Consider the following 108952-nt stretch of genomic DNA (forward strand, 5'->3'; position numbering starts at 1 on the left):
ACTCTAGAGAGGTCAAATTGGTGCCCTGAATTGCTGTCATTTTAAATTCATCTTGACAAGTGTTTAATTCTTCTTTATCACAACCTATGGTCTGAGGGTGATATGCAAATAATGGCTATTCTGCTGCTTGCAAAATGTGCAGTATCTCTCTGTATGATCTGTCAATTAACTCTGAGCCTGGCCCACCAGCCACTTTGGGGGTGGTCCTGGGCATGACAGTCTCTGATGGCCTACGATTCCTTCCAATGAAAAGGTACTTTTTAGGCTCCTTAAAGATCTCAGCAGAGGGCAGAGGGCAGCTGTGATCCTGAGATGTGTGGAGTATATGGGTCTGAGCGTGGAAAGTTCTGAGACTGTGTACACACTTGAGGATATTCAGGAAGAACTTGCAGGGTGAGCCTAGGGGTGCATTAAAAATAGATACATCCCAGAACAGCTATGATGTGGCTCAACACATCCATGGACCACAATGCACATCACAATTTCAAAGGGTTGGCAGGGATCTGATAACACTCCTACAACTTACAAGGCATGCATGTGGTATATCCGTGTACCTGCAGGCAAACACTCCTTCCACATGCTAGGTAACTTTTCAACTGCACAATGACATTTGCAGTCCCTTTTTCTTAGCTTGAAAGTTTTTTTTTTTAATACGCATGTATCTGTGTGTGGGTGTGTCTATGAGAGTGTATGCTTTTGTGCATGTTTGTTTCCTACATGCTTACTGAGTGGGAAAGAGGTTGCAGGAGTTTTTGTTGTTATTTGGTTGATTTTTTTTTCTTCAAGACAAGCGTTCTCTGTGTAGCCCTGGCTGTCCTGGAACTCTCTGTAGACCATGCTGGCCTTGCAAACTCAGAGATGCCCCTGCCTCTGCCTCTGCCTCCTGAGTGCTGGGATAAAAGACAAGCACTTAGTATCCATACTTGGATGAGGCTTTAGTTTTTTTCCCCTTGGACCCACCCATCTTCTTTCTACTCTCAAAATTTACTGTTTCCTATCCTGGTAGGAATTAAACCTCCTGGGCCAGGAAGACTGAGAAAACTCTAGTCAGTTGGTTCCAGCAAGAACATATCTTGAGGCTGAGGGATGGCTCAGTGGCTGTCCGTGCTTTATTGATCTTGCAGAGGATCCTGGTTTGGTTCCCAGTACCCGTACTGGATGGCTCACACCTACTGGAAAACCCAGTGCGAGGGGATCGGAAGTGCTCTGGCCTCTGTGCAAACCAACATGCAAAAATCTCTAAAATTAAGAGAGCAACATGTCTGGAAAATAGTTTATTAATTCATTACGGGGACAGATACATGATCAATGCCTTAGTGTAACAATAAAGAATATAATATTTGTAAGGAGGAAGCATGATGCTGGCAAGCGCAATTAAATAAACCAGCACAAACTAAGCACAGGTAAATGAGTGAGCATGTAAGTATCAAGTACACTTGTCATGCTTCGAGAAAAGAAAGATTCTTAAACGAGACTCAAAAGAACTTAAGGCATCCATGGCAGGCGACAAAGGGATTAATACCCTGTAAAAGGCCAATAGACTCTTTCCTAATAAAACCTGCTGCTACAAAGTCACAAATCTAACACTCCCCAGTTACTCAGAACTCAAGTCATACATAATGCTAGTGAGTTCTGGCTACTTTCTTATCAACTGTGAGTTATAGGCAGATACCAGATTTATTACTTATTTGCTTTCGAGAAACAATTTTCCACCCAGCCTAATGGGTTATAAATTGTCTCATTTGCAGCTATTTAATTTAAACCAGAACCTCAGTGCTTGTTAAACAAGAACATGAGGAATGACTATGTGGTGTGATGCTAAGAGCCTACTGTTAAAACGGTTATTTCATTCAAGGCAAGGGGGTGAAAATCTAACCAGGAAAACAAAATGAGGCTTTTGACCTTCAGAGCAATGAAGAAACATACGGTGGTGTTGGTGTTGGCCATGGCCACTCTGAATGCTATAGAAGTAGTTCAAGTGACAATCCTGTCTTTAATGAGATATGAAACCAGCATCAATAATCTTTAGTGTTATCATAGGCTGGCTGAAGAAGGGAGAAGGAAATGTGGGTGGGGTCAAACATGAGTGACACATGAGGCTAATGAACACAGATGCTTTCAGAAGCTGCACCTCCACTGAAAGACATTTAAAAAAAAAGGAAGATAGACTGGTTATTTCTAATTTGGCCCAGAAGCCGGAGTTAACACTTGATGTGCCAGCCAGTTAAAATAGAAAGACGTGCAGCAAGAGATCACAGATGATCCTGGAGCATGGCTGAGGTGAGGAATCAAAGAGATGGTATGGCTTTGTGACTCAGGAAATACCAGTCAGGCTTGGCCCTGTGTGGTAAGATGATTTCTGGACTCAGTGTAAAGAAAGATAAAATAAAATGAGTCAGCTGCCCTTTTCCTGTGCAAAGACTTCACTTATAGCATCGTGGAGGAAACTCTTTGCCATTCTGAATCCAGGTTCAAGGCTCCAGGGTCAGGGAGCTGAGCCACTGTAGCTCTGGTACTCCTCACCCCTTCAGCTTTAGCCAGGACTGCACATCAAAAGCACACACCCATTTCTCTGTGCAGATGGGCGGCAGCCATTTTTTTTTTTTCAGCCTCTTGGTTTCACTCCCTACCCCTCATAACGGCTTCCCTGGGGCAGCCTGGATTCATCTCTTCCACAGAAAATCTGCTCTTCTCAATACCAAAGGGAGGGCAGTCAGGGAAGCTACAAGGTCTTTTCCAGATCTACTTGGAGTGGGTCATCTGCCCAGGACGGCGGCTGGCAGGGGAGCTTTGGGGACCCAGGGGTCACACTATGGTCTGAAGCGGACATGAGGTAGTCATGTTGTTAGGAAAGGGTGCATAGGTTGAACTCAGGGACAAGAAACACAGGACATAAAGACAAGCATGGGAGCAGTGAGGAGATACGGGGCATCATGGGAAAGAGAAGGGCCCCAGGATAAGCAAGTAAGGAGGCACAAGACAGATCACCAGAACAATGAAGGGGCAGGGAGTGACAGGGGGCTAAAGAAGATTTCCCAAACCAGGCACTTCCCAGATTACGAAATTAGGTTCAGAGCTGCTCAAAGGAGAGGGAGCTGGCTTCACACAGCCATCTGGAGCTTAGGAGGCCAGGGGTGTGCCCACCATGCTGGTGCAGGCTGCGGTGGTGTGGTGGTGGTAGGCCTGTGGAGCTGAATGGCACTCTGTTCAGCACAGCTGACAGGAGAGGGGCTGGCGCTGTCTTTGTAGACACAGCACTGGAGACACTCTCAGAGTGTAATAAAAGGCTAGGTGACAAGGCTAAAGCTCAAAGAGCTGGCACCCGATCACTGCTACACCATCCTGCCACAGAGGGTCAATCGGGCCACAGTGACTGCTACATAGGGAGAGGTTTCCCAGCTCAACCAGCACACACACACACACACACACATGTGACTTCACACGTGCCCATCACACGGAGCTATGTCTCAAGTCCCTCCGGTATCACATATGTGATGCAGAATATGGGGCAGAATAAAGTTCTCCCCCACCCCAGCCAAAGAATCCAGAGTCTCCAAGGGCTTGTTGGTATCTCTAGTACACACATGTGTGGCCATGCATGTCATGTCCCTGAGCCATATCTGCCTTCTGCTCCACGGGGGACCTGGGAAGGCTTGGGCTGACAGCTAGAGGGCACAGGGCTTTGGGCTGGCAGCTTTTCCCAGGTGCCTCCTCTACAGCAGTGCTGGGCTGGAGGTCTGAGCAGGAGCAGGCGGCACTGGCTGCTTCTGGCAAGCAGGTGAGCCTCTCTGGCCCAGTGCTTGCTGGTTGGCACCCTTCCAGCTCCCTGCCCAGCCAGTCTGCTCCTTGAGACAGATCCACGGCTCCAGAGGCGGAGGGCAGAGCCTCTGCAGGCAGGGGTTCCTCGGGTTCCAGGTCTTGGAGGTGGAGGTCAGGACATCCTTTGGATGCACTGAAGTCGGAATGGACAATGACCTCGGCCTCCACCTGATTCCTGCAGGCTGGGGACGGCTTCTTCCTCCCGTTGCTCTGGCAGAGTGGAGAACAGAAGGCTAGGTGAGCATCACTGAGAATGGTCTTCAGAAAAGGATCAACATATGTGGGGTGGGAGTGGCTGACTTCCCATCAGACAATACAAACACTGTTCCACCCGGAACGGTAATGATGGTCAGGCTCTGGCAGAGGCAGGAAATAGAGGGTCACAAGTTTGCCCTCACTCAGGCCTCCAGAAAGTACTAGATACAGGACCTCCATCAAGAGCAGGAGGGGCTGACCGCATCTGCGGGGTTAAGGCCGCCTTCAGATACTCTGTAAGTCTATTATGTGCCACTTAGATCCAAGTAAAGAAAAGGACGGCCCCAAACTGGCTTCCTGCTCCCCACTCCCCGTTGGAAGCTACAAGGTCTTCCAAATACATTTTTTATTGTTGTTTTTGTTTTGGTTTTTTGAGACAGGGTTTCCAAATACATTTCTGTGCCTGGAAATGCATAGGGCCTTCCCTCCTGCTTCCGCCTTCCTCTCACAACACTGACTGACCTTTATGGCATCAGACACCAGAGCCTGTAGCAGCAGTGTTTGCCCAGTTCCTGCTGGAGGCAGCAGAGCACGGGTCAGAGCCGGCCTTGGACCACCCTGGGGCAGCTCACAGCCTGCCCAGGAGCCTGCCCAGTTGGGCCCTGCTGCCTGAGCCCAGGAGATCTGCAGAGAAGGAAGGAGACAGTATGGGCATGCAGGGTTCAGACCTGTGGACCTGTAATCTGCAGACAGATTCCACGCTAAAGCCCCTCTCTCGGGCAGGGGTGAGAACTGAGGTAGGAGCATAGGAAGGGCAGAGTCAGGAGCCTAACAACACTTGATGTGCAGAATCTGAAGCTCCCAAGTTCGGCGGACTCCTTCTTATCGCAGAGGTAACTGGGGAAATGGGAGGACTGAGCGCCCACTTGGTCAGGGTGTGCCAGGGGACCCGGCCTATGAGGTCGCACTTTATCCTGGGACCGGCACTACTTGGCTACAGCAAAAGCGACCCATCTCTTTTCTCCATATTAGGTAAGTGAAGAGAGTGTTCTAGCAAACACAGCTCTGGGGCCCTTCCAGGTGGGATGCACAGGCTTTCTCTAGATGGCGGGTGTGCATCTCACCGGCAGACGTTGGGCTCTGGTGCCCCCTGGTGTTCGATTTGGGAATGGGTCCATGTGAGCCTCTGACCTGAAGAGACTCCAATCTCACCTTTCTCTTAGAGTGGCCTCGGCAATCTGAACTGCTGCCACCCATAAGGCTGTGCACTTCCGCCTTGTCTTCCACATCTGAGGGTGGTGGGGACCAGTCCTGGGGACGGGCATGCACGAGGGACTCCAACTCATGGGCAGCAGGAACACTGGGGGGCCCGAGGCGAGCTCTTGAGTAGAGTGCTGGGTTTCCAGGGGTGCCTGTGGAGGACAGTCCCGGGAGGGCTTCCCTGCAAGCAACAGGAACAAAGCTATGGATCAGACAAGAGTGGATTTGGTTTCCTGGTGCGATCAACCAAAAAGGCAGGAATACAGTCCATCCAGCCCGACCCCACAAACGGCACCCTTCCTCGGATGCGGTGATTTTCCATCGAAACTTCCAGCAGGAAGCTCTGCGGGAAGGTCACAGGTAGCTCAGCATGCGCTTACTGAAGTGTGGGGACTGGGGCGCCCCTTAGTCTATTGTATATTCTCATGAGAACAACGCCCCAATCCTTCATCTCAGAATCCTAATAAATAAATTATCAACTCGTTTTGTGCTACTGAGGATGGAGGCCAGGGCCTCACATGGGGGCAAATGTAGCACTGAACCCCACTCCACCTCCATAGCCCTAACTATCCTGGGCTTCAGGGGCAGCAGGGAAGCACAGGCTCCGTTGTCCACTCTGCAGTCCTTCCTGGTAACTCTCTTAGTCTCACTGGCTCCCTGGTTCACCTGTGGGAACTTCGTCGTAGGCCAGCACACATGCAGGCCAGGAGGCAGAGAAGGCCCAGGCAGACGCCCACGATGATGCCTGTGACAGAGTGCACATCCAGGGAGTCTGGTGGGAGAGAAAGGTGTAACCCAAGGTCAGTAGGTCAGTAGGTCACAGTGCTCATAAACCGGGGAGGGGGGCCATCTATGGAACTTGGCTAGCCTCAGTCTCCCCTTTGGGGTGCTCAATCATGCTCTGTGTGTGTGTGTGTGTGTGTATAACTGAGACGGACTCTAGGTGTGGTGTGTACACATGTGTGTGATGTCTGTACATGGGGAGCTACATAGTGCATGTATGTGTGGTGTGGAGGTCAGAGGTCCACATCACATGACTTCTCCAATCACTCTCCGCCCCAGAGACCTCCTGTCTCTGCTTCCTCATCAAGGATCACAGCATAAGCGGCCACATCCAACTTTTACATGGGTACTGGGCATTTGAACTCAGGTCCTCATGGTCCTCAGGCCTGTGTGTGGTTAATGCCCCATTGGACCATCTTCATATCTTCAATAATTTTCAATAAGGGGCCCTGGGTTCTCATTTTGTATCTTAATTGAACCCTGTGAGTGTCTACACAGCCGGCTGCCCACATCTTCATAGATCCCAGGAGCTCACCAATCCTCCGAGCAAAGCAAGAGTCCCATGAACCCAACTCTCTTGTCCTCTGACCTTCGCATGTGCACTGTGTCACACACACACACAGAATAAAATAATAAAAGACCCCTCAAAGCTATGACAGTCCCTCTACCAAGATGTCACTGCTCCCCCATCTCTCACCCCCCAAAGGCTCCAAAGTAAAGGAAATGAAATTTCCAGAAGGCAGGGCCTTGGGAGCCAATCTAGGGGTCTCGGGGCCTCAGGTTGACCCTAGGGCCTCCTCCCTCCTGCCTGGTACCTGAGAATGTCTCCTGCAGAGTAATCACATCCTGCAATCGTGAAAAGGGCCCAGGCCCCACCTCTGTGCGGGCTCCCATCTTGAAGAAATAGCGAGTGTCACTCTCTAGGCCGTGCACCTCTGCACTGAAGATGTTTCCTGTGGTGGGAAGCGGGCGGCAGGGTGGTAGGCAGAATGTAGGCAGGAGGCTGAAGCACCACAGGCCAGCCAACTTTGCACCCAGACAGTAGCTTCAGCCTCCAATCCCAGAAGCCCTCAGAACAAAAGGGCAAGGAGGCAGGGGTGGGCGCCCTTACCCTCTGTGGTGAGCAGTGTCCACTGGTGCTCCGGCTGGGTGTGGTTGTTGCTGTAGAGAATTAGATACTCCACGATTTCGCCATTGGGCTCCGTGGGGGGACACCAGTGTAGCCGAACGGTGGACGGTGTCAGGGGGCTCAGGCGCAGGTCAGAAGGAGGCGTTGAAGGCCCTGCAGCACAGGGGAGGGGGTGAGGAGTCAGAGACACAGTCCCAAGCAAGGGATAGGGGATGAGGGCGTAGCCTCCTCTTCGTCCTCCTTCCTTGGACCCAGCAAATGGTGGCCCAGGTGGGGAGTGAGCCGTGGATACTCACGGTCAGGCAGGGTGGAGCGTTCTACAACGGAGCCAAAAGGCCCATCCATATCCACACCATGGGACTGTACCGCAAACTCATACTTGGTAAATGGTTTCAGCCCGCCAATGAGGATGTCTTCTCCAGAGCTTCGGGGAGAAAGGATAGGACTAGTGCCCTCAGACAGGCCTCAAGCCAGGCATAAGCCCCTGCCTCCACCTAGTCTCCTCCCCCCCTACCCCCAGGAGCTCCGCCCCTGCCTCCAGCCAGCCCCGCCCCTCCCCCCAGAGCTGCTCCCCGAGCCACTAACATCCCCTCCCACACACAGCCAGGCAAACCACAGAGAGATCGGATATATGCTATCCCATGTCTAATCTCCAAAACAGACCCTTCTCTCCTCTGGGACACCTTCCTGAATTAATCTAAGTTATTCTGCACCCGGGGGAGCAATCGCTTCTATCCTTGACTTAGTTTATCTCTCTGTTGGCTTTCACAAGGCATCTTCTCATCCAGTCCAGCAGCTCCTGGAGCTATCTTCTGCATGATGGAAGGGCAGGGTTCCAGCCAATGGATGGAAGCCTTTAGCCTTGCATCCCACTCTCACCAAAGGGTGACCACACACTCTGCCATGGGGGGTGGAACCAGACATCTCTCCCTTATTGTTACCCCCGGGGTCAGCAGTCATGGAAGAGACATCTGTGCAGATCCTGGGTGTGGCCTCGCCCACATCTACCACCCCAGCTGCGCTCCCCTTGCTGATACCTGGTATAGTAGGTGACCAGGGAGGCGTTCCTGAGCCCCCAGGGACCGAAGCGCACGGTGTAGTTGACGATCTTGACGGTGGTGAAGTCTGGCTTCTTCCACCGGAGCCAGATGGAGGTGGAGCTGTTTGACTCTGCGTGGACGTGAGCAGGAGGTAGCGGGGGTCCCTTCTGGATAGGCAGGTCTGGGGGGGACCCAAGCAGAGAGAGCAGGTGGGCCTTCATGGTCTCCGTAGGCTTCATTTGACCTTTAGCCCCTCTTATTTTTGAGGCAGGATCTCATTACATAGTAGCCCAGGCTGGCCTGTAACTCTCCATCCTCTTGTCTCTGGTCCTCTAGTGCAGCCGTTACAGCTGTGCAGTACCACAGCTGGCACCGGGCCTCTCTTGTGATCCTCTGAATTGGGCGGCATTATTCCCGCTGCGACTGAGGCTCCCAAGAATTGAAGTAATGTTTTGCTAAGGTCACACATAGAGCAACTGTGACACATCCCAACACTGATGAGAATGTGACAGAGGAAGCGTGCCGTGGCTCTGGAGCCAAACCCATCACTGCCACTTACTAGCTATGTGGCTTTAGAGAAGTGTAACCTCTCTGTGCCACCATTTTCTATTCTTATAAGGATCTGACGACAGCACCTACATCTTGATGTTCTTCTTCTTCTTTTTCTTTGTTCTTTTCTTTTTTCTTTTTTCATTTTTTCTTTTTCTTTCTTTCTTTCTTTCTTTCTTTCTTTCTTTCTTTCTTTCTTTCTTTCTTTCTTTCTTTCTTTCTTTCTTTGTGTGTGTGTGTGTGTGTGTGTGTGTGGTGTTTTTGATATTTTTTGAGACAGGGTTTCTCTGTATAGCCCTGGCTGTCCTGGAACTCACTCTGGAAACCAGGCTGGCCTCGAACTCAGAAATCTGCCTGCCTCTGCCTCCCAGAGTGCTGGGATTACAGACGTGCGCCACCACCGCCCGGCTTTCTTCTTCTTTTCTTTACATTTATTTCTTTAAAATATTTAAAACTCTGGGGGTTGGAGAGATGGCTCAGAGGTTAAGAGCACTGACTGCTTTTCCAGAGGTCCTGAGTTCAGTTCCCAGCAACCACATGGTAGCTCACAACCATGTGCAATGGGATCTAATGACTTCTTCAGGTGTGTCCGAATACAGCAACAGGGACAGTGTACTCACATATATAAATAAATAAATCTTTAAAAAATATTTAAAATTCTTAACCACCGAGTCTTTCCAGTCACACATGTATTTGTTGTGTGGAGGGGAGGGAGGGAGGGAGTGTGCTGCTGTGTGCATGGGGGTGGGGGGCAGAGGACAATTTGGCGGAGCCCGGAAACTGGCTCAGGTCACCTGCCTTGTAGCAAGTACCTCCACCTGCTGAGCCCTCTCACCGGCCCTCATGAGGGGCCTTATGAGGGTGAGTTAGTCAATGCTTACAAAGCAGATAGAAAACTGTCTGGGATAGCGTATACTATTTGGTGATGACAAATGTTTATTAGATAAGTATCAAATAAGCTCCAAGAGAGCAGATACCTTATTCATGTTATTCATGACTGATTTTACAGGACAGAGCTGGCATGTGGTAGATACTTAGTAAAATATTTGCTGAATGAAAAAGTGAACCAGTTGGAATTAGAACCCAGGTTTCTTGGCTTCTGACTGTCAGGCTGGATTGTCAAGGTGACAAACCACTGTGTTGTCCTGCCCCTGCTTAAGAATTGTGGGATAGGGCTGGAGAGATGGTTCAGTCAGTGGTTAAAAGCACTGACTGCTCTTCCAGAGGTCCTGAGTTCAATTCCCAGAAGCCACGTGGTGGCTTACAACCATCTGTAATGGGATTCAATGCCCTCTTCTGGTGTATCTGAAGGCAGCTACAGTGTACTCACATATAAATAAATAAATAAATAAATAAATAAATAAATAAATAAATAACTCTTAAAAAACAAAAAAGAATTATGGGATAATCTGATGGCTCCTGTGGTATCTGTGAATGTGATCTAAAACACTGTCTAAAGGTTAAACTTAGAGCCAGGAATCAATCACCCATCGGACATGGAGTTTCTCTTTCTAGTCTCTCGCCATCTGCTCTGCTCAGCTTGAGAATGAGGGGAATGTCTCTTGCCCAGGAGAGTGGCCTGGGTGGCTGTGTCATGCACACTGCCTGCTGGCTGATAAAAAGAAAGAAAGAAAGAAAAAGAAAAAGAAAAGAAAAGGCGGCTCTGAGACCCCTCCTGCGCCTCCTCACCTGGGGTGGGCGCCTTCTCCGTCTTGCCCTTCCACACAGCAGCGTAGCCGTCCTCGTGTTTGTTGAAAGCTACAAGCTTCACCTCGTACAGCCTGCCAGGGACTGGGGAAGGCCATGAGGGTCACTCTCCCTGCGCTTGGCTTGCCCGTGACCCTCCCAAGCCCGGGCCTGCTCACCTAACTGGGTCAGTTCATACTGCTTCACTTTCTTCTTCAGCCGCACCGGCCCGACGTCCCAAGCCTGATCTCCACGGCCCCCTGAGGGGCGGTCACCATCAGCCTCCTCCTCTGTTCCCACCTCTCGCCAGTAGAGTTTGTATCCAGAGATCTGGGTGGGGTGAGGGGGCGGCTGCCATGACACCACTAGGGACTCCATCTTTGCCCTCACCTTCAATTCTGCAGGGGCAAAGGGGACTGGGGGAGGGGCACAAGGGAAGAGAATGAGGAGTGAACTGGTCAGGGAGGTGAGCTGGTGCAGGGCAGGGGCTGAGCACAGCGTAGAGCAGTGCCTAGGCTTTCCCTACTGCTCCACTCTGCCACCTCCCGGCGAGCTTGAGTTCTGCATGTTAGCTGCTCAGGCGCGTCTGCCGGGGATGCACAAGAGACAGCAGGGGGCGCCTCTGCTCAGACCCGCGGTCAGGCAGCAGAGGGGCTTCTGCAGGTCTCTTGAAGGCGGGAGTGCAGGCGAGGGGCTGCTGAGATAGATCATGAGGGAGGTTTGGACAATTTCCATGAGGAGCAATACTCGGAGCTCAGGAGTAGAGGGCTGGCTGTATGTCAGACCCTGTTTCAAACATTTTGTATATGTATTTTTAGATTTTTAAGCATTTAATTTATGTGTGTACATATGGCGGTCAGAGGTTAGAATCCACAGGTTGTGGACTCATTTCTTCCACCAAATAAATTCTGGGGAGACGATGGGAGTCAGGTCCCCCAGAAAAAGGAGCAAGCCCCTTTACTAGCTGGGTCATCTTGGCAGTTTTTGTATATTTTTACTTCATTCTTATAATTCTATAATCCAGTTTTGTTTTATTTTTTTACGCTGTAGTTTGTCTAATATCTGAATATGGTAACCAACTTTGTAGTTACTTTTTTTCTTTTCTTTTTTTGGTTTTTCAAGACGGGGCATCTCTGTGTAACCTTGGTTCTCCTGGAACTTGCTCAGTAGACCAGGTTGTCTTACAATTCAGAAATCTGCCTGCCTCTGCCTCTGCCTCTGGAGTGCTGGGATTAAAGGCATGAGCCTCCACTAGCACCTCCTTGAGACTTTGTAGCCATTTAACCACTAGACTATAGGGGCCTCTCTGCAAAGCCAGCTACTTTTTAAGGTTCTTTCTTTTCTTTGCAACAGTTTCATGCCTCCTAAGTTGCTCCCAAACTCACTATAGGTGAGGCCCACCTTGAACTTCCTGGATCAGAGCACGCTGGGGATATGCAGTCCTGGGGATTGAACCGAGGGCTTTGTACATGCTAGGCCAGCACTCTGCCAAACGAGCCATGGCCTCAGCCCAAGGAGCTCCTATTCTGTGCCAACCTGGCTGTGTATAATTACAATGACTAGTCCTGCTGCCACCCCTTGGAGGTACTGAAGGTTTAGCGATGTGAGTGGCTTGCCAAAGTCACAGAGTGAACAGGGAGATATTTGAGACCAGCCCTGCAGTCCTACACCCAGGCCTCCCTGATGCCTCAAGTGTGTGTGTGTGTGTGTGTGTGTGTGTGTGTGTGTATGTGATAACAGGTCTGTGCAGGGGGGTGGCCCTGGTTCCAAGGCCACAGAGCACCCGTACCCACTGTCCAGGCTGCCCGTGTAGCTCCATACCATGGCTCTGGTTGTGCACACCAGGTGTCCTGTGCTGCATCCACTGAGAAGGGACTCCATAGCCGGCCCCAGTGCCCGCTGAAATCCGGACTCGGTACACCTTGTTTGGCTGAAGTGCATTCAGTGTAAGTTGTGTCTCATTTCCCGGCACCTCGGTGGAGAAAACCTCATCTTCTGGGACAAAAACGACAGGCTGCTGGGTGTCCTTCCCTGGGGACCATTGATCTCTAAATTTACCACACTGACTTCCATTCCGGGTCTCCAGGTCCTCTGTCCTCCTCAGCACAGAGGCAGACTTCATGCCCCCAGCCCGCCCCGGGGGGCTTCTACCTGCAGCTGCTGAAGCCCACTGGCCTTGCTTCACCATGCAAAGACCAAGGCATGAACTTCTCCTCGCCTGTGAGCCACCACAGCCAGTACACACACACCCCTCGCACAGGCTCGACGACTGGCTAAGGGCATTAAGCAGTACCTGGTGTCAGGAGTCCTGGCTGCTGCCTCTGTTCAGCCTCCGGCCTCAGCCTCTCTCCTTAGGTTTACCCTGACCCTCCCCCCTTTTCTTTTCCTCACTTTCCATTCCTTTCCAAACCACATCGCCTCCCCCAGACCAGCGGCATCATCTCCCCAGTAGGAGCAGCCTCCCACTTCTTCTCTGGTGTTTAAGCTAGGTTTCTGGGGCTGGAGAGGTGGTTCAGTTGCTAGGAGGACTGGCTGCTCTTCCAGAGGTCCTGAGTTCAATTCCCAGCAACCATACTGTGACTCCCAACCATCTGTAATGGGATCTGATGCCCTCTTCTGGCATGCAGGTGTGCATGCAGATAGAGCACTCATATACATAAAATAAATAAATCTTTAAAAAACAAACAAACACAAAAAACTTAGAAGGGTTCAGAGGATCGCCTAGGCGAATAGCTTGCTTCACAGAAAGGAAACTGAGTCCAAGGCTCTACTGCTTACACTCCTTATCTGTGCTCAGACTACCGACCCTCCTGTCTTCCCTTTTCCTCGACTGCCCCCAAACACTGTGTCTGTGTGTGTCCATGAGTGTGAGTGTTCACATATGTGCAGGGACATGCGTGTGCACTGACATTAGAGATCAGATGACAACCTCTGCTGTCATTTCTCTGGTATTGTCCCACCCACCTCTTCTGCACAGGGACTTTCGCTGGCCTGGAACTCACTGGTTTAGCCCCGGGACCTCAAGGTGCCTCCTGTATGCACCTCCCCTGCACTGGGATTACAAGCAGGCACTACCACTGTGCCAGGCTTTTTGTCTTTTGCTTTTTTTAAACATGAAGTCTGAGATTGAGCTCAGGCCTTTGGGCTTGCATGAGTACTTTACACATCGAGCTATCTATCTAGTCTCCTGACACTCTTTTCCAGAGCTTTCCCCTGCCCCAATTAGGCTCCACTCCCACTGACAACCCCCCATCTAGGGGAGAACCCCCAACCCCATTGACATTGCTGCACTGCCCCGGCCCCACTCACCTTCCTTCCCCAAACCGTACTCTATCTTGTACTTCAGCACCTGTCCGTTGCTCAGGCTGGAGGGCAGGGGCAGCCATGCCACCCTGATGTCCGAGGGGTTGGGGCTGGACAGGGTGAGCTGGGGTGCTGCGCTGGGCACTGAGACAGAAGAACATTGGTGTGAGCTCCGCTCCACTGACAGGAAAGACAAGGTCAGGAGTGATCAGAGACTTGCCCCGTTCACATAGCAAGTCAGAAGTAGGCCCAGGCCCAGGATCTGAGGGAGGAAGGGAGCCTCTCAGGGGAGCCCTGAGCTGGAAAATGAGGAGACATCCTTTCTATCCCAAGGCTAGTGGACAGTGTGGGCCAGAAACATTTATATGCTGTACATGAACCTTAGGAAGAAGCACTGCACGCTACGGGGCTCAGAGCTGGGCTCAAGTCCCAGCTGCCCTGCTGAACTTGGCAAGTCATTTTCATTTTTTAAGCCTCAGTTTCCCCATTTTACACTGGGAAGAAGAACCTCTGCCCACCGATTTACAGAGCACGACAGACATCACAAGGCAGGGAAGAGGGCCTTGGGCCACACTGAATGGGAGTGTCTCTGGGTCCCAGGTCACTGCAGGTTCGGAGGTCCTACCATCGTCCAGTGTATGCACCAGGGCTGGGCTGGAGGTTCGGCTGGCCCCTAGCTGGGAGTAGGCCACCACGTAGAACTCATAATCCGTGTTGGGTTCCAGGTCCCGAACCTGCAGCTCTGTGGTGTCGTTGTTTACTGCAAACTGGTACTCCACATTGTCCACTCCTGAGGTGGACAAAGAGACTGTCACAGCCCATTCCATGTCTGACCAGCTGCAGACTGTCTGGGGATCCTACTGCTCTATGTATAGCTAAATTGTCACAGACAATCTAGGGTGAAGGATAGAAATGCCCCTGCCGTCTAGTCTACCCATTGCATTAATTGCAAAACAGGCCAGGAAGTTCCCCGTGCCTTGAAGGGGCCCCTCCTGCAGTTAGTTAGCTGGGTGTGGGGGGAAGGTGGCTCCTTTAACCCTGGAAAGAGAGGCATTCTCTCCAGGAAGGAGTGTGTGTACACTCTATACTTTTAATACTAGACTGAAGATCATTTCCCAGCAGGATTGGTCCCCATCCCTTCCCCAGAGGTCACCACTAGGCAATTCTTCAACTATCCATCCCGTACTTGCCCTAACTGGGATCCCGTGGCCAAGAATAGACATACCCCTTGCCTTTTGGTAGTGAAGAGAGAAGCCAATGATTTGCTCGCTGTGCAACTCTGGTCGCTCCCAGGCCACTAGCACAGCAGAGCTGCTCAGCGGCGTGGCTGTGACCCGAGTCGGAGCGCTGGGCAGCCCCTCGCGCACCACCACCGCCAGGGGCGCAGCGGCACAGGCGGTTCCCGCGCTGTTCTCCGCTACGCACTGGTAGTAGCCAGCGTCCTGCAGGCCGATCTGAGTGATGACCAAGCTGCCGCCACCGCCCTGCACCTTGACGCGCCCGTTGGGTCGCAACGGGGCCCCGTCGTGCAGCCAGTGCAGCGCGGGCCGTGGCTCCCCGGAAGCGCGGCACACGAAGCGCGCAGTGCTGGCCCGCGTCCTAGACAGCGCCTCGGGCGCCTGCGAGATGGCTGGGGCAGCTGGGGCGGGGGGCAGAAGAGAGACTCTGACAAGTGGGCCTACCCCTCCCCAAGTGTCCCATCACCGTGCTCCCAGCCCTGAGGTCCTCTCCCCTAGTCTCCCGGGCCCAGCTCTGTTCCACTCGCCTCGGGCCCTCCTGGGCTAGTCCTCCTTTCTCCCAGCGCAAACTTTACTCCCTCCTCCCCGTTGCCTCCTCTACCCAGCAGTTAGTTACTCCAGTTTTCAGCAAGCCTGGCCCCCAGTTTTCTGTTGTGTTGAGAAAACTCTTTTATAGCCCAGGTTGGCCTTGAATTTCTGATCTGCCCACCTCAGCACCACTCCAGCTGAGTTGTTTGTTTTGAAACAGGTTTTTCACTCTGTAAATGGCCTCAACCCTGAGTGGGATTGAACTTACGCTCCTGCCACAGCTTTCCGAGTGCTACCACGTACAGATTCTGGCCCCTGGACTTCACACCCCTCAGACCATTCCACTTTCTCCTCCCATAACCCTGCTCGCCCATGCTCTCACTCCTCATGTGAGTGAGACTTTAAATACCCCTCTCCTCCATCCCTGTCTCAAATGGGCCCATCCATCCCCAGTTGCCGAATCCAGTCCTCCAACAATCACCATCAATCAGAAAATTCAGATTCCTCCCATGTCGTCTCCCTCACGGTTAGTCTTCTAGGATCGCACCTTCTCCCTCTAACACACACCGGTCCTTAACGTTCCCCAGCGCCAGCCCTTACCAAGCACTCGGAGCTCAGCAGCCGCAGTGGCGAAGTCGCGCGTGCGGGGCTTGTTGGCTCTGCAGACATAGACTCCAGAGTGCCGAGGCTGCGCGCTGGCGATGAGTAGATTGGTCCGGCCCAGAACGATGACATCAGTGGAGATAGGCTTCCCATCTGGTGACAGAGAAGGAGCAGGCTGGAGGGGGACGCTGGAACTGTCCCTCTACCTCATCTCCAACCAAGAGGATCCCACTACACCCCCTGCAAAGCTGCACCACAGTCTCTGGCTTGAATCCCAGTTCCTTCTCTGATCCCTAGGTGGAAAGGCAGATGGAGGCAGATGGGAGGTGGGTAAACAATAGCTAAATGGCCTTTGGTGTGTGTGTGTGGGGGGGGGGCAGATATTTTATACAACCTTCTCTCTCACACACACTCTGTGTATCATGTGTCTGTCTGTCTCTGTCTCTCCCCCTACCCACCCCCAATTTTTTGAGGCACGGTTGCTCTGAGTAGCCCTGGCTGCCTTGGAACTCACTCTGTAGACCAGGCTGGACTCAAACTCAGAGATCTGCCTGCCTCTGCCTCCCAAGGTCAGGGATTAAAGATGTGTGCCCCCACCAGCAGGCTTTGATACAGCCTTCTTCAGACTCTATTATTGCATGAATGTGTGCACACGTGAGCATGCTTACATGTGCTTACGGAAGTCAGAGGGCAACTCTGAGGACTCAATTCTCTCCTTCCATCTTTAGGTAGAAACTCCTGACTTGGAGCCTGTGAGATACTGTACCATCTTGCCCACTCCCCCAGTCTCCTCCTTTTTCCTCGGCACTCACCCTGTCGGACCCAGGACACAAAAGGGGTGGGGTCAGCAGAGGCCACGCACTCCATCACTACACTCTGTCCAGACACCACCGTGGTGTTCTCTGGGGCTGCCACAATGACCACATCCTGGCCCCTGGTAGCCTCCAAGGACCCTGTAGTGAAGATAGGAGGACAGGGTCAGTTTGCCACCAGCTGCTTCTGAATGCCCAAAGCCTTGGGCATCATGGTTCTCACTGTCAGAAGGGGAAAGCAGCTGCCAGGCAGAGCCGGAGTGAGCCTCAGAGCTCTTTCTCTTGGATCCAGAAGAATGCTCTCTGGCACAAGGGAACCCCACAAGTTACTGGGTAGATCATACCTCCCTCCATATTTTCCTGCTCATATCCAGCTCACATGGCCTTAGACTCTGCACCCTGTTCTAGATCTAAGACTGCCTATAAGGCGTTGCGTGAGTTAGGCAGATCCCTTCCCAAAGTGCCTGGGAGTTCTACAAGCAAAAGGTGGGCTGTAGTTTTTAGCAAAGAAGCTTCCTTCGAGCTGTGTTTCTGTGTTCACGTCTGTCTCCCTGCAGCAGCACCGTGAACACCTGGTTTGTCCAGCAGGGGGAGACATAGACCTGGTGCCCGAGAGAGCGCAAAGCCGGGAGCCGCAGAAGCCCAGGGACAAAAGGATGGAACCACTGAAGAGGAGGGATGACACAAGTGAGCGAGCGACCTTGGGGGAGGCTTGCAGTGAGATCTGTGGAACAGCTGCTGAATGCCAAACACTTTCCGTTCCCGTCTCAGGGTCACACAGATGGTGAGAAGAGTCAGGATTCAAAACAGGTCTTCGTGACCCCCCAAACCAGTGCCCTTGCTACTTACTACCTTATCCTGGCAGGAGCTTTTCAAAGAGAGGCAGAAAAGAGACAAAACAGCTAAAGATGCTTGCAGCCAAGTCTGATGGATCCCAGGAACCCGCTAAGTGGAAGAAGGCAACCGACTTCCACAAACTGTTCTCTGTTCACGAGTGCTATGGGACTCATGCATGAACACACAAAATAAATATTTAAAAAAAATTGAAATTAAAAAAAGAAAGATAGAAAAGGACCAGAGAACAGGTGGCAAGAAGCCAGACTGGCATATCAGGAGATTGGGTGGGCCTTTGCCTGGAGCCCTTAAGGCGCCTGGAAGGGCAGAAAGAACCAGAGACTGCAGGATATTGACACCCCTCTTTTGATAGCTTGCCTGCTCGCCAACATAGGAAACATAGACACCCCATAACGAGGAACGAGCGCCCCCACCACCACTGCTGGTTGGAGTCCCAAATCAGGTCTAGCCCATGTAGAACTACTACCCAATCAGCTTCCTGAAGGCCTAGTCCTTTTCATTTCCAAGATAGCAGTCCCCAGAAATCCCCAGGTTTCCTGTCTGCCTGTCCCCTTACCTCTGAGGGCCACACTGAGCAAGGCCTCCTGGCTGAATCGTTGGCGGGCTGAATTGGTGGCCACACATCGGTAGGAGCCTGCGTCACTGTCCTGGACATCCAGGATCTGGAGGACGCCATTGGGAAGAGTGATGAGCCTTGGGAAGGAACAGAGGAAGCAGATGTGCTAAGGTAGAGAGATGGGGGGGGGGCGGTGAAGCAGATGTGCTAAGGTAGAGGGATGGGGGGGGGGGCGGTGAATCAGCAGAAACATGCAAGGAAATGTCTGGGCCAGGACCCAACCTACTGCCATGAGAAGTCAGGGGAGAAAGAGCACCCCTCATGGCTGACTCTGCCTCTCATGCTGGAGTCTGGCTCTTCCTCTCCCTCCATCCTCCAGCCAGACCGTTCCCCCAGGGGATCACCTCCACTTTGTAATCCTTTTTGTTGTTGTTGTTGTTTTGTTTTTGTTTTTGTTTTCAAGACAGGGTTTCTCTGTGTAGCCCTGGCTGTCCTGGAACTCACTCTGTAGACCAGGCTGGCCTTGAACTCAGAAGTCCACCTGCCTCTGCCTCCCAGAGTGCTGGGATTACAGGTGTGCGCCACCACTGCCCGGCCCACTTTCTAATCCTAAAGGAGTCTCTCTGATCTTGCCAGGGAAAGGGGGCACCAAGCGCGAAGCTGTTCCTTGAGCAATAGCATGTCCCTAATTTTGCATGCAGGCCTGGGTCTGCTCCCTCCTCCCACACAGGGCTGTAGCTGTGGTCAGAGGCAAGGTTCCACGGGGCCTCCTCAGGGCTGTCTAAACCTGTACTGCTTTTGTTACAGTGTGGTTTTAGAAGCTCTGGCTTCTGAAAGATGCCTGAGATGTATTGGTTAGTAGGGGAGAAGTTACAACATAGTGCTTCAGAAGCAATTCTGGTTTGGGGAACGGGTAAGTGACAGGTTGGGATACATGAAGAAAGGCTGGCAAAACATGAGTAGAGCATGGGATCCCCTTTGTGAGGAGGATTACTGGGGACTCTGTTGAGCTTTACAAAATGAAAAAAAAAAATTTTTTTTTTCTTTTTGAGATAGGCTGGTCTGGAACAGGACTGAGGATGAGTTTGAACTCCTGATCCTCCTGCCTCAACCTTCCAAATGTTGAGATAGGAAAATTTCTTTCTTTGGGGGTAGTGGGATGAGTGGGGTGGGGTTGAGACAGGGTTTCCCTCTGTAGCCCTGGTTGTCCTGAAACTTGCTCTGTAGAGACGCTGGCCTTGAACTCAGAGATCCACCTGCCTCTGTCTCCCAAGTGCACTGCTGCTACCACCTGGTAGGAAATTTCCAAATGTGAAAAAGTAGGTGCCTTCCCACACTCTCTTTTGTAACTGTGGTCTTTAGCCAGAAGCAGGGATGGTGAAGGCTGAGAGAGTGAGTTCTAACGTGTGTGACTGTGGCAAGTGACATGACATGTGTGGGCAATAGTTTTCTCATCCAAAGAAAGGGTCTGGAGGTTGCCACCCTGAATATTTCACAACCCTAACCCTAATGTGAGCCCCTCTATTCATGGACTCCCATTCCTTAAAGGACGTAGTTACTGTAAGTCACAAACCCAAACACATGTATACAGGTGTGAAACGCTTGTGTATTTCAATGACATGGTGGAATACTCAAAACGGTAAGGCCTGTGTTTAGTCAGCAGGGGACTTCCCTTTTTGTTCTATGAAGCATTTTAATATAAATTCATTTTTAGTCTCATTCATGGCTGGTTCCCAGGGAAGAAAAAGCATCCCCTATTATTAGAGATTAGTGTTAAGTGGGGGGTGTAGCTCAAGTGGGAGAGTGATTGTCTAGCATACACAAAACTCTGGACACTCTGGGTTCTAGCCTCAGCATCTCACAGACAAGGCGTGTTGGCACATGCCTGTAACTGTAAGTAGCACTTGGGAAGTAGAAGCAGGAGAGTCAGGAACTCAAAGCCAGCCTAGGTCACATGAGACTCTGCCTTGAAATAGATGGATGGATGGATGGATGGGTGGGTGAGTGGGTGGACGGACAGACAGACGGATGGACGGATGAACGGACAGACAGACAGACCAAGAGGTAGATCATAAATACCAGGGAACTGCCTTGGGGTTTAGCCTTTATCATTCATTAAAAAAAAATGTGCCTTCTTCCTGACAGAGTATATTTGTGCTCAAATGCTCACAGCCAACTCTAAGGAATGTAATCTCTTGTGATCACTGAGCTGAGTTTATCACTAGCATATTTGTAAATTTGGGCACATGCAAAAATACATATCTTGGTCATAATCCAGTTGCTGTTTCAGACATTTCTTTCTTCCCTGACACAATGTGCTGGGACATGTGAGCCTGGACTATTTATAGGCCAGGATCAATTTTCAGAGGACTTGGTGGCAAGGGCTTCTGGGGCCTAGGAGCTGGCAGCCCCACCTTATGGGTGAGGTCTGTGGCTCCATGGGATGATGCCTGAATTAGATGCTGGGGAGGGGGGGGAGTCTTATTCCCAGTGTTTTGAGGAAGACAGCCTCGTTTACATAGTAAGGTCTAGACAAGCCTAGAGTTCACAGGGAGACCCTGTTTAAAACAAAACAGAAACATAACAATGAGAGAAAAACAAAAACACAATTAATAAATGGGGCCAGGGATGTTGGCCCAGCCTATAATTCCAGGACCGCGGGAGCTGAGGCAGAAGGCCAGCCTGGACTACCTAGCAAGACCCTGTGTCAGGAAACAAACAATTGACCTCCCTTCTAAATAACAGTAGTTGGGCAACGAGATAATTTTTTCCTTTTTTGTTTTTCTGAATTTTAAAAATATATCTTTGGGCTTGGGATGTAGCACAGTTACTAAGAATCCTTACTTATCATGTCTATAGCCCTGGGTTCTGTCCCCAATACCACATTAACAGTTATTTCAGTACCAAGCAGAGAGGAAGACCAGGAGTTCAGGGTCATTCTTGACTAATGTTGAGAGTTTGAGGCTAGCCTGAGCTACTATGAGACCTTATCTCAAATAAAACAAACACACAAACAAACAAACATGCTACAAAGACCTCATTGGGGGAATTACAACTTAACTGGATGTCCTTCACATTTCATTTCACAGATATAGGGAAATGAGAGCAGATTGGTATGTGCCAAAGATGAGTGGAGACCAAGCGACACTCTGTCAACAAGGAGCCTGTTGACCTTGTCTAGTCAAAGGTGTTCTGTGACTTGTCTACACCTTCCACTGGGTCAAGTGTCAGCAATGATGAGGCAGCCCAACAGTCAAGAAGGAGTTGTACTTGGGAGTGATTTGCATGCCAATGTTTCTAAGCACGTGTGTGTGTGTGTGTGTGTGTGTGTGTGTGTCTGTGTGTGGATCCCACTTCCATGCAGCAGAGGGTTGCAGAATGCCTGGGAAGGACCTCTGGAGCTACATTCCCCAAAGATGTGTAAGGATCCATGAGGTGAGGGCCAAGATGTGAAGCCAACCCAGAGGCCACAGAGGTAGTGAGCCTCTGGGTTCTGGTCTGCTGTGTATGCATCAGGACATGTCAGGAGGTCACAGCTGGGGGAAAAGTCCCTGTTGTCCTCTGCTTGGCTTTCAACCCAGAACTTTCCCTGGGATTGTTCCACCAAGCCACCGTGTTTATAAAAAGAGAAGTGAATGGAACAAGATGGACCTGTAGCCTGCTGATCAGATGCCTGTGCCTGACAGGGTAGAGCCGAGGTAGTAAGAGAAGTAGGAGTCTAGGGAGAAACTCCAGAGGAACCTTGGAAGGAGCAGAGCAGAAGCCAGTCTTCTGCCAGTGGCCCCTGACGTGGTCATGAATAGATCACAGCCTCTGTCTGGCTCTTAGAGTCCTCAGTAAAGCAAGTGGTGGCCCAGGCATGCTTGGAAGAGCTCTAGACTGTCCCCTAGCTCTATGCACCCCAACCTGGTGGGTAGCTTCTCTTCCAGAGAGGAAGCCTTCTCACTGGGCCAGAAGTCAGGCTAGTGGTGGGCTCTTGGGTGAGTTTAGGCGAATGGAGCCACCTTGGCTATAAGAATTCCAGTTCTAAGCATGTCCCCAAAGCCTCTGCCCTGCACACTGGGGCAGACTCCCTGAGGGGCACTTACCTGGGTTCCTCAGGCACAGTCACCTGGTCCTTTTCCCAAGTAATGATGGGGGCTGGCAGCCCCTCAGTGTGGCATTCAAAGCGTGCCGTTCCGTTCTCCTCCACGGTCTGGGACTCAGGATGCAGAGAGAAGTCTGTGAGTGCTGTGATGAGCACAGTGAGGAGAGAGAGTGAGAGAGCGATCACTGTCGGCACAGTGACACAGAACACGGAGTCATGGAAACCCAGAACGAGGGAGACACCCTTGGAGAGCAGGGTGGTGGCCAAGGGCTAAGAAATGATTGCTGGTCAGATGGTGCTGGCAGCGTGTAATCGGAAGGTACCCATGTCCAACATTACCGTCATCGTCACGCTATAGGAAGGTGTGTATTTCCTGGTACCCTGTGCCTCTAGAGAGCCCTAAGGAGCCGGTGCCAGGAGGATAGGGCATGGGCATATCTCTGCATGCTGTGGTGTGTGGGTAGGAAACAGGAAGAGACACCTTTGGGTCCCTGATCTCTTCCTGGCAGACACTAGAACTCAAAGGATGGAGAAAGGCAGGTGGCAGAGTGAAGACCCAGCTGATGGAGCACTAAACACCAAGAGTAGAGAATAGCAGGAGGGGACCCAGTGAGTGGGACAGGACAGGAGGCAGGGAACCTGGCCTGGGCTCCCTCCCGGTTCTGATGCAGGTAACTAACTTTAGATCCTTCTCCCTATCCCTTCCGTTCCCTGTTCCCTTTGGTCTCCAAATCTCCACCCTCAACCCAGATGCAAGCACTTACTGGCAAGCTTGACCACAGCAACCTGGCTGGCCACTACTCCCAGAGGGCTGTGGGCCAGACAGGAATAGCTGCCCTCAATGACCTCCCAGGTCCTAAGAGTGTCCTCATCGTCACTGTCTTCTCGCTCTAGGGGTGAGGACAGCCACAGGGAGCCATTGGGTAGTAGGTGCAGGTTGTCATGCTCCAGCACAGCGTCTCCACCCTTGCTCCATGTCACCCTGGTCGGAGGTCCAGCAGCAGTAGCCCCCAAAATGCAGTCCAGCACCACAGCCTGCCCCGGGCCCAGGACCACTTGCAGGGGTCCTTCATCACAGCTCAGCTTGACAGTTGTCTCCCGGGGCAACGGCAGCTCCCCTGTGAAGAGGAAGAGACACCAGGGCTGTGGGCGGGTGGCCTCCTGGTCTCAGATGCACCACTCAGTGCCAATCACTTAAGGAAAGACCCTGTGTCCATCTGTACCCATTCCCTCTGCCATCACTCCCTTACTTCCTGAGTCCCATCTCCCCATAGTTTGACTTCTTTGTTCACAAAAAAACTCAGGTCACGGCAGCCCCACTGCAACAGCCAGAAGGTAGACGTGACCCAAATGTTTGCTCTTCACCTGATGAGTGACTAATATTTTACTCAGTCAGCAGAAGGGATGGAGTGTTCCATGCATAGAAAACCCTGGAAACTTCATGCCAAGTGGAAGCCACCAGCCACCAGATGCCACAAACTTTGTGATCTCACTTCTGTGAAATGTCCATAAGTCAGAAAGTAGATTAATGGTTACCAAGAATCTTGAGCAGAGAGGAATGGGGAGTGACAGCTAAGGAGCATGAGGTTTCTTTTTGATGAAAATGTTCTAGAATTAGACAGTGGCCAAGGCAACACAACCTTATTAGTCTATTCAAAACCACAGGGCAGAGTGGGCGGGGGAGGAGGTGGAGCTATAGCACTTGCATAGCATGCCTGAGACCTGGGTTTGGACCCTAGCACTGCATAAACTGAGTGGGATGGTGTACACCTACAATCCCAACACTACAGAGAGGGAGCAGGAGGATTAATAGTTCAGGGTCTTCCTCATTCCTCAGCTATGTAGAAATTTGGAAGCCAATCTGAACTAAGTGAGAATCTGTCTCAAAAAAAAATTACCTGTACGAATGTGGCAAATTCTATATAAATTGTGAGTTGTTTCATGGCTTTAAAAATACAGAGCAGGGTGGTGGTGGCGCACGCCTGTAATTCTAGCACTGTGGGAGGCAGAGGCAGGTGGATTTCTGAGTTCGAGGCCAGCCTGGTCTACTGAGTGAGTTCCAGGACAGCCAGGGCTACACAGAGAAGCCCTGTCTTGAAAAAACCAAATCCAAAAACCAAAAAAAAAAAAAAAAAAAAAAAAAAAAAAAAATACAGAGCAATTCTTTCCTTTTAGGGCTGTCATGAATGTCCACTGGGTGATGTGTACGAAAAATGCTGTAGTTGGAGAACTCTGAGAAATGTACTATGTGTGTGAGGCGAGTATGTGTGTGTGTGTGTGTGCGTGTGCGTGTGCGTGTGCATGTGTGTGTGTATACGTGTGTGTGCGTGTACTTACTTACATGCTGCCCGTAGACCCTAACACTGCCCCTGCCATGAAGGGAAGAGAAGGAGAATTAGAATAGAGTGTACACTATCCTGTATCAAGGCAAAAATCACAAAGGGGAATATTTCTTATCATAATCAATGCTGCGATAGGGCCTGCTCATTGTCATGGAGCAATGGCTCCCCATGTGGGTCACCTGCTGTCTCCCTGTCCCACAAGAACTCAGCCACCCAAGGTCTCTTCTCAGCATCCGGCTTGCCTCACCACGAAGCAGAATGGCACGTCTGAAAGCTGACTAAGGATGGAGGTGACATCCTCATCATGTGCCAAGGCTAGAGGGACAAGCAGGAAGGCAGGAAGATTATGACCTCGGGCCAGGCACTTCTTCCGGGTCTCAATTTATCCGCTGATACAAAGGTATCTGTTCCAGGGCAAACACAGGGTCATCCCACGAATATTCCAGTTTTTCAACTATGTTCCCCTACCTACATATTCCTCTGTCTGGTACACTGGTCAACACCTAGACCCCTTTGTGTGCCCATGTTTCCTCCCTACAGCATCCAAAGCGGAATAAGATGGCCCAGGGCCTGGAGAGATGGCTCAGTGGTTAAGCGTACTAGTGGTTTGTTCAGAGGACTGGAATTTGGGCTCAGCATCCCTATCAGCTCACAACCATCCATAACTCCAGTTCCAGGGGGCTCTGATCCCCTCTTATGGGCTCTGCAGGCAGCAGGCACACACACGGTACACACAGGCACACATGCAGGCAAAGTACTTATACACATAAAATTAATAATAATAATAATAGTCCTACTAACTGGCTGAGGGAAGGGGACCTGGGAAGAAATGTAAAGGATGAAGGGTCAGACAGAACCTGACCAGACCACCACCTTCCTACTCCTTCAGCAGAGCTCTGCTGGACAGGTCTTACGCAGTGCTAGGGGAGAAGGCAGTCGCTTCCCAGTCAAGGTTCCCAGGGTTGGGGAGGTGGCCTGAGTGGAAAGCGTTTTCCACACAACTGTGTAGATCTGTGTGTGGATTCTCACACTCACACCTGTAATCCCAGAGCTGGGAAGGCGGCGACAGGTGAGTCCCTAGAGCCAGGTTTGCCAGTGAGCTCCAAGTTCAGTAAGAGACCCTGTCTCTGAAATTGAGGTGGGGATAACTGGATAACTGGCTCAGCCATTAAGGAAGGGCATTTGCTACTCTTGCAGAGTACTAGGTTCAATTCCCAGCACCTGCATGGAGGGTCACAGTCATTTGTAGCTCCAGTTCTGAGGGAACTGAGGCCCACACATCTGCACACACATGTCCAGAAGCAAAACACTCATATGCACCAAATAAAATAAATAAATCTAAAGTAATTTTCCTTTACTTATTTTAATATATTTATTATTAAAATATAATTTGTTGTAACTATTACAATATAATTTATTATATTATTACTGGGAAGTCGCTTTGGCGGTGGTATCTGTACAAGTGATGTCAGGACAAGACAGCAAATGCACAGCAGACACGGCTAGCAGACAGGCTCTGCATGAATAAAGCGATCACCTTGCTCCAATGCTTTAGCTGCTGAGACAGCTTGAGGCCACTTCCTCCTCAAAGTCTCCCTCCTCCTCAGCTGTAGCAAGAGTTTCATGTTGCTGTTAGCCTCAGGGAACTCCATCTCATCCATGCCCTCACCTTAAAAAAGGATGGTGACCTCTGACCTCCTCATGCACACCTACGCATTCGTGTGGACACACACACACACACACACACATCAAGGTCCGGGTCTTGCCACTTCACCTGCCAGCTGTGACAGTCAGGCATCCTCTCTGGTACTTGGTTTCTACATATTTAAAATGAAGATGCTACTTGGGCCTGTGAGGATCAAGCAAGTGCTGCCTGTCAGGGGTTCACTCAAGAAGTAGAGAAACCCGATCGTTTTTTGGTTCAGTACTGGGAACAGAACCAAAGATTTTGTGCAGGTCACGCGAAAGCTCACTACACTGCTATGCCTGAAGCCCCATTCTGTAAGACCCTGGGCACACGGCAAGGAGCTACACAAACGCTCTTTGCTGCCCTGAGCATTCAGTCCGTTCTCTTCTAAAGCCCCAGATTCCATGATTCAAATTCAGAGTTGTGGAAGGCCAGCCTGGGCTCCCAGCCCAGCAGCTTCAAATGCTCTGGTCCGGAGGCAGAGCTGGAGGCTTGGATTTCAGGGGAGAAAAGCCCCACAGAACACGAATCCTCGAGTCCTCTGGCAGCCTCCCCACCCCCTAAAGCATGTCCGGGGCTTGAAAAATCCCCTGCCGTGCTGAACAAACAATGTGAACAGTTGGGGCCTGAGCAGCTGCTGGGTATGTCAGCAGCCTGGGCTCTGGCGGGCAGGACAGCCGCCAGAGGGGCTGGTGGCTGGCAGGGGGGCCCCAGGAGCTCCAGTTCCCTTCCTGAATATTCATGGATCAGCAGATGTCTAACTTCAGCACCTCAGAGGAGACCAACAAGGCGGAATCAGGGTAAGCCACAGGGACGAAGACGCAGAAAGAACGAGGATCGGTCTCAGAGAGCAGCAGGACTGCGCCACAGGCCCTGGCAAACCCATTTCAGTGGCAGCTTCCCGCAGTTCAAGGTCCATTCTGCCGAGGAGGAGACCAGGGACGGAAGGGAGGGGTGGGGTGGGGGATCTGACTTTCAGGGGCTGAACCCGCAACTGGTGGAGGGTCGGGGGGGGGGGTGCAGTTGCTCATGAAAAAGAGGTTTTCCGGGAAACTTTGCCCAGACGCCAGCCTCCCTTCAGGAGAGACTTCTCTGCCTTCCTCCAGAGAAGATTTTCAAATGCCATTTGGAAGTTTCTTAAGAATTCTTCCTCTCCCCTAGAGGTGAAACAAGCTTTGTGCCTCTCCGCCATCACTGGCCCCTGTCTCCAGGATTCCAGGTCCTGTCATTTCTTGCACAATCTTGCATTAGCTCCTCCCCCACCCCTTCTGTCTCAGTTTCTCCAGCCTTAAACAAGGGGATCTCGAAACTCAAATATTTGCATCGAACTTCTTCCTGGGCTAGGGATGTAGTTCAGGCTAGCAGGCCCTGGGTTTGATCGTCTAGCTCTGGATAATTAGTGCTTAGTGGTACAAACCCCAAATAGAAAATATCAGCACTAGGGAGGTGGAGACAGGAGGACCAGAAGTTCAAGAGCTCAGTGACTAAGAGCATGTGCCCAGCATGTTTGAGGCCCTAAATTCAATTCCCAGCGCCACACACACACAATTCCAGGTCATCCTCCTTCATATAGGGAGTTCAAGTCCAGCCTGGACTACATGAAATGTTGTTTCAAGAAAACCAAACCACAGGCTGGGAGTTGTGGCACATGCCTGTAATCCCAGCACTTGGGAGGCAGAGGCAGGCGGATTTCTGAGTTCTAGGCCAGCCTGGTCTACAGAGTGAGTTCCAGGACAGTCAGGGCTACATCGAGAAACACTGTCTTGAAAAACAAAAACAAAAACAAAAACAAAACAAAACAAAACAAAAAAAAACCCCAAAGAAAACCGAACCACTGGTTCCGCAGTTCAGAACACCGGCTGCTTTTCCAGAAGTCCTGAGTGCAATTCTCAGCACTCAGGTTCACAACTATCTATAACAGGATCTGATACCTTCTTCATGCAGGCATACATGCAAATGGAGCATTTGTGCACATGAAAACACACACACACACACAGAGAGAGAGAGAGAGAAAAGCAAACTAAAATTCTTCTATTAACAGACAGCCTGAAATGCATGATGCCTGTGGAGGTCAAAAGAAGGCTTCAGATCCTCTGGATCTCAAACGTCCATGCTGGGAACCAAACTGGTGTCCTCTGCAAGAACAACACATGCTTTTAACCACTGAGCTATCTCCCTAATCTCTACCTAATTTTAAAACTTCTTTCTACTTTGCCCCACAAAATAGCAATGCTCACATTAACATGTGTGTGATCTCTCCACACCAAGCCCGAAACAGTGATATCTGAAAGAGGGTAGACCTTTCTTGTCCAAGGCCTCTTGCTCCCCCAACCTGCTGCATGGCTGACTTCCAAAGTCCTCCGCACAAGCATTTCCATTCTTCCCTAGACTGATAGATAAGGAGGGAGCCCAGCGTAGGTACCAGGGGACATGCTAATCACCAGTCTTTCGCTACTGGGGTTTCCCTCAAGTCTCTTCTTTTTGGTGAGATGAGATTCTATCAGAGATACAGAACTTGTGTTTTGGGGATCTCCCAGCCATTTCTCAATCTTTTCTTTTTGACACAGGGTCTTTCTTTTTCTTTTTCTTCTTTTTTTTCTTTTTTTTTCCCCCCGAGACAGGGTTTCTCTGTATAGCCCTGGCTGTCCTGGAACTCACTCTGTAGACCAGGCTGGCCTCAAACTCACAGAGAGTCCCCCTACTTCTGTACTGAGATTAAAGGCTTCTGTCATTGTGCTCGGCCCTTCATCTTAGTTTTCCAACAGATATTTTCTTTCTTTTTTCTTTTTCTTTCTGTTTTTTTTTTTTTTTTTTTTTTTTTTTTTGAGACATGGTCTCACTCTGCAGCTCAGGCTGTTTGCTCTTGATCCTCCTGCCTCTGCTTCTTGTACAGGTTTGTGCCTCCAGGGCCTGTGAGAAGCCCTTTGCTCACTTAAGAGGATACATTAGATTTTATGACATCTCTAAGAACCTAGTCAGAAAGGCAGTTTGCTAGAAAATTCCAGGGTCTCCTCGAAGCTGCTTGGTGAAGTTGTCAGGAGCCTGAGTTGGGTTCTATTTTCAAGGGAATGTTCTGGAAGGACAGGGCGTGTAGTGGGAGAGGGGAGCAGGGCCAAGGACCTGCCACAGAAGGCAGGGCTTCCTCACCTCTGCACAGATTTTTGGTTTCTTCTCTGCAAAGGGCGACCCTCCCTGACACCATAGCCTCTCTTCTTTCTCAAGAGGCACAAGTCAGTTTCCTCTCGAACCTTGGCCACCTTCCTTACCACACAGTCCGTCCCTCCCTCCAACAGCTGGAAGGAGAGTCCGGATGGCTGCCAAGGACACAAGGAGGGCCTCAACCCTCCCTCCATCTACAATCCTGAGGAGGAGGCTCAGTGTCCTCTAGGGTGACGGCAAAGCCACATGGCCTTGCCTCTGTCTGGGCCCCCAATATCCCTGCCCACCCACCCACCCCTAACGAGTCACTCAAAGTCCCTGACAGGGCCTTGGACCCCCCCTTGCTACTTTTTAGAAAGGCTTTGACCAGTCTGGTTTAGACATTTGTCCCTCCTATTCCTGCCCCGAGGAAACTGGATGCTGGATTGCTTCGGCAACCAATCTAGACTGTTCTTTGAGACGAGGTCCCATGTAACCCAAGCTAGTTTTGAACTCTATGTGCAGCTGAGAATGACCTTGAACTTCTGATTCCCTTGCCTTTAAGTCCCAAGTGCTAGGATTACAGGCTGGGCCATAGGGCCTCTTGCATGCTGGGCAAAGCGCTCTACCCAGAGAGCTACAACTCTGGCCATGTTTTTGGTCTGTCCTTAAAAACCCCTTAGGATTATATCCTAGTTGGCCTTAGGTTTTAGCATCTAAAACAGTATGTAGTGTAGCATAGATATCCAACACAAATTCCTCAAATAGCTGTGTAGACATGCAGATACTCTCAAATAATATCACAGAAACCCTTATGCCTTTCCAAGCCTCTGGCTTGTTATTTGTAAAAATATAGTAACTCCCTTCAGGGCTAAGAATGATCTGGATAATACAGGAAGAAACTGCATGGCATACTATCTTCTACTAGACACCTAATAAAATAACACTGAAATCGGGAACTCGGGATATTCTCAGTTGGTAGTATGTTTACCTAGCATGCATGAAACCCTGGGATTGGTTCTCAGCACTGCACAAACTGTGTGGTAGGGAATCCTGTGATTCCAACGCTTAGAGGGAAGAGGCAGAAGAATCAAAGTTCAAGGTTATATAGTGGGTTCAAGGCTAGCCTGGGCTACATTGGACCTGTTTGAAATGAGCAAACATAAAGCACACAGGAACAGAACAGCAAATTCATACTGAAACTTTGCCTCTACCTCCTAAGGGGGCAGGGAGCCTGTGGGTTCAGCTATATAATTCATGTGTTTAAAAGTATCTTTCTTTAGAGACCACCTATGTTTCAGATATGTTAGATCAATGTCCTTAAAACTACATAATAAGGTCATGATAAAGTAAGAAGTTTCCTATCAAGTGATGGAGAGTACTGATTTGTACTGGGGTGGGGAGCCTTTTGGCCCTTGGCTTCCTTGATCCCAATGTCCCCAGTGTCCCTCCACATCCAAAGCTGGAGTTCTTGCCAGGAGACAGTAGGAGCCACAGCTGGCCTGGCCCAGAAGAGAGCATGCTGGACTTCAGGGCTTCCTTTCTGGTTTTCCTTTCTCAAACCTCACTTTCTTCCCCCTGATCAAGCTAGGATCTTCTCCACAGATTCTTCCCCCTGCACTCCTGGGAGCCCCAGGCACGCCTGGCAATGACATCTGTTCTGCATCTGGAATTCCAAGTTTAGTTGCTGTACCTCAGAGCCTTTGGAGCAAGCAAGTAGGAGGTAGGCAAAAAAAGGATTCCATATCCTTGGACCAACCAGAGAGAAGACTCAGGCCTAAATCTGCTAACCTCGCTTATGGAAGGCAGAAGTACAGAGACAATGAACTTGTTATGAGTGCACCAAATCCCTGGAAGAGGGGCTGGTCTGCCTTACAAAGTAGAGCCAGGAGACGGTCTAGCTCCAGATCAGTTCCTATCTGCATGCATAACTCTAGGCAGTTGCTCAGATGTCTCATCTGTAAAATAACTCAAAGCAAATCTTTTTTGAAGTGGGCAAGTTGAGTTACTGTATAGCTTAGGCTGTTACTGACCTCATAGCAATCCTCCTGCCTCAGTCTTTCAAGCACTGGGGTTATACATAGGCATCATGATGCCTAGCTTCCTATGTTTCTTTGAGTGGTGACATTATATGATGCTGTAATCATGAGATTCCTTAGCTTGAAGAAGGCATTTTTTTTTTTTTGAGTTGGATTTTTTTTCAAGACAGGTTTTCTCTGTGTAGCCCTGACTGTCCTGGAACTCACTCTGTAGACCAGGCTGGCCTTGAAGAAGGCATTTTTAGGAAAAAATTTATATATAAATATGATTAATGAAGTCATGACAATACACACAAATCACAAGTCTAGGTAAATGACAGTAGAGTTACTATTAAAGCTAGGTGGTAGTGGTACACTTTCAGCACTCAGGAGGCAGAGGCAGGTGGGTCTCTGAGTTCCAGGACAGCCTGGTCTACAGAGTGAGTTCCAGGACTACACAGAGAAACCCTGTTTTGAACTCTCCCCCCTCCTCCCCCAAAAAGAGTCACTATTAAAAGAAAGTTCCAGAGCTGAAGAGATGGCTCTTCCAGAGGACCAGGGGTCAAGTCTTGGCACCCACATGGCAGTTCACAACTGTCTATAATTCCACCCTCACCCAAATATACATGTAGGCAAATACCAATGGCCATGAAATATATATTTCATATATATTTTTTAAAAAGCTTCCAGTGTTGCCTCTGGTGGCAAGCCTCTATGGTGGGCCCCTAAGTGTCAAGGCTGAGAAAGGGATAGTATAGAGGGGTCTTCCTAGGTGAGGAAAAGTTTCCTATGTTCTCAGAGCTCTCTGGGTTCCCCAAGCCCCAAATTCTAACTCAAATGGAAGGGGAGCCCTGCTTCTTCTTATGGTGAAAGAGCTCAGTTTCCTACCATTGACTTCAGACAGAGGTCTCACTCCTGTGAGCTCACAGCCCCAATCCTTGACCCAAGGCCAATGTCAGGAGCCTCGCCAGCCGCTGGCATCGTACCTGTCCTTAGCACCAGCCCTTCATTCTGCTCATGTTGGCTTTACTGGGAAGACTATTGTGTGACTTCCTCACTCCGTATAAACCCCACTACAGGGGCTGCCTTGGTGGTTACAAGCACTGGCTACTCTTCACCAGCACCTGGGTTCAGTGCCCAGCACCCACATGGTAGCTCACAACCAACTGTAACTCCAGTTCCAGTGCATCTGACTCTGCTATCAGCTGGCTTGCACAGGCACTGGGCACACACACGGTGCATAGAGGTGATTTCAGGCAAACCACCCATACAGCTATAATAAAATAACAAAAAGTCATCAATATGTGCTCACACCCTACTGATTCCACTTGCTTAATATTTCTAGAATCCAGCCACCCAAGCTACTATTCTACTGGCCACCACCACTCTCTCCTGTATAGCCCCTCTTCCCCAGGACTGGGTAGCTTCCTGCCTAGCTTCCTGTGCTATCTATTCTCCACACCGGCTGCGGTGAGCTGATGCAAAGCTACTCTGAAAACCTGCCTGCAGTGGGGCAGGAGGGTCTCAGGTCAGAAACTTCAACACTGCACTTGTGAGCTGGGACTTGCTTCCTCCTTCCCCTCCTCTCTGGACACGAGGCCCACCCCTCCCCCACCCGCCCAACTCCCACCCCCATATGCTAAACTCCAGCCAGATTTAGCTTGATGCAATGGTGTGAACTAAATCGCCTCCCAGCGTTGGCACCCCCTGCTTGATCTGGGAGACTCCTCCCTCTGCAGGGCTGGCTTTTCCTCTCTCCATCATTTTCTTCATAACGTTTCCTGGTCTTCTGCAGTACCGTGTCAGTCCCAGCCCCTTGCCCTGACCCTTAGACTGACAGTCTGGGCTAGGACCTTATTCACAACATTCTGGGCATCAGGCACATGTTAACTTATAAAGAGTGCTCAGCAAATACTGTGAAAAGAATGGATGACCTCCACTCTATAGGGGTGTCTGCAGACTGCAGAGGTTTATACACTCAAAGGAGGTGAAGCCAGGGCAAGAATAGTAGTTGCTGTAGCCATTCAGGTGGCAGCCAGGGAGAGTCCCAATGCCCGCTCCTTACAGTCTGTGCACTGGGGAGAAGTGTCCAGTCTCCAACACTCTCCTCGGTGTCCCGGCCTGAAGCCTCAGAAGTATTTAATAAAGCGCGGGTGTGGTTGTCAGCCAGGATCCCTCATTCCTGGAGCTTTGGGAAGACGAGGGGGGAGGAGGAGGGGGAGGAGGAGGAGGAGGAGGAAGAGGAGCAGGGGAGGAGGAGGGGAGGAGGGGGGGAGGAAGTGCAACTATTCCTTAATCCTTTGGGCTCCACGAAGACAGACACCTCTCTGACATTTCCTCCGCTCAGCGTTCACCTGACAGCTCCGGCCCTCCCACTTCTGCAGCCCAGCCCCACGCTCCGAGCTTCTATCGGCTCCCAGTCCGGTCCACGGTCACAGAGAGAAAGGGGCGTGTCTTGCGGGGCGAACTAGGGTCCGAGCTGTTTCCAGCACTCTCCCACCCGCTGTTTTCCTGGAGATGGGCCTGAGGTTGGCCCAGCAGAGGCTCCTTCCCCCCCCCCCCCCGCCAGCCTCCCTCCCTCCCTCCCTCCCACGTGGCCTGGCCCAGTCTCTCTGGAAAGCCGCAGCAGCTGGAGAAAAATCCCCCTCCCCACCCCCACTGCCAAGTCCCTCCCCGACTCGCCCCGGACACATCCTTAACTCCCCCCTCGGCAGGGAAGGCAAGAAGTAATCGAACAAAGCGGGCAGCCCATCCCCCTCCAGGCCCTACCACCTAACCTTCCCTGGGCTGTCCCCAAAATGCACACCCCACTGAGAGTGAGAGGGCCAGGGGTGGTAGAAACAGCTTTGGCATACACACTTGGACACTTCGGTCTCTCTCTCAGCCCTTTCTTCGGTATGAACAATTGTGATTCGTACCGGTGACCCTACCACACACTAGGACCTGGGGACTGGAGGGGGCCTTGCTGACCTCGTCCACGCTTCCCTGGTCCGCCCTTGGGGGTGGGGCAGGAGTGACACGCGTCCCATCCAGAGAGCGAGTGTTGGATGCGTTCAGCAAAGCAACTGGTTTCCTGCCCTTCCCCCAACCTCCCCCGCCCCGAACCCCGGGTTTGGGTCCACAACACCCCCACATTCCCCTACCTCCCTAGCTGGCCCCACGGGCCACACCCATTGGGCAAAGTTGAGTGTGGTTTTTCTTACCGCCGCCCCCACCAAGAGCAAGGACACTCCCCAAAAGCCAAGGCCAAATATTAGCTCAGTCCCATCCAGTTACACATGCACCCGACACAAATGGAGGTGTAAGCGGACACTCCCGCCCCGCCCGCTCTCTCAGGCACACTCGCGACCGCGAGACGCGTGCGGGCAGGGCAGAAGCATGCCCCGCTTGCAGTCACCCGCGCCGCAGCCACCCGCGCGCTGGTGATGCCACCCGGCGCCTTAGGCACGCGCTGTGGACACGTTCCCCCGCAGGACACCCCCACCCCGACACACACACACATACACACATGCACACCTCACAAGCACAAGGGCCACGCGCAGGGGGACACGCATGGTTCCAGGCTGTGGACAGCAAGGACACACACCCCCTGGGGGCAAGTTCCCCCGCAGTCCCCGGCGCGCAAGCATCGCGGGCGCCGGGGACGCCCACTCGTGACTGCGGCCACCCGAGCCCTTACCGCGCGCGGACAGCAGGCAGAAGGTCAGCGTCAGGAGCCCGCGGCCCGTGTCCGCCCGCGCCATAGGGCCGGGCTCGGGCCGCTGCTGCCGCGTCCGGGCGCCTGGGCCGCCGCCGGGGGAGGGCGCGCCGGGCGTCAGTGGCTCCGGGAGGCGCGGCGCCGCGGGCGGGGGCGCGGCCTCCGGGGCCGGGGCCGAGCGGGGGCCGGCGCGGGGGCCGGGGCCGCGGCCAGCTCGCCCGCCCCTCCATCGCCATCTTGGGCTAGCGGCCCACGCGGGGGCGCCCCGCCGGTGTGGCCACCCTGCACCACAGGGGACACGCGCCCGCGCGCCACAAGCCTGCTTCTGCGGCTCACTCAGCACGCGGGAGCCTCCCGCTCGCAGGGTCACCTAAGGCTCCTGTTCATCTTTTCGCCTGAGCCTCTGGATCTCTGCTTTCCTGCCCTTGTCATGACCCTACCCTCAGGGTCTCCTCCACCTCTGTTCCAGGCTCAATGGAGGCCAGTTCACCAAGACCTGTCCTTTCCAACTCACGCCCTGACCTGAATCCTGCTTAGCCTCTCTGCAGGCTGCACCAACAGACCCACTGAGGACACCACAGCCCCTGGTCCCTGCTACTTCTTCCATGCCACTCTGAGGGATTCTCTTGGCTTCTTTCCTTACTCCTCAGTAGCCAACCTAGTCTGTCCTGTGTTCCACCGCTGTGAGGGACAAGGAAGACTTGCTCACCACTATTTTACATACCTGCATACTGGGAATATTGGAGTTTGGAGCGGGGGCTCTTTAAGGATAGGAGGCTTAAACCAGCAGGTGCAGGGCCTGCTAATGGTGTTGGGCCCTCCATTGGTCCACTCTGACTGTGCTGACTGTGCCTTTCTCTTTTTCAGGACTGCCTCTTTTCCAACTGAGCTAGCCAGGTTAGTTGCCTCAATGTCTAAAGCTAGGGAATCAAATGTCAGACTGGGTTGTGGAGAGAAATACACACTAAATGGCTATTTAAAATGAAGTGTTTGGGACTGGAGAGGTGGCTCAGTGGTTAGAGTGCTTATCACGGTTGCAGAGGACCTAGGTTTGGGTTGCAATATCCATTCAGGCGACCCACATCAGTCCACAACTCTAGCTCTAGGAGGTCTGACACCAATGGCTCTGTGGCACCTGCACCTACAAGCAGACAATTATATATATATATATATATATATATATATATATATATATATATATATATATATATATATATATATATATATATATATATATTATAATCTCTGTATAGCCCTGGCTGTCCTGGAACTCACTCTGTAGACCAGGCTGGCCTCGAACTCAGAAATCCACCTGCCTCTGCCTCCCAGAGTGCTGGGATTACAGGCATGCGCCACCACCGCCTGGCTTAGATATAATTTAAAATAATAAAAAATGAATCACATCTCTATCTCTGTCTCTGTCTCTGCCTCTGCCTCTGCCTCTGTCTCTGTCTCTGTCTCTTTGCATTTTGAGGCTAGAGAGGTGTCCCAGTGGCTAGAGTACCTCCCGCCCTTACAAAGGACCTAGGCTCTGTTCCTGGCACCCATATAGCAGCAATAACCATCTGTAACTCCATTTCCAATGAATTTGATGCCCTCTTCTGGATTTTGTATGAGCTTTCCTGCACACAAACTCATGCAAGTACATACATACACGTATTTTTTTATTTTTATTTTTATTTTTATTTATTATTTTTTTTAAAGAAATTGCTACCGTCCTCCTGTTCTTATTTCTATTGGTGTTCCCATGATTTAGAACCATTTAGAACCTGGCTCATATGCTGTCAGTTAGCTCGGCCTCTTTTGGGGAGGGAGAAGTTAAGGCTGGGGTTCCTGTGCCTTCAAACCCATTCTGTAAAGATGACCTCGAGCCTCTGATCCCCTTGCCTCTACCTCTGGAGCGCTGGGACAACAGGCGTGCAGCACCACGCCCCGCTGAGGATAGCCGGGGACGGAGTCAGGGCTCCTCACATGTTAAGCACGCACTCAGCTAACTGAGCCACAGAAGCAGATGTCTGTACTCAGCAAATCTAAGGGAACCTGGAATTGTCCTGCTTCAGCCCCATTTCATTCTAGGACTGTCATTAGCATTTCATTAGATTGTTCCTCCCTTGAAACCAAGAGATCTCCTGTTCCTCGGGCTTGGATTGGTTCTCATCTTTATACTAGCGATGCTGAAGAGATACCTCCAGCCTGAACCTTCTCCCTAGACTTGCCAGGTCCAGTTCCCAGCTCCTGCTCAGCAGTTTACATCCTGATCTTCCCATCCCTTCTGCCGCCTCCAGACTCTGATGTCTCGGTTCCTAGAACCAACATCCTTCCTGTAGCTCAGATCCAATATTTAGAATTATTATTATTAATGTGTGTGTGTGTGTGTGTGTGTGTGATTCGTGTGGGGTCAAGCCTGGAGGTCAGAGGACAACTTTGGAATTTCCCTTCGGCTTTTCCGTGGGTTTGAGGAGCTGACTCAGCTCTTCAGGCTTTGCACACTGGGCACCTTTACCTGCTGAGTGGGGTCTCCACGGCCTGGAAGCTCAAATCTAAATCAAATCATACATTCACCGTTGGCCTCTCTCCACCTGCTTCTCCACCTTCCTTACCTGGATTGCTATGGCGTGCCCTTGCCGCCGTGCTGTTTCTGGCCTTTCGCCTTTGTGTGCTTTCGTCCATACAGCAGCTAGTTCCTGTCCCAGCTCTGTCAGGCTTCTTCCCCCAGGCTTCCACCTCAGAGCACAGAAGGAAGCCCCGCCTCTTACTGCACTGCTCAGCCTGCTTACCCCTCCCCAGCAACACTAAGCCCTTCTCTTCCAGCCTGAGACCTTTGCCCAGAGCTGGGGATGTTGCCTAGAAATAGAGTTCTTGCCTAACATACCCGAGACCCTAAGTTCAATGCTTATAATTGAGAAGAGAAAAAAAAAGAACAAGAGGAGGAGGAGTCATAAGGAGGAGGGGGAGAGGAGGAGCAGGTGGAGATGATGATAAGCTTTGCCGAGCCATCACAAGTTGAGGTCCATTCTTCCCTACTACAGGGTCAAGAAGTCTTCCAGGAGCTGGGGACGGAGCTCACTTGTTGAAGAAACCCTGGGTTCAGTCCCCAGCATGCTTGGTCATACATGCCTGTAATCCCAGCACTCGCAAAGCAGAGGTGAGAGGATCCTCAGCTACACATAAGTTCAAGCCCAGGCTGGCCTGGGTGCCACCATCTCAAAAACGAAGTAGAAGATGTCTGTCTCGCAGCTTCCTCTGCTCTTCTTCCCTGCTTTTTTTTTTACTTTGTTTTCATTTTTTAAAAAATTACATTTACTGGGGGCTGGAGAGATGGCTCAGTGGTTAGGAGCACTGGCTGTTCTTCCAGAGGTCCTGAGTTCAATTCCCAGCAACTGCATGGTGGCACATGGCCATCTATAAAGGCATCTAATGTCCTCTTCTGGTGTATCTGAAGACAGCTACAGTGCACTAAATAAATCTTTTAAAGAATTAAAAGGCAGTGGTGATACATACATTTGATCCCAGCACTCAGGAGGCAGAAGCAGGCAGATCTCTGAGTTTGAAACTAACCTGGTCTACAGAGCAAACCCTGTCTTGAAAACAAAACAAAGCAAAACAAAAAATAAACAAAAATGCATCTATCTAGTGTGTGTGTGTGTGTGTGTGTCTGTGTGTGAACATTCCACAGAGCACATGTGACAGTAAGAGGATAAGTTTTTCCCATGTCATGCATACACACACACACACACACACCCCAGGTAGAGGTACCCCTTTTAAATGCAGCAGAGGATGGCCTTGTCAGGCATCAATGGGACGGGAGGACCTTGGTCCTTTGGAGGCTCGATGACCCAGTATAGGGGGATGCTTAAGTGTGAGGTGGGAGTGGGTGAGTGGGTGGAGGAGCACCCTCATAGAGGCAAAGGGGGGGGATGGGATGGGGGTTTGTAGAGGGGTAACTGGGAAGGGGAATGTCATTTGAAATGTAAATAAATAAAATGATGGATAAAAATAAAATATGTTGTTTTAAAAAGGGGGGAGGGTTGGGGAGAAGATAGATCCACTGCTGTCAGCACATGTACCCCAGCTCTAGTTGGGAGCACCAGCTCTAGTTGGGAGCACCAGCTCTAGTTGGGAGCACCAGCTCTAGTTGGGAGCACCGAGCTGAAGGTTCCTGGCCACCCTGCATGGGGCTTGAGCTAGTGAGCACAGTCAGATTGCTCTGTGCTGTACCAGTTTTGATTGGAAACAGGGTCAGGACACCCATGGCAGACTTAGTGAATCAGGAAGGGTTTACTAGAAAAATCTAGCACGCAGAACCCAGGAAGTGTGAACTTACAGTCCCAGGAGCAGGGGAGCCAACAGAGGCTGGGCTGCCGCACAGGTGCACTTGCCTCTTCTAAGGCAGTTGAAGAGTTAAGTTGAGGAATGAAAGTGTAAACAAAGGCACTGCCTAAAGAAGTAAATTCCACAAGCCACCCAAAAGGTCAGCTAACTTTTCTATATTCCCATTTCAGCATTGGGGGTGCAGCTCAGGGGCAGAGTGTGTGCTTAGCATATGCAGACCACAGATTCAACCAGGAAGTAAAAAGAGAAAATAAAAATCCATAGACTCTAGAAAGTGGTTCTCAATCTTCCTAATCCTGAAATACTTTCATACGGTTCCTCTTGTGGTGACCCCCAACCATAAAATTACTTTTGTTGCTATTTAGTAACTGTAATTTTGCTACTGTTACAAATCATGATGTAAATATCTGTGTTTTCTGATGGTCTTAAATGACCCCTGTGAAAGGGTCATTCAACACCTTGGGGTCGCGACACACAGGTTGAGAACCTCTTCTCTCCATGGCTTGTAGGCTTGAGAGACGAGGAGGGTGGACAGGCCTGGAGCAGTCAGACCCAGAACAGTGAAGTGGAATGCGCTTCTTGTTGGCCTCTGTGGCCTTGGGTGACTTCTGTTCTTCTCTCTGAGCTTTGACTTCATCCTTGAGACTCTCTGAGGTCTAGGATATGTTAGACATTTCTAACCAGGAAGTGCAAAAAGGTCACATGTTTAAAGTAAACATGGCACCTGCTTTAGCATTATTATTGTCATTTATTATCATTTTAAAATTACATTTCCTGGGACTGGAGAGATGGCTCAGCTGTTAGAGCACTGGCTGTTCTTCTAGATGATCCAAGTTAAGTTCCCAGCACCCACATGCCTACTCAGAGCTGTCTGTAATTCAGCTCCGAGTGATCTGACACCCTCGCACAGACATAGATGCAGGCAGAAAACCAATGCAAAACAAAAATAAAAATAACTAAATCGTTAAAATAAAATCAAATTGCATTTACGTTTCTATTGCCTGTGTGTGTGGGTGCACAGACCACGGCGTGCAGGTAGAGAGCCCTCTCCTTTGTCTGTTGAGGGGATTGAACATCAGGCTTGGTGGCAAGCGCCTTTACCCACTGAGTCAACCCCCCCTTGTTTTATTCATGTATTCTTTTAAAATACTGAAATAATTCTCCATTATAAAATCATTCTGTTTAGCAGTCTAGGAAGTTTGCAGTCATCAACTGTTTCTGTGGAATTTTGGGAGCTGAGAGGGAGCCTTCTGTGTGGTGACCTTGTAGGTAAAGTGTGTGTGTATTTTAGCCGGCTCTTGTGAAAGGGCAGCTCTAAAATGAACCTCATTTCTTTTGCTTCTGACAAACTGACCGGGCCTCAGGATGGCGCCCATGGCTCCTAGGGTCAGTGGCTATTTTCTTCTACAGCAAATTTATGAGCATCATCAGCAGATGTCAGCTGACACAGCATCAGGACCTCCTCAGCCCATGGGTTCCTCCTCTCCATCCGTTATGTCATTACATCAGCTGCCTTTTTTTTAAAAAAGGTTTATTTATTTTTATGTATGTGAGTACACTGTCGCTGTCTTCAGACACATCAGAAGAGGACTTCAGATCCCATTACAGATGATTGAGAGCCACGATGTAGGAGCTGGGAATTGAACTCAGGACCTCTGGAAGAGCAGTCAGTGCTCCTACCTGCTGAGCCATCTCTCCAACCCTAGAAAGTCTACTTTGATTCCACATGAGCCTTAATGGTTTCATGGTGGGGTAAGGCGCTGTGGTATCACCTGTATCAGTAGGTAGCAGGGAGTGCTTTCTCCCAGTTTTACTTTATTTTTTTAAGATTTATTTATTTTATTTGTTTATTTGTCTTCCCCCCACCCCCCAGAGCTGAGGCCAGAACCCAGGGCCTTGCACTTGCTAGGCAATTACTCTACTGATAGCTCAACTGAGCTAAATCCCTAGCCCCTAGGAGTACACTGTCCTTTGCTGCTTTCAGACACACCAAAAGAGGGCATCAGATCCCATTACAGATGGTTGTGAGCCACCATGTGGTTCTTGGGAACTGAAACCAGAATCTCTGGAAGAGCAGTCGGTGCTCCTAACCCCTGAGCCATCTCTCCAGCCCCTGTTTTACTTTTTAATCAATAAAACAAAACATACTATTATTTTCAAATGGTCTCATGGAAAGCTCCCAAGGATGCGAGGAATATTTCCAAGACCAGCAAAGCTCAATGCTGTGGAAAGAAGGAATAAAAGCACAGAGAAGTTAACTCATTTGCTTAAAGTCACACAGTAAGGTAATGGATCAGAGGGACAAATGGTCAGTCTCTAAGTTCAAGTCCACAGTCCTCACTGCTTTCTCCTCTGCCTCTTAGGGGTTCACTCAGCTTATCTCCCTTGTTTGTCACTGGGACTTTCTGTTTATCCATCTGTCCCCACTACTAGAGTGAGAGCAGAGAGAGAGAAAGAGAGAGAGAGGGAGAGAGAGAGTGCCCTGATCCTTGGACCCACCAGCTTGAGCCTAGAATAACAGCTCATGTCCCATTGTTTCCTGTGAGCCTGTGGGATCAGGGTTAGCATCCCATTTTGCATTGTAGATGCAAAGGCCTTCAACTTCGAAAAAGAACTATAACTCCTCTGGGCTTCAATTTTTTCTCTTTAAAGTGAAAGACTGGACTGGTGAGATGGCTCAGCAGTTAAGAGCACACTGACTGCTCTTCCGGAGGTCATGAGTTCAAATCCCAGCAACCACATGGTGGCTCACAACCATCTGCAATGAGAAACAAATAAAAAACCTATGGGCCGGAGCAAGCGTGGGTCGGAGCACGAGGGAGAAGGGAAGGGGGGGAAACACTGGGAGAATAATGCACCTAACCAATATCCTTATCATACTGTGAAGATCAAAACTGTGAAGATCAAATTGAACATGTCGGCTGGGGCACTGACTTACTGGATAGAGCACCTGCCCCGTGCAAGCGTGAGGATCCAGGCCGAGATGCAACGAGATGGGAAGCTGAAACTAGAACCAACCTGACATGCGCTTTGGTGACTCCTGAGTTTGACCCCTGACCTTCACATGCCTACGTGGCACCGTCCAGAAACTCAACATACATATATCAGCAGTAAGTCTCGAGAGGACGATGTGTCCCTTGCTGTTGAGGTGAAATGTGTCATTCCTACCAAGGGCCTTACAATTAGAGGTACTTGATTCAAAGTATTCAAAGCAATGCACATACTGAGAGATCAGCATGGGGGTCAGGCAGAGTCCTGTCACTACGATGGAAGCCTCTGGAACCCTCGTCTTCCTTTCTCATGGCCCAGATCCTGCCTCTCTCAAGATCCCAGAGGCTGAGTCACAGACCTTCCCCCACCCAGCATCTGTCATCTCCCTGTGGCTGTGCCTTACATCCAGTTCTTGGATAACACACAGGCTCCCCCACTGGCAGCTGTGAGGGGGTGGGGTCAGACCACTGGCCGACAGCCAACTGGCTTCACAAATCCCCGCCAAGCACTGCCTCCTGCACTCCAGTTTGGCCTTGCAGCAGCTCCCAGAACAAGTCTGGAAAACCGGCGCTAACTCCGGAACTCCCCAGCGAGGGAAGCCGAGGGGTCGCTCAGAATCACAGCTGCAGGGTGAGAACCGAGCACCCTGTTCGGTTGCTTTCTGTATCCCATGCTCCCCCTCTCCCTTGGGCAAGAAGATCCTTCTCCAAGACCTATCCAAAGCCCGCTCTTTGCGCTAGGCAGGAACTCGAGCAAATATTACATTTCCATGATTCTTAAGATATACCTCTTTCGGAGCTGGAGAAATGGCTCAGTTTAAGAGCACTGGCAGCTCTTCCAGAGGTCCTGAGTTCAAATCCCAGCAACCACATGGTGGCTCACAATCATCTATCTGCAATGGGATCCAATGCCCTCTTCTGGTGTGTCTGAAGACAGTTCTAGTGTACTCACATACATAAAATAAATAAATAATTTAAAAAAAGATATACCTCATTCACAAGGTCCTTTTGATGCTGGGGGCTGAATCTTGGGTTTTGTAGAGAGTTAAGCTCTCTCTGTCGCTAAGGCATATCTACAGACTATGTTTTTAACTAAGGTTAAAACAAAAGTAATTAAGGGCTTTTGATATGGTTTGCAGGATAAAGAGACTTCATGCCAAGCCAGAGGACCTGAGTTTGATCCAAGGACCCACATAACAGAAAGAGAGAGCAGACTCTTGCAGGTTGTCCTCTGACCTCTGCATGCTAGCCATGGCATGTATGTGCAGACACATATACTCAAAAATGAAGAAATAAACACAAAGATATAAGAACAATTCAAATGAACCAGGCACCGTGGTTCATTTTCTGCAGGGAGATGAAGGCAGGAGAACTAGAAGTTCGAGGTCAAAAAAAGTTAAAAAGTTCACACTATGCAAGGTGACTTAGAAATTCAATACAATCCCTGTTAAAATACTAAAGTTGTAGCTGGGTGGTTAAGAGCACTGACTACTCTTCCAGAGGTCCTGAGTTCAATTCCCATGCCCTTTTCTGGGTACTCATTGAATAACAACAACAACAACAACAGCAACAACAAATGGCTCTTGGGAGGCAGAGACAGGCAGATTTCTGAGTTTGAGGCCAACCTGGTCTACAGCGTGAGTTCCAGGACAGTCCGGAAATACAGAGGGCTGTCTCAAAAAACCAAAACCAAACCAAACCAAACAAAAAACCCTGAAAACAAAGGCTAGAGAGATGGCTTAGTACTTAAGAAACCCAGTAGGATGATGGTGGTGGACATCTTTAATCCTAGCACTAGGGAGGCAGGGGCAGGCAGATCTCTGTGAGTTTAAGGCCAGTCTGGTCTACAGAGAGAGTTTAGAGAGTTTAGGACAGCTAAGAGCTACACAGAGAAACCAGGTCTCAAAAAATGGAGGGGGGGGGGAAAGGTTCAGTTCCTCTGTAGACCAGGCTGGCTTTGAACTCATAGAGATCCACCTGCCTCTGCCTCCTGAGTGCTGGGGTTAAAGGTGTGCACCACCACTACCTGCCTCATTATTTTTTCAATATTTTAATTTATTCTTTGAGAATTTGATACATATATACGGTACAATTTAATTTTTATTTTAATTAATTAAATTTTTATTTTAGAGACAGTGTTTCTCTGTAGAGCTCTGGCTGTCCTGGAACTTGCTCTGTAGACCAGGTTGGCCTCAAACTCAGAGATCTGCTTACCTCTGAGTGTTGGCTATAGTGCATTTTTTAAATTTAACATTTGTTTATGTTTTATGTGTGTGTGTATATGTGCACAGTGTGTGCCTGGTATCCTTGGAGGCCAGAAAAGGACACTGGATCCCCTGGACCTGGAGTTATAGACAGTTGTGAGCTGCTATATAGGTGCTGAGAATTGAACCTGGGTGCTCTAGAAGAGCAGCCAGTGCTCCCAACCTGGGAGCCATCATCTCCAAATCCTACAATGCATTTTGATTTACACATCTCCCTCTCAACTTCATTTTTTTTTTAAACAACTCACCGAGTCTAGTTATTGTTGACCACATAAAGATCAGTATGGAGCTACCCACTGGAGAATGGGCAATCTACCTAACCCACAAATAGTAAGCTCTCTTACTCAGCAGCCACTAACTATAGATGGGACCTCCCCAGTCTATGCTGGGTTTAAGCAATTTTTTTTTATATGTGTGAGTGTTTTAAGGTTGTATGTAAGTTTGTGTAGTGAGTGCATGCTTGGTACCTGTGAGGGTCAGAAGGTGTCAGATCCCATGGGACTGTAGTTGGTGTTGTTTTAGATTTTGGTTGTTGTTTTTGTTTGTTTCTTGAGACAGTTTCTGTGTGTAGCCCTGGCTATCCTGGAACTCAGAGATCCACCTGCCTCTGCCTCCCTAATACTTATGACACAATTGTCGTGTGTGGGCTGGGAAGGAAACCTCTGGTTGGGAAGAACAACAGGGCTCTTAACCCCTGAGCTTTCTCTCTAACAGCCATGCTGGAATTTAACTGGCTTGACCTTGTGCGCACAAAGACAGTGGCGTGAGTTCACGAGTGACCATAGGCCACGTCCAGAGAACAGCACTTCACAGCTCTTATGTTTTCCCTGAAACGTTCCCCAAGCCTTGGAGAAAGGGGTTTGGATGCCGATGTTACACTTAGACTGAGCACCCAGTTGCTTAATCTCAGCACTTTAACCAGCTAGGAGTCTATGCTCTAACTGCTGCCCACCGCAAAAGAGTTTCTCTGGCTGACAGGGAAAGCAGCTCAAATCCTTGGCTATGTATGATAGTTAGAGGGCTGTTTGACATGACAGTTTAGTAAAATAACTGTTGGCATATTTCTTGAGTTATTTTATTGGGTTTTTATATCTACCATCCTTCCAAATGTTATTCCACCTCATCCCTACCAACCCTTCCCAAACACTAAGTAGGGTAGAAAGGAAGTTAGAGGGGAAAGGGGGCATAGATCTCTTTCAACCAACAAAATAGACTATTTCCTGCTGATTAGGGGCGTTGAGCTCCTTGGGCAAGTCTAATCTTCTTCACCAGGTTGTCTTTAACTTCTTCTCCTTGTTAAACGGCAGCAGCAGCAGCCCGGAGTGGCAGCAGCAACCTGGAGCAGCAGCTGTTTTCTCAGCATGGCCCCAAACCCTCTAGGGGCTCCTGCATTTATGTGCTCTGCAGAGTCCCCAGAATTTCAAACATAAACTCTCTTCAGGTGGCAAAACCACACCCCTGCTTGTGCGAGGCAAATCATAATCACCTGCTATGAAGCAGCCTCTTATCCTACCCTTGGGAATAAAACAAAAACATATTCCTATAACATAATTGAGTTTTTAAAGAAACCAAAACTCTTGCTGCAAATAGTAGATTTTTTTCCCTCTAGGATTTAGGGACATAGTTTTTAGAACACAGTTCTGCTGTGTGGTTCAGACTGGTCACGAACTGACTCACTATCCTCCTGCCTCAGCTTCCCAAGGGCGAGATTATAGGTGCACATCACCTTGCTTGGCTAGCATTCTCTCTCTCTCTCTTTCTCTCTCTCTCTGGTGTATGTGTGTGTGTATAATGTGTTGTCAGTGGGTGCATGTGTGTGATGTGTTTCTCAGTGGGTGCACGTGTGTGAGTAGGTGCATGTGTGTGATGTTTGTCAGTGGATGCACGTGTGTGATGTGTTTGTCAGTGGATGCACGTGTGTGAGTGGGTGCATGTGTGTGATGTGTTTGTCAGTGGGTGCACGTGTGTGTGAGTGGGTGCATGTGTGTGATGTGTTTGTCAGTGGATGCACATGTGTGTGTGTGAGTGGGTGCACGTGTGTGATGTGTTTGTCAGTGGATGCACGTGTGTGAGTGGGTGCATGTGTGTGATGTGTTTGTCAGTGGATGCACGTGTGTGTGAGTGGGTGCATGTGTGTGATGTGTTTGTCAGTGGATGCACATGTGTGTGTGTGAGTGGGTGCACGTGTGTGATGTGTTTGTCAGTGGGTGCACACGTGTGTATAGGTGCTCTTGTCACAGTGAACATGTCAGAGGACAGCCCTGCGGAGTCGATTCTCTCCTTACATCTTTAATGGGCTCTGGAGCTCGATCTCAGCTTGTAGGGCTTGTGCAGCAGGCACTTTCTGAACTGAGCTATTCTAAAGGCCTTCCACCCTATCATCTGAGGTGCGGCCCCTTTTTGAACGGCCTGGCTGTTCATGCGAGTGCTTGAGATTTTAACTCAGGTCTTCATGCTCACACAGCGAGCTCTTTACTCGCTGTGCCATCCCTCCAGCTTGAGTTTTGTTTTTTTTTCCATTTACCCTTGTACTGGCTGGTTTTGTGTCAACTTGACACAGGCTGGAGTTATCACAGAGAAAGGAGCTTCAGTTGGGGAAGTGCTTCCATGAGATCCAGCTGTGGGGCATTTTCTCAATCAAGGTGGGAGGGCCCCTTATGGGTGGTGCCATCCTGGGCTGGTAGTCTTGGGTTCTATAAGAAAGCAGGCTGAGCAAGGCAGGGGAAACAAGCCAGTAACATCCTTCCATGGCCTCTGCATCAACTCCTGCTTCCTGACCTGCTAGAGTTCCAGTCCTGACTTCCTTTGGTGATGAACATCAATGTGGAAGTGTAAGCTGAATAAACCCTTTCCTCCCCAACTTTTTTCTTGGTCATGATGTTTGTGCAGAAATAGAAACCGTGACTAAGACAACCCTGTTTTCCTCATTCATGATGAATGAAAGCTCAGCTACTCAGGATGGAGGCGGATAGAGACCCAGAACCCTCATTCTCTGTGGTCCACACAGACTCCTTCCCTTTGGCAAATGGCTCTGCTGAGCTATGGCCTGGTAGAACATTGCTCCTTACAGTAGAGGTAGACTGTGCAGGTAGTTCTGGGCAGGAGCCTTCCCTTCCTCTCCTTTAAAGGCTTTATTTACTTTTATGTGTATAGGTAGGTTTTGCATGTATGTCCATGCAGTATGTACATGCCTACTATGTGTGGAAGCTAGCAGAGGGTGTCCTGGAGTTAAAGAAAATTGTAAGCTGCCACATGGGCACTGGGAATTTAAACCAGATATTCTGGAAGAGGAGCCAGTGCCCTGAGCCACATCTCCAGCCCCACAGATAAGGTCTCATTCCTCTCTACCCCTTCCCTTTCCCCGCCAGGCATGGTTAAGGTGTAATCATTTTCCAGCACAGCCTCAGTTCCTCTGTGAAACAACAGATTAGCTGATTTTGAAGAATTGGTGTGAGCTCACGTTCTACCTCAGAGGCTCTTCACTCTCCCTCCGTGTTAAGATCACTTAGGGAGTCTATAGAAATTAAATGATGGCAGGACCCTCCTCTTGGTTTTGATGTAATTGATCCTAGGAAGAACTCAGACATCCACAGTTTTTAAAAGCTCCCCAGGCAACTGTAATAATAAACAGGCTGAGGAAAGCACTCCTCTTGGCTTAAAGCCTCAGTGGGATGCAGTGAGAAAGGACCCCAGTGCTCTGCTCTGTTCTCTTGACCTCTGTGTCTGTTCTGCTAACCCTGTGCTATTCTGGTTACTATGGCTGTGCTGTGTTGAGATCAGATATTGTAGTGCCTCCAGCTTTGCTCTTTTTGTTCAACTTTGCTTTGGTTCTGTGTGTCTGTATGTGTCTGTGTGTGCATATGCATGTGTCTGTGCTTGAGGAGGCTGGAGGTCTTCCTCAGGAGAGATCAACCTTGTGTGCATGCATGTATGGGATGTGGGTGTGCATAGCTATGTGTATGCACACAGAGGTCAGAGGAAGCCTTCGGGTGTCTTCCTCTATCATTCTTGCCTCTTTGACTCCAGACAGGGCTTCCCTCTGAACCAGAATCTCCTCATTCCAGCGAGGCTGACCAGCCAGAGAGCTCTCAGGACCCGCCCGTTTCTATTCCTAATGCCCACTGCAAGTGTGCATTGCCATGCCCAGCTTTTCTGTGGGTTCTAGGGATCTGGACTCGGGTCCTCATGCTCTACAAGTTCTCATAGTCTCTGAGTCATCTCAGTATCTTTAGAGATAAGGTCTTTCGTTGGCTTGTAGCTCACCAAGTAGGTTATGTTGGCTCTGCCTTACTGATGCTGGGATTAACAAGCATTAGACCACCACAGCTGGATTTCCTACATGGGTTCTGGAGATCAAATGCAGGTCCTCATGCTTGCCTGGCAAGGTCTATATCTAATGTGTTCAGGATTTTTACCACGAAGGCACAGGTATATTAGATTGTATCAAATACTTGCCAGCATATTTTGAGATAACTGTAGGTTTTTTTTCTAGTGCTGGAAAATGAACCTCTTTCCACTGAGCTGTGTTTCATAAGGACCTGATTTTTACTCTTCATCCTGTTAGCTAATTTGTATATGTTGAGCCAGTCTTGCAACCCTTGGATAAATTCAGCTCAGAGGTAGTAAACTATCTTCCTGATAAGTTGTTAGGCTCAAGTTGTTAGAATTTTATTGCTTTTGCACATATTTTAGTATCTGGGTTCCTTAGGATATACATCTAAGTTCAGTCTCTGGGACCCATGTGGTGGAGATAAAGAACTGACTTTCCTCTGCTCTCCATTATAGCATTACACAAAATTCTCAAAGCATTCATGTAGTGACAATTTTGGAATTTTGGTTTCTTTAAAAAACCCAGAAATATTGTAAGAGTGTTTTTGTTTTAACCCCAGGTTGGGGACATGGGGCTGCTTCACTGTCCACAGCAGCTGACTGTGATTTGCCTAGTGCTCTAGCAGGGGCATGATTTTGTCAGACGCAGATAAGTTTCTGTAACTGTGTGATGTTTGGAGTTCTGGGGACTTTTCAGAGGGCATGTAAATGTTAGAGCCCCAATAGGATGGGTTGTTGGTTGCTGTTGGTCGAGGTCTGTTAAGTAGTTGTGTGAAGGGAAGAAACAAACACAAAGAAATTAGATATTCTGATGTCGAAGATCAAGCTTGCTCCGAGGAACACAATACTCTAATCAGCAGGAAGTAGTCTAATGATGATGTCACCTGCACCCCAACCCCAACATCTCCATTGCAAGCACATGGCCTTGGGTATCAGACACTCCAAAGTGGAGTCATCAAAGCAAGACTGTACAGATGGGGGTGGTGCAAGGAACACTGGAGCCAGGTGATTTCAGCAGCATCTTTATTGCAACCAAGAACCTGTAATAAAATGCAGCAAAACTAATGCTTCACATCACACGATTAAAAGCCGTGGGGCTGAAAAGGAGGAGACCCGTCCGCTCACTGAGAGAGACATGCAGATCGTGTACAGGTCATGCTGAGACAGCAGGCACTTCATGTGCTAAACTCAAAGACCTCCACTGCCCCAAATCTCAATTATGCTGAAAACAACATAAATTTGTATTAGGGTTACTTAAAACCAAACATACAAACACAGCTTCTGTGCTTGCAAGGGACTTCTGGAACAGTGGGGAGGGCAGATAGGAGAGGAGGGGTGGGGCTGGAAAGGCCACAGTTGGGATGTTTCCAGTTCCTTCCATCTGCTGGGAGATACTCTCATATGCGTAGTGTAGACCTGGCTGAGGCTCTTGGAGGATGATGGGTTCCTAGGCTTATACAAACGTTCTGTGTGTCTATCTTCCGTGTCACCAAGGAAGACATTTAATATAATGATTTAAATGAGCTTCAGAGCACCACATACCCGTTAGTACTGCTTCGTTAATAAGCATGCTTAGCATTTATTTAGAAAGGGGACATTAACCATTTTTATGTGGCTTTCTTTAAAATGTTTTATCAGAATATATTAATAAATACTTCTTAAAAAACCATGTCTTTCTTAAATATCACATAGCTACCATGAAACAGGCCACAGATGGACCTTGGGTCTGAGTACTAACTGTGGGGTCCTGGGTATGTTTCTTTCTCTCTGGAACATAGGCTTTTTTTTCACCCCAGCAGATGAATGCACTGGATTATGTTAAAGATTTGTTCCAGCTGGAAAATGTATGATTCTGTAGCAATGGAAGTTTGACTGGAATCCTCCCAACAGCAGAGAGAACCATGTGGTAAAGGCAGGAAGTACCTGAACGCACGCATATGTGGTGGCTCATGGTTTTAAAGGAACAAGTGTGCATTGTGGCTTTATCTTTCTGTGTGAGGCTTTGGAGGAGCCAGGAATGGGAAAAGCCATCATGCCCAAATACAGACTAAGGGCATGAAGAGTACTTTGCATCGCAGCTGAGGAGTTTCCTTGACTACTGTTTTGGGTTCATAACAACCAGCCACCGTGTAGCTGGTTCTCTGATTGCAAGTCACCTGTTCTGATTGCAACTGCGTTCTTTACGGAAAGTTTACAAAAGCCTGCAGACCACCTGACATGCCCAGGAAGCTCACTGTTCTAGAAATGTGTGCTCTGGTCTCCCCCACACAAATGAGCTCATGCTTCTGAGAGCAGGCTCTTGTGCTTGGGGTCCTGGATGAGTCCTGCTGCTCTGAACGTACAGTAGCTCTTGCTACCAAGCCTGTGAAAACCCCACACTTTGGTCCTTACTGAGTGCTCTCTGGCTCCCACCACACTCTACTCTCAGGGATGCGTGCCTCTTCCACTGACATCCAATGAGAGGACAGTGTTAGAGTGGCTTCTGATTGCTCCAAATGACTGATGCCTTTCTCACTGGTGCTGACAAGCAAGCCTGGTCAAGCCACCTTCTGTGAGTCGAGCACTTTCCCTCTTAGAGAAGAAGGCATTTAAAGGACAGTTGTAGATGCACTCCTGTGACAGCCGGAGAGAAGGCAGAAAGAATCTAGGATTATCGAGGTTTTCTAAGGTTTGTCTGCATAAAATAAGATGTCTCCATACAAAGCAAATGGATGGCTGGGAGCTATTTCATGTCATGCCTACCTAGAATGTAAGAAGCAGCTTTTAGAGGCTAGTTAATCAAGCAAATGTCACCCTTAACAGTCAAAATAGACATAAGTCATGGGGAAAATACTTTTGTAGGGGAAGGAAAGTTACCCAAATCAGTTTAATTTAACTTAAAAAATATAAACAAATTTTGGCACGAGAAAAATGTCATAAGCATGGAAGTCAAAATAGACAATAAGAAAAGTGAGGGATCTATCATACAACATAAATACACAGCTGGCAAACCCAGCCCTCCCTTCCCAGGACAGATGCCCACGGTCACTGGCCCTTTATCTCCAGGCTTCTCGAAGCATCCACCTCTACCTGGCAGTCCCTGTCTTCACTGTGCTCTCTTGGAAAGGGATCTGATGTGGCAGTGAGAAAAAAACACAGCGACTTTTCTTGGAGTGATTTTTAAGTTATGGTAACTGTAGACACTGGGGTTTGTGATTAATGAGGGCAAACCCACAGGTGTCTGGCTGCAGTGAGACCCATCTAGTCCTGCAGGGCCTACGGGCAGGTGGCAGCCGCACTTGGAAGCTCATGCATCCCTCCCCGGCCACGCAGGAAGGCTGGAGCAGGAGAGTGGTATGGCTGAGTAACACAACTGTTGACAGGCTTCCAACACAGAGTGCCAAGGTTTGTCAGGGATTCGCTTACGGCAAAGAAGTGGTCTGGAAACCTTTTTATTTTAAGCTAGCGATATCTAAGTTACATTCAAATAAAAAAGTTAAAGTTTAGATTTGTAAGGTTTTTAAAGTTAAAAGGAAAAATAACAAAAAGCTGGAATTATAAAAGTAACCGCTCCGAAGGTTGACTCTGTAGCTGTGCTGGCAAACCCTGACTGCCTAGCTCTGGTTCCCAGCCACTCAGGGGTTTACATTTACCCTGGTTTTTCTCATGAGTATTCCTGTTGAACTATTTCTGCTCAGTTCTTAGAGTCTTGCTCCTGGTCCTTCCTGGTCATTCGCTGCACCAGGGTCTCCCCTTCTTACTGTAACCCTTTTACCTCCTGGAAACTAGGGAACACTTTAAGGAAAGGCCAAATAGAAACGGCACCATTATATTTTCAGAATACAAGTAAATGTGTACATGTTCTGTTTCTAAAAGGAGAAAAAAACTTGCCTGCTAATTTTCAAGCTCTCAAATAATTTGATTAAAATTTTTTTGCCTATAATTGTCACCATCTTGAGACTTGTGATTAAACTCATGCTACATTAGTTACTTGCCTTTATGTGAAAGAAAACCCCACTCCATCATATTAAAGCAAAAGGAGAATTACATTAGATGCTGTTTAAATTGGTTAAAAAACTGGTCAGAGCCCAACCAAGTAAGTATCTTTAGGAGGCCACTAAGTTATCCTTGAAAAATTATTAATGACTGAGAAAGTCAAAAGCTTAATAGTATTTAGTTCATGGCATGCTGGGCACACCCCAAGTGATGAGGCTATCCAATTAGACATAAGTGCTATTGAATCCATAACTAGTCAGAGATCCTGGAATTGGACCAAACCAATCACTACTACCATCATATTTTAACAAACTCAGAGTATACTGTAAAGTCCACTAATCAAGTCCAAGAGGCTTATACTGCTAGTAAAGTAAAAGTAGCCTAGTCTGAATATGTGGCGCTGGTGCCTTGACTCCTTCAGTATCCTCAGGTACTGTTCAGTCCCTTGGGAACATGTCACTCAATTCTATGTGCATGGTTAAGGTATTTGATTACTATCCATGAACTACAGATGTCTGCATGGCACCAAATTTACTTTCAGAAGTAGATCTTATGTGGCGGGTACAAAAGTAGGTTCATCAACTCTGGCTTCTCTATTGGCTAGCCTTTCTTGTTTGGTTAGACAGTGTACACCGAGTTCTACATGAGTCAAAGTTACATCACTTTCAGAGCAGCAATACGTGATCCAAGGTTCTCCTGAAGGTAGTGGAGCAGGTGCAGTTCATAGTGTTCTCCAGACTCAGGGACTCTGATGCTGTGTCTCTCCTGAGGGTAGATCTTCATAACAAAGAGCAGAGGTAAGAAGAGGAAGTTTAGTGACACCCCTCTTCTAAGGCTTTCTCAACATAGTTACTTATATATTGCTTTTTGAGGCTGGGTCTCATGTAGTCCCAGCCCACCATTCAGCTAAGGATAGCCTCAAACTCCAGATCCTCCTGACTCTGGCTCCCATGAACTAAGATGTTTTCCAGAGGTTTCTAACTGGATTATCAATATGGAACAATGCCTCTCTGTAGTATCACATTAATACAGATTATCCTGGGGCTGGAGAGATGGTTCAGTGGTTAAGAACTGCCTGTTTATCTAGAGGTCCTGAGGTCCTGAGATCAATTCCCAGTAACCACACGATGGCTTATAACCATCTGTAATGGGATCTGATGCCCTCTTCTGGCATGCAGGTGTACATGCAGATAGAGCACTTCTACACAAAATTAAATAAATCTTAAAAACAAAACATATTATCCCAGGGCTCTTATGATTCTTTTGTTTTTTAGTTAATATTTATTTTATGTATGTGCGTACACTGTCATTCTCTTCAGATACACAGAAGAGATTACTGGATCTCATTACAGATGGTTGTGAGCCACCATGTGGTTGCTGGGAATTGAACTCAGGACTTCTGAAAAAGCAGTTGGTGCTCTTAACTGCTGAGCCATCTCTCCAGCCCTCGCTCTTCTTTACACACCTACTCATAAGGCTTCAGAATGATTCTTTATAGGTTCATTGCTTAGTAGTCTGTAGATTTCCAAGACTCTTTGGAAACCATTTCAAAGGTCATACAAGGTCTAAACTATCTTCAATCCAACACATGGGAGGTAGAGGCAGGATGGCCATGAGTTTAAGGCTGGCCTGATCTACATAGTGAAATCTTGTTGAAAACAAAACAACACAAAAAGCTACTTAAAAAATGTTGTAGACAAATAGCTTGAATGTGCTTTGTTCACTGGATTTACTGTGCTGCTTCAGCAATGTAAAATTAGTCCAAGGGCTGGTATTCGGCATGCTATGAGGTAAGACACTATTATCCTGGGAGCTATGGTTGTCTCTGTCACACAGACATAGTAAAAAGAAACAGGCATTCTCATTTAAGTGGTAGTAAAAAATGTCATACACTAGAAGCTGGGGTAGATGTCTCTTTAATCCTTATGCTACGTGGTACTTTAACCAGCAGTTCACTCTACCTCAGATGCACACTACTGTAGGGCGGGACTATATATTATGGGCATGGGGCATGTGCCTATAATCCTAGCACTTAAGAAGTAGAAGCAGGTAGATCTCAGTGAGTTCAAGGCCAACCAAGTATACTTAATGAGTTCTAGGTCAGCCAGGGTTCAGGGTGAGACCATGTCTCAAAAAAAAAAAAAAAATCCAAACAAAAAAACCTTGCCCAACCAAATAACCAATGTTCCACATAAAAAAAACAAAAATGTGATAACAATAAAGATTTAATATCTGAGAAATACTAAAGTGGAATTTTTCAGGTATCAACACAAGTGCAAAAAGATTCATTTGATATTCCAGGTAAAGTACCAATGGATTAAATTTTTTTTTCATGGGAGCTGGAGCACTCAGGGGTTAAGAGCACTGACTCTTCTTACAGAGGTCCTGAGTTCAATTCCCAGAAACCACATAGTAGCTCATGACCATCTGTAATGGGATCCAATGCCCTCTTCTGGTGTGTCTGAAGACAGCAACAGTGTACTCATAAATAAATCTTAAATTTTTTTCATATTTACATCTATGAACATTTTGTCTGTGTGTATGTAGGAGCTATCATGTGTGTATCTTGACAGATGGTTGCAAGCCATGATGTTGATGCTGAGAACTGAACCCAAGTCCTTTACAACTCACTGAGATCTACTTGCTTCTAAGCCCTGAGCTATGTCTTTAGCTCAAGATCAAATAGATTTTTTTTTTTTTTTTTTGGTTTTTCGAGACAGGGTTTCTCTGTGTAGCCCTGGCTGTCCTGGAACTCACTCTGTAGACCAGACTGGCCTTCAAATCAGAAAACTGCCTGTCTCTGCCTCTCAAGTACTGGGATTAAAGGTGTGTGTCACCACTGCCCAGGGATCACATGGATTTTAATGTGACAGAGAATGAAAATTTTATAAATATTGCTTTAGCTTTCCACAAAAGCTAGTTTGAGGGCTAACTCATTACTTCCGCTTAAACTTAGATCAAACTTTTCTTCATAAGGTTAAATGTATGTGTGTGTATATGTGTGTGTGTGTGTGTGTGTGTGTATGTGTTTATGTACACAGCACTGGTCTCTTTTGTTTCTTAATATATTCATTAAAAATACTTGTCTTTTCCTTTTGATAGGTCATTACTTTTCCTTTTGATAGGTTGACATTACTGCCCAGTTACACTGTGAGGCATTTGTCTACAGGAGCAGTTTTCAAGCCGTTTGATCTCAGATGTCCTTTACATACCCCAAAGCCTTGTCTGTGTGTGTCTTTTATGTCTGTCAGTATTCCACACTACACTGAGCACAGTGACACATGTAGGCTGAGGCAGGAGACTCAGTAGTTGGTGGCTTCCCCTTCCAAAAAGGGGGAGATATATGGTGAGACCATGACTCACAACTGTTTTATTATGTAGCCCAGGCTGGCCTCAAGCTGGCAGCCTGGATCAGTTCCCAGGATTACAGGTATTTTTTGGGGGGATGGATCTCTTGTAGCCTAGCCTTTAACCTGCTATGTAGCATTGTGCCTCTGATCTTCCTGTCTCTATCTCCTAAGAGCTGAGATGACAGGTGTGTAACACTCCACTTGGTTGAAATCACTTCCTCTTAAAACCTTCTCCAAAATATTTATTTACTTAGCATAAGGGAGCTATGAAAAAGGGTAGCCCTAAAAAAAGATTTCTCTTGTGTGTGCTGAGGATAAATGCATCTGCACCATTTGTATGTAAGAGTTCATGGAGACCAGAAGAGGGTGGAGCTGGATTTACAGGCAGTTGTGTCAGTAAGTCACCACTGCAGCTCCACAATCAAGACTTTAAAACCCTATTACTAAAACAAAATCATAGAATATTTCTTCACTCATTATAAGGGAGAACAGAAAGCCGGGCGGTGGTGGTGCATGCCTCTAATCCCAGTGCTTGGGAGGCAGTTCCAGGACAGCCAAGGCTACACAGAGAAACCCTGTCTCAAAAAAAAAAAAAAAAAAAAAAAAAAAGGAAGAAAAGTTAAGACAGTGAGTGGGTTTGGTCGTCATTTCCATTCCTATAGGCTGAATGAACACTGTGTAAGTCACATAACTTGAATAGGCTTCAGCTGAATTTTTTTTTTTTTTTTTTTGAGACAGGGTAGAAACCCTACACAGAGAACTGTGTAGCCCTGGCTGTCCTAGAACTTACTCTGTAGACCAGGTTGGCCTCAAACTCAGAAATCCTCCTGCCTCTGCCTCCCAAGTGCTGGGATTAACTTAAAGACATGTGCCACCACTGCCCAGCCTGGTGATAGTTTTTATAGATGATAATTTTTATCAGCTAAAGGTTGGTAGCTATGCTTATTACTTTAGTGTTCTTAGGCAGAGGGCAGACACAGCTGGACACTTACTTAGCCTTGTTCCTCATTTTGTTAGATTTCAGAGCAATTTTTCAGTATTTACCACCATATTGAATTTGAAAATGCAGAACAACTTACCTGTAAGTCATAGGGCTTTCCAGCCCTCACTAAAAAACTCAGCAATATACTGGTGTGTGCAAAGTGAACATTCTCATCCAAGAACCCGTGTAAGAGGAGTAGACGGTTTGGCCTAGAGGAATAAAAATATTAGAGGATTAGGATAGAAGAGGAGCGTGCCACTGACCTCCAAGTCCTTTAACCTACAGACAGTAAGGGACTGTTGGGGGACGGCTCCCTGTTTTCAGTATTAAACCTGTAAGATCAGAGGTTACATGTAATGAATAGAACAGCACCGTCAGCATCTGAGTAGCACTCACTACGTGTTCCTAGAACATGCCGGTGAAAACACTTAAGTTCACAGACTCTCTTCCACTCTGACACAATTACACACTTAATTTCTTTCAGCATAAGCAACTGCTTCAAATATAACATGTAAAAATAAATAAACCTAACTATATTTTAAAAATTCTCCCAATATGGTATCTGAATTAGCCTTTAACTTGGCTCTGAGTGCAACTCCAGTGGTTTAGCAGCTAGCAGTAAAACACTTGTCTATGCAATGGTTTGGGCTCAATCCCCAGTACTGAGGAAGAAAATTTTTTTAGTATTTATAAAACATTCATTTTAATTTTCAGTATTTAGTTTGTATCATTATGCTGAAAGTTTTTAAAACATCACTTAAAACTGACAGCTTTAACTGTAAAGCGTGAACTTACTCTGAGGGGAACTTCTCCGCTTGCATGGCCACAGACCCTAGGTAATAGCCCTGCTCATTCTGGTCCGGGTGGCCCATATAGCGCTCCGTGTACCCTGTATCATAGAAGATCCACAGAGTGACGGGAGCCCCAGCAATGGCAACCTGCACATGAGAACAAGGATGGTCAGGGTGCCCCAGGAAGAGGGCTAGCAAAGATAACTTACAGCCGCAAACACATGCGCTAAAATTATCCTTGCACTGCTTTAGCCCCACTGCTGGGCACACGACTCAGCACAGGCAGAAGCCTGAAGGTAGGTGCCAAGGTCACAAATCTGATACTCCGTGAGTCAATAAGCTTCATGTCCCACAGGCACACCCTGCACCAGACCCTGAAACTGGGACAGCTGAAACACAAGCATGAGTTCTTTATCCAAAGCAGATACTGAAGGAGACATCTTTGAGAACCCATCCCCCACTGGGAACAGGTGTGAACCTCATCTACAGCACCCACTGCGGTGGGCACGCCTGTAATCCCAGCACTTGGGAGGCAGAGGCAGGCGGATTTCTGAGTTTGAGGCCAGCCTGGTCTACACAGAGAAACCCTGTCTCAAAGAAAGAAAAAAAAAAGCACCCACTGTTTCACATTTCTGCTTCCTTTTAGCTTTTTCTTTTTTTTAACTTAAGCAATACAGAATTTAAAATGATTGGAGTATATGTAAATAAAACGCTTCATTTTAAAGCTTCTATTTTGTTATATATTTATTTTAATTAATTTCCTATGTTTTCCAGATAGTGTTTCATTAGGTAGTCCAGACTGGCCTTAGGCTGGCAACTCTTCTGCTGCTTTGTCTTTCGCAGGTCCCAGGATTACAGGTGCATGTCACTGTGCCTGGCTATTTTGTTCCTAATAATTATTTCCCATAAACAGGGCAGAGTGCTGCACACCTGTGATCCCAGCACTCAGAAGGTGCAGGCAGAAAGACTAGAAGTTCAGATTATCTTCAGCCATACAGTAAATTAGAGGCCAGCTTGTCTTAAACTCCAAAACAAAAAATAAAAAATGGATCATTTCGAAGAACTATATATTACTGATATAAAAATTACTGCTCTTAATTTGTATTTTTACTATTTTTTTTAAACTTGGTTATCTAGCTATCTATGTGCTTAGGAAGGTCAGTTTGTTCTTCCATTGTGTGGGCACTGAACTCAGTGTTAGGCTTGGTGGTGGGTATTTTACCTGCTGGACCACCTCTCTACACCCTGCCTTTTTTTAACATTAAAAAAATGACACTTTTATACAAGTGTGTATTGCATGGGCGCACACATTAGGCTGCACGGCTGCGGAGGGCGAGGACAACTTGGAGGAGTTGGCTCTTTCCTCTCACTACTTGAGTCCCAAGGATCAAACCCAGGTTGCCAGGCGTGGCATCAGGCTTCCTTGCTATTTTCTTAGTAATTATCATCTTTATATAGCCTTTTTAGTACAAAGTCCTAAGAACTGGAGGAATTATAAGCATGTAAATATTCAGTTCACTCAACATGATTTGTTTAGGGCCCTGTGCTGGACACAGATCTACTGAGGACTTACTAAGTAAAGCACTGCTGGCTGCTAAGGATAGACTAGGGCGTAGGAAAAAGATGTACTTTAGTAATTAAACAGATAGTTACAATCCAGTAACTGAGTGTGGTTTACTAATCATGACTTTTAATCTTTGGCATATATAAGTAGTTATAAATTGGTGCTCAAGCTAACAAGTGTTTAAAAAGCTATGTTAACACAAAAGATACATTTCCCAAGTTGTAAAACATATAAAACCAACATTCTACAATATTGGCAACACTGTGAACCTTTAAAAAAAATTATTGGGGGCTGGAGAGAATGTTCAGTGGTTAAGAGCACTGATTATTCTTCCAGAGGTCCTGAGTTCAATTCCTAGCACCCACATTGTGGCTCACAACCATCCGTAATGAGATCTGACGTCCTTTCCTGGAGTTTCTGAAGACAGCTATATTGTACTTACATATAATAAATAAATAAAACTTTTTTAAAAAAAATCATTTTCAGGTGTCTTTGATTAACAGAGAATTCTAATTACAAAAAGAGAGCTGGGTGGTGGTGGTGGTGTTCAACTTTAATCCCAGCACTTGGGAGGCAGAGGCAGGTGGATTTCTGAGTTCCAGGACAGCCAGGGCTATACAGAGAAACCTTGTCTCGAGAAAAAAAAAACAAAAACAAAAAAAACAATCAAAAACTGAAATACAACAACAGCTACGTACCCGGAAGATATCCGACCTCTGCATTAATGCCATCAGGGAGAGGTAGCCGCCATAGGACCAGCCGTGGATGCCCACTCGATCCAAGTCAATGAAGTCATACTGAGATGCTAGGTACTGGAGTCCTTCTACTTGATCATCAATTTCTATTTGACCCTGTCAAAAAAGGGGGAAAGCTCACTGGTTCTGGTGTACACTAGCCTTAGAGAATTCTTTGTAAAGCTGCTTCATGCTTTTACTAAAACTTCCTGGAAGAGTTTCTCTTTTCAGATTAGAGTTTATTAACAGGTGATATTCTATTTTGCCTCAGGAAATGTAAAATAAAAATGCTTCTATAGGTAAGGACCTGCTACTTCTCTTGCTCCACTGGCTGGTGGGGGTTTAGTCACCAGGCCTTTCCTGTCACTGTCCCTAGCTACAGTGTGTCTCCCACCCTATTTGTTCTGTTGTCTGCTAAGAGGCCAGCAACTTCCTTGTAACAAGCCTTCCTCTATCCAAAGACAAAAATTCAGCCCCTTTAAGAGATTAATTTTACTTCCTCCTTTTAGCACTTAAGTGCAGTAGAACAGAGCGCATTGCCCCAGAGGCCCTAACTTCCCCTTTTCCAGCATGTTACCTCTAGCAAAGTTCTGGATGGCTTATTTCCTGCCAGTTCCACCCAGGGTATCACTTGGCCTGCCAGTGCACACAGTCTCACTTTGCTGAGCCAAAACCAAAAATAAAACAACCAAAAACTTACATGAGAATACAACTTAATGTCAAAGAACTGTCTGTGGGAGTGCATCCCATGTCTTACTCAGCATGTCCAACACACTGGCAACCACAGGGACTGCCTTACAGTGCAAAAGGAACATCGGCCTGTCATCATTTCCCAAAGCAGCAGAAAGGACCTGGGGCACCTCTAAAAGGTAGCATTTAAAGCTTCCTGCAGAGAGAAAGAGGCTTGTCACAAGGAAGGAAAAACCAGTTGGTTTCTCTCTTCACAGAGGACAGAACAAATCTCAAGTATTCCTTAGCCGGTATATGGTTCTCTGCAAGCTACTTTGTGGGGCTGCTTTGTGGGGAGGTGCAGGTACAACCTAGAAGAGTATTTTTGTACAGAAGTGGTTCTACCTCAGTTCCTGGGTATTACATACAGGTATCCAGGAGTGGGGATAATGTAAACCCAACTGTGCCTTCCTTCCCACTGCTCAATTCTAACACGTGTTCCCTAACTGTCACCTAGGTCCTCCCCCAACTCAAAGCAAATGAAACATCTGAAAAGAAAGTGCTCTATGTTCACACACCATTTTATATTTAAAGGCGCCTTCAAATTTAAGCCCTCGGTGACAGGATCCCCTGTTGTCTATCACGACAACCACGTATCCCAGGGAGGCCAGGGTGTTCAGGCGGAAATACTTGACTCCTTTAAACCGGTTGTTCACCAGCTGCACCTGGAAGAGAAGCACATCTTCAGTGGAGTTCCATGGCAGCATCCAGAGCATGAGCTGGGGCTCCACTGCGGTACAGCAAGCTGAGCTCCCTTCCCATCACCTCCCTTTGAATTGTGAGTGTCAAGGGGTCGAGTTTTAAACCTGCTCAAGTCTAGGCATGTTTATGTTGTTCACAGCCTCACAGCCAATACCAAACAATTGCAGACTTCATTCTAGCTCAGATAATTAAGATTTAAGTAAGGTAAGATAATCCACCCCACAGTGAAAGTTGCCAAATTATCCATACCAAAAAATATGTCATTTAATTAACAGTGACAAGGACAATTAAGAACATCTTCTTGCCCCATTTGTCTCTTCTGGAGTTGCTGCTGCTGACAGTGAGGAGATGCAGCATTTTAATGAACACCTATCAGTCCAGGTATCTCTCTCCTGTTAGGCAAGTTGGTGTAAAAGTATCATGATTTTTAAATCACTTTGTCACCCTAGAGACTACCTTTCAAAGTGACAGAGAGAGTGACTGCGTCTGGGGCTGTACTAGGAATGGGGCTATACTACTGAAAGGAGGAGAGAGCCACGCCCTGCACGCTCATGTTTCAGTCAATTCAGGGCACTCATGAACTGGCGGTCCCGTGGGATCAGACAGAGCTGAAGATGTCTAATGACAGCACAGCTGGCGTGACACGGTGCATTACTCCTGGGTTTGGGGCAATGTGAGTGTAAACAAGCTACTGCACTGCCAGTGTTCTGAGGGCGCACTGAACAATGGCTGCTAACAGATGACTAGGTGTGTTGGACTGAACCAACACATGTTAACCACTTAACTTAATCACTAAGCTACAGCCTTAGGTCTCGCTTTTGTTGTTGTCGTTGTTGTTTTTGAGATAGGGTGTCCCTGTATAGCCCTGGCTGTCCTAGACCTCGATCTGTAGTCCAGGCTCTCCTTGAACCCATATAGATCAATCTGCCTGTCTCTAACCCTGCCCCGTACCCCTGACATCCCCCCTACCCCCAAGTCCTGGGATCAAAAGTATAGCTAGCCCACCACTACCACCCAGCCCTCAAGTCCCTTTATATTTTTATTTTTATAGAGTCTGAAGTTGTCATGGCTGGACTTGAACTCATTCAATATGTGAGTCAAGTTTTGAACTTGTAATCTTCCTGCTTCTGCCTCTAGCTCCCCCAGAGCTGAGATTATAGGTGTGCACCACAAGGCTCATACTATATTTTTTTAACTCACTATTTGGAGTGTCCTCTTGCGAATGTTAATAAAAAGAGTTTAGAGTTATTTGTCTTGCCCAATCATGGATTGAATAATTAGTATGCAGAAAGTCCTGGGTTCATGCCCAGTGCCATATGCACAAAAAGTTTCATATATTAGAACAATGTGGTTTCACTGCAGCAGCCTTACACATTTGCATGCTTGTTGCATGCCAATACTGCATGAAGAAGTCACACCAAGTGTACCAGCTAGGTTTTTATTAAGCATATACTCTATACTTGTCCAATGATGAAATAGCCTCGTGACATTTCCCAGAAAGCTTCTGAGTTATAAAGCAACAAGAGACTGTAGTTAGTAGTTCTGGACACTAAGATAGACATTGAAAAGAGGTTCTGATAAAAATGAGGATCCAGACATGGTGGTACATGCCTTTAATCCCAGCTCTTGGGAGGCAGAGGCAGTCAGATCTCTGTGAATTCAAGGCCATCCTGGCTTAAAAAGTGAGTTCTAGGCCAGGCAGGACTATACATTGAGACCCTATCTCAAATAAAGAAAGTAGATGGAGAGATGGCTTAGTGGGGGAAAAGCCTGCTGCACAAGTCAGGTGGTCTGAGCTTGATTTCTGGAATCCATTAAAGGCAGGAGAAAAATGCACAAAGTTCTCTGGTTTCCACACACACACAGTAGCACACTACCTCCCTGCATTGTGTATGCACGCATATAAACACAAAATAATGAGAGGGCTGGGGAGGCAGGTGCACCAAAGCCTACAGTTTGAGCTACTAAGGAGGTTGAGTCAGGAAGCCCACTTAAGACTGGAGTTCTGGCTAGCCTGGGAGATAAAGTAAGACCACATCTCAAAACAAAACAAAACAAAACAAAACACAAAAGCCCTTAAATCATGGGGTATCGCACAAATATATGCAATTATTACATTAGTTTAAAAAGAAATTAGGGAGAACTGTTTTCTTTTCTTTTCTTTCTTTCTTTTTTTTTGTTTTTTGGATTTGTTTTTTTTCTAGACAGGGTTTCTCTGTGTAGCCCTGGCTGTCCTGGAACTCACTCTGTAGACCAGGCTGGCCTTAAACTCAGAAATCCACCTGCCTCTGCCTCCAGAGTGCTAGGATTAGAGGCGTGTGCCATCAGCACCCCACCGGTGGAGAACTGTTCTCTAGATCAGCTATGCCATCCCCCTGCCTCTGCTCACATGAAGTCCCCGCCCTGCCCTGCTAACTGAGGACTTTATGTATTCTCTCCTATGCTACCATGTATCTGCATGTTGTGAAATGTCCATTCCAGTATTTAATTTTTAAAAACTCAGTTATTAGCACACATAAGCTGGACTTGCAGCTATTAATAACAATTAAAAAGAGGAGCTGGTGCCGGGCGGTGGTGGCTCACGCCTGTAATCCCAGCACTCTGGGAGGCAGAGGCAGGTGGATTTCTGAGTTCGAGGCCAGCCTGGTCTACAAAGTGAGTTCCAAAACAGCCAGGACTATACAGAGAAACCCTGTCTCAAAAAAAAAAAAAAAAAAAAAAAAAAAAAAAAAAAAAAAAAGAGGAGCTGGTGGTGGTGCACGCTTTTAATCCCAGCACTCAGGAGGCAGGGCAAAGGCAGGTGCATCTCTGCCAGTTCAAGGCCAGTCTGGCCTACAGAGTGAGTTGTAGGATAGCTAGAGCTACACAGAGAAACCCTGTCTTAAAAACAAACAAGCAAAAATGTATTCTTATTACTGTGGGGTATGCATATGTATACTAATTATCCATGCAAGCATCTGAGGGGGAGGGGACACTTTTGTGACTCATGGCTCAGGAAATGTCTGAGACTGTCAGGCTTGCATGTGTGGAGAACTCATCAACCTGCTGAGCTATCTTCCTGGTAGAAAGGTTTTCTTACATTTTATTTATGTGTGTATGTTTTATTGTTTGTTGTGGGTTGTTTTTCTTGATTTTCTCAGAACAGGGCCTTACTATGTATCCCGAGCTGTCCTCAACAGTTTGGCCTTGAACATAGGTTTGCCTGCCTGTTTCCTATTAAAGACACACACCATCACAGCCCACTAAATTTTACATTTCTAAATTTTTAAAAGATTTATTTATGTATTTTATGTAAATGAGTGCCCTATCTGCATGTATACTGCATGCCAGAAGAGGGCATCAGCTACCATGTGGTTGCTGAGAATTGAACTCTAAACCATTAAACAATCTTTCCAGCCCCAAAATTTTCTATTTTTAGCAGAAGTTTAATTTATATTGCTCCTGATGTATGTCAATAGCTATAATGCAGGCTATGACTAATTTGCTTATGAAACATACTTAATGACAGTAAATAATTTAACATGATATACAACATAGTAATGCTCATTATCTGGAGAGTTGATAGCTTTGTTAGGGCTTTACTTTCACCTTATTTTCTATACAATATGAGGTTTAGATGTATCAGAGAGTAAGTAATTGAATGTAATTATACAGGATATTACTGAGTCCAAGAATAGCATTATAAAAATGGTGTAATCAGCTGGGCGGTGGTGGCGCACGCCTGTAATCCCAACACTCTGGGAGGCAGAGGCAGGTGGATTTCTGAGTGCGAGGCCAGCCTGGTCTACAGAGTGAGTTCCAGGACAGCCAGGGCTATACAGAAAAACCCTGCCTTGAAAAAACCAAATCAAAAAAACTCCCAAAAAACCCACAAAAACAAACCAAAAAAAAAAAAAAAATAGATAAATAAAAATGGTGTAATCATATTCTAATTTATTGAAGGATTCAACAGAAAATCTATATAAGCAGGTATAAATATCTTATTTTCAATTTTAATTTATTTTTGTGATGCTGGGACCTGTACCTGAAGCAAAAGTAAGCACTGGAGAGACTGACCACCAGTCCCATCTGTGATGCTCTGTTTAACAACAGTATTTATCTAGCAGTCACGTGCTAGTGTTCTGTACTCATTGCAAAGACCAGAGAAGAATGCTTCCGGGCGTCCTGGCCTATCACTCCTTTGCCTTATTCCTTTGAAAAGGGGTCTCTCACTGAGCCTGGAGCCAGGCAAACCTAGTGACCCTCCTGTCGTCACCCCTACAGGATGAGGGTTCCAGAGACCCAAACACACCCAGCCTTTTACCTGACATGAGGGCTGGGATTAGAACTCTTGCTTGCATAGCCAGTGGGTATTAATCTTCCTGCTGCTGCCTCCCAAGGGCTGGGATTAGAACATGTATATCACCATGTCCAGCCTTCAAATCCTATCTTAACTATCTAGACATTAAAAACCAAAACAAAAAACAAAAATCACACTTGGAGAGATGGTTAAGAGCACTTGCTGCTCTTCCAGAGGCCTCAGGTTCTATTCCCAGCTCCCACATGGAAGCTCACAATGTCTGAAACTACAGTCCAGGGGATCTGACACTCCTCTGAACTCTGCAGGCATCAGGTAGGCACATGATGCACATGAAGGAAGAAATACTCATACACATAAAGTAAAAATCACCTAAAAATACACATATGTATGTATGTATATGTATGTGTGTATGTACATGTATATGTATGTATGTACACATATACATACATATATATGAGCTTATATACTCACCTGGGGACCACCATATATGAAGAGTACAGTGGGGTATTTCTTTCCAGGTTGTAAGTCATGAGGCTTATACAACATTCCATACAGTGTAAATCCAGTGGTACTTTCAAAAGAAAAAATTTCTGGAGGGGTGTAGTCAGGAAGAGGACCTGTGGGTAGCAACAGAGCTATAAAAAATTTCTCAGAGGAGCTGTGCAGCCTGAAGTCCAAGAAGGAAGTATCAAACTCAGTCCCCGCCCACCAACAACTACTATCCCTCTCAGGTAAGACAAGCAATAAGTAGGTATTTAAAAGCAGAATGAATGAAGACCAACCTGTCTTTTTCAGATGTAGGCACACGGAGTTTTGCATAGGCCTTGGAGCCTAGGAGGTGTTTATGTACAGAACTAAATATCTGGTGCCAAGTTCAGTCTTCACTTACCGGTGGTTAAACCACACCTGACCAGCAACAGGCATGTATTTTAAGAAAGCTGTGGGCAGGGGACAAGAACCTTATATCTAGCTTAGTCATCTCCAGTTGTTAGCTCACTAAGGCTATACCATATTCTTCTCAGGGCCTGTGCTCAGTGATGTCACATTAAGCAGAGGTTATTACCATTTTGCCAACTATATTCCTGAACTTAAAGGACACGCAGACCTTTGGTCTGCACCAGTTTAAATCTTTTAAAAAATTATTTAATGGGGCTGGAGGGATAGCTCAGTGCTTAAGAGCACTGACTGCTCTTCCAGGGGACCTGGGTTCAATGTCCATTAGCCACAATGCAGCTCACAAATGTATGTAACTCCAGTTCAAGGTGATCTGATACCCCCACAGAGACATACATCCAGGCAAAAATCCAATGCACATGAAATTTTTAAAAATTACTAAAAAAATTCTTTTTCTTTTTCTTTCTTTCCTCTCCGCAACCCCTCTCTTTCTTGTTTCTCTCCATAGCCCTGGCTGTTCTGGAACTTGAACTTGTTTCAGGCTGGCCTCAAACTCAGAGTGCCACCTGCTTTTGTCTCCTCAGTGCTAAAATTAAAGGCATGTACCATTACATCCAGCTTCTTATTATTTGTGTGCTGCATAAAATGTGTACGTGTGTGGTGCAGGTATGAGTATAAAGGTTTCTATACCTGTGCACACTTATGTGTTGGCCAAAGAAAGACACCAGGTGCCCTCCCTCATCAGTTTCTGCCCTATTGCCTCAAAACAATCCCTGACTCAGAAACTTGCCATTTCTACCAGGCTGACTGACTGTTAAGGTCCTAGGATCCATCTATGTCCTCTCTCCAGTGCAGAATGACAAGTACACACAAGTATACCTGGCTGTTATACAGGCTCTGAGGATTTGAACTCAGGCCCTCGTGGTAGGACAGCAAGCACTTTTACCCGCTAAGCCATATCCTCAGCCCCACATTTCATTTTCTTTTCTTTTCTTTTCTTTTCTCTTCGATTTATTGAGAGAGGGTTTCTCTGTGTAGCTCTGGCTGTCCTACTCACTCTAGACCAGGCTGGTCTTCAACTCAGAAATCCACCTGCTTCTGCCTCCCAAGTGCTGGGATTAAAGGCGTGTACCATCACCGCCTGGCACCCCACATTTCTTTAAAAGATTTATTTATTTATGTATTCAAGCATACTGTATTCATGTACACCAGAAGAGGGTGTCAGACCCCACTACAGATGGTTGCGAGCCACCATGTGGTCACTGGGAACTGAACTCAGAACCTCTGGAAGAGCAGCCAGCACTCTTAACTGCTGAGCCATCTCTCCAAAACCCACAGCCCCACACTGATACTTAAATCTTTTAGTAAAAGTAACAAGTGAAAATACTTAACATAAAAATAGATTTAAAGATAAAGACACATAAAACAAGTCTATTCTTTACATGTAAAAAATTGTAGTGGCTGGCAGGGAGCGGCAGCACACACCTTTAATCCCACCACTTGGGAGCGCACACACATTAATATAAATAATATATTATTATTAAATAATTAAATATTATATATTATTATTAAATATAAAATAATAAAAATAAATCTTTAAAAAAAGGATTATGATAGTTATTTTTTTCAGTTGTGTCTGTGAGGGATTGTCTAGTCTAGGTTAATTGAAGAAGAACCCCATAATGTGGCTGGCATGACTGGGGTCCCTGACAGAACAGAAAGGAAAAGGGAGTTAGGAGCTGCATCTCTGCTTTCTGACTGTGCATACCATGTGACCGTCAGTCACCTAAAGCTCCCCTACTGCTCCATGACGCCCCTTCTTTCAGAATGTACATGGTACCATGAGTCAGAATGACCCTTTCCACAAATGTTTCTGTCAGCTATTGTACCACAGCAACTTATAAAGTGACTAATGCAGAAAGCAGATCAGCTCATGGCTGAAGTAATAGTACTTAGGAGGCCAAGGCAGGAGGATTGCTGAGTTTCAGGCTAGCCTGAGTTTCAGAATAAGGTCAAGCCTGTGCTATAGAATGAGAGCCTGTCTTCCTACAGTGCTCTTTGCTCCCACAGTAAGCATGTGTGCTAGCTACTATCAAGAGGACCACTGTGAGGACTTGAAACTTCCAGAAAGCATCCGGGTGGTTATTCTCTAAAGCTTTACCCTTTCTACTCCAAAGGTCTTACTTGTTTAGAATATATTATCTTAATCTACTTTTCAAAAAGGCTTTCCAGACATGTTCCTGCTCAGATGAGAGGCAACCCAGCTCATTCAGCAGTTAACAGAACAGGAAGTGAGGTGCACCTGAAGCTCTGTAGCTCAGGGACAGGTAGGGCTAAGCCATGAGAAGACAGCCCAAGAGACATGAACATAGACCACCAGCACAGTGCACTGTGATAGCAATCCTAGTTAAGCCCAGGTTCAGGGAAAGAGGTACCTGCTGAATCCAAAATGGTGGCCCAAAATTCCTTTGTCTTATGAACTGGGTCATCCTCAGGACTTGAGAGTTTGTAGAGGGACACACAATGCGGATTCTTCTGGTTGCTGTATTTACTTATAAAGAAGTCACAATGCTAGAGAAAAGAAAGACAAGAAGAAAGGAACGTTAGGGATGCTACCTGTGGTCACACACACTAATGCGGAGCAAGAGGACAGTGGGAGCTTGATAAATGACGCTAACACAAAGCTTTCCCTAAATGAGGCTTCTGGGGCCAATGTCACCACCTTTCACATTACTCAAAAGGAGTGTTATGTGAACACAGGCCTTCTGTGACAGGATCCCTCCCAACTGGGACACAGTACCCGGCTGAGGCAGCAGGAGTGTGAGTAGCCACGGTCAGTCAGCCTCACCACTTCGCCAGGGTTTGCATAACTGGTCACATACAGATGATGCTCCAAAGGAGAGTCTTTGGTGCCTTCAAAGTATACCAGCTTTCTGGCTTCATCAACCCAGATCTGCAAAAGTCACAGCACAAATCAATACTAGCACAGTTCTGACAAAGCCAACACCACCACAGCCCCATCTAGAACAGAATCAGCTGAGTTCTTAGACTTGGGCTTCTTTTGTCTTTTTTTTTTTCTACCAGTGATAATGTGAGCTGGTTTTCCTTATGGCTAAAAACATATCTTATCCAAAAAGTAAAAAGCTGAGTTCCACAGTTTTGGGTTAATGTCCTGACCAAGTTCATTGTATACTTTCCTTAAGAATGATTTCCTTAGCAGCCAGACATGGTGGCGCACACCTGTAATCCCAGCACTTGGGAGGCAGAGGCAGGCGGATTTCTGAGTTTGAGGCCAGCCTGGTCTACAGAGTGAGTTCCAGGACAGCCAGGGCTACACAGAGAAATCCTGTCTTGGGAAAAAAAAAACAAAACAAAACAAAAAAAAGATTTATTTCCTTAGCGGCCAGGCGTGGTGGCACACACATTTAATCCTACCACTTGGGAGGCAGGTGGATTTCTGAGTTTGAGGTTAGCCTGGTCTACAGAGTGAGTCAGGACAGCCAGGGCACATAGAGAAATCCTGTCTCGAAAAAAACAACAAAAAAACCCAACAAACAAACAAACAAACAAAAAAAGAATTATTTCCTTATAGAAAATCCCTCTGGGGAAATACCCTATACAACACCTCATTTGCCCAGTTAGAAAAGATTAATTTGGGTGGGTGGGAGAACAGAGGGAGGGAAGGAGGCTTATGGGACTTTCGGGGAGTGGGGGGGGCTAGAAAAGGGGAAATCATTTGAAATGTAAATAAAAAATATATCGAATAAAAAAAATAAAAATAAAAAAGAAAAGATTAACTTTATTTTTCTCCTAGCTTAGTACTTTTTTTTTTACATCTTTCCTATAAATTTGCAAAAGCATTTTATCTACCAAGCTGAGAAATAACTGAAATCAACCAGCTTCAGTAACAGTGTAGTTTATAAATAACTAAGGATAGGACTTATTAAATATAAATAAAGAATATATATGATTAAAAAGAAAGGATAGGATTTATTGTAAACACTGACACTGGAGAAGACCCAGTGTCCCCAGCCCTAGATAAGAACTTTTAAGTTACTGACACAGAATCTACTTAATATTCTACACAAACTACAACAATCTAAAACAGTTTTCTTTTTTAAAGATTTATTTATTATTATATGTAAGCATATTGTAGTTGTCTTTGGATACCCCTGAAGAGGACATCAGATCCCATTACAGATGGTTGTGAGCCACCATATGGTTGCTGGGAATTGAACTCAGGACCTCTGGAAGAGCAGTCAGTGCTCTTAACCTCTGAGTCATCTCTCCAGCCCCTAAAACAGTTTTCTTTCATTGTTACTTTAAAAATATTCTACTAGCCTACTGAAAATTTATTAGAATTTAAGATGCTTTACAGAAATAAAGGAGAGTCTAAAAATATCTTAAATGTCTGTCTGTTTCTCATATACATGCCCACACATGCTTCATTAACTTTTTAAAGTATATGCATCCATCCCTAAATGAACACAGTTGCTGTAGGAAACAAACATTCAAGAATCCCCACAGGCATGTGTAATCTCTCCAGAAGGTCAGGGCTAGTTTTACTGCAGAGGGACTCAGGCTCCCTACACTGTCCTCAACCCTTATGCAAGTTCGTGTTCTTTGTCTCACGTGAGAACGTCTATCCAGTAGGACTAGACTCTGCAGGAATGTTTCTAACGTGGCCTTGACATGCTCTATTCCTAGTCTGGACTGCACTCCCAGCATCACCTCAGCTCCAAGTCACCTGGGCTGGAACCTGAAAGCTTTACAGCTGCTGTTGTGAGAAGTCTGAGCAAAACAGAGGGACTTGTAAAAGCTGAGGAGGACAAGAAACGAAGCAAACATACAGAGAAATAGGGAAGAATTTGAGAGGAACAAATGCCACAAAAACTAGAGTGATGCGGAAATGGATGTACACAGGGGGAGTCATTTAGGTTGTCCAAATAAATCCTGGGTTCATTCTATTCTGGAGTTTATGTCAGAATCATCTAGTAGCTCTTAACTCCAACTACTAGAATTCCTGCAATTAAATAAATTGTTTTGTGTATCTCTGCCTGTGTGTGTGTGTGTGTGTGAGCATAGGCTTGCACAAGTGTGAAGCAGCATGCATGTGGCAAATAGAGGACAAAATGTGGGAGTCACACCTGTCCTTCTACCATGAAGGCTCCAGGAACGCAACCCCGGCTGTAAGGCTCAGCAGCAAGTGCCTTCACCTACAGAGACATCCCAACAGCTCAGGAAATTTACGTCAGCATAATTTTTGTTATTAGAACCTAGAATTCCACAATGAGATTCATGGCCTGTCTACTCTACAAAGTGAAGTTCAGAGCCAACCAAGAAGCTTAGCAAGAAAGGCCCAATCCCAAAATAAGAACACAAGAATAGCTGGGATGTAGCTTAAATCTAGAGCATGTGCCCAGTGTCTCCAGGCTGAGTCTAATCCCTAGTGTTAACTCAGAAACTCACAAACAAATGTTCTCATTGAATTGTTACACGGAAAGCCACATGCTCAGCGCAGAGCTCTTCCCTGTTAACCTAAGCTAAAAAGGTTAAATCTGTGAAATAACAGGTAAATAAAAGAAAATCTCTACCTCAGGAATGCTAAATATAATTTCCAATTAAAAACATGAGCAGTCTATCATGTCTAAAAATAATTTTCAGGTTATTTGCTAACTCACAACTTTGTTAAACTCTAAACACACAAATTGTTTCCTTACCAAAAGCAATAATATATCTAAAAATGGTGATCTTGTTCTGGAATGATGGTCAGTGCTTAAAGCACTGGCTGCTCTTTCCCAAGACTTTGGTTCTAGTCTCAGCAGGTGCAGGGAGCTAACAACTGTTTGTAACTCCAGTTCTAGGGGATCTGACACACTCTTCTGGTCTCCACCAGGTGTGCATGTGGTACACAGACATACATGCCAGCAGAACACTCACACACAAAGAATAATATAATAATTGAAGGGACTGGAGAGATGGCTCAGCGGTTAAGAGCACTGACTGCTCTTCCAGAGGTCCTGAGTTCAAATTCTGGCAACCACATGGTGACTCACAACTATCTGTATCGAGATCTGACACCCTCTTCTAGAGTGTCTAAAGACAGCTACAAGTGTACTTACATATAATAAATAAATCTTTAAAAAAATAATTGAAAATGGCAGTCTTTACTAACTAGAATGTATCTTATGACTGTCGCCATAAAATAGGTGAGCTTTATACTTTAAAATAAACCTTTTCAAACACAGGGTCTTGCTATATGGCCCTGGCTATCTTGAAGATTGCTATGCAGACCAGGCAGGCTGGCCTCAAGCTCACAGAGCTTCACCTGCCTCTGACTCCCAAGTAAGAAAAGGTGTGAACCCCACACCCCGATTAAATTAACATTTTCCCCTTGTAACATCTTGCATTCCCTTAGGCCCTAACTCAGCATTGTAAAACACAACTGGGGCCCCCCACACACTGTATTATTCATTTTTCTGCACTATATATGCAGAGCAGAGGTTGACCAAACATATTAGAATAAAAAGACATACATTAGATCCATGCCGGCCAAGTACTTCCCATTCACCACTGGTAATTGCTATTTCCTCTTTGATAGGACACTTGAAATCACCTGAAGATGAATACAATCAAAATTCAGTACTTTATTACAGATCATAAGCAAATGAAACAACGTAGAAAAGTTTTCTAAACTGTCTTTTCCAAAAAGCTGCAATAGAACAAAACCAAAATCATCAATGTTAGGTTTGAGGTAATGAAAATGTTTTGTTGGTCATATTGTATTAAATAGTATTTAGTTATTTCAAATAATTTAGTTATTAAAAATTACAGCTAAAAAAACCAGCTAGGCATGGTGGCACACACTTTTAATCCTAGGACTTGGGAGGCAAGGGGAGGTGGATCTATCTCTGCAAGTTTGAGGCCAGCTTGGTCTTCATAGTGAGTTCCAGGACAGCCAGGGCTACACAGTAAGACCCTGTGTCAAACAAACAAACAAACAAACAACAACAAAACCAACTAACAAGGTTTCAAAATGTTCAAGAATGATGACTAAAAAAAAAAAAAAACCCCAAAACAAAAAACAAAAACTCATGTAGAAAGTCTGAAAACAGAAAAATACATCCTTTGAAGCAGAGTTTTACTATATAACCTGGCTGCCCTGGAACTGGCTATGTACCAAGAACTGTCCTAGAACTCACAGAGATGTACCCACTCCTAGCCTCCTCAGTGCTGGAATCAAAGGAGTGTGCCACCACACCCAACCAAAATAGATTATTATGGTAAAGCCAGAAAACAGCCCCTGTCTTCTGGGATACTGATCCCCCATGGAGGTTTACTAAGCTGACAAGAAAGGCATTTGTTCTGGAAATGCAAACAAACCATTTTAAAAGTAAAGAAGAAAAAAAAAATTAATGCAATTCTTTTTCATTTGCCAAAAAATAAACTGACCATTTTTAACCACAGTAATGTCAAATGTCCCATGTGCCTGCCTGAGAGTCTGTCTAGATGGGGTCAGAGGTCTAATGAAGAGATTGAAAAATGAAAACCATTTCTCTCTTCCAGCTGCTAAGATTTCTGGCAACAGCTAAGGATGGTGAATTAAGAAATCAACCAGAAAAAAAACATGGTTTTTCTGAGACACAGAAGTGTAGCTTGCTATTTTATGAAGGGGAAATGAAGTGTTATATATATCACTATGAGCAACAGGCATTTCACATCACAGCTATGACAGGGAGAAAGAATGAGAAAGGGAAAAAAAACCAAACCAAATGAACACACTTACAAAGTAAAAACTCCTGAGATGAAGCAATTAAAAAAATACATACATACATACATACATACATACATACATACACACACACACACACATACATACATGGCCAAGCATGGGCAGTGGGGGTGCTGATGGGAGCAGGGACCTGGTTGTGAGGTTGGTGTTCACTGAGTAGTAACAGAGATACATTATTGCTTCAGAAGAACTGTTTTAGCCCTTTGCTCCTTCTTCCTGAGTGAGTGCACTTACTCCTGAGCAACAGAGGAACTAGTAAGGCAATTTTAAGTCCAGGGCTAAGCTAAGCTCATGGAAAGAAACTCTAGGATATATAAGACCTGGTCTATCTTCAAAGAAAAATACATAGTCATATATAGTATTTACTTGGTTGGATTCAAGCTCACTGCTCCTCAAATGCCAGTAATTAAAAGATCATTCAGAAAAACCTAAGATCCAAAGGACTTAAATAGGTATTTCTCTCACCATTAGGGAACCTGTATCAAAACCAACAGATGCCTCTTCAGGCCAACTTGGTGATTTCTGTGAGGCTAGTTACTCAGTCATCTTCTCAGCCTGTCTCAAACTAAACCCAAAAAGAGCTAGGGATATAGCTCAGTGACACAGTCTAAGGCTTGGTCTCTAGTATGGCAATCATGTGTATGAAAAGAAAGAACATAAATGGAAAATACCACTTTATATCTATTAGAATGACTATTAAAAAAAGAAAGCCAGGCGGGTGTAGTGGCACATGCCTGTAATCCCAGCACTTGAGAGGAAGAGGCAGGTGGATTTCTGAGCTCAAGAACAGTCTGGTCTACAGAGTGAGTTCCAGGACAGCCAGGGATACACAGAGAAACCCTGTCTTGAAAAACAAAAACAAAAACAAAAACAAAACAAAAAAACAAAACAAAACAAACCCAGGGGCTGCAGAGACAGCTCAGCAGTTAAGAGCACTTGTTCTGGTAGAGGGCCCAGGTTTGGTTCCCAGACTGACATGGTGGCTCACAACCATCTGTAACTTCAGTTCCAGGTTATCTATTCCTTCCCCTGACTTCTACAAGCACCAGGCACACATGTTATACACAGGCATACATGCAGACAAAATGTTCATACATGTAGGAATTAAATAAATAAACATATCCCCCAAACAGAAACAAACAAGCCCACAGAGAAACGAAAGCTCTTGTATATTGCCATTAGGAATATAAGAAGTGTGATCCTGGGCTGGAGAGATGGCTCAGCAGTTAAGAGTGCTGACTGCTCTTCCAGAGGTTCTGAATTCAATTCCCAGCAACCACATGGTAGCTCACAGCCATCTGTAGTGGGATCTGATGCCCTCTTCTGGTGTGTCTGAAGAGAACAATGTGCTAAATAAAGAAATCTTTTAAAAAAGTGTGACCCTTACCATTGGCTTGCTAATAATGAAATTTAAATAGAAGATCTGAGTCATGCATGACCTTCTGGTAGCTATTCCCAAAACAATGGAAAGCCAAGGGAGGAACATACATGGTCATAGCAATGTCATATGAAGCAACCCAGAAATGCTGGATAAACAAATACATATACTACATATACTACATATATGACATATACTACATATAGGTATATATGTAGTTTAAAATTTTATTTTTTAAATATATAGTTTTAAAAGCTTTATTTATTTTTATTATATGTGTATGTATGAACGCCTGCAAATAGGCATGTGTATCTCATGTGTGCCTGGCCACTGTCCATGGAAGATAGAGGGCAGCACTGGACCCCCTGGCCTGGGGTTATGGGTGATTGTGAGCAGCCATATAGGAGCTGGGAATAGAATCTAGGCTGTCTGCAAGAACAGCAAGTACTCTTAACCTCTGAGCTCTCGCTCTAGGATCCCTATATTAGTTTTTTTTTTTTTTTTTTTAAAAACGTTTTTAAAGCCTAGTATAGTGGCACAAGGTTTCAATCCCAAACTTTCACTTGGGAGGCAGAGTACCTGATTTGCATAATAAGTTCTAGGGCAGCCAGACCTGTGTAGTGAGACCTTGTCTTTTTTTTAAAAGTTATTTATGTATACAAATAACCTGGAGTTCTTTTCTTTTTCAGTTTCAGTATATGCACTGACAAGTATATGTGCGCTCATTTCAAACCAATTAAAAATTTAATCAAGGCAAAAAAGGTCATAAAAATAGGTATTCTAATCACTCAGAGATTACCCACTATTAATAACATTATGTATTCATTGAGAATTCGTTGTTTTCTGCATGTACAGACTAGTATATCAGCTAATATTTATAATATATATAGGTTTACTGAAGCAAGTCCTGATGCTTATAAAGAATATAAAAAAAAAAAAAACATTATAGCTAGTGAGATGGCTCAGTGGGGAAAGGTCCTTGACATCAAGTCTGATGCCCTGAGTAGAAGGACAAAACTGACTCCTACAAGCTGTCTTCTAACCTGCACATCCTTGCTCTATGATGCACATATGCAAAACAAGGAAAATACAAAGGCATTCAGTACCTAGATAAGGAAGGCTTCTTACCTGGGGCAGGCAGTCCACCACTGGACCGTTTATATTTGCTCTCCTTTAAGATGGATGTAATTTTATACAGATGACGAAAACCTGTTTTGCATTCAGAGGCAAAGATAAACTCAATTTCATCTTCATGAGTTTGAGGAAAAACATGAAAAATATCGTGGATCTGCAAAATGAACAGCTTAATTTACTATATGCATTAATAAATATACTACATAGATAATCAACCATCAGTGGTTAGTGCAAGGATATGCTGTACTTAACCATGCTAGGTTTTTGCCTGGCCTTTTACATTTATTTAACTTTAGACAAAGATTTCACACACTGAGATGTAAACGTTTTCAAATGGAAGAAAGCAAAAAGAGGTACATGACCAAGGTTGTCCCTTTCCATCTCTAATCTCTGAAGCACATAAGGCTTATGCAGCAGTACAAGCCTGACTCCCCAGGCAAGGAGAACAGCACTTTACTCTTGTTTTCCAAAGAACTATTCTAACCCTGAAGGAAAGCAGATGTTCATCTGTGCTGAGTGAATCACTGCAAGACTACTTTCTACTAGAGAAACAGAGAAATGATTTTATTATATATCTAATTTTTATGTTAAAATGTAAAACTCAATTTGAAACTAGTATATTTGGTATAGTTTGTTAACTTAAAAGGTAGTTTTTAGACACAGCTCTTGAAAGTCTTCTCAGAAGCACAGAAGCCAGAGCTGAGGCTGTGGGCTCACTACCATGTATGTGCAGGGCCACATCAGCAGTCACTCCTGAGCTGCCACTTCAAAAGTATTCTGCATTCTACTTCCTGCTACAAACTACTCCATTCTGGAACCATCATTCCAACTCAAACTGTTCACAGTTCCTTTGAAGTTAAGGATGCATTTTAATAGCTTGCTGTAGAACTCCATCTGCCCGAGTATCCTGAGAAAATACACAGCCAAGTTCAAGAACAGAAATACATACATTTATCCAGATGTCTGTTGTTTCTTCATAGATGACCAGTGGTGTCACAGAATCAGGAACTGATTCTACGAGTCTCTGTCTATCCATGGCATCATCTTCTACTGGGATGAATAACTCAGGGGAGATAAGAACTATTTGCAGGTGAGTCTGGGAACGATCTAGTAGGACGGACCAGGCACTGTTCAAAGGAATGAGGAGAAATCAGGAATATAGCAAGCTCTCAGAAAATGAATAACCTTCTGTTCTCTCCCTCGGTACCTCATCAATTCTATTATTTTTAAAAGACATGGTCTTTAAAAAATTATTCCTATAATCACAATGGTGTATATTTATGCTTACAAATCTGCACATTCACTGAGTTCAGGGAAAAGGCCTAAGTGGAAATAACAGTGCCGCCGATTTACATGGGAAGGTAAAGCTGACAGCATGACTGACATTCTGAAACTCTGGATCTAACTTAGTTACAATGCAGTGACAACTTAACATACGCACTGTTTTCCCTCTGGAGTCCAGCCGGCTCTGGCAATATATTCAACTCCCTCAAACAGAATCTCAAAAGGTTGAACCAGTTCTTTATCTATGACGTCTATAATCTAGTAGGAAGAAAAGGGAATATAGTTAGAAGACAGGAAATAACACCCTCACTAGTCTAATTGACTTATGTCATCTTCTTTGCAGACACAGCACTTGAAAGGTTTGAAGTGAACAGTAAGACTAGCAGGTAGTCAGGTCCCTGAGCTGCTGCTCTCTGCACTGAGGACATGAGCTCAAAGTCTTCTAGAGGGTTTCTCCTAACAAAGCCCTTGACAATAAATGATAGGCTTAAGTTTTGCTCACTTTAGGTCTAGAATCTAGAAGTGATAGTCCTTACATCCCTATATCTTAGCCAAAATATGTTTGTGTAATATATTAATGAAATGGACTCTATAAGCAAACTTTTTTTCTTTTAAAAGTTTTAAAGTTTTTAATTGTGAACACAATTAAAAAAAAAAGTAAAATTTAAAAAATGGTCAAAGGGGGCTGGAGAGATGGCTCAGTGGGTAAGAGCAGCGACTGCTCCTCCAGAGGTCCTGAGTTCAATTCCCAGCAACCACATGGTGGCTCACAACCATCTGTAACGGGATCTGATGACTTCTTCATGTGTCTGAAGACAGTTAGTGTACACATATACATAAAGTAAGTAAATAATTATTTTTAAAAAATGGTCAAAGGATCTGAATAGATAGCTCTTCAAAGAAGCCACTTAAGTGGCCAATAAACATTGGGAACTTTAGCCACAGGGAAATGTAAATTGAACCCTGTGAGCTGTGGCTTCTAAATGGAGAGCCATGACAAATAACATGAACAATGACAACTGTTAGGATGATGCGGAGAAACTGAAACCCTCATGTACTTCTTTTTTTTTTTTTTTTGGATTTGGTTTTTTCAAGACACGGTTTCTCTGTGTAGCCCTGGCTGTCCTGGAACTCACTCTGTAGATCAGGCTGGCCTCGAACTCAGAAATCTGCCTGCCTCTGTCTCCCAGAGTGCTGGGATTACAGGCGTGCGCCACCACTGCCCGGCTCCTCATGTACTTCTGGTGGAAATATAATTTTCAAAACAGCCTGGTAGCTCCACAGAAGATTAAATATAGGTATACTCCAGAGAAACACAAACATCAACTTTCAAAAGCACTTGCACACCTGTGTGCACACATTCATAGCAGTCTCTCTCTGCAACCCTTCCTTTTCACTTTCTCTCAAGAAACATAGTACCACTACACAGCCCAAGCTGGCCTCAAACTTATGAGGCTCCTGCCTCAGCTTCCTGCAATATAATATAAGTACATGTCTGACTTCAAGACAGCTTTTCTTTTAAGAGCAAAAAAAGTGAACAATCCAAATACCCATCAACTAATGAATAGGTGAACAAAGAAATAACATTCAACAATAAGAAATGAAGGGAGATGGGGAGATGGCTCAGTTGGTAAATTACTTGTCTTACATGCATGAAGACCTGAGTTTGGATCTCCAGCACCCAAGAAAACAGCAGGCATAGCAGCACTGTGCTGTCTCAGCACTGGGAAGCAGAGACAGGAGGAACTCTGTAGCTAGCTGGCTAGCTAGACAGTCTAGCTGATCAGTGAGTTCTAGATGCAGTGAGAGATTCTATCTCAAAAAGTAGAAGAGAGGCTGGAAAGAGGGCTCAGTGGCTAAGAGTACTGGCTGCTCTTCCAGAGGATCTGGGTTCAATTCCTAGCACCCATGTGCTTTACCATCTATTAACTCCAGGGAACCTAACACTTTCTTTTAGGCACCAAGCACAAATACAGTACACAGGCAAGCATACAAGCAAAATACCTATATATCTAAAATTTTTAAAAATAAACAAACTTTCCTTTGATCAAGAAAAACACTTGACGCTCACTGTTGGTTTCCATGCATTTGTTCTACTGACCCACTTTTGACGCGCGCGCGCATGAACACACACACACACACACACACACACACACACACACACGAAAAAGAAAAGAGATGAAGGCATGAAGGCTGGAGACATACCAGGATGGTGGCATGATTGAAACCTCCCTCCCTCTCTCTCTCTCTCACAAACATACACACACAGACACTAATACATGATACAAATAGATGGACTTTGAAAATATTAAACAAAGAATCCAGACAACATTACTATACAATTTTGTTCATATGAATGCTCAAAACAGGCAAATCTACAGTGGTTGCCTAGAACTGGGGGATTATAGCTAAGGGGTGAGGTGCTTCTCTTTGAAGCAATGGTAATGCTCTAAAACAGACTATGGCTGCCCAATTCTGCAACTACACAAAAAGCCACTGACTTTTAAACTTCAATAAATGAGCTGTATTTTACATGAACAATACCTCAGTAAAGCTGTGTTTTAAAAAGTCTAAAGCTGGCTTAGTGGTGCACACCTTTAATACCAGCAGTCCACTCAGGATACAGACGCAGGCTAATTTTTGTGAGAGGCTAGCCTGTTCTATATAGAGAATTTAGGACAGTCAAGGCTTCATAGAAAGATACTGTTTCAAAACAAACAAACAACCCCCAAACAAACAACAAAACCCAACCACAATAATTTTAAAAAAGTCTAGGAAGAAAATTTACTTTAAAAAGTCTAGTAAAAAGAATTACTTTTTTGGTTTTTCAAGACAGGGTTTCTGTGTAGCCCTGGCTTTCTTGGAACTCACTCTGTAGACCAAGCTGGCCTCAAAGTCAGAAATCCGCCTGCCTCTGCCTCCCAAGGGCTGGGATTAAAGGTGTGTGCTACCACTGCCCAGCTTCTATTTTTAGGTATGTGCATGTATGTGTCTATATAGGTTTATGCATATGAATGTAGGCACTGGTGGAGATCAAAAGAGGACATTAGATCCTCTGGAGATGGTGTTATAGACAGTGGCAACCCTTCTGACATGGGTGCTGGGAAAGGAATTTGGGTCTTCTACAAGAACTTTTACCCGCTGAGCCATCGCTCCAGTTCCGCATTTTTTTTTAAAGATTTATTTATTATATCTAAGTACACTATAGCTGTCTTCAGACACTCCAGAAGAGGGTGTCAGATCCTGTTATGGATGGTTGTGAGCCACATGTGGTTGATGGAATTTGAACTCAGGACCTTCCGCTTAACCACTGAGCCTCAGTCCTGCATTTTAACTAATCTTATGAGCATGTCCAAATGGAAAGCAGCAATATAAGAGAAATATGGGTTATTCAATCTACCACAGATCTGATATACACCCAACATGGAAGGTAAGCCACTGTATTCAAATGACTGAATAATTAATAGGGCAAAGAGCAAAACTATTCACAAGAAGGAAATGTGTTTGTGTGGTGATGGATGTGTGTAGAGGCCAGATGATTTGTTTATACTTCAGATTTTTTTTTTTTTTGAGACACTGCCTCTCACTGACCTGGAACTCAATAAGCAGGCTAAGCTGGCTGTCCAGAGCCCAGGGATCTGCCTGTCTTCACAGCCTCAGTGCTGGGATTATAAGCATATACTACAACAGCAAGTGATTTATGTGGGTTCTGGGATTTAACACAGGTCCCTTTATATCCTACTTCCCAGGCCTACTAGGGAGAATTTCTCCTAGGGGAGAAAATTAGGTCAGCTATAAATCATGAGTCACAGATGTCTCAGCAAGTCCGACGAGCAGACACATAGGAAAGTGCACCCCAGTCAGCTGAAGCGCAGGGCTAGTGCCTCACTTACCCCCCCTTCAGCATCGACAACTATCTCGGACATCTTGAAAGTGACCTTTGGGTTTGCTGTGCCTTTAGAAAGAAACATAAATGATAATTACCACAATCACTCCAACTAACTTCTTCAGGTCCCTATTCTTCAGACTTTAGTAAGTTTGTAATACTATATACAGCTGGGGTTCTATTATGCAAACATCTTAGAATCCACCTCAAATTCACATGGGTAGCAAATACAAAAAAGGCTAAAATACTAGAAAGAGTCGGTATGAAAACTGAGGGAAATTGCCTATCATTTCTCTAATGAAAATGTTTGTAAACAGCAAAATGGACAAAAGCCCAACTACTTAGAAAGAACAAAATCACCTAAGTCTTTGACGGGGAGGGATATCCTCTAGCTGATTTCCCTAAGCCCAAATTACCAGTTTCATGAGCACAGCCACCTGTGAAAGCAATTAAAGATTCCAAAACTACACTCGAACAAACAGCTTATAAAAGCTGTTGAATATCACGCTGACTACACACTTCAATGACTTCAATGACGGCACATTTTGAGACTGGTTTTGAGACAAGTGCTCCTTGTGTAGCCCAGGCTGGCCTGGAACTCCTAAAAATCCCCATGCTGCCACAGGCTTCCAAGCACTGGGCTACAAGCATGAGCCAGCACACCCAGAGGAGGAAATGAATAAATAAAGGCCATACCTGTTTTAGGATAACGGAAGGAATCTGCCCTCCTCGTTTCCAACATGGGGGACGTAACATGAATAATCTCCACTTCAGATTCATCGTTTTCTTCATAGAGAATTCTAAGAATTTTACCACCACTAGGAGCTTAAAAGGAATTTGGGTATTAAAAATTTAGAATAATTATTATAGAATACTCTGCTCATCATTCCTTCTAGAAGTAGGCATTTCACTAAGGGAAATAAGTTCTGCATTAGTGCCATTCTGAACCAGGGGCGATAGGGATTAAATTCGGGTCCTTGAATATTGCGAGGCTGGTGTTCTACCACTAGGCTGTTCTGTCTTCAAAACAAAACATTTTAACTATATTTATTTATTCACTGTGGTGAACGTGTGTGTACGTAGAAATCTTATTACTGGTTTACAGCTAAAAGTTTGAATACTTTTTTAAGGGAACAAGAAAAGAATTTATTTAAAAGTCCTATCTGGGATTTGGATATTTTACTTTAAAATGTAAATGTTTTACCACAATTATATAAAACAAGACTGTTGACATAAATCATTCAACACAACTGAATTCTTTTGTGTCTTCTAGTGACTTCTAAGTCCCTTTTACTAGGACTTAAATTTTACCCTTTTGGGAGGAAAAAAAATGTAAATGTGTGGTGTATTTAAATATATTCACACCTATATACAGGGGAAACATCTTGAAGGATTTTAACATGATATATTTTATATTTTAAATTATTTAGTAAAACATAATATTTCCTATAAAATGCCAAAAGTTTAGTTATATTGAATGGTTATGTCAAAATATTGTTCTGAACCCGGGCGGAGGTGGCGCACGCCTATAATCCCAGTACTCTTGGAGGCAGAGGCAGGCGAATTTCTGAGTTTGAGGCCAGCCTGGTCTACAGAGTGAGTTCCAGGACAGCCAGAACTATACAGAGAAACCCTGTCTCAAAAAAAAAAAAAAAAAAAAAAGAAAATCCAAAAAACCAAAATAAAAAAAAATATATATGTATATATATATATATATATATACATATATATATATTATTCTATATAATTATGGGCAAATGTCTACATTTAAAAGTCCAAATCTAAGAAAGACGTGGAGTAAAATATGTAATTTTTTTATTGTCCTCTAAAGAAATTCAGATTGCTGTAAACCAACAGTGATGTCATAGCTGTATTAATGGTTTCTAGCAGAGCACTAGCTGCTCTTCCAGAGCTCCCAACTGGGTCTCCAGCACCATGCAGCAGCTTAAAACCATTTGTGACTCCAGTTCCTAGAATCCGATCCCTTCTTCTGGCCTTTGCAGGTCCCAGGCACACTTACATACATGCAGGAAAATAGTCACACACATAAAATTAAGAGTAAATAAATGTTAAAAAGCAAAAAATGAAGCAGAGAAGAAAATATTAAAGTACATAATACCTAAGAAATATGGCTTCATAAGCTGTGTTTTCCATTTTGTCTATAAAATATATGTACATTATATTAGGCCACATATGACTGTAAGTGAATTTCTCACTGAGTTGTGTTAGGTTGTGTGGGTCACTACTTTAAGCCTCTCAGTCATTCACACACATTCATCTGTTCATGTGGCTGCCACTCAGTCATATATGTTTAACAGCATGTTATTTTGTCGATCTTGCTATAATTCTGCTTGGACTCACACAGGCCAGTTTTTTGTTTGTTTGTTTTTGTTTTTCTGAAAACCAGCAAAGGAGCACCTGAGGTACTGAGGCAGAATGTAACTGTCTCTACTAGAGTTCATGTAGGGATAGGGCCTATTTCTAAATAATAAATTAAACTAGTAGAGTTTAATGTCATCACATTTTAACTTACTGTTCCAGTGTTAGGCTCTGTATACTCAGCCAATCCCCAGTCAAAACCATTGATACTTAAACGTGACCTGTAACACACTACTTTCAGCTTGCTTACTTATTTCAGCTTGGGGACACCACCAGTAGCCAGAGTATCTGTCAAATTCTTCTTGAAGAACAAAGGTGGCAACACCAGCTGATCTGGGATCCTCTTCCATGTTGGCTAGCTCTGGACAAACATGAAAGGCAAAATTATCCCCTGAACTCTTTTTCTGCAATGGGACAGGGAAAAAGACTTCCTTCACTACTAAAGAAAGGCAGCTGATTGTAGGGTAAGTTGTGGAGCCAAACAATGAATTCAAATCTAGGCTTCACCATTTCTCTATCATATGACCTTGGGCAAATCTGTCTCACTCCACTGTGGTATGTCACTGGTAGAGCTCAGCATATGCTTGGCTCTAATACTCTTAGTACCAATAAATACCTAAACAAATAAATCACAAAGGCATTATTATTATTTTGTATCCTGGCAAAACAAAATGTTTACAGTATAATTTATATGTGTTTTGTTTTTGAAAATCATGAATGTTTTGACATTTGTCAATTCCTAGTTCCTGCTTGTTAAGTAATAGTCTGTTGATTTTTTTTAAAGACAGTAGAGTGGTTTTGAATGAGAATGGTTTCCATTGTAATCTCCCCCACATCCGAATGCTTGGTCCCCAGTCAGTGGAACTGTTTGGGAAGCATTAGGAAGCGTGGTCTTATTGAGGAGGTGTGTCACTGGAGGTGAGCTTTGAGGTTTCAAGAGCACACACTAGGCCCATTGTCTCTCTGCCTCATGGTTGTGAATCAGATGTGATCTCTCAGCTATTATTGCTCCAACTCCATGCCCGCCTGCCTGCCCCCACACTCTCTGTCATGGTGATCATGGATTAATCCTCTGAAACTGTAAGCAAACTCCCAATCAAATGCTTCCTTTTCTAAGTTGACTTGACTTGGTTATGGTACTTCATCACAGCTATAGAGCAGTAATTAAGGCAGACAGGGTCTTGCTATGTGGTAGGCTCATCTCAGAGGTTGACCTCTGCCTCCTGAGTACTGGGATCAACAGCTGACACCACCGTGTTGGGTGGTGCTGCAGATCTCTCTCATCCATTGTTCTGCAGACACAAGGACTGTTTTTGGCTACTGCTACTGTGAATAAAGATGACGTGAACATTCATTCTTGCACAATAATTTCCATGGACGTGTGCTTTTATTTCTTTTGAGCAAATATCTAGAAGCAGAACGGCTGGTCAGTGAGTGTTTAACTCTGTGAGGACGTATTATTATTTTACACATTTACTAACAGTGTGTGACAGTTCCAACAGCTGGTGTTCTCAGTCTCACTTTTGCTTTGGTGTGCAGTGATGTGTCATGATTTTATTTTCTTTTTTAAAAACAGGGTCTTGCCAGGCAGTGGTGGCACATGCCTTTAATCCCAGTGCTTGGGAGGCAGAGGCAAGTGGATTTCTGAGTTTGAGGCCAGCCTGGTGTACAGAGTGAGTTCCAGGACAGTCAGGGCTACACAGAGAAACCCTGTCTTGAAAAACCAAACCAAACCAAACCAAACCAAACCAAACCAAACCAAACCAAACCAAACCAAACCAAACCAACAACAAAAAAAAAAAAGACAGGGTCTTACTATGCTGCCAAGGCTAGTCTTTTGTTTTGTTTTGTTTTGTTTTGTTTTTGAGACAGGGTTTCTCTGTAAACCCTGGCTGTCCTGGAACTCACTTTGTAGATCAGGCTGGCCTCAAACTCAGAAATCTGCTTGCCTCTGCCTCCCAAGTGCTGCAATTAAAGGCATGTGCCACCACTGCCCAGCAAGGCTAGCCTTAAATTCCAAGTAATCCTCCTGCTTCAGCCTCCTGAGTGGTTGGACTATAGGCACATACCACTATGTACAACAAACAGGTGAGATTTGAGTCTGTTTAGATTTTTCTTTTGTTGTTGTTGTTGTTGTTTGTTTTTTTCCTCTGGGTAGCCCTAGTTGTCTTAGAACTCACTTTTTAGACCAGGCTGGCCTTGAACTCAAAGATCTGTCTGCCTCTGCCTCCCAAAATGCTGGGATTAAAGTCATGTGCCAGTACACCCAGCTTTAATCATTTTTGTTTTTTGTTTTTTGTATTTGGTTTTTTTGAGACAGGGTTTCTCTGTGTAGCCCTGGCTGTCTTGGAACTCACTCTGTAGACCAGGTTGGCCTCGAACTCAGAAATCCGCCTGCCTCAGCCTCCCAGAGTACTGGGATTACAGGCGTGCGCCACCACCGCCCAGCTTAATTTATCATTTTTGATCATCTGTATTTTACATTATGTGAAATTAATGTACAATAAGAACCAATACTCCCTTATCCAAAAAGTGAGTCAAGTATTTGGGATTCAGAGTCTCTTCATGCAGTACACATCTATGATGTATTATGTAACATAACCAGCAGCACAACTGGATAAACTGTAATCTAATATCCAGCAGCAAGCTGAAGGACAGGCACACTGAGCAGGGCAAACTTTATAAATACTCTCAAGCCAGTCCAGGTTAGGGTTTACTACCAAACAAGTTTTAGCACCAAGCTAATGACAACAGTGTGTGCAGAGTGTTCTGAAATGTGATTTAGTAAAAGAGCCAAGACCAGTGCTGGGTTTCTTAACCCCTCACTACCATAAACTCTGCCTCCAACTTTATTTCCTATTCTGTTCTCCTTTGGACGTGAGGACAGGTACTGCTGTTTGTATCTCTGCCATATTACAAGTTACTCACTCACTGGATAACTGGTACCACCTTGTCTTCCCAGCAGAGGGTAAATGGGGGCAGGAACCAGTACTTTTAAATATCTCCACCATATTGAGCAGAGAGCAAGCTCACACTCACCTTCCAAGGCCAGCTTTCATCACAAGCTACTGATGAACACACAGGCTGAGCACCCTTCCTCCACCACTCTCCATAGACATGCCCAGCCTTCCTATGCTTCAGCCACCAGTCTAAACAATCACAGCTGACCTCAAACTCAGATATACCTGCCTTTTCTTCCCAGAGCCTGGGCATCAATATGTCCAGCTGTTGTTTTCTGAGATAGCATTTGTGATTGTTGGAGGAAGTGTGTCACTGTGGGCATAGGCTTTAAGATCCTCATCGTAGCTTCCTGGAAGCCAGTTTTCTCCTGTTTGCCTTCAGAACATGATATAAAACTCTCAGCTCCTCCTGCACCATTCCTATCTGGATGTTGCCATGTTCCCGCCTGGATGATAATGGACTGGACCTCTGAACTTGTAAGCCAGCCCAAACAAAATACTGTCCTTATGAGAGCTGCCTTGGTCATGGTGTCTGTTCACAGCAGTAAACCCCAACAGAGACAGCACTGAACTTATATTCCTCTTGTCTCAGACTACATTGTTCACTCTCAGAGCCTACTTATATATTCCCATAATGCACATGGTTCTACATTCTAATTTTTCCTATTACTATAGTAGATGAACAAGCTCTCAAAAACAGAAAACTTCAGAAGTCTGTTTCTGATCAAGTTTCTGATAATGTGTAAGTGGCTTTTCTGTTTGTATCCTCTAAACAAATCTAATTTTTTTTAAATTAAAATTTCATTTAGTGGCTGATGGTAGTGGCCCATGCCTTTAATCCTAGTACTCAGAAGGCAGAGGCAGGTGGATCTCTGAGGCCAGCCTGTTCTACAGAGAGAGTTCCAGGACAGCCAGGGATACAGAGAGAGATACCCCATCTCAAAAAAACAAAACAAAAAAAATCTTTTTTTTTTTTAAATTTGATGAGAAGGGTTTCAGAGAACTAGTGGCAGTCTTTCTAGAACAAGCACGGCAGAAGTGCACTGTGGTGCTTGAAACTGGCTAAGAGGAGAGCACATTATCTAAGGGGGCTGACCATATATTCTGTGTTCTCACACCTTTAAAATTTTATGCACCTGAACTTAAAAATGAAGATTACCCAGTTTGCTTTAATGTCAAAATAGAAGTAAAAGCAAATTCAATTTTTCAAACAGTCTCACCAAAGCAGGCTGCAGAGCTCTGACTTACCATTGTGCACATAGGTGATCCTCCGTTCTTCCCTGGTTACGAGGTTTGATATCCAAATATCATTGCTGTGAATGAAAGCTATCCAATCTGGATCAGCAGGGCATAACTTTGGATCCATTCGTATATTGGGACAACTAGTTTCCACTAAATTGGGCCGTAAAGGCTGTTGCTAGAAAAGTAACCACTTTAAGTTATTAGGTTGATAAATATAAATTTGTAAGATAAATGACATTTCTAATTAAAATGCATATTGAGACAGCTGCATCCACAAAAAAAATATACTTTCAACTGGCTTAACATATTAAGGAGTCTTTTAAATGATAAATGAAAAAGCTATGGGTAAGCCCGGTGGTGGTGGTGGCGCACACCTGTAATCCCAGCACTCTGGGAAGCAGAGGCAGGTGGATCTCTGAGTTTGAGGCCAGCCTGGTCTACAGAGTGAGTTCCAGGACAGCCAGGGCTATACAGAGAAACCCTGTCTCGAAAAAACCAAATACAAATAAATAAATAAATAAATAAATAAATAAATAAATAAATATTTAAAAAAAATCAAGCTATGGGTAAAAGATAAAAAAATAATGTATTATATACCAAAACAATGTAACAGCTTTCAGAAACTTTCTGCTCAGTCTGTTTATTGGAGTAATCATAACCTGTTGAACTTTTTTTGAGACAGGGTCTTACTACAGCCCTTGGCTAGTCTGGAACTAAGTAAATAGGACTGATCTCAAACTCACAGAGATCCACTCGCCTCTGCCTCTTGAGTACTGGCATTAAGGGTATGTGCAACTATGCTTAGCTTGTTGAATATTTTTAAACAGTTTTGAAAATATCATTAAACATTTAAAAATTAATTTTATCAATAAAAGTAAGTTTGCCTATAAAACATGCAATGAGGAATGGTAAGATGGCTCAGCAGGTAAAGGCTCTTGTTGCTAAGCCCAACAGTCCGAGTTCAATCCCTGGGCCCTACCTACACAGTAGAATAAGAGAACAGAGCAAGGAAGTTGTCCTCTGACTTCCACACATGTCCTCAAGTGTACGCACATACGCAATAAATGGAAAAAATGTTTAACTTTAAAACAAAAAGATTAACTTTTCATTTTATGTATATAATGTGGTGTCTGCATGTATGTCTGTGTACCACATGTGTGTCTGGTGCCTGATAAGACCAGAAAAGGGCATTGTACCCCCTGGGACTAAGGTTACAGACAATTGTAAACTACCATGTGGGTTCTGTGAATTAAACCTGGACTCCTGGGAAGAACATCCAGTGCCTTAACCACTGAGCCATCTCTCTAGCTTGTCTCAAAAATTTTAATGTAATAAAAGCTAAGATCAATACAATCCTACCAAAAGAATATCTCCAATTGTTCATAAAGAATTACTTGGAGCTGGGCAGTGGTGGCGCATGCCTTTAATCCCAGCACATGTGAAGCAGAGGCAGATGGATTTCTGAGTTCGAGGCCAGCCTGATCCACAGAGTGAGTTCCAGGACAGCCAGGGTTATACAGAGAAACCCTGTCTCGGAAAAAAAAAGCAAAAAACAACAACAACAACAACAACAAAACAATAAATAAATAAAATAATAATAGTAATAATAATTACTTGGAACAAAACCAAGTATAAATTCATTTATTAAGATAATTAGCTTTTCAGGGAAGCAAAAAAAAAAAAAAATCACCTGTGATAATATCTTTCAAAATCTCACTCAGTACTCAGAGAAAATGGAAAATAGTGCCATTTTCTGTATCTTCCAGCACAGAAAGGATTTTGAGCACTTAAAAAATTGTATCTTAGGGCTAAAGAGCACACGCTGCTCTTGCTGAGGACCCAGGTCCAATTCCTGGCATCCATGTCAGACAGCTCACAACTGCCTGCAACTCCAGCTCCAGGGCATCTACACCTCTAGCCTGAGAGCACTTGCAGACACACAGACACACACACACACACACACACACAAATACACACACATAAAATCTAAAAAAAAAAAACCATTGTATATTTATATCATTGGAAAAATGATTAACCTTTTTAAAAAAAAATAATTCTATTTTCACAATTTTTAATTCTGTACATCTGTCTGTGTTTGTTTGGGGTTGTGCATGTGAGGTCACGTACCTGCCGAAGCCAGGGATCCCTGGAGATGAAGATACTGTACGCTGTGAGCACAGTTGTGTGTGCTGAGAACTGAGCTGCCATTCATCCAGTGCCCATCTGCCTTTTGTTTCTCTAAGATTTTATTTTTAACCTTTATTTTATGTGTGGGCATTCTGCCTGAATATGTGTCTGCACCACTTGCATGTCTGGTACCCATGGCGGCCAGAAGAGGATGTTGAGACCCTGGGAGTATGATCCACCATGTGGGTGCTGGAAATTAAACTTGGGTCCTCTGAAGAAACAGCAAGCATTTTTAACTTCCCAGTCATTCTCCCTAGTCCCAAACTATCAACTCTTAAATTAAAAACTAATATTAAAGACTGTAAAGACGACTCAACAGATAAGAACACTGGTTGCTTTTCCAGAGGACCTGGGTTCAATTCCCAGCACCCACATGGCAGCTCACAAATGTCCGTAACTCCAAGATCTGACACTGTCCCACAGACATACATGTGTGAATCAGGCAAAACATTAATGCTTAGAAAATAAAAATAAGTTATTAAAATTTTTTAAATCTTATTAATTGACCCTTTGGTTTATTTCTTAATTCCCTTTCCAGTTTGGGTACAAAAATCTCTTTAGGACCTCAAAACAGTTAACATACAGTTAAAGTAACTGCAACTTACTGTAAATCCATGTGGACCTCCATCTTTGATATGATAAATGCCACTACCAGCTTGAAACAGGAACGTTCCGCTTCCTGGGTGATAATCATAAGCTGCGATTCCCACAGTTCCGATGCGCTTTCTTTCTCTGAGTAGCTCTTCCTCTCGAGAATACATCCCATAGTCTAGTGTCGCCTAGGACAAAAGAAAAGTCACCCACTGCAGTCTCCTGACAACTGGTCTTTGCAGTTCACTATAATCTTAGCATCTCTACTGTGCTCAAGTCTGCATCTGTGTGACTCAAAAGTCACAAGCAGCTCTAACTACATTCACTCGACAAAGTCTGAAGTTTTGAGTAAGGAACCACTTAATCACTACTGCATACATTATAAAACAAGAATAAGCTGGAAATGGTAATGCTCACCTTAAATCCCAGCACTCGGGAGGCAGAGGCAGGTGAGTTTGAGGCCAGCCTGATCTATAGAGTGAGTTCCAGGAAGCCAGGGCTACACAGAGAAACCCTGTCTAAAAATAAAAAGAGGAGGAGGAGGAAGAGGAAGAAGAAAATCACAAAATAAAACAAAAATAAAGCCCATCATCTCAGTAGTCGGCCCTCTGCCCCCTATAACTAACCATCATTCAGTAGTTTTGCATAGTTAGTTGTAGAGCAGAGATCTCCCCAGCTATCTTAGTGAGGATTGGACATAATAGCCCAGCATACCCTAAGCAAGACAAGAGAATGGACTGTTTTGTGTAAAGGTAGGAGGTGAGGGATAGTAAGTAGCCTTGCCTTTCTGCCTCTACTCCTCTTGAGTATTAGAATTACAGGTGCATATCAAGTTTCAGGAGGAAGGGGCAGAGGGGCAGAGGGGCAGAGGGGCAGAGGGGCAGAGGGGCAAAGGGGCAGAGAGGCAGAGAGGCAGAGAGACAGAGTGAGAGGCAGAGAGACAGAGAGAGAGGCAGAGAGGCAGAGAGGCAGAGAGGCAGAGAGGCAGAGGCAAGAGACAGACTACCAGAAGTGTAAGGCCAGCCTGATCTACATAGTGAGACTTTGTCTCAAAAAAAATAAATAAATAAAAATTGCAGTTCACTGTAATCTTAGCATCTTAGAGGACTGGCTCTCAAGCTAGGCATGAGAAATGGCTCCGTGGTTAGATCATTTAGATCATTAGTGCCAGGCGGTGGTGGCACACGTCTCTAATCCCAGCACTTGGGAGACAGAGGCAGGTAGATTTCTGAGTTCAAGGCCAGCCTGGTCTACAAAGTGAATTCAGGACAGCCAGGGCTACACAGAGAAACCCTGTCTCAAAAAAACCAAAAAAAAAAAAAAAAAAAAAAAAAAGATCATTTGTTATTTGATTGCCAGTCCCATCAGATGTCTCACAACTATCTGTAATTTCAGTTCCAAAGGATCCAATCAATGTTCTCTTCTGACACCTATGCATACCAGGCATGTGTGTGGTCCATAGACATACATGCCAGCAGAACATTCATAAACACAGGCCAAAACATTTAAAATAAATGAAATGAAACACCAAAAATATTGAATTACAATATCCTATAATTTTAGATACAGTAAATTAGTAATTTAAAGATCGTATATGTAAAAGGAATGAAATTTAATTCCTTTTTATTCACATCTACTTAAAATATAAAACCCTAGAAGAACATTTACCCTGAAATAAATGAAGAAATGTACACCAAATCATGGAATAAGAATAATTGTTCCTACCTGAAAAAGATCCAAAAGAGGCTTCCAAGAAAGCATTAAGACTGCTGCTCTGTTGATCGTTTTAGGGATTTCAGAATAAAATAGTGTATTTTCCCTGTTCTCACCAGACATGGCTATAATGAAAAAAACAAAAACCACATTATTATTTTGTAATATTGTCTTCATTACAAAGTCGTAAATACATAATGCCTTCTACACATTACAGTATTTCCCATTCCACAGGAACCAAAATGATGTTATTTAGTAGGGCGTGCACATGCTTCATGCCATGGAAATTTCCTTGAATAAAAACAATGTTTCAAGCTAGGCATGGTAGCAAACACCTATAATCCCAGAGTTCAGAGTTGAGGCAGAAGAATCAGAATTTTGGGGCCAGCCTAGGCTAACTAAAACCTTGTTTCAAAAATAAAATAAAATAAGAGAAACAAGACCGCCAAAGTTTCTAACAGTGTCAGGTCCCACACCTACAATCTTGGCTCTTCAGAATGGCAGGACTGTGAGTTGGGGGCCAGTTTGTGCAGATGAAGAGGCTCTATCTCAAAAAACTAAGCAAGAGGTAAATATAAGAACAACTCCCAGCCAGCCAGTGGTGGCACACGCTTGTAATCCCAGCACTCTGGGAGGCAGAGGCAGGTGGATTTCTGAGTTCGAGGCCAGCCTGGTCTACAGAGTGAGTTCCAGGACAGCCATGACTCCACAGAGAAACCCTGTCTCGAAAAAAAAAAAACAAGAAGAAAGAAGAATAAAGAATTAAAAAGAATAAAGAAGAAGAAGAAGAGCTCCCCAAAGTTTCACAGAAAATACTCAGGTTTCATCCTGACAGTAAAACTCTATGGCGCTGTGCACAGCATGTATATGTATACCACAAATGTGTAGGTACCCAATGAGATCAGAAGGGGGCGCCACATCCCTTGGAGTTGGAGTTACAGGTGGGTGTGATGAACCTGATGGTGTGGGTTCTATGAACTGAACAAGGGTCCTGGGGAAAAGCGGTAAGTACCCCTAAGCCTACTCAAGTCAGATAACTTTGATATTCAGATCTTAGTCCATCTCAAGAAAAAACTATTAAAGTATATAAGACAACATAAGAAAGACAACTGTCATTTTTTGGGTTTGTTATTTGTTTCAGTTAACAACTGATAAGATTTCAGTGTGACTTTGGATTTGAAAATTTCTTCTCTTTCTAAACTACCTAAAATGTACTTAGAAACAAACAGGTTCAAGTTAATTCTCGTTTTTCTTCAGTATAAAGTTCTGTGACTGTAAAAATATCTTTGAAATTCCAAATGAAAGTATACTTAGTGAAATAACAGGATCTGATGTGTGATTTGCTGGAAGTCTTCTTTTGCTTTACTGGAGAAGGGAAAAGAGATCTGAACCAACTGGAGCCAGATTTGTTTAGTGAAACCACACTGATTGAAGTGGGATCCATCAGGGCAGCATGGACTGAAATCCATCCATGTGGAGCAGAATAGAAACACTCTACAAAGATGAGAGCCAAACCAAAACTGAACACTTGCCGCACACAAATGTTCACAAGGACCAGAGGTCCGATCTCAGCACCCACATTACAATTCAATGTCACACGCAGATATGAATGGAAGAAAACAAGATCTCTCTACTGTAAAAGGTGCTACAAAACCTGCTTTTGAAAAGCCAGGGAGAAGCAAGAAAAGGAGAAAATTAACCACAGACAAAACAAAATCTAGGCGGGAGGGATCCTAAACTTGGAACAAAAGCCACTGCACATAAAACACAAAACTGAGGAAGTCATCCCCAGCAGAGCATGTATGGCTGAGGCAGGAAGGTCATGCGTTTTAAAACATCTTAGGCATCTTAAAAAAGACTCAACTCATCACTCCGCTCGTTTTCCTGGGAGACTCCAGGTGGCACCTGTGTACTCAGTGATATTTCCCAGTCTGCTGTGGAGTTTGACGTGACATGTAGCCTGTGGCCTTAGACCTGCTGAGATACTTCAAAGCCTTACAAAGAATGCCCCGTCCCTGAGAAACAATACTATACCAGGTTTACTGGTAAATTTGAATAGGAATGGAATTGATGTCCTTCATAAAATCAGGAGTGCTGATCAAAGAAGCAAAGCTTTGAAAGGCCCCATAACAAACAAAAACCCAAACAAAAACGGACAGGCAGGCAGACAGACAGACAAAACTCCTCAGCAGAAAATACTTTAAGGGATAAATTCCCTCATAATACAAAATGCCTAAAAACATTAAAAACAAGCAAACAATCAATCAAAAAAACCACAATCAGAGGGGCTGGAGAGATGTCTCAGTAGTTAAGAGCACTGACTGCTCTTCCAGAGGTCCTGAGTTCAAATCCCAGTAACCACATGGTAGTAAGATCTGTGTAATAAGACCTGATGCTCTCTTCTGGTGTGTATGAAGACAGCTACAGTGTACTTATATGCAATAAATGAATAAATCTTTAAAAACAAAACCAAAAAACACAACCAGAGCTGAGTCTCACAGTGCATGCTTCAATCCCAGAACTTGGGAGGGAGAGGCAGAAAAAGGCAGATCTCTGTGGCTTTAAGGCCAGCCTGGTCTACATGGAAAGTTCCTGGTCAGCCAGTACTGCATAGTGAGACCCTGCCCTAGCCCCACCAAAAAAAAGTACCATAACTGGTGTGGTGATGCTCCCATACAATTTCAGTATGTGGGAGGTGGAGGTGGGAGAATCAGGAATTCAAGGCCAGCATCAACAGAGATCAACAGTGAGTTAGAGATCTTGTAGAGGCAACTGGACAGAAATAAGAACTCTACAGCCTCTTTGTAGGAGACATTCAGCAGTATCAGTAAAAATTCAGAATATACACTTTAAGCAATACCACTTTCAAGAATGAATAATACAACGACAGTTACTGCCTCGATTTTTCATAAAAGTAGATGATTAGCCCAGCTTGCACACATGTGCACAAGTGCACTCGAATACACACAGGCACACACAGTAGGGAATCAGGAAACTACAACTGCTCATTATGAGGCCTGGTGAATTTAAATATGGCACAATTATAGAATAGAATACTCTGAAAGTTAAGAACCAATCTTCAATTATGATGTGGACTCTGGAAAATGTCTCTAAAGCACACACATAATAATAAGGAATGAGGCTAGCAAAGATGGTGGCCGCTGCTGCTAGCAAGTGATCTGTGTAAGCTGGGGTGGTATGGAATGTGCATTCACTTACGCCAGTGGTCCCAGGGCAGCTGGGGTGTGAGGGGTTTCATCCATCAGTGTTATATGGAGCTGAAGAAGAAGGCACGCCCGACCTACCCATTCTAATCCCAGAATATTTAGAAGTGCAGGCCAAGATCTGGGCCCTCTATGCTTTTGGCCAAGATCTGAACATCCTGAGTGCTGATGATGTAACCAGAGCCCTAGAGAAGATGCTATGTGGCAAAGCCTGAAGTGTCTCCACTGAGCATTGTGAGCAAGAGCACCAGAACCTGCGCACTACTGGACTGAAGACGATGTGGGGAAATAGCTTATGCTATACAGAAAAAAAAATGTTATGGGGGGGGGGTTGACACCCAGAGGGGGCTTCCTCTTTTCAAAAAGAGAAGGGAAAAGAGGAAGGGGGGATTGGGGGAGGACTTGTATGAAAGGGTCCTGGGAGGAGAGGAAAGACTGGGGTTGGGTTATAAAGGGAATAAATAAATTTAATAAAAATAAACACTTTCCAATAATAAATAATAATGATAATATAAATAATGAACGAATGAAGGAAACTTAAATGAGCAGGAGGAGGAAACTTTTTTTTTTATGAGACAGGGTTTCTCTGTGTAGCCCTGGCTGTCCTGGATCTCACTCTGTAGACCAGGCTGGCCTTGAACTCAGAAATTCACCTGCCTCTGCCTCCCAAGTGCTGGGATTAAAGGTGTGCGCCACCCCTGCCTGGCTAGGAGTAAACTTCTTTTGAGTCAGGAACTTCCTATTTGTAGCATAAGCTGCCGTTGAACTTATGATCCTCCTGCTTCAGTCTCATCCTGTGTGCTGACATTACAGGTGTATACCACCCCATCTAGTGGGAACCTAACTTTTTAATAGAAAAGTAAATTAGGAGAGGCCATCCAGATGGCTTAGTAGGGAAAGGCTCCTACTGCCAAGGAGAGCCATATGGGGGGACAGAAGCAACTCCTACAGCCCTTGAACTGCCTCATGGGCGCTGTGGTCCGTCACATGCACACACATATATAAGCAGATAAATGCACTTAATAAAAAGAAAAAAGAGGAAAAGACATAATGGCACACCTGTAACCACAACAAACAGAAGAAAGAGAAGGGACAGTTTAAAGCGGCTTCGGGGTAACTCAGGAGTGCGATGTGTGTGGCCTTGAGTTCAATCCCGAGGACAGAAAAGCGAAAACATTAAGTGGACTAATATATTTAATTCAGACAGATCTTAAGCATGGAATAAATGGCGACAGCAATTAGAGACCAAGGCTTGGTTTCAAGCAGTGGAAGCTGAGCTGCCCCGGAAGGGAGCATGCTAGAGGGCTTACAGTTTGTTACAGCTGACAGCCACAGGAAAGACATTTCAAAGCAGTTTTAATCAATCTTTACTTCATCTTTGTCAAAAAGATTATGGTCAATTACTCTCTGGCTGCAAGTAAAAATATCTAATGAAATGAATCAAAATTAACAGAGCCATTGAACAGAAGTTCTTCAAATTAAAAGTTTTTTTTTTTTCCTTTAAAAGAAATGAGTCAGGCTGGAGAGATGGTTCAGCAGTTAAGAGCACTGACTGCTCCTCCAGAGGTCCTGAGTTCAAATCCCAGCAACCACATGGTAGCTCACAACTATCTGTAATGAGATCTGATGCCCTCTTCTGGTGTGTCTGAAGACAGCTACAGTGTACTTATATATAATAAATAAATAAATCTTTAAAAAAAAGAAGGAAATGAGTCACGGATGTGCTTATTACTGAAATCAATTCTGGATTACAGTCAGCACTCGCACCTGAGAGGTACATCCTTGCTGAAAGTGCAACCTCATACTCACCAAGATAATAGACCCTGTCTGAGTGAGGTCCATCTGGATCTGTCCTCTTCACAAACATAAAATCATGTGGCGCCTTAGCCATCATGTAGCCATGGTATTTTCTTGTATCAGCGAGCAGCTTTTTCAGCTGACTCCAAGAATACCGTTCAACATAAAAGGGCTCCAGTTTGGGTCGGTCCTGTGATTCTCCATTTCCCTCCTCACACTCTGCAGTTTCAAATATCTCGACACCCAGCTGCTCTGTTTCCATTGCTGCTGCCATGTTGCATCTTCCTGGAAAATAAGGCACAAGAGGCTGTTTACAGGGCCGTCTTCTATCATATTATTATAATGGTACTGCCAAATAAATACGTAATACGCCTCTCAGCACAGCTGCAATGAAACCTAATAAGAAAAGCCGTTGTTGTGGTGTCCACCTCTGTGCTCAGTTCCAAAAAGACTTTTTTTTTAAATTGAGGTCATGTCAATTTCACAGTGACTATAAATCCCTTTGGGAACTTTTTATAAAAGGCTCTCCTTGGGTATCTCCTGCCAAAATTCCTTTTCCTTTCCCACACTGGAAGAAAACAGGCCAAGTGCCAGTTGGCTGCTACATTCCACTCCAGAGCATGTCAATAGTGGAGCTATGTGTCAGAGGAGGTAAGGGTTTTTGCATTTTAAAAAGTAACACATCTAACAAATGCTGATTGCTCTGTTTCTAAAATGTAACAAATTAGAACAGTAACAACATTGTTACAATGAACTTTTAACAACCTAGGGCAGTAACCTAAGAAAATACATTGTTTTCTCTTACAGTGAGGGACTCCTAACAACTAAACACAGACTGATGCATCCTAAACCTTCTGCTCTTCTCTAGACACAATCAAGTACTTGTGATATTTAGTGCTTACTGATGGTTACTTGACTAGTCTTCCTGATTATGTAACTTCTGTCCAAAAGGAAAAGGCTACCTGTAAGTGGCTTTAATGAGTAAACAGTCAATGAGGAAAGCTATGGTAACATTTTATAAGTCTGTATCCAATTTGCCAGCTCAATACCATAATTATTTAATAGCCCTGAAAACAGATTATACTTATTTCACAAACTCAGAAGATATACTTTCCCCCCTTGATCTATATGAGCAAAGTATCAGAGAAAAATAAATACAACAAAAAAACGCTATCAGGAAACCTTGCAGAGCTGTAGCTCAGTGGTGGGTTCAATCCCAGTTCCACAAACTGAAACAAATGACATTGTAACCACGTTTCACATAATCATTAACTATTTCTCCAATAATCAATACATGGCCGTGTATTTAAGGTGACATCTTTCTTTCAAAGCTCAGCTTTACAGTTAACATCAACTCATGCTAACAAGTTATCTGCAATCTAGCAAGTAACCCAAAGGTGTAGGCTGTGAGTCAGTCCACGTAACTTGAATTACTGGTATGCAAAAGTGCTGAACTGTGCACAGCAGGGCATGGTATCATTTTCCACACATCCTGCCATTTATAATATTACAATAACAAAGTAGTCCAAATACTGTTACATTAGGTATAGTTGTAACACTCTCATCCAGGGCTCCACTGACTAAAATCCAGCAGAAAATTGAGCTTTTAGAGCAACTAGGACTCAGAATATCAAGTGACAGTATCTGAGAGTGGTGGTTGTTGGCCCAACTAAAAGCTAGGAGGCCTACTTTCAGTCAAGTATGTCAAAGGACCTAGTCTTCTGATGGAGCATGGGACTAAAATGAAAAGAATCTATACCAATTCTACTCAGTTTTTTTAAGTGGGAAATCTCATCTCTCCTCTACCCCTTGCAAGTACAAGGCCAAGGAACAGAAAAGAGCACAGTAGACTTCTAGAGTTTTACTGCCCGTCTGGAGTCATTAACAAGTTTAGAGTCCGTCTATGTAAAAACTCACATCAACTTCTATTTAAAAACTGGGAATTTTTGAGTGAACTGTGCTAGTCTCCACATATATACATACATACATATATATATATGTGTATGTACACAGTATATATATACATATATATACAGTACAGCTTAAATCTCATCTCTCCTCTACCCCTTGCAAGTACAAGGCCAAGGAACAGAAAAGAGCACAGTAGACTTCTAGAGTTTTACTGCCCGTCTGGAGTCATTAACAAGTTTAGAGTCCATCTATGTAAAAACTCACATCAACTTCTATTTAAAAACTGGGAATTTTTGAGTGAACTGTGCTAGTCTCCACATATATACATACATACATATATATATGTGTGTATGTACACAGAATATATATACATATATATACAGTACAGCTTAAATGACATTCTGCCACTGTGTTGACAGTAAATATTCTGCACAACACAGGTTGTGCAATTTATGCAACTGTGTAACTAGTTTCCAGAATTCCCCTGAAATTTTTTTTTGCCCTCCCTGAAATTCTCTATATACAAATACTTCCTCGAAATATGTGGCCTGAATTTTCTAAAACAGGGTCCTCTCCATTCTCAGCATACTGCAGATATTTCACAGCCCCACCCTCTCCACTTCTGGACCTTCCCTGGTGCCTACCTGATGGTATTTTCATCTGCTCAGATCTCTTCTATTTTCAAAGAGATCATTTTCACCTGGCCCAACTTTAAGCACAGATCTCTCCGTTCATCCTGATCTCTTCTCACAGGAATCTTTCCTTTTCTCACCATCCAATCCTGCTTACCAGATAAGAGATGTTGATCATTAAAATGGACCATATATGGTCAAAAAATTAAGCCTAAAAATCCCCAAATAATTAACTGATAGATTTCCTATTAGTGTAATAGGGAATGCCTGAATTCTTTGGGATCTCCAACTTGTCAAAACTGTGTTTGTGTTGACAGGCCTTATGAACCAACCAGGCAGGTCTTGAATTCAGTCCTCCTGCTTCAGCTTCCTGAGTGCTGAAATTGCAGACCTTTGCTAACGAGCTCAGCTCTAAAATTACTTTTTTCCAGAAAAGTATAACTCAGATTGGGTAGTTCTAGCAGTAGGTGTAAATCTTGATGTTCAGACACATTAAAGGGAAAATTATAGGTTTTAAAAACTGCAAAAATGGGGCAGAGATGGTTCAGCAGTTAATAAGGCTGTTGCAGACGCCCCAAGTTTGGTTCTCAGTGGCCATTTCTGGCTGCTCACAACCACCCATAAGACCAGTTCTCAGGGGGATCCAATATCTGGTTTCTATGGGAATTGTACTCACATGCACATACCCTCACACATACACACAACTCTTTTTTTTTTTTTTTTTTTTTTTAAGGCATATAGACATGAGGTGTCAAATGTAAAGTCTTGAATTTGGCAGATGTAATTTATTTCTAGTGCCAGGGAATTGGTTCAAAAGGTAAAAGCACTTGTGGCAGAAGCCTGAGGATCCCTAGAAAGCATTGGAGCAGGTCAACCCCTAATGCTGGAATGGCAAGAGAGGCATAGATAGGAGAACCGAGTGAAGTTGATCAGCTAGCCTGGAGTACGCAGCAATTGATACTCTGCCTCAACGAAGTGGAAAGGGAGGACTCCCAAATGTTATCCTCCGACTTCCTCACGATCCCCAAGACATGTGCGTGTAGAGCCGCGAGCACACACAAGCACACACACACAAAGATAGAATTTATTTCTATGTGCCTATGTTCCTTTTACATGTCATATGGAGCTGGTGAGAGAATAAATTCAGTACAATAAAAAATGTGTATTATAGGTCATTGTTTGCGGAAAGGAAACTTGAATTTAATCAACTAAATTGTGTTCACTTGTCTGTTTGTTGATAGCGTCTCACTCTGTAGCCAAGGCTAGTCTTGAATTCAAGATCCCCTTGCCTCAGCCTCCCAAATGCTGGGGTTACAGGTATGCACCACTATACCCAGCTAGAATTTTTGACAAAGATGTCCTATTCATTTTAAGAGTATTCCATTTTGCCTTCTTTTTCTTGCCATAATATTGAGAATAAGTGAGATAGGTAGCTTTTCTAAAAAATAATCACGAAGCCAGTTGATAGTCTAGCTTAGGAAAAAAATGCATGTGTTATTTTTGCAATAATAAATTACATGTTATCAGTTTAGACTCCAAGCTGTGTAAGCCACATAGAGGTGAGGAAGCTATGTGACAAGAGGGCAAAAAATGTTAGCAGCAATAGGCTAAGAGTCAAGACACCTCCCCAAAGTTCGAAGACCCTCATTCTGAAAATGACATATAGGGTTAAAAAGAGCTTCGGGATTCTTGGGGTGGGGTCTACAGAAATGGCATTCTGTAGCTTTTTACGGTAAGAACCAATCAGTCGTCTAGACCCTGCACACCTCACTGGAGCCTTGTCATTTCACTCTTCGGTGTCTACACCTGGGAAAGTTTATCAGCGGTAAAGGGCTCGAAAGCTATGAATGAGGAGAGGTGTGGCAGCGAATGTGGCGCGAGAGGACAGTAGGAACAGCAAGGCTTAGTTAAAGAGGATGAGCAAGCTGGACAGGAAGGGCAAGGACCCTGCTGCGAATGGGTGGAACAGAATGGCAGCGAGACAGTGAACGCGGAGGAATGGATCTAGAGTGAAGCAAGAGGGGGGAAGGAACACCGGCTGGGGAAAAGCAGCGAGTCCAAAGGCGAATCCCATCCGCCACTGGCGGACCTCAGGCGAACCCCTTCGCCTCTGCGGATTTCCGTTTCCTTCTCCGAAAGCCCGGACCGTCCCCGGCATCCCAACCCGAGCCAGGCTCTATCAAGATAACGGACGTGCGAGTCCGAGCGGGCAGCAGCCAGCGTTCAGGGGCGCCTAGCGAACGTTGGCGGCCTCGCAATCCGAGGGTGCGCTTCCTCTTCCGGCCAACGGGGCCCAGCCACCCGCTCTCCCTGTGAGAGCGGCCCGAGGACGGCCGGCCGGAGCTCCGTGGCCTCGCGGGCGCAGGGGAGGGAGAGCGGGCGGATACTGCACCTTCCCCCGGGCCCGCCCGGACCGTCCGGATGCGCTATGGAGCGGGCCTACGCCGCTTCATGCCGCGCCGCCTCCGCTCCCGTCAGGGCCACAGCAGCTTCCTCGGCGGCGACCCCCGCGACACCCAGTCAGTGGATGAAGAGACTTAAAAGCGGCGGCAGCGAAGACAGCACCAGAGGCCTCGGCACTTCCGGTTCCTCAAGCCCCGCCCTCCGACTGAAGAAGGCTAGCGGCCGGACCAAGAAAAGATGACTCTCGTCTCAGTGTGCGAGCAGGCCCCACAGCGCCACCTAGCTTCGGGAGGAGGCTCCGCAAGTGGACTGCCTGATAGGAGGGAAAACAGAAGGTTCTAAGAGAAATCAAGAAATATTCACCGCGCCTCTGTTAGCTACTCTACTACATGTTCACTGGCCAGTGGGATGGCTCAGCAGGTACAAGCACCTGGGCCTACAAGATTTCTGAAAGAGCAAACCAGCTCTAGCAGGCTGTCAGCTAACCTCTATATCCAATCTCTCTGTCTCTGTCACTCTGTCTCTCTCTGCCTGTCTCTCTCTGTCTGTCTCTGTCTCTCTCTGCCTGTCTCTCTCTGTCTGTCTCTGTCTCTCTCTGTCTATCTCTCTCTGTCTCTGTCTCTCTCTCTCTCTCTCGTCTCCCTCCCTCTTACACACACACACACACACACACACACACACACACACACCTGCATTAGATGCATTAGAGCAGAAGGCCAAAATTCCTGCCTGTTTGAGATGACAGAGGCCGACTATGGCTTTGGAGACCTCAGCATTACACAGTTATGATGGGGAAAAAACATGAATTTGGATACAGAAATGTTCTTTTTTGATTAATTATTTATTTTATGTATGAGTGCTCTATCAGCATGTACACCTGCATGCCAGAAGAGGGCATCAGTTACCACTATAGATGATTGTGAACCACCATGTGGTTGCTGGAAATTGAACTCTGGACCTCTGGAAGAGCAGCCAACACTCTTAACCTCTGAACCATCTCTCCAGCCTCCAGAAGTTGTCTTTAATGTTAAAGATTTAGTAGACCACCCATTCTTTCTTAGGTTAGGTCTTCTATATCCTAGGTCTTCTATATCTTAGGTCTTCTCTCTGTAAATGGATATAACAACATGTCGTTCAGTTGTGATGAAAAAGAACAATGTCTGTGACACTGTGACATGAAAGATAGAGAAATAAGGCCTAGAGGTGGCTGTTACACCCTTGACCCATCATTTATTTCCTAATCTACACTGTACAGTAGCTTAGAGGGAAAAAAAAAGGAGTGTAAAGGTAACTAGGAAAGTAGGCAGAGACCAGACTGGTGGAGGAGCTATGCCTCCCCTGGTTCCTGTTTTGTCTTTGGGAGTTGCATATCATTGAGATTATTGTAATGGCCTTAAGAAAGGATCCACAGGCACCTATCCCGCTGCAGTGTGTACTGACCCACTGTAAGTTTAAAGGAGTCGTCCCTCTAATTTTTTTTTTATGTTGAGCTCCCTAAAAGAAAGGACAGTGGGGGCTGGAGAGATAGCTCAGTGGTTAGGAGCACTGACTGCTCTTCCAGAGGTCCCAAGTTCAATTCCCAGCAACCACATGGTGGCTCACAACCATCTGAAATGAGATCCAATGCCCTCTTCTGGTGTGTCTGAGGATAGTGACAGTGTACTCATATACATAAAATAAATTAAAAAAAATTTTTTTTAAAAAAGGACAGTAGTTTTCTTTAAGTATCCTATATGGTGTCTCTGACCTGAGAGCACGTTTTAAGGCTTTAAATACACACACTGACCCCATTATCAAAATACAATGAGCTATCTTGAACTTCCTTTGTGCTCATGGATTCTCTACCATTTGCTGACACTATTCCCAAATCTGAGCCCACAAAGAGTGAGGGAAAAGGACAAATTTCCTGATTTTTGTGCAGTTTGCATCCTCATAATGAATTAGAAAACAGGCCTGGTGGTACAGGTTGGAAATCCCAGTACTCAGGAAGTTGAGGCAGGAGGGTTCTGAGTTCAGGACCAGTCTGGACAACTTAGTGAGAGAGTCAGACTCAGATATATAAGTTTCAGAGTTATTTTCTCTCTTCTATACCATGGTTAAGATGAGCAAACAAACCCTCCCTTGGCTACGACTGTAGCTCAGTGGTGGGACAGGTGCCTGGCAGCTTATCTAGTTCCCATTTAGGAAACTAGATAAGAGGACTACTGTGAGTATGAAGTTAGCCTACGCTATCCATGACAGCCTAAGCTATCCACTAGCTTATATAGTGCATTCTAAACCAGACAAGCCTTGCTGCAGAGTATGGCCATGTCTCTAGCTCCTTTTCTTTCCCCTCACAGAAAGGTGCTTGGCACATCTGAAGCCCTGGACTCAATCCCCCAGCACCAGGGTTTATAAACAACCTTCAAATTCCGATGAAACTGTAGGGCAGTGTCTGTAGGACAGCATCTTGGCAACAACATTTGCATCTACACAGCTACAGAGCAAAGGTTCTAGGCACAGCTCATCTGGGCCTTAGTGGAGAGTGTAGGAGGTTTGTGAGGAGTTCCAAGCAGTCTCCCCTGGGAAACTGCTAGAAAGATCTTTCTCTAATACTTCACGCAGCACCCCTGCAGCTTCCTACAGCTATGTGGTGTTCTTTGCTCCTTGCCAAGAACATAAAAGCTGCCTAGCTCAATTGGGAATTGTCTCTTCAGGGGTAGGTGTCCAGTAACTCCCATCTCATGGGTGGGTGTCCCATAATTCATGTCTCCCCTTTGTTTCAGCACAGTCTTTTTCAGTGTGCCTGTTGCAAAGCCTGAGAAGCACCAGATGTGGTGGTGCATACTTTAACCCCAGCACTCTGGGGGTAAAGACTGGGAAATCTAGGTGAGTTTGAGGCTATCCTGGACTACAAAGTGAGCTTCAGGTCAAACAGAGCTACATAGAGACAACTGTCTCAAAAAACAAAAACAAAAACAAAACAAAAAAACAAAGTAGACCAAACCACCACCACCAGCAGCAACAACAAAAACACCCCTGAGAAGCCTGTCTGGGTCCTTTGTGCACACTTTATGTGAACATGTGAGTGAGAGGCTGAACCTAAGCATCTCATTATATCTCTACTAGCCAAGCAAGTCAGGCCTTGCCAAGACTTGTTATGTTATTGATAAAGCTCTTCTGGTTTTATGCTGCCATGTAGTCTTGGCACTGAACAGGAAAAGACAAGTTACCTAGAATGAGATGCATGACTGAGATTGACCAAGCCAGCTCAGTCAGTCAACAGGTTCTCCATCGCAGGAGTGAGGATTAGAAAGAATAAAAGACAATTAGACAACATTGTAGCATGGCCCAGTCAATTCTGAGACTGAGGCAGGGTTTTTTTTTTCCCAATCTGCTTTTATACCATTTTAATTACATGCAAGTATTAAGGACAATAGTAGTACACTGAGTATCGAGCAAGACAGTAAACACAAAGTGATCACTCCAGTGATCACTGTTTCTGAGGATGATCACCATATCTGAGGCTTCTTCCCAGTCCTAGCCTAAAGTCATAGTCATGCCTCAAGCCTGCTTCTTTGTTCCACCCTGAAATCAGATTCTTGCTTCCTTGAGCCTGGCCAATGTGAGGTCCCTGCCTAAACTTCCTTCTTTGTCCTGTCTTAGTGTCAGATTCCTGCCTGGACTTACTTCTTTGTTATGGCCTAATGTCAGACTCCTGCCAAGTGGCCCATTTCCTTGTCCTTGACCAATTCAGATTCTTGCCCAGGACACCCCAAAGAGCTCTCCACATGAGATAGCATAGCAGGTAATGAGTGTTAGAGAGGTAGCTTAGCAGTTAAGAACACTTGATCCATGGCTGGAGAGATGGCTCAGTAGTTAAGAACTCTGGGTCCTATAGAAGAGGACCCAGGTTCAACTCCCAGGACCCACATAGCAGCTCACACCTGTCTGTAACTCCAGTTCCAGGGCTTCTGACACCCTCACAGACTTGTGTTCAGGCAAAACACCGATGAACATCAAATAAATTTTTAAAAAGAGCTCTTGAAGGTCTTGTTGGGTTCCCAGCACCTATACAATGGCTCAGGTAACACAAATTCCATGGGATTCAGTAGCTCCAATGCCCTCTTGTGGCCTCCTCGGGAACCAGGAACTCACATAGTAAATATACATAGATGTAGATAAACCCATACACATGAAATAAAAACAAATCAGTTTTCTTTAAAGATAGCACAAGGGGGAGGGGACTGAGAGGGATGTATACTGGATGAATTAATTAATTAATTAATGGGAAAAAAGCTAGCATATCAGGGCTGGTACAGGTCCACCCATGTGCAGACTGAAGCAAACCACTCCCTAGAGGGAGATGTGAGTGGAAGGTGAGGTCTGAAGGGTCTAGGCTACATCCTGGAGGCAGTTCCTGTCTGAGGTATTGGGTATATAGTCCGGACTCTGACAACCTTCCATTCTGGGCCTCTACCAATGACCAGGTTTAAGGAACTAAACTCCAGTAATGAGGCAGACCTGGCTGCACACCCAGCTCCTCTCCCCACTATCAGGAATGTCAGCCCCTTCTCGGCGTTGTCTCCCTCGCTGTAAGATGAGAACAGTAGCACAGTTGAGATGGACGTCACCGAGTGAAATGATAATTAGAAATGCCGTGCACAGCAAGGGTTCCATGTGTCATCTGATTTATTAATGAGGGTGACGTGACTGATAGAGCGGTGAAGAGCACAGAGCCAGCCTGAGCCTGAACCAAACCTCCTTGGAGAAGGCCCTTAGGTCCTATGCAGAGGCGTGTGTGCACGCACTTTCCATAGTCATCTTCACACATACACATATATATGATACATATTATATAATATATATTTATATATAAATATATATCATATATATTATATGAGCCCCTATACTTATATCTTTGCTTCCCAAAGAAGGAGAGTGAGGCAGAAGACCACTTAATGGCAGTTTTTAGATGGAACTCCCAAAATTAACCAACAAGGTATAATGATCTCAGGAGCTGGGAAGTTGAATTAGTTGGTAAAGTGGTTGCCATGCAAGTCTGGTGACTTGAGTTTGATTCCAAGTACCTACATAAGAAAAAAAAAGCCAGCCAGGCCGTGGTGGCGCATGCTTTTAATCCCAGCACTTGGGAGACAGAGGCAGGTAGATTTCTGAGTTCGAGGCCAGCCTGATCTA

General features: G+C 45.4%; 2 protein-coding genes across 6 annotated transcripts; both read right to left on the bottom strand.

The window, feature by feature from the left end:
• Positions 1-1259: 1259 nt before the first annotated feature.
• Positions 1260-35428, bottom strand: Igdcc4 (immunoglobulin superfamily DCC subclass member 4). 2 transcript variants are annotated; one of them, XM_052188021.1, is made up of 20 exons: positions 35308-35428; positions 23208-23561; positions 22445-22586; positions 18357-18493; positions 16946-17086; positions 16131-16286; positions 14990-15403; positions 14390-14554; positions 13771-13908; positions 12283-12453; positions 10641-10877; positions 10465-10566; positions 8224-8407; positions 7483-7610; positions 7169-7339; positions 6873-7010; positions 5941-6046; positions 5227-5455; positions 4537-4698; positions 1260-4029 (listed from the first exon to the last, which is right to left on the bottom strand). In XM_052188021.1, exons 1-20 carry the CDS (start codon positions 35369-35371, stop codon positions 3574-3576), a joined length of 3795 nt encoding a protein of 1264 aa, XP_052043981.1. In that variant the 5' UTR covers positions 35372-35428; the 3' UTR covers positions 1260-3573. The 2 variants fall into 2 exon arrangements, with proteins under 2 accessions (XP_052043981.1, XP_052043980.1); XM_052188020.1 differs by having other exon boundaries at positions 12283-12456.
• A 15144-nt stretch (positions 35429-50572) lies between these two features.
• On the bottom strand, positions 50573-103978 carry Dpp8 (dipeptidyl peptidase 8). 4 transcript variants are annotated; one of them, XM_052188022.1, is made up of 21 exons: positions 103764-103978; positions 101384-101520; positions 98841-99113; positions 93820-93932; positions 92109-92282; positions 89323-89491; positions 85365-85475; positions 83432-83560; positions 82743-82804; positions 79007-79107; positions 78515-78692; positions 77560-77719; positions 73798-73877; positions 70062-70214; positions 69697-69832; positions 66839-66984; positions 61884-62030; positions 60601-60753; positions 58343-58485; positions 57645-57756; positions 50573-53992 (listed from the first exon to the last, which is right to left on the bottom strand). In XM_052188022.1, exons 2-21 carry the CDS (start codon positions 101397-101399, stop codon positions 53870-53872), a joined length of 2679 nt encoding a protein of 892 aa, XP_052043982.1. In that variant the 5' UTR covers positions 101400-101520; positions 103764-103978; the 3' UTR covers positions 50573-53869. The 4 variants fall into 4 exon arrangements, with proteins under 4 accessions (XP_052043982.1, XP_052043985.1, XP_052043983.1 ...); XM_052188025.1 differs by lacking the exon at positions 103764-103978 and adding an exon at positions 103565-103724; XM_052188023.1 differs by lacking the exon at positions 103764-103978 and adding an exon at positions 103461-103532.
• Positions 103979-108952: the final 4974 nt, after the last annotated feature.

The sequence above is a fragment of the Apodemus sylvaticus genome, chromosome 7 (genome assembly GCF_947179515.1).
Source record: "Apodemus sylvaticus chromosome 7, mApoSyl1.1, whole genome shotgun sequence".
Lineage (NCBI taxonomy): Eukaryota > Metazoa > Chordata > Mammalia > Rodentia > Muridae > Apodemus > Apodemus sylvaticus.

Bases quoted from the DNA above. Each gene is read 5' to 3' on its own strand.
- Igdcc4 (XM_052188020.1), bottom strand. From the start codon at position 35,371: ATGGCGCGGGCGGACACGGGCCGCGGGCTCCTGACGCTGACCTTCTGC. The intron at 16,287-16,945 runs GTGAGTGCCGAG...CTCTGTCACCAG, and splicing joins TGTGTCCTGGGTCCGACAGG to ATGGGAAGCCTATCTCCACT. The intron at 13,909-14,389 runs GTAGGACCTCCG...CTTCTGTCTCAG, and splicing joins GGTGCATACACTGGACGATG to TGCCCAGCGCAGCACCCCAG.
- Dpp8 (XM_052188022.1), bottom strand. The intron at 92,283-93,819 runs GTAGGAACAATT...CTTTTGTCCTAG, and splicing joins CTCTTTTGGATCTTTTTCAG to GCGACACTAGACTATGGGAT. The intron at 79,108-82,742 runs GTAAGTGAGGCA...TCTTCCTACTAG, and splicing joins TTGTCGATGCTGAAGGGGGG to ATTATAGACGTCATAGATAA.